This window comes from Triplophysa dalaica, chromosome 12 (genome assembly GCF_015846415.1).
Source record: "Triplophysa dalaica isolate WHDGS20190420 chromosome 12, ASM1584641v1, whole genome shotgun sequence".
Classification (NCBI taxonomy): Eukaryota; Metazoa; Chordata; class Actinopteri; order Cypriniformes; family Nemacheilidae; genus Triplophysa; species Triplophysa dalaica.
Window position 1 is genome coordinate 15,540,263 of NC_079553.1, and position 144,179 is coordinate 15,684,441.

Below are 144,179 nucleotides of genomic sequence, written 5' to 3' on the forward strand. Positions count from 1 at the left end.
AAACAGATCTTTGGACAAACTCTCAGACAACATAGTGACCTGGGACCCTGTGTCTACCAGGCACCGAACAGTAACGCCATTGATCTTAATCTCCAGGAGGGGACAGCGTCCCACTAGGCCGTCTCGTGGAGCTGAGTCCACACAAGGGTCTATCCGGGGGGTCCCGACCACTTGACCCACAGTGGCCGGTCGTTCTAAAAACCCCCTTGCGAGCTACGTCGGGAACCGCATTGGCGGCTGTAGTGTCCGGGCTCTCCGCAGGTGTTGCAGATCGGGCGCCCCTGCTCATCCCACTGGAACCTGGAACTGAACGGACGGCTGGTGCGTCTTCCCGGATCTCTCCCTCCGTCAGAATACGAACGTTCTCGAGGTAGGGGCAGGGGCTCTGGCCGTCCACGGCGGAGTTCTCCAAGAATGGATTTTGAGAGTTCGGCCATTTCTTCTCGGACGTCTTTCATTAACTCCGCACGTAGGGTCCGCTTCCAGTCGGTCGGTTCGGGCTGTGTTGGGGCACTCATTCCACTTGCAGCCATACACACCGGTGTTTCTACAGTCTGATGGTGATCTTGTTCCAAGGCTAGGGCCTCCTTACGTACATCTTCGAATGTCAGGGTGGCGTCCCTTCGAAGCTGTAACCTCAGACTCTGCCGTATTGGACCTTCTCGTAACCCCAACAGGAACTGGTCTCTTAACAGTGTCTCTTCCTCTCCCAGTCCATGATGTTCTCGATTCTTCAGCCTGGAGAACAGTTCCCGTAGTCGCAGAGCGAATGCTCGCAGTGTCTGCCCAGGTACCTGCTTACAATTGAAAAACTGCGTTCGTAACACTGCCACCGGAGTCGAATCACCGTATTGCCCAGACAGAAATTCGAATATGGCCCGTGTGGTGGCTCGGACGGCTTCAGGTGCTGCTCGGACTTCTCTCTTCGCCTCCCCCTCAAGTGAATTCAAGACAAACTGTATCTTCTGGGCTTCACTGAGCCCTTGCAGTCCGGCCAAGTACTCCACTTGCGCCCTCCAGTCCGAAAAACTCAACTCAGAGCCAGATCCACCATACTTTTGAGCCCACGGAACTCCCATGAACATAGATGCCATCGGCTGCCGGACGGCTGGCAAGTCCTCGTCCGCCATCCTGGGTCCTCCGGCCGCTCAACTCCGAGTGGTAACCCTGCCGACTACGCCAAAAGTGATGTCACCGATGTTAGGGCCGAGGGCCAATAACCACACTCCGGAGGAGCAGACACCAGAGGACACCAAGAGGCGGACAACAAGAAGTGGATTTAAAAGGGTAAGTATTTTATTAACTTAAAACAATAAAAGCAGTGATGCAAATGTTCGTGGGTGAGACAGTGGCTTCCTTCGTCTCCTCGGATGTGTTCGTGAGACAGGCAGCCGACAATGCTCAGACTCAGCTGGTGTGTAAGTCACAGAACAGTCCAGGGGATGACAGCAACTTCTCCTCTTCCCCGAGGGACAGACAACGACGGTGTTCGGGCTCGGCTGGTGTGTAAGTTCACAGAACAATCCAGGGGAGGACAGCAACTTCTCCTCTTCCCCGAGGGACAGACAACGACGGTGTTCGGGCTCGGCTGGTGTGTGAGTTCGTAGACCAGTCGGCGGAAGGACAACAGCTTCACCTCTTCCCCGAGGGACAGGCAATGACGGTGTTCAAGCTCAGCTGGAGTCCGTCGCCACTCCGGGCACAAAGGAAAACCTGAACACAGCTTTAGACAGATCAATTCAAAAGGATCTTCATATGCAGACGTCAATTGTCATTCATCTCAGTTTCTGAAGAAACACAGTCGTTAGACCTCACCACACTCGTGCATAAATCACTCTTAGAAATCCTCACGCGTGTGTATTTCACTCTCTCAGACACTGCAACTCACTTCATCTCCACAGTGATTAGTCGACCTGTTTCTCCTCTTGCTGTAGGGTGAATGACTCCAAGGATGGCGACTGCAGAAGTTTGACGTGAACACATCAGCGACCTTCCCCTCTGCTGTGTAATCTCTTCCCACTAGAACACCGATCAGACATCCAACCTTCAGCTCTCTCCGGTTACGCCGCCGTCAAGACACACACCAGCCCAGATACACCACCCCCTTGCTTGCCCAGAACACCACTCTTTTATACACCCTTGTCCTGAGCGCGTGCTTCAATGAAGCGCAGCTTAATTCACTTCAGCTGCCGCTTGTTATGGCCAGCAATCAAGCCACCCGGTGACACAAAGGTCATACTTTTAACCAACCAGAGCCATTGAATATGAGAGTTACAACAAAAGCTATTTACCGCAATTGTACAGTTCAAGTACAGTTTTATGTGTTACGTCTGTACTGTAATTTCACAGTAAAGTACTGGCAGCTATTTAACTGCAATTGAACAGTTTAAGAACAGTTATTTGTTTTACGGGTGTACTGTAATTTCACAGTTAAGTACTGGCAGCAGTGGTTCCAGCCATTTACTGTAATTTAACAGGTTTACAGCCGCTTTTCATTTAACAATTGTGCTGGAATTCCACAGTTAAGTAACCGGAGCAATTTACCGTAATTGTACAGTTTTCTGTTTTATTGCTGTACTGTAATTTTATAGTAATGGCTAATGGCTAATGTTAATTTATATTACTCTACTACCCAGATAGCAAATAAATACCTTTTTTTTTCTTCCCAGAAATGGGCCATAGGAACATCACAACTGGTCCAATATATAATAATATATTGAATAATTGGAAAAAAACACAGAAACCAAGCAAATCCAAGTATTGTGTTTAATTGATGCTGACAATAAAATCGCAAAAATAAATACAATGTGAAAAGAGTTACCAAAAAACAATCACACTAACATTTAGACGACAGAAAAAAGTAACAAAAAAGTCACAAAGTACCACAGAAACATAAAAATATATTGAATAATAGAAACAATTTTTTACTACTAAACTCGAACAAAACAGAAGTGTTACTTACTGGACCGAAAACTGCTATGCGTAACAACCAAGAATACTGCTTAACGATTGACGGATGCCCCATAAAATCCTCGTCATCAGCTAAGAATCCTGGCGTTGTATTCGACAGTACTCTGTCATTTAAAAGCCATGTCGCCAACACCTGTAAAATTGCATTTTTCCATTTTAAGAATATATCCAAATTACGTCATATGCTGTCACTGTCAGATGCAGAGAAATTAATTCATGCATTCATGACATCAAGACTAGATTACTGTAATGCACTTCTAGGTGGTTGCCCGGCGGGCCTATTACAAAAACTGCAACTGGTTCAAAACGAGGCAGCTCGAGTTCTTACACGTACAAAAAAGTATGAGCATATAACCCCGGTTCTGTCAACCTTGCACTGGTTACCTATAAAGCATCGCATTAACTTTAAGATCTTGCTTATTACCTATAAAGCCCTACATGGTCTAGCGCCGCAGTATTTGAATGAACTTCTGTTGTATTACAGATCTCCACGTACATTACGTTCTCAGGCGTCCTGTCAGTTGGTAATACCTAGAATTTCAAAAACAAGTGCAGGTGGTAGATCCTTTTCTTATCTAGCGCCTAAACTTTGGAATATTCTTCCCTGCACGGTCCGGGAAGCAGACACACTCTGTCAGTTTAAAACTAGACTAAAGACTCATTCTTTTTAATCTTGCATACACTACACCTCCATAATATTAATCCTCAGAGGATTTAGGCTGCATTATTTAGATCAACCGGAACCAGGAACACATCCAACAACAAATGATGTACTTGTTGCATCAAAGAGTGCAGAACAGTACTCTACTCTCAGCCAGTCTTGTCTCTTTGTTCCAAGGTTACCGCAGGATGCAGTTCATGCCCAGACCTGATGGCAGAGCTGAGAATGGGAAGCGGTGACCTGACAAGAGCTAAGAGGATAGAGCTGGATAAAGGACGCGACAACTTTGTTTTTCCTACAACATTTCAAATGCTATTAGATTGTTAATGATAATCTTAAATCCTTAATTTTTATATTTTTATTAAGCCTTGTTGTGCAAGCACTGCTGAGCTTGTGCAGAGGCAGCAGCTTTTGCCAGAGGGGAACTGGAATCCCCTGGTTGGGCATGGGTTCCCCTGAGTTTTTTTTTTCTCGATGGGAGTCTGCCTGGCCGGGGTGGCTGCTTTAGAATTCATACTTGTATTCAATGTGTCTCATGTACAGCTGCTTTGTAACAATGAAAATTGTAAAAAGCGCTATATAAATAAAGTTATGTTGAGTTGAGTTAAAAATACAATGGAAACTATGCAACAAATAATGTCAAATAATAAACTAAAAGCAAGAAATACTTCAAATAGTAACACAATACAAAAAACACAGCAACAATAAACTAAACACTAAATTCATATATTAAGGATTAAATTAAAATGTAAAAGATTTAGTGCATAAAGCTTATAATAACAGAAACCAATAAACAAAGTGAATAAACAAACAACACTAAATAAAGACAAAAAGTATGTTTACAAATGTGCAAATATGTTTAGACAAATAGGTTACGAACAACCCTGTAAAAGATGAAAACAGTTAATTGGAATCCAACTTAAGTAACTTTTTTGAACTCCAGCTCCGTGATCTGTGCATGGGAAGGATTTCTTACTGCCTCTAGAAAGAAAGCATACAAATACAGAGTTAAAAATATAATTAAATAAAATGCATAATAATTAGAGACATTTCACACTACAATTCACCATGAATTACTAAGAGTTAACTAAGAGTTTTACATTTAATACATGAGTTTTTTTGGTACATTTAAGAGTTCCAGGCTGCTTAATGTAAGCGCTTACCAATCACAACAAAATTGGGAATCCTGTTTTCCCATTTACACCTCTCCAGTTTACAGTTTTGGGCCGTTTTTTTTTTGCCAACTTCATTCACCAGACGACTGTCTACAACATGCTTTTGTATGCAATACTGATATTAGGCAAATTACAATACACACAAGACCAATTAAAAACATATCATTTTCAAATTGTTACAGATTCAGCTGAAATTGTACATAAGTACAATGACCTGTTTGAAAAAAAAGTGAAAGAATGAAATGAAATACAGTCTAAATTTGTTTTCCATTTTGGTGGCCTCAGGGAGTCTGTCTCTGACTGGAGATGGTCTGCTGTTCCACAAGATGCGCTGCTGTCGTGTTCTTTTTTTTTCATTTTACTATGTCAAAGACATAATTTAAAAAATCAAAACACATACACATAGCTTTTAAATGAAATGTATTAAACAAACATCACTTTTTACCAAAACTGCAAGCACAACGTCCACTTACTTAGTGCCAACAAAGCTGACAATGTTTTCTACAAGCAAAACTCATGCATAGATAAACTTTCTTGTAAAACAAAGGTACAATAAAGGCAAATTTTAATCGACTGAGTTCTTATACATTTTGACATTTACATTTAGTCATTTGGCAGACGCTTTTATCCAAAGCGACTTACAGTGCACTTATTACAGGGACAATACCCCTGGAGCAACATGGAGTAAAGTGTCTTGCTCAAGGACACACTGGTGGTGGCCGCTGGGATCGAACCAGCAACCTTTGATTTACCAGTTCAGTGGTTTAACCCACTAGACCACCATCTCCACACAGACCACCATCCATTTACACCATCCTTATACATTTACATTAAGCAGACGCTTTTATCGGAAGAGTTTGAGTAATAAGCGATATGTCATACAGGAGCCATAATACATGAAGTGCCAATACAAAGTTACTGGTTTCAACAAAAGCTAGACCACTACCTGTTGAGATAAAGGGATAGTTTTTTTTTGTCTGTCAAGTATTCACAGAAGAGATGGGTTTTAAGTAGTTTTTTAAATGTTGTGAGAGATGTGGTTGAACGGACAGAGTTAGGAAGAATGTTCCACCAGGAAGGAGTTGTGAATGAGAATGAGCGGGAGAGCGATCTACTGCCCTTATGGGAAGGCAATACAGGACGCCGCTGGTTTGCTGAACGCAGGGATCTTGATGGGATGTAGGAGTGCAGGAGAGTGTGGAAGTAAGCCGGCGCAGATCCAGTGATAGTCCTGTAGGCAAGCATTAGTGACTTGAATCTGATACGGGCTGCAACCGATAGCCAGTGAAGAGAGATGAAAAGGGGAGTCACGTGAGCCCTTTTGTGGCTGTTGGAAGACGAGGCGTGCTGCTGCGTTCTGAACCAGCTGAAGTGGTTTGATAGCCTTTGCAGGAAGACCAGCAAGGAGAGCATTGCAGTAGTCCAACCTTGAGATTACCAGGGCCTGGACAAGGAGTTGTGCCGCATGCTCAGTGAGATAGGGTCTGAACTTTCTAATGTTGAATAAGGCATGACCGTGTTGTCTTTGCAATGTGATCATTGAAGGACAGCTGTTTGTCAAATATGACTCAGAGGTTCCTGGCTGTTTTGGAATGGGTGATTGTGGTATTGCCAAGATGGATGTTGAGATCGTGTTGGACCGTAGAGTGTGCCGGAACCACGAGTAGTTCTGTCTTGGCAGGGTTCAGCTGGAGGTGATGCCCTTTCATCCAAGCTGAGATGTCCTCGAGGCAGGCTGTAATGCGAGCTGCTACAGTGGTATCGTCTGGGTGAAACGAGATGTAGATCTGGGTGTCGTCGGCATAACAGTGATACGAGAAGCCATGTGCCTGTATGATGGGTCCCAAGGATGCCGTGTAGATGGAAAAAAGCAGCGGTCCAAGCACCGACCCCTGAGGGACCCCAGTGATCATGTGATGAGCAGTGGACAGCGAGCCCCTCCGTGACATCCTGAAGGATCTGTCGGAGAGGTAGGATTTGAACCAGCGGAGGGCAGAGCCTGAGATTCCTAGCGATGACAGGGTTGCTAACTTTCCAAACTGTATTGCAGATCAAAACAAAGATGCTTCCGCGGTAGAATTTGAATTACAGACTTCCAGTTCTTCTACTGAGAGGAAGCATTCTGGGAAATTAAGTTCTTTTCATAGGGCACATTTAATGCTGTATTCGCAAATCGACAACAACTTCCAACTTCCATGGCAAACTACAGCATCGTATCTGCAAAGATATCAGGCTTGCTCGATTTCATGAAGCACTGCCAATACCCGATAAGTGATTAAAAAGCAGGAGTAGGAGTCGTCTCTCAATGCTCAAACTATACCATTCAGTCACAAAAAACACCAATACAAATAATATAAAAAAATATATAAAATCGTTTTTAATTATATAAAATTGTATTTACTATCATATAAATATTTGTCTTCTTAAAATTAGTTGTTGTATTTCTCATTTGATATAAATTGGTTTTAATATGTCTTCTAAGGGTTTTCTTGATAGTAATAATAGTATCATATTATAATATATTATTATTGGCAGTTTTTGTTACTTTTAAATTTGTGGCTAACCAAATCGACCCAAATCTTAACCGAATTACGTCATTTTTATGGCAAACCGAACTCAAGCCAGGATGTAGAAGGGATTAATCTATGGGCCTTGGTCTGTTAATCTCCAGAATAAAACTGTCTCTTAAAATGACAGTATTTTACTGTTGGAAATTGCCCGTATTTTCACATCAATTTTGTATATTTTGCTAAATATAATAGCACATTGTGTACACAGAATACTACATTGACTACATTTTTATATACACAAACTTTTATTCTGGATGCGATTAATCGGGATTAATCATTTGACAGCCCTAAAAAATGCATTTATTTCACCAAATGCATTTGGCTGAAACTAATGGGCTTTAGTGCAGTGTTTGAAACTATCGGATGCTACAAGACTAGTGTGACCTCCAACCAACAAACAAAATGTGGGACAGGCAATCATTTTTGTGGGACAATGTGGGACACCATTGAAAAGTAGCACGAAGCTGTAATATAATAATGGGAAAATAATACTCATAAAAATGATTTGTTGTTTAGTCAATTCTAACTATTACATAATTGAGGCTTTGATAAAATGTTATATAACATAAAACAATTATGATGGTGAACTCAATTTAAGGTTCGATGTCTCTTTAAATTTTGAGCAAATACCAGAGGCGCAGTTATCATGATGTAGACTTAAAAACTAAATGTTGTACTGAAAACTAAAGGCATAGACAAAAAAATATGTTTTTAAAATAGTGCATTTTGTGATTTGCTAATCATTTTAATGCGCAAACCACAACCCATAGGGTAAACACTGTTTCAAAGCCACACAGTTTACAATGTTTTAGTGACTTTTATATTCTGCAAGTTGACATGGGAGGATCGCCGCCCATTCTACTGACAGACGTAGCAGGCTCGCAACTCTCTTGATGACTGAATTCACTGCCTTCTCATACATTGGATAAAAGTCAGGCTTTAAATAGTTGCATTTGTGTGAGGTTATTGGACACTGGTGTACACCAGGTAGCTGGTTTTGACACACTGCTTAAATAAACGATGGCGCAAACAAGCGCCTTTGCATTTTGGGCAAAGGACGCGTTTTATGTGTGACAACTAAAAACCAACATACTGATGAAAATGCGGGACATTTCCTCAATATAAGACCTGTGGGAAAAGGGGTAAAAAATCTGGGCAGTACAACATAAAGCAGGACAGGTCACCCTTTCCATGACGCAATTAACTTACGCATTCCATTCTTCCCCTGGAGGTCTATGTGAGTGTCGTATCTCTCATATTCATTGGCTCTGTACCCAACTATAACGACTGCCCCTTCAGAGGTTTGGGAAGTCTAAAGATCTTTAATACGGATTTAATGTGTGATAGTGAAGATTAAATTGTATTATTACTGCAGTGTAAACAATATATATCAGTCATGACAACTAAACAAATGTAAGCAGTTTAGTGGTCAGGACATGAGATTCAAGATATTTGCTCTCGCAAACACTGTTGCTGTTGCAGAGCAGAAGTATTTCTACTGCTAATACACACATGCTGGAGTAAGCAACAATGGATGCTGCACTGCTAGGTGTAATATCCCATAAACAGATCAAGAAAGTAGAACGGTCTTGTAGCACACAAAGGTCTTAATAATGCGCCTAAATTTAAGTGATCACATGTTTTGTAAACCCTCTTTGTCACAGATTGGCCATGGGAAATATTTGCTGTTTCAGAAGGCCAAGGATGTTCTAAGGTGTGTTTACAGGGAGTATATTCTGCGTGTCACTTTGACAGAAAAGATACTGGCTACAAAAACCTTCATACAAATCTAAAAATAATGTATTCATAACTTAGTGAGGCATTGTTTTTCTTATATAGTGTTGATAACAAAACACGTTGCTGTTTGATCTGTTTATGTGTTCTATGTTTAACTACGTTGAGCCGTCTTCCAAATTTGTTTTTGTGTAAAGTGATTAATCTTATATTTTCATGTAATATTGCAATGTTTATTATAATATATTTTTTTCCGAATGACATCTCTTCTGTTATATATCATGGCCTAAGGGGGGAAAAATATTTACAGTCCAGTGGTCGGCTTGTAACTTCTAATTAATTGCCAAAAATCAAAATCAAGCCTCACAACCCACAATTCCTAATTCAGAATCTGTTAAATTTAGATATACATCACAATTCAGAAGAACACAACATCTCAATTTTCAAGCTGATTATTTAAAGTTGCATTGCATTGACTAGTGGAAGATAATGTGGATGTAGCCTGACAAACTAACAAAATACAACCAACTGAACATTGAAAGCTACGGTAAAGTAAATAAAGGTTAATTCATTAAGGCTTAATATATATGTAAAAAAAATAAGAAAATAGAACTAAGAAGTGCTTTTGGACCAGTGTTCATGTGGATTATATTTGCCCTGTAAGCGTTTGAGAAATGCATGTCATAACTTGTTTATTGAGATTAGTATGGAAGCATATGTGGTGCAATATTCAAAATGGCAATGCAATATTCAAAATGGCAATGCAGTATTCAAAATGGCAATGCAATATATGTTGTGCAATATTCAAAATGGCAATGCAATATTCAAAATGGCAATGCAATATTCAAAATGACAATGCAGTATTCAAAATGGCAATGCAATATTCAAAATGGCAATGCAGTATTCAAAATGGCAATGCAATATTCAAAATGGCAATGCAATATTCAAAATGGCAATGCAATATTCAAAATGGCAATGCAGTATTCAAAATGGCAATGCAATATTCAAAATGGCAATGCAATATTCAAAATGGGTCCGTGTACTTTTGCGTCCATTCGTTTTTCTTTTTTTAACCATGACGATAAAAATAAAATATAAACGGTTGTTGTATTTTAAGCAAAAAAAGTTACATTCAAAATTTTGAATTAGAACTGTATTCAGAACATTCTACGAAAAAAATGTATATTGACTTATTTTCAGATTTTTGTTTATGACTTTTTGCACCTTACTTTACATTTATAAAATACACAAATTAATATCGAATAAAAGCGAATTGTACTAGTTTTCTGAGGCCAAATTAGTGACCCGGAAATATTTTTTCCCGCACCATTGAATGCGAAGCACCATGTCTCTGGAACCGTACAGACATGATTTTAAAACATCACACACACAAGGACGTTGCTGAGCACCTGTCTCAAATTGGTGTTGGACGAGGTTGTTCGGCGAGGACTGTTAGAAGATTTAGATTTTTGAAGCCATGATCCCGAGCTATCCGTAGTGCAACTAACACAAATTGCATATACATTACATTAAATATCCAGAAGTTAGACAATAATTATTTAAAAAATTGCATTTTTGTAAAACTGAAAAAATAGTTGTATACCAATAATTTGATTTTCATTTATAAAATAATTTTAAATAAGAAAATGTACTTTGTTTGTGGTTAATCTCTCCATTAACTTGAAAACAAATATAAAGAAAAGCACATTTTTTGTTTTTTATATAGTTGTTAAAAAAAGAAAAACGAATGGACGCAAAAGTACACGGACCAGAAATACATTGCCATTTTGAATATTGCATTGCCATTTTGAATATTGCATTGCCATTTTGAATACTGCATTGCCATTTTGAATATTGCATTGCCATTTTGAATATTGCATTGCCATTTTGAATATTGCACAACATATATTGCATTGCCATTTTGAATACTGCATTGCCATTTTGAATATTGCATTGCCATTTTGAATATTGCATTGCCATTTTGAATATTGCATTGCCATTTTGAATATTGCACAACATATATTGCATTGCCATTTTGAATACTGCATTGCCATTTTGAATATTGCATTGCCATTTTGAATATTGCATTGCCATTTTGAATATTGCACCACATATGCTTCCATAGATTAGCAGCATACTCTGGCGATTTGCAGTTTGTTGCCCACTCAGCCACTGTCAACCATTCAAATCATCACTCATAATACCCATTTTTGTTACAAGTTCCTTTGGACTATTGGATTTATCAGTTTATGTACCTGCTTGAGTTGAATTGTAGTTTTTTAACCCTGTTGATTTCTGTAGTAGTCTTGTATAAAAGTACACATGTATTTGTGAATATTAAATCAACACCGCTCCTTTACTTTCGTGTGATCCTACAATTTTCTATAAGGCAGTGGTGAAATCACCCTACCTTTATCCAGCTATTAGAAGAGGAACTTCTTATAACTTAACAACTTGCTAGATGTTTAAAGTAACAAAAAATCTTGCAACATTCTTTTTTTTTTAACATGAACCGCCACAGGGTAAAATTTTCCTGTGGATGATTTTCGACTACTAATTGTGTTTTATAGGCCTCTAAAGTAGGCAAGACTAAATAGATTCCAGGTGCTGGTAATCGCTCTGATTACATTCTCAGTGGCAGATCAAGAGAGGACCCGGTAGTGCCCTCTCGTGGTGACATACTAAAACCTAGTGTAGGATCCTGATAATATCTCTAGACATTCCTTTTTGATGACAGTAACATAAAACAGTGACATAATACGTTTTGTAGCCATTCAAACCATATTCATGTGCATTTGTAAATAAAGATAATATTGACACTATATATTATATATACAGGCATCTAGGATTATTTTGTGATTATAACAACTACATAGCGCTTCTAACAACTTCCAAATAGGACAACTAGCCATAACTAGTCTAAAAAAAAGTATTTTTGTTCATACTGTAAAGAATTGTTCTGTACACATCTCATCATATGACAATTTTGTCAGCATTTTGCGAAATTCAAAAACAATGTTATGTAACTTGTGTGTTTGAAAATGAACAGCTCATACAAATGAACCTTTACAAAAGCCAAAGATTTAGTCATCGGTTGTGTCATTTTGAAAAAAACATATAGCTCCAGCACATGACTCACGGATACAGGAACAAGTCTTATTTTTTTCAGTGGGAGAACCCTAAAGACATACATTCAAAGCTAAACAGGTGTGCCAGCTTTTCAAGTGTAGTAGGTTTGTTTAATAATGATAAATAAACATCTGATTTACATGATATTTATACATGATACAAGAATTATAATTTTTTTGTGCAGACTGTCCCTTTAATCGTTGACTCTTGGCATGGATGAAAAATTTGACACTATATACAATTAATACAAAGTAGTATCTCTAATGTACATTTCATAAAACATCTGCAATGATACCATGTGTTGATATATCATGTATTTCATTTTTTATTCATACACTATTTAATGTGTTTAATTAAATGTGTGATTTCCGTAAAGCTGATTTGCCACCACGTAAAAGTTAAATACAAATACAATTCTAAAATGAAATTTGAAAAAATGCTTTTCATTTAATAAAAAATGAATGGCAGCTTTTATCTCATCCATCCATCAAATCTGGATAAATCCCCACCATATCTATTAGTTAACTGCACCATAATCAGTTTGGAGATTTATTTGCCAGGAAAGGTATAAAAAACTTTTATTGGGGGTCATAATTACAGAAAAAATGCAGAACCAAATAATTAAGAGTACTTTAGATGCACTGAATGTGAATATGTACTTGCATGGTTTTCAGGCCAAGTCTTCATTAATGACCAACACTTGTGTGAATCATGCCTTTTTTTTAAAGAAATGTTTAAATGACTGATTATTGATTACTGATCAACGACAACTTCCATAACAAACATCCATGATCCTTTGGTGTTCACCTTATGATATATGTGAGTTATATACAGTATATAAATGCAGCAAAAAGGATTACATGTTATTTATGTTCAATGCACAAATACTGATAAAACATTTCTTAGTGGTGACAAAATATCTTTCTGAAGCCTGTTGCTCCACAAGTTGCTCAGACTATGTTAAACTGGCAGACAGATGCCTTTTCAGCACGACAGGACTCATCAAACCACTTGCCATTTGCATTGCTGGAAAGAATTGCACAGTTCTGACTGCGGCCACCATCAGGCTGATGGGTGATTTCTGATTCCCAGTTCTTGAAGCGTATGGTGGAGCTTGTTTGGTCCATCCATTCCCCCTCCTTTAAAATGTCATTGATAGCCAACCAGATCTGCTCTTCTGGACCGATGGTCTGGCGAACGTACGCGTACAACTGGTCATTCTCATCACCAGAGAGAGGGCTGCTAAGTGTTCCACCTTTTGCAATGCAGTCATCATTTGCTGTGTGAAAGTTCTTCTTTATTGGGTCAGCTAGAAAACATTTGCCTGGGATCTTGGTACCTTTCAGGCAAACTGAGAAGGAAAGGGTGAAGAAGTAAATTGAAACAAAAGTCAAGCAGATTAACACTAAACAGCACTTTGCTCAGAATTTACATTAATCTTCAAGATTATAACCTGTGACTAATGCATAACAGACATCATTGAATTCCACATATCTCGCAAAGACAGTCTGCGGTACTTATGTGGGATTTTTGAGGAACATATATACACTTAAAATTATCTATGTAGACAAATATATAAAAACTGTATATGTTACAATTAAATTTTGTAAACACAAATATATTTTCAGCTTTTTATAAGAAAGCGTTAGACTAGAAAATGAAAGAAAGGCAGCTTACAAATGTTTTTAACATGCATGCAATAAGTTATAGTTTTATTAAATACCTGTTTGCAAAGCTTGATGTTCCTTTATCAGGTTCAGATCCTGTAAAATCTCATCAATCTGTTTCTTCAGCTCCTCGATAGCAGCATTGTTTGCCGAATTTGAGGCTTCAACCAACACAAATTACATCATGCATCAATTAATTTCAATCATTTTCTCTACTACACAGTGCACAAATACACTGAAAGCCATAATAAACATGCATAATCTGCAAATCTGTTGTTTATCGATATCAAATTTATTTGTTACCTTTTTTCCCATTTTTCTTTTTTGTAGAGCTCTCCTCCACAGCAGACTGCACCACACAAACAATACAAAAAAGCAGTTTCACACATTTAAAACCCATATTTCTCACTTCAATGCTCGATAGAAGCAACAACTTTGAAACACAAACAGCATCTGTCCCAGTACCGAAGTGAACCTTCCCATCATGGCTACATAACAGCATGTTGACATGAAACTGAACAGATGATTTTAATTTAACGCTTAAGCAGATGTGCACGCCTTTTTTCTTTAAGGGACCGTTGGATATACATTTTTGCAAAACTGCACTTATTTTCTTCTTACAAATGCATGCAAATATGCAATTATAATAATAAATAATCGGCTAACATCAAATTTATTACATCACTCTATATATTTAACACCCATTTTGAACTGGGTGTGGTGTATTCTGTCTGGTGTTCTCTCACAGATGTTTGGCGAGTTTAGAATTTTTTTTAAAAACATGGGGGAAAAACATTTCTTATAGATTTATTAGCATTTTTACAAAAATGTATTCCAATATCAGGGCTTGGATTTTTTTTGGGGGGGGGGGTAAATTAGTTACGTTAAATATAAATTGGTTCATTTTTCTATGTCTTTAATTTTTGTTCTGTGTGTTTCCTGTTAAATTAATATTTTTATAAATTGTGCTTTTTTCTCTGTTTTATCACTAGTAGTCATGGTAGCTCATTGGTTCTGATTAGAGCACACTTGTTGTGTATTAAAGTGATAGTTCACACAAACAAATTTATTCTGTCAACCTCTTGTCATTTCAAACCTTTAAGACATTCTTTCTTCCGCAGAACAGAAAAGAAGATATTCTGAAGAAAGTTGTTAACTGAACAGCACTGGACCCCATTCACGTCTATTGTTTGGACACAAAACCAATGCAAGTGAATGGCTTCCACTTAACAACATTTTTCAAAATATCTTCTTTTGTGTTCTGCAGAAGAAAGTCACACAGAATTAAAATTTTGGGGTGAACTATCACTTTAAGTTAATTTGTGGGTGTATTTATATGCTTTATGTCCTTCTGTTTGGTTCACTTGTTATGACCACAATTTTATTATTGGTTAAATAAAATCTCCGTCTGCGATAAAACTCAGATTACGTTAAAAGCGGCTTTTTGGATTTCAAAATAAAAGCGATCGATGGCGAATGCCATCAAACTGTGCGCAGATCCCTGACGCTGTTAATGGTGCTTAAGAAACCAATTGATTTTTTTCACAAACACTCTGCTTCCTGTGGTTTTACCCCCAGCTTTGACAACTGAACGTTTTGGGACTGGACGCTTAACATCCCTTAACGACCCCCTTTAGTGGATTTTTTTATCCTAGGTGTCATTAAACGCCCTGAGTTTTGAGATCGTAGAGAGCGTGAAGGGTTGTTATGTGATAAAAGCTCAGTTAAGTAAGTAGGGGCTAAACCATTTAAAACTTCGTAAGTAATTAAAATAATTTTAAAATCAATACGATACTTAATTGGTCGCCAGTGAAGCGATGATAAAACTGGGGTTATGTGATCATATTTTCTTGACCTAGTAAGATCTCTGGCAGCTGCATTCTGAACTAACTGTAGTTTGTTTATTGATGATTCAGGACAACCACTAAGTAGAGCATTACAATAGTCAAGTCTTGAGGTCACAAATGCATGAATAAGCTTTTCTGCGTCAGCAACACATAAAATATTTCGTAATTTGGAAGAAGGCTGTTTTTGTGATATTTGAGATGTGATTTTTAAATGACAGGTTGCCGTCTAATATAACGCCTAGGTCTTTACCTGTATTTCTTGGAGTAACAGAGCAGCGTTCAATTTGTAGGCTGTAATCGGAGATATTCTGTTTACTTGATTTTGGTGCTATAAGTAATATTTCTGTATTGCTAGAGTTTAGAAGGAGGAAATTACTAGTCATCCAATGTTTTATGTCCTCGATGCACTCTGCCAGTTTGGATAGGTTGAAGGAATCATCTGGTCTTAATGAGATATATAGCTGAGTATCATCTGCATAACAGTGGAAGCTAATTCCATGTTTTCTAATAATGTTGCCGAGGGGCAGCATGTATATGGAGAAAAGCAAAGGTCTTAAAACCGATCCCTGAGGTAAACCATAATTTACTTGCGCGAGATTTGACGATTTCCCATTTAAATGGACGTTTTGATATCTGTCTGTTAAGTAAGATCTGAAGCATTGTAGTGCCTGTTCCTGAATACCGGTATAATTGTGTAAACGATCTAATAGTATTTTATGGTCTACAGCATCGAAAGCAGCACTAAGGTCAAGCAGGACTAAGAGTGAGATGTTACCTTTATCTGATGCAATAAGAAGGTCATTTGTAATTCTAACGAGCGCAGTTTCAGTGCTATGATGCGGTCTGAAGCCAGACTGAAACTTTTCGTGTTTGTCATTATTTTGTAGGAAAGTACACAACTGAGTGGACACTACTTTTAATACATTTAGTAGTTTATACAAATACGGGAGATTTGAAATCGGTCTATAGCTTCCAAGTTCGTTGGTGGTCTCAGTTTGTTTTTTTGATAAAAGGCTTAATTAGAGCCAGTTTAAAGAGTCATGGGACACGGCCTAGATTAATTGACGAGTTAATAATGTTACAAATTGGCTCAATTGCAACAGGTAGTAGCTCTTTTAATAAGGTAGTCGTAATGGGGTCTAATAAGCATGTCGTCGGTTTGAATGTTTCAATAAATTTAATTAAATCTTCCTGACTTACAGGAGAAAACACTGTAGCTTTTCTTTTTGGATGATGGTCGAAACTAATTCTTCAGACACACTTGGACGTTTGGTTTTCTCTGCCAAAAAATTCATGAATTCATTGCTACCAAGGTGCGGCGGAATACCCAGGCCAGGTGGAGTCTGTTTGTTTGTTAGTTTAGCAATTGTACTATATAAAAACCTTGGATTGTTTTTGTTATTTTCTATGAGGTTACGGAGATGCTCGGCTTTTTCTGCTTTTAGTGCCTTTTTGTAGCAATTTGCATTCTCTTTCGATGCAATTTTAAAGACCTCTAATTGGGTTTGTTTCCATTTGTGCTCCAGTTTACGGTTTTCTCTATTTAGGGAGTGAGTGGTGCTATTGTACCATGGTGCTATGATCTTTTCATTAATCTTTTTTGACTTCATAGGTGCGACTGCTTCTAATGTATTAGAGAAAATAGTGCCCATGTTGCTGGTCATGTCGTCGAGCGATTCTATATTTGCTGGCAAGGTTATTAAAGAGGTCAGATCTGGCAGGTTCCTTATGAAACTGTCTTTAGTAGTTGAGATGATTGTTCTACCCTGTCGATAAGGAGATATACCACTGATTTCTGCAGTGCGCAGTGTACATGTTATAAGATGGTGATCGGAAACATCGTCGCTTTGAGGTATAATATCGATATTGGTTAGATTGGCTCCGTGAGATATACTCAAATCTAGTGTATGATTATGTCGATGAGTAGCTCTATTGATGTATTGTGTTACACCAAAAGAGAGTAGTAGCTTTTTAAACGCCACTGCTAATGGATCGTTAGCACAATCTAAGTGGATATTAAAATCAGTACTTTATCGACGTTAACCAATAGGTCCAATAAGAAGTCTGCGAACTCTATCAGAAAATTAGTGTAAGGCCCAGGGGGTCTATACACAGTAACCAATGTAAGAGAGACCAATGGTTTTTTACTTTTGTTTGGAACAATTATGTTCAACGCAAGCACTTCAAATGATTTAAAATCTATGATTTGTTCTCTGAGTTACGGTGAGAAAGTCTCTAAAGATTGCTGCAACACCACCACGTCGACCAACCGGACGTGGCTCGTGCATATAACCGTAGCTTGGTGGAGTAGACTCATTAAGACCAAAATAATCAGTTGGCTTAAGCCAGGTTTCAATAGGGCATAGTATATCAAAACTGTTGTCTGTGATCATTTCATTTACAATAACTGCCTTTGGATTTAGTGATCTAATATTAAGTAGCCCAAACTTTAGGCGTTGGTTTTGCTCAGTAAATATATAAATACTTTTACATAAATTATTATTTGGTTGTATTATTCGGGGGACAGACACAGTCACTATGCATTTGGAAGCAGTAACATTCTTAACAGTAACATTCTTAACATTTGGGTGAGAGGAACACAGACTATGGTTAAAGTTTGTACTTACTAGTCAAATGGTGCCTAGCGTCTTTGAGATGTTGTCAGACAGAATCTTCTGCTCCAATGCTGCTGGGGTGGAGGCCGTCGGGGCGGAAAAGCCTTGGTCGCTCCCAAAACAGATCAAAATTATTTACAAAGAGCAGCTTCTGTTCAATACACCATGATATTAACCAATTATTTAACGTAAATAGTCTACTGAACTTTTCGTTCCCTCGTCGGTAAGTAAGAAGCGGCCCTGATACGATGATCCTGGCCGTGGGCGATGCATTGCATAGAGTATCGACAAGGCTCCTGAAGTCCCTCTTCAGGATCTCCGACTGCCGCATTCACACATCATTCACCCCCGGGTGCAGTACTATGGCTCCAACTCTTTCGTCATCCTTCAGAATCCCATTTATCTGCACAGAGACATCAAAATTAGGCAACACGAAAACAGTGAGTGCGCACCTTACCTTGATTGAAGGAAGTGCGTACGTTCCGGACGATTGAGTCTCCGATGACCACAGCGTTGCATTTCGTCTCGCATAGGGCGGCAAAGCGGTTACTGGTAGGGATCTCGAAGACCGGTGGCGGCGGTGGGGGAGAGGTCATCGCTCCGGTCCTGGATTTCGCCTTCCGCCGTGTGGTTGCCGGTGCAGGAGTGAAGTTCATTTGGGCTCGTCGTGTTCTTGAAGCCTGGGCTCTGTGCATAGAAACACACGAGAAGAAAATATGATACACCGTGTGTCAATACGTGATTAATTACCCACAATTTATTACCCCCTGCCAGGTTTATTATTATGACCTTTGACCGTACATCCTATGTACATTTATGAACCCTTTGTTGTTGTTCAGGAAAAAAATTGTATAATGTCCAGATCTCGCTGCCTCACACCCCCTCTTCTTTGCAGAAGAAATAAGGAATTGGTTTGAGAATGCTTGGTCTCTGACCTCCTGTGAATGAAGGCAATAAAAAGTTAAAGAAAATAAGAAGCACTGCTGTTGATATTTTCCAGATCTAGTTGTTTCACGTACCACCCCCCTGATCATACAAGGGTATTTAAACAATGTTAAGAAAAGCTGTATTTTTAAAGTCCCCACTCTACTGGTACAATGGCTGCTCCAAAGGCTCATAAAACGTCCTCCTAAAACTGTGTATTTCGCCGACAAGAGGATCTGTGGAAATTGATGAAAAGCTTACGTATGCACCTAAGAAAAGACAGAGAGTTAGTCTGACAAACTTTCTCCATGAAGACTATGATTTAGTAAAACATGATTTTTCTATGTCTGGCAATCGCGTGGGACGGTATCTATTTGACAATAAATTATGCTGCGTCGAGCTCTATACAGGTGATCTTGGAGACATCACATTCACATCACAGGACCCCTGTGTGATTTTTCCTCCCAAAGACTGGTTTATATTTTTTAATAATGTTTGGAGAGATTTGAACGACTGCAGCGACGACCCTTTGTACACCGCGGAGTGGGATGGTGTTATTCCTGAAACAAGGTATCGTGTGGTCGGGGACCATAGTAAAAAGTCACCGGATGACTGTGTTTATATTTTTCGATGCAACAACAAGACAAAGCTCATTGAATATGCCTATCCAATTACACAGTCTGAGCATCACATGCACTTTGACTTGATATTTTTGTTTCAGTGGAAAGATGTCCATATGCTTGACAACATTTTCTCATGCATTGATAAAATGTTTAAATGGTGTGATCACTATGAACGATACACTTCTGTTAAAGTTAAATTGTTCCCCCCGAGAGGTGTGTCACCAACTCCAAGGACCGCCTCTTAACCCCACCCACATGCTACACCCATTAATATGGTTTCAGTTTGTTGCACTCGCTAGAAACGGTTAACATCTCTCAAGAAACTCTGTCAACCACCACTTGTGCCATCAACCCCTGGACAGCTCTATCAACGCCTGACGACAATGCAACACCAATGGACAACGATTTGCCAGTTTATGACAACAGTTGGTTGGATAAATTTTGTAAGGATCTGGGGTATCACAACCTGACTTTCATCACGACCCCGTATTGCAACGCTGGTGCATTAGCAGGAGCCGCAGCCTTTGCGGGTATCGACGCCACAGATGGATGTATTCGTGCTGATGGATTCAAGATCATAAAGGCAACTGTCTTGGTCCTTCTGGAACATCTTATCAACAAAAAACTGAAAGAACTCTGTATCGGATGCGAAGTCGACCATCCTAGCCAAATTAGACACAGCTGTCTGTTTGAACCTGATGCCTAATTTTTGACACTAACTTTGATGAGCTGTCACGTGGTATGATTAAACCAGATCTTAAACACATCATAGCTCAAGCGCTTGCCCATTGTGGTTTAAGGATCAATCCCCTGAGGATTCAGGGGTCTGTTGACACAATTTTGCACGAACTGCGTGACGACCCACATGGAAAGAACCTATATGAGGATATATGCACATATATGAAACCTATATGCAGTATATATGCACATATATGCTCATATATATGCTGAATATATGCATATATATGCCACATATAGGCACAATTGAGGTGCATATATGTGCATATACAGGCCATATAGGTCTCCTGTATTGCTTCTTTACCTATAAGCCCTATATGTACATACAAGATATGTCTCCTATATAGCTCATGGCAGGATCTGGTGATTTTGTAGCTCATATCTCACTTTGGCAACTGTCAGGATGCCTAGCTCATATTTAAAATCAAGGCAATAACTAACAAACAAAAAAGAAATTCAAAAAACGTATGTATGTGCGAACACGTGAAATTGGTATCACATGTAATTGGCATGTTATGGAATTTATCTATGGCAAATAAGTGAGAGGAGATGGAAAGCTATGATGTCTACACGTTTTGCTGAAACATTTACAAGGTCAATTCTTTCTTGTATAAAGAAAGTGGAAAGGAAGAAAATGTATAACAAAATGGTTTGTCGTTTTTTTATTTTGTCAATCAAGCCTTTTTTCCAATTTCAAGTCACTTCCAGATTACAGCTCACATCCACACATTCACCGTAACATGCACAAATTGCAATGCAAAATGCAACGTTTTTTAGTTTTTGACGTCATCCGCATGCTGTGTAGTTGATGACGTCATCGGCATGCTGCATTCACGCCGAAAGATACCGGCTGGGAGAAAAAATGGCGATGTCAACATTTGAGATCCGCTATGTCTTACTTTAATGGATTGAGGGTGAGGATAGAGGGGCCTATACTATTTTGGCCCGCGACTGTGTCCTGCATTTTTCATTTAAAGATTTTCGAGAAGCAGGTGGAATGGCGAAAAGGCCGCAAACCCTGGCCGGTGCACCGAGCCAGAATTTTTGACGTGGCAAGTATGTTACACGCTAACTTTAGCTGACGTTATGTAGTTACATACCACCTTCAATGGTTTTGCTCGTACTTAAAGAAGTGTAAAATGGATTTTGCTAGGTACCTGGCTAGTAATAGCTTAGCTTTCTGGCTCATGTTAGCTACCTAATTTGCTACTGTTAGCGAAGTCCAATTGGGACTAATGTTAGATTTGGTAACGTTAAACATGATTAGACAAACGTTTGCAGTTCACGATAACATTTCAATTTTATTGCACCAGAATTTGAAAAAACTCTCCAAATTAAATTGTGTGCAATCGAGATGGAGAAGGAGGACACACAAGGGCAAACAAAACGTCCCCACATCCCAAAATCAAAGTATAGTGAGCAGCAGGGGCAGACTGGGAAGGCTTCATAGAAAAGGTTACTGACTGCACCAATTGGTGCTTTACTTAAAGTTATCTCCCCCTCTCTCTCTTGTTTCTTAATGTGTAGGCATGTGTGTAGGTCTGTTATTGTGTCATCTATGATGATTTCATGTGCTTTGTTGACAAGATGTATGTGCAAGGTGGTGTAACTTAAGTTAATAAGAGTTGGGCTAAAAGTCAGTCTGTCTCTCTCTGTCTCTCAAGGTTGACAATAAAAAGGGACGGGCTTCCAAATATAAGCACCAGGAGGGTGAGAAGCAGGAGGAGGGTCATGACATGCTTTCAAAGAACAAGGTACACTACCAGTCTGCATCCTGTGTGTGTGGTGTTACACTTCATTCATTATGAGTACGATTTTTATGGGGGATAAGGCAATCTTATTTGTATAGCGCTTTTCACAAGACACACAAGTCACACCCAAAGCGCTTCACACATGAAATGGAGGGGGTTCATTCACTCCATGCTGATGGTGGAGAGATACAATTGTAGCCATAGTTTCCCATGGGTTAGACTGACAGAAATGAGGCTGCTAACATCTGCGCCAACGGTCCCTCTGACCACCACCAACCATTCACACATAGGGATTGGGTGAAGTGACTTGCCCAAGTGCCTTGTCTCCACCTGCAGGAGCCGGGATTCAAACCCCGACCTTCCATCATGGGACGATCCACTCTCCCGTTACACTGTACTTGTTATATGTGTAATGACAATAAATTGAATCCAATCCAATCCCATCTGTGCAACTGTCGCCATTAAATTGCATTTTCTTTATCCTCTGTTTCTCCCCCTCCCTCCGAAGGTTTGCGTGAAGAAGAGATGTTCTTCTAAATACAACCACAAGGAGGAGGAGGCAACGAACAAGGCACACTACCAGTCTGCCAACAACTGCAGAAGTTGTTCTTTAGTTGTGTTTTAAGCAAACCAAATTTTGGCAAAATTTTCGTATCCAAGAAGACCGTGTGACTGTTAACAATGTAGTCCCCATGACGTACATGTGCATATGAAAGAACGATGCCGCAAAAAAAAAGGGGGATGATGTTTCCAATTAGAATTTCTTTCAGATTTAGCAGAATCCAATCGGAATCTTCCAATTGACGTGTTTACATGACGCATTTTTTATTATGATCAGCCTTTTATCCCAAATACGTGTCCAATTGCAGCTGTACTGTAAGCACTTTGGGTTCCTGTTGAAGCACTATATTCTTATTATACTGTCTTATTATTTTTGTCTTCTCTAGATGCTACATTGAAGAAGCGGCCAGCAGCCACCCGAGGGCAGATAGGCACGTCTATCAATTCGAACCTCACGGAGCTGAGAAGATCATCAAGATAATTTTTTGTCTTATTTTTGTTCTTGCACTATTTGATTGTTTGAAAGTAAATAAAAAATGTAAATGTCAACATTTTGGGTTTTATTTATGTTGTCTAGCAGCTATGGATTTTAATAATTGTACTAATATATATAGGTAAACATATAGGTGGACATATACGTGCATATATGCACATATATGCACACATATATACATGCATATATGTACCTATATAGGTACATGTATGCACACATATAGGTAAATGTATGCATATATGTGACCCCTTTGGGCTTACTTGGATTTCTTCATTAATTGGTTTTAACCAAAATAACCTCAACCAAACGTTTCCTATAGTTGCAGATCAGACCTGCACAACAGTCAGGAGAAATTTTGGACCATTCCTCTTTACAAAAGTGTTTCAGTTCAGCAATATTCTTGGGATGTCTGGTGTGAATCGCTCTCTTGAGGTCATGCCACAGCATCTCAATCGGGTTGAGGTCAGGACTCTGACTGGGCCACTCCAGAAGGCGTATTTTCTTCTGTTGTTGATTTACTCCTATGCTTTGGGTCATTGTCCTGTTGCATCATCCATCCTCTGTTAAGCTTCAGTTGGCGGACAGATGGTCTTAAGTTTTCCTGCAAAATGTCTTGATAAACTTTGGAATTCATTTTTCCATCGATGACAGTAATCCGTCCAGGGCCTGAGGCAGCAAAGCAGCCCCAAACCATGATGCCCCCTCAACCATATTTCACAGTTGGGATGAGGTTTTGATGTTGGTGTGCTGCGCCTTTTGTTCTCCACACATAGCGTTGTGTGTTCTTTCCAAACAACTCAATTTTGGTTTCATCTGTCCACAGAATGTTTTGCCAGTAGTGCTGTGGAACATCCAGGTGCTCTTTTGCAAACTTCAAACGTGCTGCAACGTTTTTTTTGGACAGCAGTGGCTTCCTCTGTGGTGTCCTCCCATGAAGTCCATTCTTGTTTAATGTTTTCCTTATTGTAGATTTGTCAACAAAAATGTTAGCATGTGCCAGAGATTTCTGTAAGTGTTTAGCTGACACTCTAGGATTCTTCTTCACCTCATTGAGCATTCTGCGCTGTGCTCTTGCAGTCATCTTTACAGGACGACCACACCTAGGGAGTGTAGCAACAGTGCTGAACTTTCTCCATTTGTAGACAATCTGTCTTACCGTGGACACATGGACATCAAGGCTTTTAGTTGAATCGATAACGTGCTTTTCTGAATGTAGACAACAGGATTTTGTGAGAGCAGATCTGTTCTGAGATGATATTGCTCTGGTGTTTTCGCTTTAAAGTCAATCATTAGGTTACCAAAAAGAATGCGGGTAGCGTCTTGATAAAAATCAATAAAAAACTTTGTGTTTCTGGGGTACATCTGTCTGGCTAGCACATTAATTTGGGTATTGTCTCGGGGGATCTTAAACAACACCAGATAATTTGTGTTCAAGCTGATTGTCCTACTGGACTTACCCTGACAGAACAAGTTTTGAACAATATACAATGCACTCAGATTTTTGTGGTGAACATAATTTGTGAACACTCTTTCAACTTCAGAATTACCACTAGCATCTTTCATAACATCATGCAAAACTAGTTTTGTTGGGTGGAAACAAGGGTTCATCATTAAGACTCTGCGGTATACCATCAATAAATTTAATGTCATACAATTTCAACAAATCATCATACAAAGGTTGCCAACAATCATATATATATACACAATATTTTCAATGTTTTCAGAAATCAGCCTTGGAATTTTCTAGCAACATTTGGACAAAATAAGTTTTCCCTGAGTTGAAAGGTCCACTTATCACACACAAGAATGGATGTTGAAATCTGAAATCAAAACCCTCTGTGTCTTGCACCCCCCGATACCCAAAAACATTATTAGTACCCATATGGAAGAGTTGTGTAATCAGGGAGAAGCTGTCGTTTGTTATAAACCACCTTAAACCTTTTAACAATTGATTTGTTTCTCAGTGAAAACTTCTTTTTATTCCTGACAATGCTGTCTGTGTGGGCAAGGAGGTGTTGAGTGCTGTCAGGTGATGTCACATAGCTGTCAACAAGTCCAATTAAGGAGTCGAGTGTAATGACTTTGGAATTAAGAGAGTTCAGTGTAATGCCTTTACATTTCATCGTACCTTTCCCCTTTGAAGTCCTATAGCCATAGGCTTTCGGCCCTCCAGAAGCTACTTCTAAAATATAATCATCTGAATCAAGTTCATTAGTGAGATCACCTAAATAAGGACCGAGAGGGGGCTCCAAATCTCCATCTCTGGATACATAGATGACACTATCCGTATCACTATACAGTAGCCTTTCACCCAACCTATCCATGAGGTTGTACAGCTCCAGCAGAGCACGCGCTGTAGTAAATGCTCCAATGAAAACATTAACATCCCGAGTCTCGTGAAAGGAGCCTTCTGCATGACAGTACTGCACCAAAGCGACTTCATCAGACACAAACATGAAATATTTAACTTCATAATGACAGCCAAAGATAAAATGAGAAAAATCTGACACTTTTTGCAAAAGCTTGCAATTAGGCATATTCTCTGTGAGGGAGAACCTCCCCCACAACAAATTAAGCAACAATTTGTTAATTGATCGTTGGGCGGGGTTATGACAGATCTTTTGAGTATCCATCTGAATACCTTCTTTCTGGTGATAGTCATCGATGTAGGCCCGTTGGTCCTCCTCAGTGATTACATGTGAGGAGAACCCTGCTGTTTAAAACGCAAAAATGTTTTCACAAAGTCACCAAACAGATTGTCGGATCTTTGTGGAAAATGGAAGACCACAAAAAAATTCAGAACTACATAATTTTACAAAATTCAAGGTTGACCCATGTCCCGGAAATGGATCTTTCCTCATGTGTGTGTGCAAGGCATGACTTTGCTTAGCTCATCTGCGCAGGTGCGACAAAGGGGAAACATGAGTTTTCCGTGGCATCGGTAGGTTTACACGGGATGGAGTAATCCTCCTGGTGGAAGGACCTTAGCCTTGACTAGACCAAAATAATCTTCAATATTTTGAAAATCCTTAAAGATTATTTCAGGATGGCCGATCGGGTAGGGTCTTCGAGACTGAACAAAAGGATATAGGCTGGTAAAATCAACATACCTAATCTTCTCTCCCTCTGCAGCTTTGTGGTACAACTTGTAAGCATTACACATTTTCAAGTGTATTCCAAAAGACAGTTTGGACTGCAGATTGATATAGTCAGGTCTGAAGCAATCGCCGTGCCCATGAAAACAGCATCCAAGCCAGTCTAACACTTTCCTTACACCAGATTGTTCATAATAGCCATCAACATAGAAACTACCAAACTTCATTTCACCATGAGTCAATGCATGGTGAATGTCCAAATCACCAGTCTTTTTCACATATTCAAGCCACTCAATCGAAACATTCGAGAATGTCTTGTGCTGGTGTATGTATGAATTATTGTGTGTCAGGGCTATTGTGTTTGGGGTAAGAAAGTGTGACGTGAAGACCCCCATACAGCATGAGGCTAAAGTTGTAAAGCTGAATTGACCTAGTGTACATTCAATGAACTCCTCCCTGTACTTAACGCAAGCCTCACGAAGTAACACAACATCATTCGTGCATTACAAACCAATCTCCTTCTTGAAGTCAAAGATCTTACCTTTGAGTGTGTCATACCAGTGATCAAACTTAACCCTGGCACTGTCTGACATTCTCAAATAGCCATAGTTATGTTTGGAGGGATAGGGCCCCACAAAGCATTGATTTTCTACCCTGTTGAATAAGTGGGGGAAGTTCCCCTTCTCTGTGGTTTTCAAATTTAATGCAGCAGGTGCTTTGCTAGGGCCATTAGCATGAATGAGAAACTGTCAATGTAACGCTGTTTGAAAGTCTCGTCATACATGAAGGTTAATCTGCAACCCTGCATGACTATATTAAGCAAGAGTCCCTCCTTGCAGTAATATTCTAGGATTAAGAAGTTATCAAAACCACCGCCATTGTGTGCCACAAATGTGTAGTTTTTATATTTCGTTCGTCTAAACTGGTGGATGAACTGCTTGATACAACTCTCATCACCCCACTCAAATGCCTTGCTCCCCTAAACGTCATGGCACATAAATAATTTGCAATGTGTTTACCATTATCACAACGTGTTTCAAAGCCATAAAATTTGTATTTGACGTTAATCTCTTTGAGAGGGGTAGGTTTTATGAAACATTCATGGGCGCCCACATGGCCTACATACTCACCACAATAGAAGCAACGTTCTGCAGGACATTTATGCGGCTGGGGTTTGCTTGTGGCTACATGATAACACCTACCGCATTTGCTACAGTATTTGGTTGTGTCACAAGGTGTTCTACCATCATCAGATAGCTTTTTATGTGCATTAAAGCAATAGGCGGATTTACAGAATCGCAAACAGTCTGGACAGGATATCGTCCTTTTAACCTGTTTGTAGCACTGGATGTCATTGCATACAGAACAAATATATTAACAATCATGAGCCAGTCTGTTTGTTAAACCTTTGTAACAGTAGTGCAAACATAAGGTGAACCGAGGAATGCATTTACAAATTCTATCATATGATAATGCCCGTCAGGCAGGTATAGAAACACTGTCTAATGTGGTTCGTCATGGGTTTTGTACATCTCTAAGGCCCTGGGCCCGGTTTTTCAAAAGGTTTAATCCGGATAAAATTGATCCGGATTTAGTAATCCTTTTTTTGCGATCCGTGATCACGTTATCCAGCTTACTTTTGGAGCCAGTTTTTTAAAGCAACATCGGATTGAATCAATCTGATCCGGATAGGAACTTTTCAGGATCACCAAATCTGGATAACCAGTGCTGGATAACCAGTGCTTAAACAGGATAGGAAATCGCAATGTAGAACTATAGATATGTAAAGAGCAACAAGTAGAATAGCCAGTGTGGGGTCAATATAAGTTTATTTTTATTTGAAATGAAAACACACACATTTAAAATACAAGAAAAATACTAAAAACAAGAAAAACCCCAGCCCATCCTCTTCCAGCAGTCCGCTCATCTGAACACAAACAATTGAGCAATTGAGCGTTTAAATGGAGTTCTGAGAGTGGAACCACAGAAAGCAAGCTGCAACATAACTGTATTGTCCTGCACAACATCGCTACAAAGCACAATATCCCTCTCTCTGCTGACAATGATGCACCTGAGCCCCTTGGAGACCCTAACCAACCTCCTGCATTCTGCCAGAACGAGCAAACAGGACGTGCAACAAGGGACGAAATAGTTAGACACTATTTCTGATTTGGATTTGTTTTGGATTTCAAAAATCAGTGATTGCCATCCTTTGCATTTTTTTGATTATTCTGTAATCATTGCATGCATCTCTAATACATATTCTAAAAACAAAAATATTTTCGATTGTGATGAATATATATATCAATTAGTGACAGAATAAAATGTATTGTTTTTGGTCAATTTTGACAGCTGTTTGGAGGATTATTTTATGAGGCCAAACTCTTTCTACTTTGCTGTAGGCCTATACTGAAAGGCTGAATACGTTAAAGCCTACCTAATCACTGTAGCCTGACGGATGAACAAATAAAATGAAAACCTTATGAATAAATAGGACATCTTGTAAGATACTGCATGATCCAAATATAGTATTATTTTATACATTTTTAAAGTTTTCATTACATTTTGGGCATTGATTCCACGCTGAATCCACCCTTCTGATGGGATCAGTTTAATCCAGATTTTTGGATCAAAGTGAATCCTACAAAAAAGTTCTGAAAAACCCAAACTAAAGGTTTGATCCGGATCAAAACCAAGATTGGATTACGTGATCTGATCCGATTATGTAATCTGTTTTTTCTTTTGAAAAACACATTTTCAAGATTTGATCCAATCCGTTATCCAAAATCCTAGTGGATTACTTTTGAAAACCCGGCCCTGGAGATGTTGAAAATCATCTTAAAACAGGATTTGTGTCTATTGTCTCAATGCACAACTAGGAAATAATTTGAGTGACCAAAGAGTCCTTAAGGACGCAGATGAAAAATGGCAGTAATCAGCTGAATTTTGGGGTAAGAAAGCATTTAATAAAAATAAAGGAAAACTGCACCTCCATCACCACAAGTTGTTTGGGAATCTTCTGCTCTTATGCAAAAATAAACTGCACCATATTAATCTGCCATACTGGAACTTCAACCAGGACCGGGTCTATGGCTATATGGAATGAAAAATACTTTTTTTGGCAGCAATAACACAAGATAGGTTTGGTGCACACATAAAAGGATAAAAGAATGCCCCATGTCCACAGTTAAATATGTCACCAGATCTTCATTTTTGTGAACAGAGGTTCTGGATATTTTGTTCAGATACATGTCATCATGTTTACCAAATACCAACAAGTAAAAAAATCACAACCTGACTTGCTCTGCTAGAAACATTCTAATGGGTCGTGGTTAGATCTCCCATCAGCACATTGGTTCAAAATAAACATCAATAAAAAATGGGTCACTGAACAAAAAATCAAGATCCTGCCATAGCCATCCATTTCCCTGACCCGAACCCTATAGAAAATGAGTTGTATGAACTAAAGAAGAGGGAGGACCAACATTTGATGGATCTGGAGAAATTCTTTATGGAGGAATGGACTTAGATGACTCTCAATTTAATCTCAAACCTCATCAGACTGAAACGAAAACACTCAGAGCTGATTTTCTTATAAATCAAGGTTGCGGGGTGAATTAAATACAAGGGTGCCAATTATTGTGGCCAACATATACAGCGGGGAAAATAAGTATATGACACATCAGCATTTTTATCAGTAAGGGGATTTCTAAGTGGGCTATTGACACAAAATTGTCACCAGATGTAGCCATCAAGCCAAATATTGAATTCATACAAAGAAATCAAAGCATTTAAGTATAGAAGTTCAGTCATAATAAATAAAGTGAAATGACACAGGGAATAAGTATTGAACACATGAAGGTAACAAGGTGCAAAATGGCATAAAAAAAATGTGGGGGTCCCCTGAAATCTGTCAGTATTGAGAGAGAAACCCTGCCCCCTATCAGTACTAATTGATATCAACTGCTTTAGACCTAATTGATAGCCTATAAAGGCTTCTCAGTGCCTAGGAGGCACACAGGAAAGACTTCATGATGGGTAAAAGCAAAGAACTCTTTTTAGATCTTATTGTTGAAGAGCATTTTGATGGGAATGGTTATAGGCGCATTTCCAGAATGCTGAATGTTCCTGTGAGCACTGTGGGGGCCATTATCCGGAAATGGAAAGAGCATCAGTTCACCATAAATTGGCCACGATCAGGTGCTCCACGTAAGATCCCTGTCCGAGGAGTCCAAAGAATAATCAGGAGAGTTCTCCAAGAGCCAAGAACCACTCGGGCAGAACTTCAGGAAGACCTTGCATCAGCAGGTACTGTTGTTTCAAAGAAAACTGTAAGCAATGCACTGAACCGCCATGGCATCCATGCACGCTCACCACGCAAGACTCCATTGTTGAACATAAAGGATGTTGAGGCTCGGTTAAAGTTTGCGAAAAGCATTAGGAGAAGCCTGTGGATTATTGGGAGACTATAGTATGGTCAGATGAAAGCAAAATTGAACTTTTTGGCAGTCATTCTACACATGTTTGGAGAAGAAATGGCACTGCCCACCACCCCAAGAAAACCATACCAACAGTTAAATTTGGGGGTGGAAGCATCATGGTTTGGGGCTTCTTTTCAGCAAGGGGTACTGGCAGACTACATATTATTGAAGGCAGGATGAATCGAGAAATGTACCGGGAGATTCTGGATAAAAATCTGCTGCCATCTACCAGAAAGCTGAAAATGAAAAGAGGGTGGACATTTCAGCAGGACAATGATCCCAAACACAAGGCCAAGGACACAATGAAGTGGTTTCAAAGAAAGAAAATCAAGCTGTTTGTATGGCCCAGTAAATCCATCCATCCATCCATTTTCTACTGCTTATCCGAACTACCTCGGGTCACGGGGAGCCTGCGCCTATCTCAGGAGTCATCGTGGCCCAGTAAATCACCTGACCTAAATCCCATACAAAATCTATGGAGAGAACTAAAGATCAAAGTTCATAAAAGAGGCCCAAGAAACCTTCAAGGTTTAAAGACCATTTGTGTGGAAGAATGGGCCAGAATCACTCCTGAGCAATGCAGACGACTGGTCTCTCCATACAAGAGTCTAGAAGCTATACTAACCAACAAAGGCTTTTCTACAAAGTATTAAATAAAGTGTGTTCAATACTTATTCCCTGTGTCATTTCACTTTTTATGACTGAACGTCTATACTTAAATGTTCTGATTTTATTTGTATGAATTCAATATTTGGCTTGATGGCTACATCTGGTGGAAATTTTGTGTCAATAGCCCACTTAGAAATCCCCTTACTGATAAAAATGCTGATGTGTGGAATACTTATTTTCCCCGCTGTATGTTGGAATGAGTTGTATACTAAATATTTACATTTACACATTAGGCAGACGCTTTGAAGCGACTTACATTGCATTATACTACACAGTATAGTATTGGTTCTGTAAAATAAATTTGCATGCCTGCACGTTAATCCTGACCCCTAATCTTGACTGTTTTTGGGCCGAGAGGGCTTGTTGAGGGGTGGACTGGCCATATGTCATAATGGGACGAAATAAACCCGCATGGGCCAAACGCAAATGCGGACAGACGGATTAGATTAGAAACTTTAAGTCCAAGACTAAATCTTAAATCCTGTCAAGGGTAAGCATAAGTGAAAACAGTTGACCTGTGTCTGTGGAAAAGTAAAAACAAAAAATTCAAATATTGAGGCAATGGTGTGTCTACTAAAAGCTTGATGATTTGCAGAATTTTAAGCATTACAGACTAATGAGAGTAAATGGAGGCAGTAAACATAAGAATGTTGCAAATGTCCTCTTAACTTTCAATGCGGCAGAATGTGTTGAACTTTGTTGAACGAAGACGTCTAGTTTTTTACGTCCGTGTTGTGATCCAAAAATTGATATGAATTCCTGATGAATCAAATATAATACAAAATGTGGCAACCCCTTGGTTTTTGGACAAGGCTAATTTTAATAACATAACCCTGATAGGTATACTCATTTAAAGAAATTTAATATCACGTCATGACCTCTTTGATAAAAATTATGCATGTTTTTTCTTGACAGTTCACAAACATTAATAAGTCAAGATGTGCGGTACAACAGTTTTCATCAAAGATTTTATTGAGCAGAAATAAATGCAAAATAGATTATATTTTTAAAATATATATTTTACTTTTTTGCTTTGAAAAGTACAAATAAACAAAAAGTGAGAAACGTAAATCACCATGATTCATACTGTACATTTCAAACAAAACTGTTAGAAATAATATTAATATCTCGTCATTTATTTTACCCAAACAACTTTGTTCAACACATTAATCTGAATTAAGACCTATAGCTGTACAGCTAATTACTGCTACATTATGGTAAATGAATAGGCACACAAACATTCATTCACTGGTACCATAATGTTAATCAGCATTTAGATTTGTTTAATAAGGCAAAATGGGCCCAAGTTATACCTTTTTCAAACAGTAAAATACATCTGCCTATTTTTCATTCTATTGACGCCAGATGTCTGGTCAGCAGTTGTGCATAGATTTCAGTAATAGTTAACCCAAAAACTGTAAATGTTTGTCCTCACCCTCAGACCATTAAAACTACTTTTTCGTGCATTGCATAATTCATTTCAATGTCAATTAACCAGAATTTACTGTACATTAATTACAAAAATTTCAATAGTTTACGGTGGCCAGTGAAGTAGCAATCAAACAGCTCCAAAAAAAAGTAATGTGCCGAAATTGTGTGCAATAGAGTTGTGTAGACATTCTTTCACATTTCTGCCTGTGTGATCTATGAAAGACAGTCGTCAGGAGTTGGAGCATCAGGGGTTGAGTAAATAATCACAAAATATTCAAACTATTGCTCTGATACAAATAAACTCATCATGATAATTGTATGTACACACAAACAATATAATGTGAGTTGAAAAAATCTAGGAGCACAGTTTCTGTTTGTAAATGAGTGAATAATCCTAATAACATTTTTTGGAATAAGGCATTAAAAAGGTCATCTGATTCACTCTCTGACTTTCTAATAATCTGAGCAAAACAACATTTAAAAGATCAGTAAGTGCCCTCACGTTACAAAACAACTATTCCAAACTCTTACGACTGGAACTGCTGTTACACCCCTTGATAATATAAACGCATACATGGGTCAACTGATATTTCTTACAAAAATCATGCTGCTGTTATTATACTAACATGCAAAAACTAAACTGTGAACTATTTGTCTTTGACGTTATAATACTAAAGGTGATGTGTGTAATATTAAAATGTAACAATATGTTCTACTATCTCAGTTTAATATGCAGAAACTGAACTAAAGGTTGTTCCCTGGGGCCCGTTTCAGAAAGCAGGGTAAGTGCAAACTCAGAGTAAGTCAACCCCAGAAAACGGAATACTCAGGGTTTTTGGTTTCAGAACGCGAGGTATGTCAAACCCACGACCGCGGAGTAAGTCAAGCCCATTTCAGAAATCGAGGTATCTTATACTCCGAGTGAGTAACCAGAGTAACCTACTCCGTGAACCTAACCTGGTCGGGAGCAGGTTTTAATCCGCAAACGCAGGGTTTGTTACAATCTCCGCCCCCTTTTCGAAGCGCGAGCGGTGTTGAAATGACATACGTCATCTGTTTATTGATTCGTGTTCCTAATCGCGCTCTATTTAGTGACACAGAACTTAAAATAGCATATTCGTTTATTCAGGAACCCATAGAAGAGGAAGCTGCATTAATTCGCAGAGAGTTACATTTATGTCGGGAAGGAATTGTGAGGCCCCGTTTGGACGTTTTATCTTAACTTTTAAGGCCAGTTTAAGAAGTATATTTAACATTTCCCAATCAGTCATCCTACTATCAAGACTATTTTATTTCTTTAAACTTTCCTGAATGAATGATGTTATTGTATTTCTACCACGGCGTTTTAGTGCCACGTTAAATAAATAACATAAATTCAAGATTACGAGAATAAAGTCGAAATTTTACGAGATTAAAGTCAAAATGTTCCGAGAATAATTTAGTATTAATAAAGTATTTTATTTTCGTGAAAGTTGTAGTTTAAGAGTTTAAATTATGTTTAAGTACGTCATCTGAATCAGTGAGTTAATTCGTAGTTCATGTCAGATTTTGACATTTCGACTTTATTCTCGTAACATTTCGACTTTATTTTCGTAACATTTCGACTTTATTTTCGTAACATTTCGACTTTATTCTCGTAACATTTCGACTTTATTCTCGAAATCTTTTTTTTTTTACGACGCCGTCGTATATTTCATATTCAGCTGCTGCCAAGATCTTTTTATTGCAGAAGGATATCACCTACATGAGAGCAAGAGAGTTAAATATAATTCGCATTTTCACAGTTTCAACAAAATAAATATAAAAATGATTGACATATAAACTGGCGCATTAACACGTGAAGCACTTTTCTCCCACGCCAACTCTCTTTCTTTTGCTGCTGCGGCTGTGTTGCACTTTTTTCTAAATATCTGCTCATATTCACCTTACGCTTGTAACAGTTCCTTCAATTTGATTGGCGAGAAATGAACAGAACGCTTTTTGTCACGTGCCGTTGCCATGGTGAATCGTGCTATCTTCACTCAATTGATGATGGCTTTTCATCGCGATGCTGCAAGCGCGTAACCTAGAGTGAACTTACTCAGGGTTGATTGAACTAACTCAAATCAGCTGTTCTGAAACTGAAACCTCAGAGTAGCGATTCTCTGAGTAAATCAACTCAGAGTTCAGATTTTAACTCGGTGTTGGTTGAACTTCCTTATTGGAACGGCCCCTGAAAACACTGTAGTGATATCTAAACACAATTTGTTGACCAGCCCAGCCTAGAAGTTCTTGCTTGTGCAATGCTGTGTGTTTGGGGTAGGACTATCTGTTTTTCTGGCCTATGGCAGGTGGAGAAGTGATCAATAAACCTGTTTGTCATTATTTTTACAATATTGTATAGTTATTGTAGTGATGCGTAGTGATGCGTAAATTACACATTTCACCTTGAAGTTTTTCGACATGAATTGCAAACCATAATTCAACTAAACAGAAAACTGCAAACCACCATGTGCGGTAAACATGAAGAAAACCGGTATCAAACACTTCAATACAGAAGCCTTCCTGTTTCATGCATGGAATACTGACAGAAAGGTAAAAACTGAGCTTCACAGTGAATGAAATCCCTCCAGGAGCTCTTGTTGTTAATAAGAGGATGGAAGTGCCTCTCTTCTCTCTAGGTGGGACAAAGTACTGCAAAATAAGAGAGAAAACATAACACCTGTAATTCTAGTACATACTGTACGTTTTATTTATGGTAGGTTATAGTGCAAGGACCTCAAGGAATAGTTAATACTTTAATACTGTTATTTCCTCTGTGGAACACAAATTCTTTACAAAGCTTTCTTCCATACAATGGTAGTTTATAGTGACTAGTCAAGCCCCGCAAAAAATGTGACATAACAGTTCATAGGACATTAATCAAGTGTTTCTCAGTTGTGAATATGAAAATTTCTGCAAATAATATTTGATAGCATTTGCAACATTTTCTGAAGATTACAATTTCTGTATATTCTGGAATCCTATATTCTAGTATTTTTTTTTGGGGGGGGGGGGGAGTCGACATACACGGTCACCATGAACTGTTAAAATGATCTGTTTGTATTTTACAGAAAAACAACATTTGGGTATAAACCAACATGGGGGTGTAGGTTATTTTAGAATTTTTGTTGAACCAAATGAGCAATTTTTTTTTAATTCAGCAGCTATAGAAAATAAAGGAGGGATTTATATTATGGAGTGGTAAAAGATAGGCCTTATTCTGTTTGAAATTGATTGTGCCCCGTGTACCAGTAATTGATGGGTTTGGGTGATAAGCAAAATATACTCATGACAATGCTGGGTTGTTGTCAGCCTTTGGTTAGGTAAAATATGCACAGAACCATAAATTGGCACTTGGTAGGGGTTAAAGCAAAAAATCCTAAGCCTGAACTTTCTTTTTGCGGGGTTGTGAGAGTAGACACATACGCAGGGTTATTGTCAAACAAAAAATAGCATTTGAACATTATTTCCCTTGAAACTACCTAGTAACATGCCATTTTTGAGCATGGACCCAAGAATGACTCGAAAGAAATGGGGGCATAATTATAACCCGCAAAACTATAGTTTAATGCAATTATGGTATGTAAAAACATAGCTTAACATACATAGCTTAACATACAAAATTCATCATAGTTAAAATCCTACTTTCAAAAAGAAAACAAATAAGACTATCAAGGGTGGCATTTTGAGAGCAAAATAAATTGACCAGATCTATGATTAAATTTGACCTCTACTTAACTATTTTTTGCTCTAGTAGTAATTTAATCATTAGTTTCATAGGTATAAATGATTTAGACGCTTTAGAAATCGATCCTTGATATCTCAATTGCTGCGTGCGCAGAAGTGGAGGTCTGATTAGATGATTTGCCGAAACAACACAAGTTATCGATCTTTATCATGATGGACTTAAAAGCTGCCCCCCGCTTCAGGCTTTATAAACTTACACTCCATCCTGCCGACTTTTCGCTTGCTTACGTACTCTCCAACATGATTTCAGCACTCCGGCAACCAAGACCCACCCCATTTTAATTCTGATTGGCTAGTCATGTTTGTTTGGTTGAGAGTGATAGCCGTGTTCCTCTCATACCATTCCTAGGCGAACTTATGAACTCGAACTGATACCAATAAGCTTTTAAATTGTAATCTTTTTTTAAAGTAAATCTTTTTTTTCTGCAATCAAACGCAGAATGCAGAAATCCGGCATTGTACCAGAAAACTTTTGCCCTGCTTTAGGTATAACTTAGCCTATGCTGGGTTGTTATCACCAAAGCATGGGTTGAAAGCAACCCATCTTCAAACAGCACAGGTTTTAAATGAATTTATATTAAGGTGAATAACTGATACATTTACAGTTCCTTTAAGATGACGTTTTAAAATCATTTTCAGGTGTGATGTTATTACCTTTGAGTATGTAGTCTGTGAGAAGACTTGGGACTTTGTCACTGTCATCTCTCATGGCTTCTAATACTGTATAAGAGCAAACATACACTATAACACAATAACATTTACATGTATGCATATAGCAGATGCTTTTTTCCACAGCGACTTACATTGCATTATCCTATACATTTGTTTTTAAGTATGTGCAATCCCTTTGGATTGCACCCACGACCTTGCAACACAATGCTCTTACCACTGAGCTACAGGAAAGCGTACATGTCAGAAATGAGTAAAGAACCACTACGAACAAAAAGCAACAGTTATATTTATTAAATATGCATGCTCTCCATCTTACGTTTGATAAAAATCTGAAGGTCCTGGACCGGTGGAGGCCTGTCTTTCCTCTCGTACGGGATGACTGTTGTTACGTACTGAATAAAAGATTAGATGAGAAAGGTTAGACAGTGACCCTTTCACAGGATGCATCATGACATAAAAAATCTATAAAACCTATTTAGGGTTTAACATGTTGATATATTTCCATTGAGATAACGTAGAAATCTACAATCATTTATATTTAGCCAATAGACACAAAAACAACAATAAAATATTAAGTACAACCCTACAACCAATAGTACAAGTGTAGTGACCATGTTTATTGTAGGATTCATTACCATTTGTTTGACCGATTTCAATGAAAATATGGTTAATATGTGTTAAGCATGGTTTATTTATAATAAGAGAAATTACAATGACCAAAAACTACACAAACCCTAGTTTGTAGCCATTTTCACACTTTTTTTCTCTGAAATGTTCCCACCTGCTTTCAAATTTAAATTAAATTTACTTATATTATATTTTTATCCTTCAATATCTACATATTTATTTTTTCTATTACTTGTGTTTATGCATATACTGTGTCTTTAGTTGGTAGAGCTCCTGTAACCACAATAAATGTATTGTGTGTGTGCAAAGCATTGGCACTGCACACTTGGCGAATAAAGCTTTTTCTGATTCTGATACAAAAACTAGATATTGCATAAGAGATGGATTTTTGGAATAGAAAGAAAACCAAGAAATATAGGCACCTGTTTCGCCTCACCCCCATTCCCAAAAGTTTGCCGAAAACCATTCTGAATGGCAGTCGAAATGCCCTCCATACTGAAGCGCTAAACACACAGAACAGAAGTGAGAAGAACAGAGAAAGAGACCAGGGAAAGGAAATTAAAGAGGAAACTGAATGTTATCCGATTAAGGATAACAGAATCACATCAACTAAAGCAAGAAGGAATTAAAGAAAGAAATTTGGCTTTTAACATCCATAACAATTCCTAGAATGGACAGTGAGACAATCTTATTCACGTTACACTCCTCTTTTAGTCTTATAGTACAGTGTTCCCTTCACACCAATGTACCCTTGTCATCACATCATAAGTCCTGTGTGATATTACTAGTTTTTAATGGCACTCAATCTTATTTATTCTAGCGAAAATATTTTTTTGGGGGAAACAGAAACTCACAGATGAATGTAACCTCTCTAATCGGCTGTTAGGCGTGCCCGCTGTATTCTTTACTTTCTTCTTCTTTTTCAGCATCTCTCGATGTTCCTTCTGACGGTTCTGCACGTCGATGAGAACGGAAATGAAGCTGTTTTTCACCTCCTTCTCAAACTCCAGCTCATCCCTCATGGCCAGATGCTGAATCAGCTCCTCTGAATACCCAAGTATGGTCATCTCCACTTCCTCCAGCCACTCGTTCAGCTCAGCTACTGACATCAGCCTTGCTCCTGAACAGAGACAGCACAGTTGTGTGTCACACAAGCAACAGACCCAAACGTGATTGTTTCAGTGGGAAATACTCACTCTCCTTGTACACGTGGTTTGTGTGAGATCTTTGGGTTTTGTGAGAGATGACAGAGAATTCTGAAAGTGAAGTGTTCTGCTCTGATTCCATCTCTGATGAGTCGTGCATGATCTCCTCAATCTCCTCAATTACCTTAAAATAGTCAATTTAAAAAACACGTCAATTTTCAAAAGCCGGTACATGACCACAGATTTGCTGTTGTGTCGTTTTATATTTATTTTGAGCATTTGCTCTAGAACCTCTCCTAAGTGTACTTAGATTCATGGCAATTAAACTTTATGTTTAGAAGATAAAGAACAACCCAAATCAAGTTTTGTTCAGTTCATACCTGTTCAGCGGTGAGGAGGGGTTCTTCATTGATACAGGACACAACGATGGAATGCATGTCCATTTGCTCCCTCAGGTCCTCATCATCAGAGAGATCCAGGTTCAAGTTCTCCAACCTCTGACCGTATAAAGAGGGAAAGTGTAAATCCTATCACTGGGATTAAGGTTCCCAGACACATGTTTTAGGTTCTAGACTTACCGGCTTGTCTTCAAGACTCAGTGTTGAGAGATGAAGCGAGCAGGCCCGAGAATGATTCCAGTCTACTGGCATGACATTGCTATAGCTATCCATGAGAGCATTCCAGATCCTGCACATAAAAATATATAAGAGCATTATACCAAAACTCTATTCACAAATTAAAAAAGAGCCACAACACAATAGTCTGCATGACTTCTGCACAATCATGTCCTCTGAAGCAGTGTTGGGTGTAACTAATTACTAAGTAATTAGTTACTGTAATTTAATTACTTTTCCCTTGAAAAAGTAAAGTTAGGGATTACTCATATGTTTTCTGTAATTTAATTACAGTTACTTTTGATGTAATTAAACTAAATACTTTGTGAAATATATACGTGTGCAATAGTGTAATTGACATCAAAATTCAAAGTCTTACTTTAAAATCTGTGCTTTAATATATAATTCTCAAATATGTAATACTTTGGTCAGTTAATAATATTATTTATTTGAATGAATTAAATAAGCCGTTTCATGTCTATCCTTGAATCACTTAACTAATAAAGGTCGATGTAGGATATAGAAAGTAATTAGTAATGAGTAACTAAATACTTTTTGGACAGAGTAATTTGGACAGTAATCTAATTACACTATTGAATATGTATTTAGTAACTAGTAATTAATTACTTTTTCAGAGTAACTTAACCAACACTGCTCTGAAGTCATAGTTCCAACATCATTGGAAGCATCAGGCTGTGTGTCAATGACATCATTTTATGGTGAGTAGCCTAGATGTTATTAACTTCAAACCTTCTCTAAGGTGAAACTTAAATTTTGCTTTGTTTCTCTGACAAAGCGGTCAAATGGCTTCAGTGGGCTAACAGTATTCTAGAAATAATACATGGACTTCCCTGGTGAGATAAATAACAGAAACCATTAAAGAAGTTGCAATGGTTTTAAAGGGATTTGTTTTGGTTTTGATGGAAACTTTAATGGTTCAACTGGTATGTGATTGATTCTATTGGTAGGATGTTAAATCCTATATGAATGTTTTTATTGGAAAAAGCTAATGGTTTATAATGGTATTTTAATGGAAACCATTAGAATTTCTGTAATGGTTTCTGTTGGTTTTCAATGTGATGTGTTCTATATGAAATGAGGAACAATAAAAGACAATTATACTGAAATACGACCCAAAACTACATCATTAGACATGCATTTTGCCCAAAAGTCAGAAGATAAACCTTAATATCTGTATAAAGGAAATTTTAATTCAACCACTGAGTGCACCGTTATGTTTCGTATCCGACCCCGGGTTAGCAATTCATATGTAATATGTCTCGCCCGGCAGCTTTTATTTTCAGTAACGTTAATCAATTAAAGAAAACACAAGTAACGTTATGATGATGTGCACTAATGCAGTAACGTTACATACATGTTGGATATCGCATTAAAGCATGGTTTTGTTGACTTACTCATCACATTTTAGTGTCCTGTCCTCACTTATTGTCTTCACTCGGTCTATTGTGTCGGGTTTAAAGTCTTGGTTTTGGAAGCAAAATTGTAACTTCTCGTCGAAGTGGTTGACTATCTCCTCCGCGGATGTGTATGAAATATTCAACCCAGTGTCTAAACATCCATCCAACATATCGGATACGTCTTCGGGTTTCAAATTAACTCGCTGCATATGAATTTCTTGTCCCGTTAGGCATTTGAGTCGGTTAAAATCATGCCACTCATCTTCGTCCATCTGCACCGCAGACTCCGCCATAACTGCGGCTAGACAGGCGATCTGTTATGGGAAGACACCTACCCGTCCATAGCGAAAGCTGGTCTAATGAATATTAATTAGGAAATGCTGACAGAGAACCGTGCAGAAACACGATAGTCACTTTAATATTCACAAAGCTTGCGTTCACAACTACTGCGCCTGCTTATTCCCTTTAACCAATCAGTTAGGTCCATCGAGTGAACGTATCGTTACGTCATTTCCCAATTTCTCTTTCAAGTAGTTGAACGGTGCTATTTAAATGTTTTACGAAATAAAAAGTAAAAACCATAATATTTGATCTCAAATCAGTGTCAGTTTATAAATGATAAAAACGAAAAAAGTAAAATGTTCTTCACTGTGTGCTAAAATATCAAAAACCAATTAATTAAACTGAATTTGCATTTTAAAATAAATTTCTTCACAGTGATAACGTTGCTGCTTCAAAATAAAGCTGTAACAAATTATATTATTTCATCCAAATAAAATTTCTTATTTCATCCAAATAAAATTTCTTATTTCTTATATTTCATCCAAATAAAACAAATAATCATCTTTTTAACACTACCCTTCCATATACGTACTACTGATGTTACCATTACTACTCATAATTATTATTTATATATTTATAACACGATCATTATAGTAATTATTTTTATTAATTAATTATAATTTACACGTTTTTTATTTTATAAAGCGTATTTTTATCATTTTAAATAGTATACATTTTAAAAAGTATACTATTTAACTTAAGAATACACCACAAAATAAAACAGATGCTTAAACCAAAAGTAGTTGCCACCTGATTATTGCGAAACTGACTGAAATCACTCTAGTTTAGTCAGTGGTCATGTTGTTGTTGCGTGGCTCTGTCTTAGGATGGCGCTGTGTGTGTCTTCGCACGTCGCCTCATCCCAACAGTAGAAATCAAAGGCCGGAAGCGGCGGCCGAAGTGTCGAAACGGGAAGTGAAAAATGGAGGCAGCCGTGTTCATTTTATCCCTTGTTGACTGCTGCGCTTTGATATTTCTCTCCGTTTACTTCGTATCCTTTACTTCACATAAGCTTTCGTTGCCATTTACCCATCATCAGATATATGCGGTGATTTCTTGTTTATCTCAGCAGTGCTATACTACAGATTGAGACAGAGGGCAGGTCCTGATTTTGTTGTACTTGATGTACAGTATGATGATTTATCTGTATGTGTTGTATTGTATATTGTGTATTTTCATGCCTTTGTATTTTCAATGACTCGCTTTTGCTTTACCACCATATGGTGCAATTTAATTTGGATTCAGCTTTCCTTTCCTGTATCAGCTACAACATGACCGATAAATATCATATCTTTAATAACAACTTGACAGGTAAATGTCAATCTTTGTTATTGATGGTTATCATTGATTTTATTTCTGTACTTTTCTTAACTTCATTACCCAGATCATCACTTTATCTGATCTGGAATGTGATTACATCAATGCTCGAGCCTGCTGCTCAAAGTTAAACAAAGTGAGTGACTTTGATAATACATTTAACGCACAGTGTATATATATAACAATGTGAAGTGGGGTCCAAAAGACTGAGACCACAAATCTGAGATTGGTTTTCATTAACCAAGAAAACATTGAAAGAATATGAAAGAGATAATCAAATGTATTTTATAAAGAGCACAGTATCACCATCACAAATTATAGCAAAATCCACTCAGGGTAGTTGGTTTTGAAGTCTTACTTATAGATGTCTTTGGTTTGCTATTTGATTTTAATACCTGTGACTCATTTCTGTTCAGTGGATTATACCAGAGATAATAGGCCAGGCTCTGGCGACTGTGTTAATGCTGGTTTCCATGCACTGGTTTGTGTTCCTTCTCAATCTCCCTGTGGCAGCATGGAATGTTTACAGGTAATCAGTCTGAAACATGCCCTATAGAAAATATACAGAAACCTAATGAATAACCTAACAACCAACTTTTTTTTTTCTTCCTGTGACCAGATACACAAAGGTTCCGATGGGAAACATGGGAGTCTATGATCCGACAGAGATTCACAACAGAGGTCAGCTGAAGTCCCACATGAAGGAAGCCATGATCAAACTGGGCTTCCACCTTCTCTGCTTCTTCATTTATCTGTACAGGTAATAGACTCCGACTCTTCTGATTTGCATCAAAATAAATTATGCCAGTCTCGCATAGCCAGTCAGTCCAGACTGCAACTTATTCTGGGTAAAATCCGATGTTAGACAAGAACAGATATTTGACTGACATTTAGGTATTTTTATTTTCCTTTTAACAGATTGTTTTATTCATTTAGTCATATTCATGTGCTAGAAAACGTTTCAACAATTATTATAGAAATACCACTGAGAAGGTAGAAAGTCCAATGTTCATTGAAGAGATGCATTTTCAGCTGTATTTAAATAGTGTGAGAGAGACGGCTGATCACTTACATTGAAATCTTTGTTAAACCTCTTTGTTTGTCCTTTGGTAAGTGAGGTTTAATCTCTTATCACCGTTGTATTTTGCAGCATGATCCTGGCACTGATCAACGATTGACCTGCGGCAGTCTTCCCAACACAACCTGCCAAATCATAAACTGGCCTTTATGTTTTGTGAACAATGCTCTTATCAGAAGAACATCCCCATCTCTCCTGAAGACATCATATCACTTTTTACATTTCAGAAAACTACAACCCTAGTCTGGTGACATCAAACCCCTGGATGAACTGTGAAACAGATTTCATATGGTGTTTTTTGACCATGTAACGTGTTTTATGTGTGAGTTGGACTTGAATGATCTTGCACTGCTTCTCAGGGCTGAAGCATCAGGACAATCCCACTTAACACTTGGACCCTCTGCTCTGCAAATTACTGCATGCAGGGTTGTTTCAGGTCACACTTCAGCCCAAAAACAAGGACAGCTAGAAGAAGTTCTATTTTACACAAATAAAATGAAGCCTATTTTTTAAATCCATTAGGAGTTTTGCATTGTGATGGTATTTTAATAATATTTAATGTTTCTTACCGTAATGTATCAAAGTTTTTGTAATTCTTTTGTTATAAATAATGTCACAATGCAAAAAATGGGCTTTATATAAAATATAGTTAACATTTTGTTCTTCTGTTTTTGGGATGAAATATGAACTGTTCTTGACAGGTTTTGTGAGATGATATTGCCTGTATGCTTTTATTTTAGCAGTTTGATCATTATCAAATTAAGATGGAGTATCAGATTAGCTGTTATGTTACCATAGTTTACTTCAAAAACCTTTAGATGCTCCATTTGTTTTAGAATTTTAGATATAACCCTTTTACATATATTTTTTGTCTGTTGGCCTTAAAAAAAACTGTAAATAGGTCAAAAACAATGTCAAAGAATATTTAATCAAAAGTGATTAAAAATGTAAATAACATTTTGCTTAACGAAAACGAAGCATGTTTATGAATATTCATGTAATAGTGATTCCACCAATTTCTGTAAAAACATGTTTAAGGTTTATTAATGCTGGGTAACAGACAGGGGTTTGGGGTAACCGTTGGTTTTACAGTATATAAGCACTCCATTCCCATGAAAAAGAAACACTACACAGCCCTGGTGACGGGTTTAGCAGTGTCCTCATAATTATTTCATTTATAATTTTATTGCATTTTATCAAACAGTGTTGTGCATTTGGCCAGCTGTTGAATAGCCCTGTTCAATGGTACATCTCAATGAGTGTTGCATTTTGTCTTTCAATTATAGTACCTTCAACCGAAAGAGTATGGTTTGTATACATCTGCTGTAAGACTGTCATTTATTTTGCATATTTACATATGGGGATTCATAAATAAAAAATCTGAAAGAATTAATGTTGCATTTTCTAAAGTTATACTTTCGAGCCATTGCTATATAAGGGACATGTAAATCCAGTATGCAAGTGACCACTTTGAACAGTTTAAAACCCTGAATGCTTTATTGAATGTATACATAACACCTCTCCTACATAACATTACATAATAGTACAATCACTTAGAATATTAACACACTGAAATGCAAAACAGATCTCTCAGAACTTGACTGCAATAAACTTAGTCATTGCCCAGAAACTCCCCCAAAGCGCTACTTTTACCCCACTGGCTCATAGCGTTTGCCCTCGTAGCACAAGAAAGTCAAACTAAGACATCAAATAAAACACAAATATTCATAAGATAAAGAAAAGTTAAGTTGCATAAACCAGAACATACAACACCACAATTCTGTGATATCTTCATGGTTGAGTCGCGCATTTGTGAGGGCGTGTTTCTGCATGCACCTGCTTTCAAATTTTTTTTCATTTGTGTGCGACACTCCTCAGTAAGGGAACAGGTTTGGCTGGTCGGGGTACGAGTAACCTGAACAGAGGAGCTTACCTGATGCAGGTGAGAAACGGTTAACATTGTATGGAGGATACATGGCAAAAAGTACACACACATGTATATATCCATTTATATATCTATAGTTTCTTCATTATATATAGTATACATATACATATACATATACATATATATATATATATATATATATATATATATATATATATATATATATATATATACATATACATATACATATATACATATATACATATATACATATATACATATATACATATATATATATATATATATATATATATATATGAAGAAAAGTCATTACAGAAGAAAATCAAAGAAGGTAAAGTTTCTTTTGCTCGATTGAAAACTTACAACACTCTGAATACCTAAATTATTATATGGTACACCTGCGCGTAGTAATGCTTAATATGGTTCGAAAGTATAATAAATTTACATATAGAAAAAGCTGTTACGAGGCCACTTGCCAAGACATCTTTTATAAACGATCATAAAGACAACGCAATAAAGGAGTGAAACAAATTATGAATGAATTCAAAATAAAAGCGATAAAACAAAAAACATAAGCGATGATTATTCATATACGTATCCAAAAAAACAAAAAAAGTCAAGAAATTAATGCGATAATGTGAAAAAAGGGAAGGAGACCACTGAGGACCAAATAGGGGAATATAACTGCGGTGGAATGGCAGGGGAACAAACATAATCGAAAACAGACCAAACATATTTGGTAGTCCATTCCACGTGCTGGCATACTGTACTTAACGTAACAACACATTTAACATGATCCAAAACTTTCGATTCTTAATTCCCAAGCATCTCTCCAAGAGTAGGAGCCAATACATTCACTGCAAATATAACCTTAGAAACACCTATTAGCCACTTACAATAGCAAAGTATGCACACGGAAGGCCGTTATTTACATGTGGTGTTACTCTAGAATATGAGATTAGCACATTTGTTTGTTGTAAGCAGAATGCATAGCATGCTGTAAATCTAAGCAGGCCTCCATTTACTCAGACATGGCTCGGACTCTCTTGTTGGTTAGTTTTCAACCCTTTTACCAAAAAACCAACCACTTTCCACTGCGACGACTGTCAGCTCATCTCAAGTAAAAAGAAGAATAATTCATCACCTCTAGAAAATCGTTTCCCTCTCGAAATGACCATAAACATTACAGAGTAATAGAATACAGTACCATAATCAATGAAAGAGGGGAAAAAACTGCAGGTGGGTTCACGTCTAGGTTTTCTAATCTAAACGAAAGAATGAAATCTAGCTGTTAAAAAATGGCTGTAAATTCAGTTGTTTAAAATTCGTGGAGGAAAACGAAAACAATATCGTATATCTCTGCTGGTGAAGACACTTTCAAGCATACATTATCACAGAGGTGGCTAAAAGGGCGCACAAGTTCATGCTGAAAAATAAAGATATGATTTGTTCACCTCCGTCAATGTGGATGTCTCTTGAGACCACGTCACTGTCCTGCCCAAATTTTACGGCCTGACATGGTTCGGAGTTCACACATGCCAGAATAACTTTTTTTTGTCCGCTCATTGAGTGTATATTGTACAAAACAAAAAGCGAGCCTGCGGCCTTGATTCGTTCACATGAATAAATTAAAGCCGCAATAAATAATTTAATGGTGTTTGTTTGTGTGCGTGTGGGTTCAGGAGGCAGTTGTCCACTCAGGATGCAGTGTAGAAAGCTTAGACCGAGGTGGGCATGTCCTCGGTGAGGCGTGTGGCGTGACCAATTCACGGTGCCACGCGGGTCTAAAGTCAGATGGTGAAGGGCAGCAGCCAGCTTCTTTTTATTCAAGTGAAACGGCATCTCTCGCTACTAATGCTGCCGCCCTGCTGAGGGTGGGGGATGTGAAACCGCCAGAAAAACATCCATCTGCTGTTTCTTTTACTTCATTTTCATCATTCTTCATTCAGAAAGTCTATAGTGTGTCCCACTGTAAATTTTCCAAAGTGGACATCTGCTCCAGGGTCAACATCAACTGTCCATGCTATTGCATTCTACTTGAGAGAAGAGGTAGAGAATTTTACCCAAATATCCCGGATATCTAAGCTAGAAAATCTAAGCTAGAAACATGGAACACATTGCGATGCAACAAAACTAGATTGCTTCCATTTAATCAACAAAACAAATAGCAAATACACTTAACCAATTATATTTCGTTATTACGGTCGTGCTGTCATATGTTTTAAAACTAAATTAAATGTTTGCTCGCATTTAATCAATATATGTGGACTAATAGACTCTATGCACGATTGCTTCTGCGTTTTGTCTCAGTCCGCTCAGTTATATCCGCCACACGTAGCGTCCATAGGGAACAATGACGTTTTCACTGAAGATGCACCTAGGATTACGGTCGGCGGCGAGAGTCAAATTATTCAAACACTACATGATACATTGCTAACTAAAAAGGGGAAAGGCTTCAATCTATCCGTTTCAAGCTACATTAACAAATATTTAAAAAAACTAAGTAAACTTTTGCACTTACTTGAGGCTCGATCACAGAGGCACTCACTAATGCTGATCTGTAGTGCTGTCAGTTTGCTGAAATTTGAATGTTTTTTAGTAAACATATTGGTGACAAATTACCTCAGCCCTATGAGAGCGGAAGTGGCTTAGCTGGCTGAGAATTTAGGAGACGTATGTCATCACCCTGCGTGCATAGAGTCTATTACTAATTGATTATTCATTTCTAACACAACTTCAGTATAGAAACAAGTGTGACTGTCTCCACAGACACTGCATAAATCACACAAATGAATAATTTATTATTACACATAATTTATTTAAAAGAAGAAAAAACATTTTTTTTGATTAAACATTTCCATCCTCTTTGATAGGTCTAAAATATAATTCGGAAAGGTATTTAATGTAACAGATTGTAATGGCATTGAGACTTAAGTCATTTTATAATTTAAATGGATAGGCTCATACCATTTAGCACTTCTGTCTCCTGAGAGTCCAGAAAAGGGGCTGGACCCCAGACTCTTACAGTGCCGTCATCTGAAGCGCTGGCCATCAGGCCCGGGAGCGCAGGGTTCCAGGTCACACAGTTCACCGTGCGTGTGTGACCCGTCAGCTCGGCTATGGGCAGCTCGCTACGTTTGTGCCAGATGTAAACTTTGTGGTCTGTAGAATTCACAAGTGTAAGAAAACCCTCATCATCATCATCATCATCATCATCTGTTAGTTATAACGAGATCTACGCACACTTACCTTCACTACCGCTTGCAATGAAGTCTTCGTTATATCCGCCGAAGCAGGAGTGGATGGTATAGAAGCCCTGAGTCACACCTTGATACTTCCTGACTAACACGCGATCCTGGAGGTCCCACAGATGAACTCCCTAAACATATAAAGACAGAATAATATAGTGCCAGACATAAGAAATACCCATGAAAATTATGTGTTAGTAAGTAAAACAATAAAACTTGTTTATTTTATTACATTAATACTGACTGCAAGCTTATATCTGGCTATGAGTGATTCCATATCACAGTTATGCTTTAGTGAAATCAATTTATTTGTTTTTAAAAAGATCCTTCAGGCAAGAAACAAAATTTGTTTATTTTCCATATTTTACTAACCCACAAGGCATTCTGACTGAATATGACTTTCTTCTTGAAGAATAATGCAGTCCGAGTTACAATACCACACATCATTTTACTTCCAAGAAGTAGAATGGGATTGAATGGTGGTACATTTTTTAAAAGCTCCAAAACGTGCATCCATTGTTCAAAGAACTGGTTGACACGGCTCTGATGCAAATTGACACTTTTGTTTAAAGGTGTGATGAACTGGCCTTGTTTATTGTTTTGTACTACTGAATGAGGTCCACTTATGATGTTTTGGTGACTTTTACGTCAAAAAACATCAAAATCTATAAGTAATAAGCTATTTTCTACCCAGGTTTTAAGGCCAGCTCTAAAAACGCTTGGTTTTAATGGGCATTGAAGATATTATAAGTAAACAGCCACTGCTTTGATTGGATAGCAGTTTGTATAATTGGAGCCTTCTGTGAATTTGGTTAGAGACGTAAAGTTAGGTTGCACATTAGCAGCATTCTCAGTTTTTGCTGAGAATTAGTATTATCTGGAGACCTCCTGTGAATTATACATTAACTCCCCACATCAGTATTTCATGTGACGCATTCGCAAGGGATGATTTGACTCAAATTTACTGACTTATTTCCCGAATATGATGGGAAGGTTTTAGTTTGTATAGCCTATACTTGTATTGCGTTTAATGATATACCTGTCAGCATTTAAGACCCGTGATCGCGAACCGGACAAAAGATCACCACGATCGGGGGTATCAAATGCTACGAGAGTTTCCATGATAAATAAACAAATGGGAGACTCCCCGTAATTTATGGATATCACCCAGCACCCGAAATAATACCAAAACACTTCAAAACAGCCTCCATTATTTGCAAACCGTGGATAAAACCTCACAGAGATCCTGATTTTCACCGGCTTAAGATCACAGACAACCTCTGCAATTAATACAAATGACTAGAGGTCCCCAGGTAATACTACTCTCGAGCGAATAGTGTTCAGGGCACATCAATCGATCTCTAAAAAAGCAATTGTGACGCATAGTACAAACATTTTTTACTCGCATAAGATTGGTGCGCCATTTTCTATAGGACCCAATATTGATGGCACAGCACTGCTTTCTAATTTTAGTCTCTCCCCAAATCCAGTGTCGATCTGTGCCTTGTTCACAAAGGAATCCTCTGAGAATTGCAACGAACAAACGCTCCATGTTTTTCTGGCATGGGCTGAAAAGTCTTTAAAAATAAACTTTAACCACCCTTTCTTATATCGAAATCCGAAGAAAGGTAATGAAGCGATTGTATTCTTCCACAACCAGGGATGGCACAAAAAAAATCTGGATAAATTGAACATCTAACTAACAAAGGTAGCTAGCATACCCTTATGTGTTCAAAAGGTGAAGTTACATGAAAAATAACCTTGTTCCCCAGTTTCTGATTTGGGAACACGTGAGATATTATTAGACACATACCCAAATCATAATCCACACAAACAAAAGACAGTAGTTTTTTTTATCTTAAATCTTATGGAGTAAAAAGCGAGCATTTTTGATGATCATTTCTGTTCCGTCCACTTGTTTTATTGTGTTTAACTACAGCTGTCGTCAGTTTTTTTGTTTGGCAATGGCAGCAGGTACGTGCTAAAATATCAAATTGGAGACTGTATTCTGTCAATTGTGGCACTAAACAACACAACAAATGATATTCTAAACTCCTTTTGTAGCCAAATCTGTGTTGGTTTGTATTGGCCGCCTCCAGTTTTCCCTTCGTTTTGCCTCCAGCTAATGCTTTGCATAAGCGTGACGTCGGCCGTAAAGCGGCCTATGTGGATATTTCTCAAACGCATTGATTCGCTTCAGAAGACCTTTTTAAGACCATGGAGCTTCAGACTACAGACTTTTCGGAGCTTCAAAAAATTGCCCCCCATTCGCTCAAATTCTACAGGTTGGAATAAGAATAATACAGGGTATTATAAATCTGGCTGCATTATTTGTCAAGAAGAAAGTCATATTCAGTCAGGATGCCTTGAGGGTTTCTTGCCTGAAGTACCCCTTTAAAGCTGGAATCTATACCTTCCGCCTCTCTATCACCACATCTGTTTAAAACATGAAATTGCAGGTATCCTTATGTATTCATTTTAAGTCAAATTACTTCAAACTGCCATTTTCAACGAAATCATATCCATCAGCTTACATTTTAAATCATTATTCTAAGCTTTTTTGAGCCAAATGCAGTTAACAGAAAACCTGGAGTTGGAACCAAATGACTATAATGTTAGGGAGAAAGGTGAGAGCTCTGAGAACTTCACTCCCAAATGTTGCTCTTACAATTCTCGCAATTGTGCCAGCACACATGGCTGCTTTAACTTTATAAAATATTTCCATTGACAAAGATGAAAAATATACAAGAGCCATGTTCTGAGAAATGAGTGTTCACAGAAGTGAGTACACCTCATATATTTTTGTAAATATTTTATTATATCTTTTCATTTGACAACACTGAAGAAATTACACTTTGCTACAATATAAAGTAATGAATGTACAGCTTGTATAACAATGTAAATTTGCTTTCCCATTAAAATAACTCAACACACAGCCATTAATATCTAAACCGCTGGAAACAAAGGTGAGTACATTACTAAGTGAAAATGTCCAAAGTGGGCCAAAAGTGTCAATATTTTGTGTGGCAACCATTATTTTCCAGCAGTGGCTTAACCCTCTTGGGCTTAGAGTTTACCAGAGCTTCGCAGGTTGCCACTGGAGTCCTATTCCTTTCCTCCATGACGACATCACAGAGCTGGTGGATGTTGGAGACCTTGCACTCCTCCACCTTCCGTGTGAGGATGCCCCACAGATGCTCAATAGGGTATAGGTTTGGAGACATGCTTGGCGAGTCCATCACCTTAACCCTCAGCTTCTTTTGGGGTCATTATCATGTTAGAATACTGCCCTGTGGCCCAGTCTCCGAAGGAAAGGGAACATGCTCTGCTTCAGTATGTCACCATACATGTTGGCATTAATGGTTCCCTCAATGAACTGTACTTCCCCAGTGCCGGCAGCACTTATGCAGCCCCAGACCATGACACTCCCACCACCATGCTTGACTGTAGGCAAGAGACACTTGTCTTTGTACTCCTCACCTGGTTACCACCACACACGCTTGTCACCATCTGCTCAAAATAAATTGATCTTGGTCTCATCAGACCACAGGACATGGTTCCAGTAATCCATGTCCTTAGTCTACTTGTCTTCAGCAAACTGTTTGCGGGCTTTCTTGTGCATCATCTTCAGAAGAGGCTTCCTCTGGATATGACGCCAACCACGTGCACTCAACTTCTTTGGTCGACCATGGTGAGGCCTGTTCTGAGTGAAACCTGTCCTGTTAAAACGCTGTATGGTTTTGGCCACTATGCTGCAGCTCAGTTTCAGGGTCTTGGCAATCTTCATATAACCTAGGCCATCTTTGTGTAGAGCACAAAGGATTTTTCAGATCCTCAGAGAATTCTTTGCCATGAGGTGCCATGTTGAACTTCCAGTGAACAGTATGAGAGAGTGAGAGCGATTACACCAAATTAAACAGCCCTGCTCCCCATTGACATCCTCAGACCTTTTAACACTAACGAATCACATGACAACGGGGAGGGATAATGGCTCATTGGGACAAATTTGGACATTTTCACTTAGGGGTGTACTCACTTTCGTTACCAGTGGTTTAGACATTAATGGCTGTGTGTTGAGTTATTTTGAGGGGACAGCAAATTTACACTGTTATACAAGCTGTACACTCACTACTTTACATTGTAAAAATGTGAGAGTATCTCACTTCTGTGAGATGCTGTATATACACCCTGGACTGTGACAGCACATATATTGCTTTAACTGAGACTCACCTGAGTGGCAACATTTAACAGAGCTAATCTTCCATTCTTTGACACTGTGAAGGACATTATGGGGTGATCCTCTTGAACGCTGTAAATACACACCCGCATGCCTTTGTGACTCATAAAAACACTAACAGAATAGCCAATCTGCTCTAACAGAACTGAAAGTAACAAAAACAGAGAACATACATGTTCCTGTCAGTCAGATCTTCAAAGTTGTACCCGCGGATGCGCTGGTGTGTATCGGAGGCCAGCACTGTTCTCCCATCGCTCAGACACCACAGGCACTGCACACGGACACCTTCCCACGAGTCAAGCAGATTTCCATCCAAATCCTGACAAAGAGCACAGTCACACCATAATATACTGAAATGTTAGTTGTGGTTATAACATTTTAAACATCCTTAACAATTAAACAGCAGATTTACTTTTTTCTGATGATAAAATATCCTGCTGACAGCAGTGTAACTTTGTAATGGTCACTTACACACTGGTAGAACTGGCCTCTCTGACCTCCGGTAACGAAACGCTTGCCGTCTGGGTTCCAGGCCACACTGGTCAAGCTGTCTTCGTGGGATTGGCTCATTTTGGTTCTCAGTTCCCCCGTCTAAGTGACCACAACATCAATTTAAAGAGAGTGGAGACCTTGCGGACAGACTCTGAAAGCTGACTCCAGGTCAGCGGAGTCTAAACCCTCACCTGAACATTCCAGAGCCAGAGCTCAGAGCAGTCGTCTGGGCCACAGGCAATCAGATACGTGTCATCGGGACTCCAGGCCAGATAGGAAACCCCATAGGCATGACCCTCTAGAGTCTTCAGCTGCTTGAGCTGGTGAGTTTCCTGTCAAAAAAAATCACAAACCATCAAACTTGTCCATCAATGCTGTGTCACTTCCTAAAGATGAGAAAAGTCACTCACAGGATCAACCTGCCATATTATGACTGTTGTGTCTTTAGATCCAGAGGCCAGTTTTGTGCCATCGTTGGAGAATTTACAGAACCAGACTTCATTGCAGTGCTCGGTCAGAATCTGCTGGGTGTAGCAGGGGAACTGTTTCCTGGAGATAACAGAGTATGTATCTTAGAGGGGCTATCTAGAGTGGGAAAGCTTCAACAAACTCTTAATATTTTCTACATGAGCCCTCAAAGAGACCTCATAGACACTCTTTCTGTACTTTTACACGTTTTTAAGAAGCCAGTGGTCATGTACCATCATGCTGAAATATATTGTGATTTCTTGAGGTTATAAGTTGTTAAATTTCAACACTGGGATTTCAAGTTTTGTATTTGTAACCACTGTCTTAAGGCTTTGGCTTTCTTGAGAAACAGAGGCCGGATTTAAATAACCTTCTTAAGACAGTTCTCAAATTTTTCTCAAGATTGATCTTAGATGATTTAAATCAACTCACGGTTGTCTTATTCACATAAGGTGATGTTAAATGCATGTATTTGGTTGTTTCACATATGATGTGTATTGAGCCATAATCATATTTTTTTTTCTGTTTACTTGCCATTAAGGAATATTTAAATTGCTATAATAATGAGAAGGCTCCCTTGCTTTGGCTTTTATTATAAAAAGTGTGAAATATAGTGCTTTTTACATGATTCTGGGACAAAGTGAGAAACGGAGAGGGTCACAAATATTAGCCGTATTAACGCTTGCTAACATTTTAGATAAGATGCGATCGTAAATGCCGTTTAACACATCACATGCTCATATACAGTATAGAGCCTATATAAGAATGCGAGGTGCGTGTTACACACATAAAGTTTATTGTATAGATAAACAATTACAGTTACCACACGAGCAAGTGAGTGCAATCATTAACAAAGCATATCATTATGTTCCTATGACAGAATTGAAGATGTTCGTAAGAAAATATTAGATAACTTATTAAGAAATGTTTGAGAATAGCACTAACGAACATTCATACAAACTTCCTATAATTTATCTTAAGAACAATTTTATATATTTTTCTAAAGAATAGTTTTGTTAAACACTGGCCCCAGGATGTTCATGTCAGAGTGGCACTGTGATATAATTTATTTCACATTGACACAGTCTGGAATACCTTTGAATATCCAGAGGATAGATAGAAACCCGGCAAAATGCCCTTAACAAAGAGTGCTATATTTCATTGCTATCTCTACCTTCCAATGGCTGTGCCATTATGTAATTATTCAGTTTTACTAAAGTTAAATAACTTGCTCAGCAATATTTACCTGCTGCACACGTGGTCTATGAGCAAAGACACAGAGTCCAGCCCACTGTCCAGTTTGGTGTTATGGTACAGACAGCGATCTCTTTGCAGCTCCACCGCCTGACGCAACAGAGTCTGCAGACGATGGGGCGGCAGCATCACAGACGGGGGCAAGTATGCTGTGGCAATACATGAGAGAAAGAGAAACAGAGAGACAGAGATGGAGACCATAGAGGTTGTGGAGGGTTAGACTCAGTTTCATCTGAATTCAGCCAATACTGGACATAAACTGAGATGGATTTGAGGTTACGTGGGGCCTTCACATTGTTTAAGTTACCCAGAATTCAATTGATCTCCAGAATTGGCTGAACTGAAATAGAACTGACCCAAACCCTAGCTGAAAAAAAGAATTACATGAAACTGTAAAAAAAATAAAAAAATGGGGGTGGAGAGGGGAAGAAGTGTGAAGAATTTATGTCAAAAGTAATACTAATGGCATTACAAACATGGTAACATTACCAGTGGGGCTGTTCCTACTATGCAGTACATTTTTTTCATTTCTATTCAAACATGTTTCCACTTTAGCAATTTTTACAAATTTGCCTTGTTGCAACTGCATCTAACAATTATTTTTTTATTGTCAACGATTATTTTTCGATTATTCGACTAATGTTACGACTTTTTATTATTATTAATCAAACTTTTTTATTTATTATTTTATTAATCATTTGGCAAACTTTCCAGTAAATAAAAAGTTCTAGTATTTTCTTACATTATAAAGCATATCATACTTTTTACTCCACTTCAATAAATAAATAAAATGAATCCTTGATTACATTAAAAACACTTTTTCTTTTAATTAAGTAGATTTAATTCTAAAAGTAAAAAAAATACAGTTTTTTATGTACTCAAGTACTGTATTAGTGCATGGACTATACCAATAGCATGATATGCTCTGTATTTCTTCCTCCAAGTAAAATTTTAGTAAAATGTACTTGAGTAAAAGTAAACATACTTCTATCTATCTCTGTGTATTGCACAAAACTATTTCTGTAAAAAAGACTCCAATGCAGAGTGCCATTAAAGCGCTTCACACATTTGCTTCGTTATTAACCGTTATGCGCATCCCGGACGCACAATGATGCGCTTAAATCACCTTCTGAAGTTGAGGGGATAATTTTGCTCCCCAAGTTAATAACAGTTAGAACACAACGAGATGAGATATGTAACATGTTTAACACATAGTGAGTTGCATCCATTCAACTGTCTACAGGTTAATCAGAGGTTTACAAAGAGTTATTGTGTATGAAGACGCACAACATTTAGACTGCTTCAAGTGCTTCTAATAGATTAAGCTGACTCAGCGAGCATCTCACCGTCCCTATCAAAATATTTTAAATAAAACCATCTTGTGATTATGACGATTAATGAAAACATTGGAACATCTGCTGTTTGAAGTAGTAACGTTAACTTCCTGACCGTCACCGTACACACATGCTGAATGGAGATATCACATCACAATTGCGATTCGATTTCGATTAATCGCTCAGCACTAGTTCACATACACTAACTTACACTAGTACAATAGCGTTAATGTAAATCATTAATGTAAAGCGTAGTGTTACAGTAAAGTAATTTGTTATGAAAGTGTACATCTACATGTCCGTTTGTGATTGCGTGTCCATAATGTGATGATCGCATTCCGGAGGAAGGGGGAATCCCTCCTTCCATGCATTAAATCACTGCGTCCGAGGCTCACAATTTCTGTTTTCCTGGTGTATTATAGCCTACCTTCGCTTGTTCAGGTGATTAACGTACACACGCCGGGAACAGAAACTGACATTACAGCAGATAAACGTAAATAATATAACGTGTCGACTAGGGATGGGTATTTAATGCAAAAATAACATTCGAAGATCGATGAGAACTATTCAAAGATTATTCGAAATTTCCCCCACATGGACAGATTTACAGATTTACACACACATAAACGGAGAGAGAGAGACCATTTAAGATTTAAATCCGTGAGGACACACTGCTTTATTTATAATGGAATAGCCAATCTTACATCAAGCTATACATTAAGATAACGCACTGAAACATAAATATATCAACAACCGAATAACGGCACTTATTAACAGTACGTCGATCAGCATCAACCGCTAATAATGCTGGGACATTTCCTTGTAAAATATGAGCATGCACAGTTATACCAACTAAGAAACAGCTGTGTGATTGATCAAGGGAAATATAATAAAGCAATAAAGATTTTAGACCAGACTCAAAACGTGTTAAAACATATTAACTGAATGACGGCATTTATTAACAGTCCGGAACGATTTCATGAATTAATAGCTCAAAAGGCTTCCATTTCTATTGTCATGAAAAAGTTTATCCAGTCTGGCAGTGATCGTTTTCTAGACGTTAAGCAGTAAACTCGGGCTGTACAAACTCCATAAGATTGTCAAAGCCCTCTCCTTCGACAAAGACGATCGGAAGCATACTCTTAGCGATCATTTTAGTAATTAAAGCCGTTATTTGCTCCGCCCGTCTGGCATCCAAATTGGTTGGTCGGACCATAAAACTAGCAATTGATTGCTGACCTGTGGATGGACCTGCTGGGTGCTTCGCCCTCAAATGATTGTGCATCGTAGTTGTTGATCCATGATAAGTCAGCTTTTGCATTGCAGAGTTTGCACTGCACTTTATTCTCATTCATTTTATTAAAGGACCCCCACACAGGACTCATTTTTGAAACCTTCTCAATTAATCGTGTCCGTTTTGCCACGCGGGTCTACAGTGTGCGTAACTTCGTTAACAATTGTTGTGAGAAAATGTTTTCCTCTACTGTCTCTTGATTGAGAGCCTTTAGGTATAAAGGGGTCGTTTTTGGCAGCGCCACCCTTTGGTTACATGAACACGTTACGCGTCAAAACACGACGATTTTTATAAGATTACACACTATTCGAAATTCTATAATAAAAAAACGAATTGACTCATCCCTAGCATCGATGCATTTCACCCACTTCGATGCATTTTTGCAGCCCTAGTTGCAAGGTAGCTTTACATTAAAAAAAAAAATTAGTGGAGAATATGCAGAAATAAAAAAATCACACAAGTTATTGTATAAGGGTCGGTTAAATTGAGCTACCCATTCTATAAGTTAACTTAAAGATAAACTTAAAATTACTTGCTGCCAAAAATTACAACGTAACCATATTGATTTCTGTTTAAGTCACAAAGTCCAAAAGGTACTGCTTAACAGGAATGAGATTGCTTATTATGTTCGTTTATGTAGGTTTAAAGAGACTTACTCTGTAGTTTGTCGAGGAGTTTGGATCGCGAGACCATCCCTTTCCCTTCCCATTCAGATTTAGCACGCAGATCATCAGAATGACTGCACATCAGGTACCTAAAGCAGCATCAACAACACTGATCAACATACTGGACAGAGTGATTACAACCGTAATCATGTGTTATCATGTGTTCAAAAGTGTGAAAACATTATATGATCAAAACAGAATTGTTTTAGCTTAATCGTTTTGTATAGGATACAGTTATAAAATAATGAAACGGGGTGCTTGAAAAATTACGAAAGACATCATTAATGGAATTATTCAATTAAATTCAGAACCAGTAAAATGTTCATTATGAATCATTAATGTCTTTTCATTAATGTGTAAATATGAGGTATGATGTGTTCAAATGTCATCTGTGTGATGGCAGAGACGAACAAGCCAGTTCTCCAACTTAGAAATTGTGCCTTTTCAAAATATGACACCTTTTACATTTGTAAAAAAATAAGAGAAATTAACTCTGAAGTGTAGAGAATATAGACAGATGAGTAATACCCGCTGAGGATGTGGATCCGTTCGGTGTTGTACTTGAGAGGAGTGAGTTCGGCTCTGAGCACCTGTAGAGCCTCCAGAACCTTCCCATCTTCCAGATACTCCAAATACTTCTGCTGCAGGAGCAAGAATTTCATCCGCTGAACAACAAGGGAAAAACATAGATTAAAACGCTGGCAAAAATCACAGTTCAGATGTTTGAAGTACTATGAAATCTTACCACAACAGCACTGGGTGAAAGCATCAGTGCTTTCAGCTCATTGAGGTCACTCTCAGCCTATCACATTAAAAAAGAAGAAGATTGACTGAGGTTGGAAAATTAAGAAACCAAGCTTTAGAATAACTCAAAATCATTCTTGAAGCGCTTTTTCCAGTGTGTGTCAGTGCAAAGCAGCTTTACATGAACATATTTTCTTCATAAAAGAAACAGCAAAAGGGCCTAGAAACATATTCAGGACACAGCAACTACAATTTAGATCTGTTTTTAGCCTCAGATGACTAACCAACATACAGCCTACAGTCTGTTTAAGATTATTCCAGTGAACTAGTTTAATATACAGATTTAAACATATATTAAGTAGTTTAAAATTTATCATTTTTGTTCGAGTCGTTTAAAATACAAAATTTAAGTTATTTTATTGTTTATACAAATCAGCGATATCAATTCTTTTTTTAACTGGTTATCTTATCTTATCTACATTTGAAAAGTTCATTTGCAAAAACAGATAACTATGTTTTAAAAAAATGTGTATTGTGCATTCCAAGTAATAGCAATCAAACTGCAGTTGGGTTGTTTTGATTAAGTAACAACACATTTAAAAAAAAAATACAGCTAAAACAATAATACACAAAAACATGATGACATAATGATTAAAAAGTTTTTTTGACATTTTTTAATGTCATCTGCTTTTGCAAATAAACTCTTCATTAAAAATAACATTTCATCTTTTCAACTGTTATTTATTGCTTATGTTTTTTGTATAACTAATTTTATTTGGACAAGACAGAATAGCACCATGTTTTTTTTTTTATATCCTGTCTGGTACATAAAACTGATCATTATTCTGTACCTGTGTACTTCAGTATTTTATTCGTACAGCATCACTCCACCATGGTACTGTTATAAAACTACTTGAATGGATACCATCCATTTTGAAATGTCAATAGTGTATAAACACAAGACATGTGAGCACAGGAGCAATTTGTGTACCATCTGCGTGTTCTTTGTTCCCCTTTGGATCTTCAAAATTTACACAATTTGTCGACTCGACACATAAAGCCTCCCTCTCACCTTTTCCCACTCTCCCTCCATCACATGATTCCGGAATTTAGTGGCAGCAGGATGCTCAAGTCTACAGCCAGATTCCTGCATCAACAGGTCCACGGTTTGACTAAAACAACACAAATTGCAATGTGTTAATGGATAACGTGAAAGGGATCAACTTTCCTTTCCTATGATGGGAAAAAATATTTTTTCAGGATTAAAGTTCAAGAATAGATTCAGAATCTCATAAACACTTTTCTTTCACACACACAAAGTCTCCTAGCAACAAGAAGTCAGTGCTTTATTCAACAAAACATTTAACAAATAAACGCATGATGTCATTTCCTGAAAAGACATCTCTCCCACCCAATTGACTATAAACAGTAAATAGTGAATGTAAACAAGTTTACCGGCTTTTCATACCAACAGGGAGAATTGTTGACACACATAACAAAGCACAAATTTGCTCTTAGTGAGCAGCAATATATTAACTACACAAACAAATATGCTATATTAACACAATGCAATATCTACTGTATTGCATTGCAAGGAACTTAAAGAGTAAGTAACATATACATTTTTAAGGTCCTACTTTGTTTATGTACATACAAGGTGTAAAAACACTATTATGTTGTAATAATAGGCAGATATTCTTCCCTACTCCTTGACTGACTCTCAAATGATTCGTTCTGCAATTCATCCGTCTAATCCCCTCCTATCCGTTAGCCTAGTGTCATGTGATTGGTCAGATGTGATGTGCTGCAAACGGATCATCATTACGGAAGTCTGCTGTGATTGGTCAAACGCGTTCATCATGTGTCGCCTACCATCATTACTGGATTATGGACTACAGTTGGTTGGATATTATTTACAGCGTATAGATAGAGATGGAGGGGATTTTACCTTACCAGTTTAAGCCAGAGTCTGACGAAGAAACAGCCGAAGACGAAAGTAGATAATATATAGATGATAGTACATTGAACATTTTGCAAGAAGCAAGGTGGGAAGAGAGCCGTGAGGGAACGACAGGAATGCTTTGCACCAGTCTCGCATCTCTCACGGAGGAGATCGGAATCATGCGATAAGTACATAAAGTACACAAATATTTAAGACAACAATAAATCACATTTACAGGTTGTGATTCGGGTCAGTGTAGCTAACAGGTTCAAATAAAGTTGGTATTTCCCCCTCTTTCAAGGATAGCCGTTTGACATATCCTGCAGTGAACGCGCCAAGATTATTGAAGCAATCTTTGGTGAAATGACGCGCACACAGTAAAAAAATTTTTTATAACCATTGTTTCCTCAGTAGTTCTTTCGTTGGTAGTTTAAGTAAGACTTAGTTTCACAACGTAGAACACAGGTTCTAGACATGATGCACATGCATCACGAACGAACTGGCAATCCCGTGAAAACGTAGGCGGGACTATTACTAGTGAAGTAGATACTCGGCAGTTTCAGACTAGCTCACGTCTCGTTTGCGTGATTCAGAGTCAACTCCCTTTTCTTCAAGACAATAACTTTGTTATTCATTCACCTTCGGACTTACAACTTGGCAGACTGCTTACTTTCAAACACGGCAACATAACAGACTGCATGAAATGTAATTTTTATGATCTAATGTTACTAACTCTTTAAATAATGTAACATATCAGATATTTTTCCACAACGGTCAATCAAACATCCACTTAAGACATATAAAATAACAGATTATGTCTGCGTGAAATCTTGTGGAAACATGTGTCTTCACTGTAATTTTGTGTAAATGTGTATCAGGTTCGCACACTGTCTGTGTGCACTCTTCAGATGTCTGTCGGCTCAAGTAATATTGTAGCCTTAAGTTTTCATAACAAATTAACCTTAAAGGCCACATTCCCTGCAATCGCATTTTTCAAACTTTAGTTAGTATTTAATGTTGCTGTTAGAGCATAAATAATACTTTCAAAATGGCAAAAAGTTCAGTGCCAAGCGAGATATTGTCTTTAACAGAATTCACTTTTCAAGGACTACAGAGAACGGCTGGAATCTGACTACATCCCTCAACTTCCCGGGTTGATGATGTTACTATTGCAATAAAGGAATATTTCAAAATATGGGCAGGCCAACTGTTACGTGCCCGTCTATGTTGTGTGTGCTTTTTTTTCTCCAATTAGGAACCTGTGACGGATGAATTCCAACTGGTTCCGCTGCAGGAGAATTTCTGAATGACATCTTCCTGGAACCTCCACTTGCCATCGGTTCCGCTGCGGGGAAGACTTTTCTGTTTCTTGTTTTTGTTTATAGTGAGATTAGTATTATTATTTAATAAGGTAGATTATGTTTTGTTATATTGAGTTCTTTGTTTTGGCAACTGCGTAATGTCCCTTCTTTTCCTTGTTTGCTTATGTTTTTGATGTAAATATTGTATATATTAGTTATGAATTTACCCTTAGCACTAAAATATGTTAATTGTATCCCTCTTTTGGTCATCATTTGTCTCTCCTTGGTCCTTATTACCATTCCCCCTGAAAACTGTGTGTATACCATCTTAGTTACCTTCCGATTACTTCGGGACGTAACACCTTCCTTAGAGCAGAGAAAGAGCCGATGGAGTTTTTTTGGAGTCCGTTGGAGTCATTTTCCTCGCCATAGTAGAAAAAGATTGTGATCTCTAACAAAGATTGACGTGCACATGCACTAACAGACCTCCGTTACACTTCGATCGATCAGCATGTTTTTAAACTGATAAAGTGAAGTTGATGTCATTGTTACTGTTTATTGCTCAAAGCCAAAGTTTATGAATACACGTGCACTGAGAGGGACACTGACCAATCACAACAGCCTGAGAAGCGGAAGCTCGCTGATATGGTATGGGTGGGATATCTTCACACACAGACAGCGGTGAACAATAGACTTGAAATATGTGAAATATAAATAGTTTTTTTAAATTAGAAACATGAAAATCCACTGTTTTACACCCAAAAGCGACTACATCATTGCGCATATAAATCTCACAAATAATGCAACATGGGCACAAATTTCTAAAATCATTGTTGTGGATTCATTCACGGAGTAATTACTTGCCAGGGAACACGTTTTTAATTAAGTTTTAGAAACTTAATCCCTGTTCACAGGAAGCCTGTCGTTGTGTATGAGCTGACTTTGTACATCACCACTGACAATCACAAAAAACCCTTCTGATGACAAATGCCATCAATAAATCACTACAGTATCATTAAAACAGAAGTAAACATAAACAATACTCACACATGGGCAAAAAACACTACTTATACTCACATCATTATTAAATATTAAAACAATAACATCGTCACCACAATATACAGTACACAAATTAATGACACCATCAATAAATCAAACAAACACTGCAGAAACATCAAAACAAAATACCACCCCTGCCACAATCATCACAACATACAAACACCACTGACACAATCACTACTGACACCATCAAAACATAAAAGCACTACTGACACAATCACCACAACATACAAATACTACAGACACCATTAAAACAAAAAACAAAATTTACAGGTAAAACTTGAATAATTCGAATATTGTGCAAAAGTTCATTTATTTCACTAATGCAACTTAAAAGGTGAAACTGATATATGAGATAGACTCATTACATGCAAAGCAAGCTAGTTCAAGCAGTGATTTGTCATAATTGTGGTGATTATGGCTTACAGCTCATGAAAACCCCAAATCCACAATCTCAGAAAATTAGAATATTACATGCAATCCATAAAACAAGGATTGTGCATAGAAAAATATCGGACCTCTGAAAAGTATAAGCATGTATATGTACTAAGTACTTAGTTTGGGCCCCTTTCGCAGCAATAACTCCCTCAATGCGGCGTGGCATGGAAGCTATCAGTCTGTGGCACTGCTGAGGTGTTATAGAAGACCAGGATGCTTTCATTGCGGCCTTCAGCTCTTCTGCATTGTTCGGTCTCATGTCTCTTATCTTTCTCTTGGCAATGCCCCTTAGATTCTCTATAGGGTTCAGGTCAGGCGAGTTTGCTTGCCAATCAAGCACAGTATCCCACAGTCATTGAACCAGTGTTGATGCTTTTGGCAGTGTGGGCAGGTGCCAAGTCCTGCTGGAAAATGAAGTCAGCATCCCCATAGAGTTCGTCTGCGAAAGGAAGCATGCAGTGCTCCAAAATCTCCTGATAGACGGCTGTGTTGACCCTGGACTTAATGAAGCACTGTGGACCAACACCACCATGACATGGCTCCTCAAATCAACACAGACTGCGGAAACTTTACACTGGACTTCAGGCCTCTCCATTCTTCCTCCATACTCTGGGTCCTTGGTTTCCGGATGAGATGCAAAATTTGCTCTCATCAGAAAAGAGGACTGTGGACCACTGAGCAATAGACCAGGTCTGTTTTTCTTTAGCCCAGGTAAGACGCTTCTGACGTTGTTTTTTGTTCAGGAGTGGCTTGACAAGAGGAATACGACATTTGAAGCCCATGTCCAGGATCCATCTGTGTGTGGTGGCTCTTGATGCACTGACTCCAAACTCTTCAGTCCACTCCATGTGAAAGTCCCCAACACTTTTGAATGGCCTTTTCCTGACAATCCTCTCCAGGCTGCGGTCATCCCTGCTGCTTCTGCAACTTTTTCTTCCACACTTTTTCCTTCCACATAACTTTCTATTAATGTTCTTTGATACAGCACTTTGGGAACATCCCTCTTCTTTTGCAATTACCTTTTAAGGCTTTCCCTCCTTATGGAGGGTGTCAATGATGGTTTTCTGCACAACTGTCAGGTCAGCAGTCTCTCCCATGATTGTGATTCCTACTGAACCAGACAGAGACCATATAAAGGCTCAGGAACCCTTTGCAGGTGTTATGGCTTAATTAGCTGATTATAGTGGGACACTTTGAGCCTAGAATATTGCACCTTTTCACAATATTCAGATTTTCTGAGATTGTGCATTTGGGGTTTCTCATGAGCTGTAAACCATAATCATCACAATTATGACCAATCACGGCTTGAACTATCTTGCTTTGCATGTAATGAGTCTCTCATATATTAGTTTAACCTTTTAAGTTGCATTAGTGAAATAAATGAACTTTTGGGCGATATTCTAATTATTCGAGTTTCACCTGTACAACATCATCATCACAACATAAAAACACACTGACATCATAATCACAACATAAAACCCTGCAGACTGATAAAGTGACAGCGCATGGGTTAAGGCTGGGCGATAAATAGATTTTATCAATTTACTCGAATGTAATAGTCTAATGTATGTATCGAATGTAAACTCAAAATAGTTTAAATCAATTTGTTAGGATGAAAATCATTATCATTAAATAATCATTAAAGATTCTCTTTAAAATCCGCCGATGCTCCACTCTGGGCTTCGTTAGCCCAAATGGTCACAGCCCTTCCCCCATGCTCCCTTTAGAGATACACTGGCTGTGTTCCAATTCAGGGGCTGCGTTCTTTGACTGTCTGTTTACATGGAAATGCCATTATAGGGGACTGAAAACGCAAACTTTTGAAAACAGGTCGCACTGGTCTGGCGTGAATACTACAGCATTTTTAACCACTTTCCTGAATCCGTGTAAATGCAGACCATTTTGATAACGCTGTCATGTGTACGTGAAACTTTTCATAAATGAAAGGAAAAACTTTTCAGGCTTTTATTGTGTAAACCGGGTCTTAAGGCCCGTTTATACACGAGCCTGGCTCCGCTTCGGGAGCTTCCACTGACCGCGCGCGCAACTCCCCAAACGGACGAGACGTTTATACTTGACGCGTTCGCCGTTGAGATATTCTTTGAATATTGTTAATCCGCAGGAAGTAGAAGAAAAGTAGGAATTTTACCGGAATTACGTCAGATCATTCAGAATGCCGTCTTGCGAGCAGCTGCTCGTCAAGAAAACGTAGAAGATTTTGTGTTGTTGCTACTATAAAAAAAAGGGGGAAAACGGAGATGGAATGTTCGCCCACTGCATGCCACAAAACGTGGAGATGTAGAATACATCGCTCTTGTGAAGCAGATGCGTGTGATGGACGGGGAAATGCATTTCGAATTATTGTTTGTTGATTAAATACAATTTTATATCAAACTTTTTGTTCACTCTTTCATTTCTGTGCATAATGCAGACACATTTCTACATATTGTTGGTTAGGGACTGCTAAATGTACATTGCCGATTAACACATTGGATGTCTTTATTTTATATAAAATGAGAAGATATAAGAACTGTTCAAAAGAGCAATGTTGATAAATATGGTTTTATTTTGAATACAATATGAAACAGACATATTGATCATAAAAGATGTCTGTACAGGCGTACCTGTTCAGCCAAAATCTCTTCAAAGCTTTCATGTTGACTACGCCGCCGCGCGAACTCTTTGCTCGAGTCACAAAAAATGTTGTGCACGCCACCACATGAAATGAGCTCGCGCTCACCAAAGGCGAACTGCGAGAACACTACGATGACGTCATATTTGGCGCACGCACCAAAGCGAACTAGTGAATGCGTTGAGTATAACCAGCCCTTTAGACTGCGTCACAACAGCGCGACTGAAAGGCTGTCTCAATTCAAATATTTCTTCAAATACAGCCCCAAAATGCAACCTTATTTACGTGAGTTTTTTAAGATGGAATGAATGTATCCTTCACAGCTCTGGCTATCCTGAGATTCATTTCGCGCATGTAACGGCCTGAAATTTTTCAATAATCATTCAAACTTTACTTATATAAAAGTAACGTTGTGACATTCACCAAAACGGTCCATTTCAGTGATTTAATATTATATATGATGTCGTAAATTAACATTATTGCATTATTGTTTTTTTAAGTTAAAAGGTTGGTTAATTTAATATACTGAAGGGTTGTTTTAATCTAGATAAACGTGTAATTTTCTCTCAAATAAAATAAAAAAATTCTAGCTCCGTATTTGTTTATAAAAGTAAAATTAGGAAATTGCGTCTCATTTCAGTTCGGTTCTTGGACTTTTGAGGCTGCGTGCTTTGAAGAACAAGACCTTTGAAGCCCATGTCCAGGATCCATCTGTGTGTGGTGGCTCTTGATGCACTGACTCCAAACTCTTCAGTCCACTCCATGTGAAAGTCCCCAACACTTTTGAATGGCCTTTTCCTGACAATCCTCTCCAGGCTGCGGTCATCCCTGCTGCTTCTGCAACTTTTTCTTCCACACTTTTTCCTTCCACATAACTTTCTATTAATGTTCTTTGATACAGCACTTTGGGAACATCCCTCTTCTTTTGCAATTACCTTTTAAGGCTTTCCCTCCTTATGGAGGGTGTCAATGATGGTTTTCTGCACAACTGTCAGGTCAGCAGTCTCTCCCATGATTGTGATTCCTACTGAACCAGACAGAGACCATATAAAGGCTCAGGAACCCTTTGCAGGTGTTATGGCTTAATTAGCTGATTATAGTGGGACATATTTGGCGCACGCACCAAAGCGAACTAGTGAATGCGTTGAGTATAACCAGCCCTTTAGACTGCGTCACAACAGCGCGACTGAAAGGCTGTCTCAATTCAAATATTTCTTCAAATACAGCCCCAAAATGCAACCTTATTTACGTGAGTTTTTTAAGATGGAATGAATGTATCCTTCACAGCTCTGGCTATCCTGAGATTCATTTCGCGCATGTAACGGCCTGAAATTTTTCAATAATCATTCAAACTTTACTTATATAAAAGTAACGTTGTGACATTCACCAAAACGGTCCATTTCAGTGATTTAATATTATATATGATGTCGTAAATTAACATTATTGCATTATTGTTTTTTTAAGTTAAAAGGTTGGTTAATTTAATATACTGAAGGGTTGTTTTAATCTAGATAAACGTGTAATTTTCTCTCAAATAAAATAAAAAAATTCTAGCTCCGTATTTGTTTATAAAAGTAAAATTAGGAAATTGCGTCTCATTTCAGTTCGGTTCTTGGACTTTTGAGGCTGCGTGCTTTGAAGAACAAGACCTCGTTTTAAAGTCCGTGACCTTAAAAGGTTGCAGCCCACGAGTTGGGACACAGCTACTGACAACATGGCAGCGAGCAGGGAAAAACACGTTTCCAATCAGTGCTTACATTTCGGCGCGGGATTGCGCATTATTTAAGTAATTCCCTGAAGTCTAGCTTTAATAATGCAAGAAATTGAAATAAATCCTCAAACACGTTCAAATGGCACGTGAAAGAGGCTGTCTCAAGCTAACAATCAGCAAAAGTCTCCGTCTCTCGCATATCGGTTTGGGATGGATCACACTTACCAAGTTTACATTGACAACAATAATCCGATATTAACACGATTAGGACGAGATTGAGAATGGACCATGTACACAGAGCTTTTTGATTAGCTTAATCAGTCTAAACTCATAATCGTAGTAAACACAAATCGAATTAAGATGGGTGGAGTACTCATATTGTAGTTGCATTATTGAAGTGCATGTACACAGCTTAATCGCACTATTACCGGCACGTAGGAACTTTCCCGGCACTTTGTGACAGGTTACACAGACAAACAGCAGTGGATAGCCGTTTCGTTTTATGGCAAACAATATGGCCTCAAGCAAGAAATCACATCTTTGGTCCGAACGGAAAACAAGAAAAATGCCAACAATTCTAGAAAATAAATGAAACGCCAAAACTGTATGTGGTACAATGGTGAAGACTAACTGTTTGTTGATACATGAAATTATGGAGGGAACGTTGAACAGTGTCGCTTAGGGACGTAATGACGTATACCATTAATCAAACTATGTAGTGTAACATGTATAACGGGAACATGAAAGGTATATTCTTAAGGCAACTCATGTAAACACCTTAATCATATTATTAGCTTACACAGAATAAAGCAAATAATTTGATTACTGATTTCCATGTAAAGATTTTTTTTTTTAAATCATATTTTAAATTCAGCTCCATTTGGAGCCATAATGTTAACTGTTTGAATGTATGACTGCACATTTCTTCATGTTATGCGCAAGACTGAAAGTACAATAAAATGGTGAGAGCAGGGATGCACCAAAGTTTCTGCTGTTGAAAATGGCATTATCTGTATTTGGGCTGAAAATGTCTGGCACCCTGTCTCTCCGCAATCAAGGATCATGATAATGTCACCTGTCATAACAACAAATAAAAAATAATGAATATAAAAAGAAAATCTTAAAAACCATCGGACAGAAAATGACACAAAAGCTGTATGTGATACGCAAGTGCACGTGACCGCGCTCTATTGATGCAAGCAAATTTTAAAACTCAGCTCAAAACACGTGACTGCAACAGACTCATATATATCAGCGGAAGGATCTGATGATGATATTGTTTTCTCTTGCCCATGTCCTGAATTGCATTTCAAGCCTGTTAACATGTACAGACCCACTGCCACAAAGCCTGTTGTTTTCATTAGAATGTTTGTGTACCATATATGATTTTTTATAGCACTGCTTAGTTTGTAACCTGACTACTGTTATGCATTTTATAATTGTGGAGTAATTGTAGAACCTTCACATTACAAAGGTAGTTGATTAAGAGTTATATTTTATTCTGTTACAAAAAACACTTTTTTTTTATTAAAATATGTCAAATGTTGTCATTTTTATCGTAATTAAAGTTTAATATGAATACAATTATGTAAAAAAATTAAAGCGAATGTGTAAAAATGTCTCCACCATTGTCTTCTTGGGGTCTCTGGGAGGGGTGCTGGAAAGGGACTTTTGCTGGGGGACTTCAACACCCACGTGGGCAACGACAGTGACACCTGGAGGGGCGTGATTGGGAGGAACTGCCCCCCTGATCTGAACCCGACTGGTGTTCTGTTATTGGACTTCTGTGCTAGTTACAGCTTGGCCATAACGAACACCATGTTCAAGCATAAGGGTGTCCATCAGTACACATGGCACCAGGACACCCTTGGCCGGAGGTCGATGATCGACTTTGTGGTTGTTTCATCTGACCTACGGCCGTATGTCTTGGACACTCGGGTGAAGAGAGGGGCGGAGCTGTCAACTGATCACCACCTGGTGGTGAGTTGGATCCGATGGCGCAGGAGGAAGCTGGACAGACTCGGCAGACCCAAACGTACTGTGAGGGTCTGTTGGGAACGTTTGGCCGAATCCCCTGTCAGAGAGATCTTCAACTACCACCTCCGGCAGAGCTTCGACCAGATCCCGAGGGAGTCTGGAGATATTGAGTCCGAGTAAACCATGTTCTCCACCTCCATTGTTAACGCGGCCACTCGGAGCTGTGGCTGCAAGGTCTCCGGTGCCTGTCGAGGCAGCAATCCCCGAATCCAGGTGGTGGACACCGGAAGTAAAGGATGCCGTCAAGCTGAAGAAGGAGTCCTATTGGGCCTGGCTGGCTTGTGGGACTCCCGAGGCAGCTGACAGGTACCGACAGGCCAAGCGGACTGCAGCCCGGGTGGTTGGGGAGGCAAAAACTCGGGCCTGGGAGGAGTTTGGGGAGGCCATGGAGAAGGACTATCAATCGGCCTCGAAGAGATTCTGGCAAACCGTCCGGCGCCTCAAGAGGGGGAAGCAGTGCCCTACCAACGCTGTTTACAGTGGAGGGGGGCATCTGTTGACCTCAACTGTGGATGTCATTGGGCGGTGGAAGGAATACTTCGAGGATCTCCTTAATCCTGCCGTCACGTCTTCCATTGAGGAAGCAGAGGCTGAGGGCTCGGAGGCGGACTCGTCAATCACCCGGGCTGAAGTCACAGAGGTAGTCAAGAAACTCCTCGGTGGTGGGGCACCAGGGGTGGATGAGATCCGCCCTGAGTACCTCAAGTCTCTGGATGTTGTGGGGCTGTCTTGGCTGACACGCCTCTGCAGCACCGTGTGGCGGTCGGGGACAGTGCCCTTGGACTGGCAGACCGGGGCGGTGGTCCCTCTTTTCAAGAAGGGGGACCGGAGGGTGTGCTCCAACTATCGGGGATCACACTTCTCAGCCTCCTCGGAAAAGTCTATGCCAGGGTACTGGAGAGGAGAATCCGGCCGATGGTAGAACCTCAGATTCAGGAGGAACAGTGTGGATTTCGTCCCGGGCGTGGAACGCTGGATCAGCTCTACACCCTCTCCAGGGTGCTGGAGGGTTCATGGGAGTTTGCCCATCCAATACACATGTGTTTTGTGGATTTGGAGAAGGAATTCGACTGTGTCCCTCGCTGCATCTTGTGGAGGGTGCTCCGGGAGTATGGGATTCGGGACCCTTTGCTAAGGGCTATACGGTCCCTGTACGACCGGAGCAGGAGCTTGGTTCGCATTGCCGGCAGTAAGTCAGACTTGTTTCCGGTGCATGCTGGCCCCATCAGACCAGGACCTTCAGGATGCACTGGGATGGTTTGCAGCCGAGTGTGAAGCGGCTGGGATGAGAATCAGCACCTCCAAATCTGAGGCCATGGTTCTCAGTCGGAAAAGGTTGGCTTGCCCACTTCAGGTAGGTGGAAAATTCCTGCCTCAAGTGGAGGAGTTCAAGTATCTGGGGGTCTTGTTCACGAGTGAGGGAAGGATGGAACGGGAGATTCACAGACGGATCGGTGCAGCTTCTGCAGTAATGCGGTCGCTGTACCGGTCTGTCGTGGTGAAGAAGGAGCTGAGCCGCAAGGCGAAGCTCTCGATTTACCGGTCAATCTACGTTTCTTCTCTCACCTATGGTCATGAGCTGTAGGTCATGACCGAAAAGACAAGATCCCGGATCCAGGTGGCCGAAATGAGCTTTCTCCGCAGGGTGGCTGGGCGATCCCTTAGAGATGGGGTGAGAAGCTCGGTCACTCGGGAGGAGCTCAGAGTAGATCCGCTGCTCCTCCACATCGAGAGGGGCCAGCTGAGGTGGCTAGGGCATCTTTTCCGGATGCCCCCTGGACGCCTTCCCGGGAAGGTGTTCCGGGCATGTCCCACCGGGAGGAGACCCCGGGGAAGACCTAGGACACGCTGGATGGACTATGTCTCCCGGCTGGCATGGGAGCACCTCGGTGTCCCCCCAGAAGAGCTGGAGGAAGTGTCTAGGGACAGGGAAGTCTGGGCATCCCTGCTTAGACTGCTGCCCCCGCGACCCGGCCCAGGATAAGCGGAAGAAAACGAACGAACGAACAAAAATGTATATCCTCCAAAATCTTTAAATCCCCCATTGTTAATCATGTAAGTAGGAATTCCCCCAGTCTAAAAAACGATTTTCAGGCCCTGCCAAGAAAGGCAGAGTGTGCACATGTCAAACTATAGGCTATACATACTATATGCAAAGCCTTCATATCCAGGAAAAAAAGTCAGTAATTTGAGTAAAATCACAGGCTACATTTATCATTTTGTGAATGCGCCACCAGAAATATTGATGTGGGGAGATCATTTGTAAATCACACGAGGTCCCCAGATAATACTAAACCTGTGCGAATATGGATGTGTGACCTAACATTAGGTCTCTAACAAAATTCACAGAAGGCTCCAACTAAGTTTACTATGCACACTGCTATCCATTCATAGCAGTGGGCGTTTACTTCCAAGTCTTTATGGCGGAATGCCCATTCAGCCGATCGTTTGTCAAGCCGGCCTCAAAACCTGGACAAATGGCCTTCGACTTATTAATTTTGATGTATTTGAAAGTAAAAAACACGTGAACGTCATAAGTAGACCTCTTTCAACAGTATAAAACAATAAACAAGCCCAGTTCATCACACCTTTAAAATCTTATTGACTACCTGAAAGGCTAACATCAAAACACACTGACATCACCATGACAACATACAAATACTAGTGACAACATCATCATCACAAACAAAATTGACACTGACACCATTATAAAATACTGTCACCATCATCACAACTCAAAAACACTATTAGCACCATCATGAAAACACTACTGACACGAACATCAAAACACAAACACTAGTACTGACTGACACAATCATCAAAACACAAAAACGCTACGGACAACATCATTGCAACATACAAACCCTAATGACACCTTCATCACAAACAATATTGACACCGAAATCATCACAAAAACACTACCGGCATCATTGTCACAATACAAAAACACTACTTACACCATAATCACAACATACAAACACTTTTGACCCCGTCATAGCAAACAATACTGACACATAAAACACTACTGGCACCATCAATACAGCACAAAAACACTATACTGACACCATCGTGAAAATAAAACACACTACAGACACAGTCATCATCACAACACAAAATCACTACTTACACCGTCATGAAAACATGACTGACACCATCATCTCAACACAATACCACTATCGGTCGACACAACAAAACCAACTGACACCTCCAAGACAACATAAAAACACTACTGTCACCATCCATGTCACAACACAAAAACACTACCACCAACACCACCCTGAAAACACAACTGACACCATGATCTCTCAACACAAAATTAGCACTGACACCATCATAAAAACATAAACACTACTGACACAAACTTCAAAACGCGAAAAAAAATTACTCACACTATCATCAAAAATGGCAAACACTACTGACATCATCATCACAACATACAAATACTAGTGACACCTTCATCACAAACAATATTGACACCTACGTCATCACAAAAACACTACTGACACACCATCATAAAAACAACAATGACACCGTCAAAACAGAGAATAATGCTAACAACAAGACTAGATCTCTTCTGACTCTTCTTCTGATAATAATAATCCAACAACACTGCGATCATCTCGGCTAAGCTTGACTTACTTGAGTCCTAACCCGTGTAAGTGTTGTCCTATGAGTCTGATCACATCCTCGTCGGCCTGTGACAGTCGTTTCTTCTTCTTTAGGCCGGCATCGGAGGTCGGACTCTCGGTGGACGGCAGCCCATTATTAGCGGCGGACTGCAGACCGTTCGAGTGCACAGCACCCGCGGCGGAGGTCGACGACTCTCCGTTCCGACAGGACAACTGCGCCTCCGGCTCTTGTCCTCCTGTCCCGTTGGCCTGCATGTTACGAAAGGCGTTTAAAACGTCGGGTCTGCTATTAAAGCGGACGGATGAGCGTCGGTGGGGGGTTGGGATTGCAGCCGCAGAGAGGCCCGTGATCCCGGCAGCAGACGCCCCGCTCTCTCCTGCTCCCTCCGCCGCCGAGCCTCGGCTTTTCTTCCGCGGGGGCGGCGAAGCTCCGCCGGTTTCCGTGTCGGAGGTGGAGGAAGCGGAGGCCAGAGTTTCCTCGCCGGCGATGTCAGAGTCGAGACGCCCTTCAGGCTCGATTTCAGCTTGTTTTCGGACGCTACGGACTCGCTCGCTCACTGCTCTTGTTATTGTTTGTCAGAGAACAGCTGCAAGTCCATTACGGACGTCTGTGCGTGATGACGTCAACCAGAAGCGCCGCAACAACCTTGAACTCGCTGCAATTGGTGACGCCATGAAGCCACAGTAAAGAAAATACTCTAATAAGCTGAGTTTGGAATAATCGTTTGGAATAATCGTTTTATTGTACACCAAAATAAGTCCTTGTTCTATGAAAACTGGTTAAGTATAATATTATTTACAGGAGAAAATAAGAAAAAAACAAAAAAGGTAAAACACAGCGCATTGCATGGTGTTTATATAACAAGCAAGATCATTCTAGTAAATAATATCTAATAAATGCAGTCTCCCGGTGGTTTATTTAGCATATTATGCATTACGCTTGGCTGAAAAGATGTGGCTTCAATCTAGACAAAAATTTGGAGAGTGTTGCTGACCCTCGAATAGTATCGGGAAGGCTATTCCAGTGTTTATAGGTGCTACATACGAGAAAGCTCTACCCACTTTGGTGGATCCAAATCGGGTCAGATGTCATTATGGGTTGAAAGTTTTTGACGCAGAGCTGAAAGAAATAAGACTGCACGTTTCCCTTCTTTCTGAACGATAAAAAGCTTAATTTTAGGTTAATGAATGATATATCCTTCTTAAGAATTTCTTAGGTCAAAATTTGATATCGGGAAAAATGTTGTCAATTGTGGGGGAATGGCATTGAAATCACTGAGCACATTTTTATGGAATGTAACTACTCCAAATTATACTGGACTTCATGTAATCCTTTGGCTAAACAAAATTAGGTTTGGTGTTCTTAAGAAAGATTGTACACAACATTATCTGGTTAATAACCCATCCTCCCTTTCCTCATTTTATAAATGATTTTAAAACCAAGCTTTTTCACTGGAGAGATTAGGAAGTGATAAGGCTCTTACATTGGCTAATTGTTTCGGTGAGATAAGTGCCTTGTAACAATCTACATCCCCCTTTGTTGGTATGTGTATTATATATTTATTATTTTATTTTTCTTAGTTTCACTTTTTTATTTAATATATATATATATATATATATATATTTAAGCAGAATACTTTCAAGTTGATATTTGTTCTGTCCGCATGTTAAAGTGCTGTAAATTTATATGATTTGTCAATTCTGTTTATTTGATGCCTAATTTGTTTATACATTTGTTTCGATTAAATAAAAGAATACTCTGATTAGCTGAGTAAATGTATCATAAAGATGAGGAAAGTGCTTTAATTTCAACAATTAATTTAAAATGATCATATAATATATCATTCCCAATTCAATAAATGTATACTTTTGACAAAATTCTATGCTTAATGCTATTTACATTGTAGATACTTTAAACATCTGTGACCTTCTTTACAAACTATTTTTTTACATCTTAATATATCATTGCCTTAATTTTCCTGTTATTATCTACCCCAACTATTTCCTTTTAATCTATTTACATGACAGCCACTTCTGGTTACTAACACACATTGTATTTGCAATACTATTAAAAGCATGTTGTCTACAAAACTATAGTAGTTTTGATAGTATGGTATACCTGAGATGATTTTACTTTAAGAATAAATAAATAAATAAATACAAACTTTAAAAGATTCTTGATCTTTTGTGACAAACTAAATGTAACAAATTTCCTTTTATTTTGGGTGAAGGGACATTCACCCAAAAATGAAAATTCTGTCATCATTTACTCACCTTTGAGTTCTTCCAAAATCCAAATGTGTATACATTTCTTTGTTCTGATGAACGCAGGGAACGATATTTGGAAGAATGCTTATAACCAAACAGATATCGACCCCCATATATATTTTTTTTGTTTTTAATTTTTCAAATAATTTTTCAAAATTAGGATATTTTGAAAAATGTAGGAGAGCAAACAGTTCTTGGGCGCTTTAGACTACCGTTGTATTTTTCCTACTATATGCTAGTAAATGCTCGAGATCTGTGGTGATTACAGAATTACAGTGTGGCGATAATGAAAAAACCCTGGAACTAACTTCGTATGCATGAATTGAAAAATATATATATTTGCTCTGATGGCATTTGAGGATTTCTCACACATATTTTCACTTACAACTTTTTATTTTCCTTTTAGTGAACATCTGAAAAGGTGAAAGTGCATTGGATGATGCACGTGTGCCCCCTGTACTGGTTGATGTGCAACTACACCATCAAAACATCATACAAATAAATGTATTTTTGATTGCTTTTCACTGTAGTGACCTCTCTGCATGAAAGGTTAGGGATCATGTAGAGGAAAAGACGTTTTCCTTTTTGATGAATAAAAAGTTTTTTGATAACTAGATGAAATACACAAAGAGGTGAAAATAATCAAACAGAAACCAATTAAGGTAACATATCATTCAAAGTGCCATTTTATTTAATATCTAAGGATAATTCAAAAATATCAAATTTTAGCAAAACCCTGCATCAAACCACAGAGACCGGCCACAATGTCCTGCTCTCATAAACCATTTTTACCCATGAAAGTCAAAATCAAACGCTATTTCTGCTTGCACATACAGAACATCCCTGACATTTAGAATAAATAAACTGTTTGGCCAAACACACAGATCCATCCTGAAGTCCATTCTCATTATACAATATTCTTTATCTAGAACTTTTACAATCATAATATAAAAATATGACTTGTTGGGAGAGAAGGTTTTTTGCAAAATTGTACTGAAGATAAGAATGCTTTTAAAGAATGAACTATTGCACATCTAATATTCCAGGAAAGACACCATTAGGAATCTTTTCTGATCTAAGAATCCTCCATTACTGCAATACTGCCTATGAATGTAGTGCAGAGATATTTCAGACACGCATGATGAACCCGTTCACAGTGAGACTCATAAATCCATGCTGCACATCTCCTCAGAGTACCACAAACTGATGCATAAAGTGGCTTCTATTTGGCACATGAGTAACACTTTTACTAAAATAACATGCAGTGGGGTCCAAAAGTCTGAAACCAAAAGTGAAAACGCTTCTCTGCATTTTTCTGGGAATCCGTAGGTATGACTGGCGAAACATCCAAAGAACTTCACATGTGCTTTAATGGAAACAAGCAAACTGGACCTTGCGATATTATTTTATAATCATTACAATATGAATTTAATATTTAGTAATAATAATTTTACTTGCAAATTCTGAAATATTAATTCTTTATTTTACATCATCCTTGTTTAAATCCTTATAATTTAATACCTTATCTCCAGATTGTCAATTTGGTCTCAGACGTTTGCATTCCACTGTATGTTCATTATAAACAGACATAAAAATAAAAAGTGACTAAGGTGACAAAACTTACAAATACACAAAAAACACATACTCATGCTTGCTGTATACACACACGCAAACTTGTGAAAAAGGCAGTCGTCTACACAGGCATTCAGAGATTTCAAACAACATTCAGATATAATTGGGACCAAAAGGATAATCTGCAATTCTTAAATAATAAAGGATTTTGTAAATAAAAGAAGAGTTTAGTCGTTCAATGGTTCATTTTGAGCAGCTCACTGTAAAATATAAAGCGAAGTTAATCGTGTTTACTCGCTTTTCTTTGTGTAGTTTAAAATAACAAAAACTCCCTTCAGCAACCTATTCAATTTGTGTTTCCTTTTACTCATTCTTGTTAGTCAATGCTTCATAACATTATATAATATATTATTTATCTTGTGTGAACAGAAAGGCTTTCTCGTTTCACATCGAAAATTTCTTTCCTTAGTCTAATAAATACACAAAACACAAAGTACTTATAACAGGAGTACAGCGGAGGAGGTATGATGTGGAGTGTGCGAGAGAAACTGGAGTTTCTTGTAAGACAGTGTGTGTGTGTGCGCGTGTTGGTCAAGAGCTGTCCACCACTTGGTGCGGCAGGGTGACGAAGGAGCCGTTAATGAAGGAGCCTTGTTTTTCTCGCCCCTTTAGGAAATAGGTGAGCAGCTCTCCTTTCCCTTTCACAAATATGGGCCCCCTTCTCACAAAGCGGAAGCCATAGTCCTTCAAGATGTAGTAGCAGTCCTCCACCACCTGGGGGAAGCAGAATTTGTTACCAAGGAGACTATAGTTTTATAAGATGCATTGGCCCTGTCCCAAATGCTGCAGTTACCTGGATGTTTCCCATCACCCCTGTAGACTCCATGCGACTGGCGACATTCACAGTGTTTCCCCAGATGTCAAAATGAGGTTTACGGGCCCCAATAACTCCAGCCAAAACGGCTCCTTTATTCAACCCTTTCGAAAAAAATTACAAAGAGTAAAGTACACGATAGCAAACGGTATGCAGCATGTTTACCGTAAACATTCAGCAGGACACCACACCAGTGCACTGACCGATGCGTAGCATGAAGTTATTGAAGGACTGGTAGTTGATGTTCATCAGCGTCACCTTCATGGCCAGAGCGAAATCAGCCAGATCTGCCAAGTGCTGCCAACGTTCCCTGTCTGAAATCTCTTCTTTCTGTTGGCCAGGACAAAACCACCATCAACACCGATACCAACACTTAATGAATAGGAGTTCAAGAATGCAAAATGCTACTTCCTCCTTTACCTTCACACAAGCATAACCGTTGGTGTTGTTGTCTGAAGTGACTCCTGATGCTGCCATGTACGTGCTGCCAATAGTCTTAATCTTGGTTATACAGCGAAACTGCGGCTCATCTAAAAGCTGAAATAGAATCAAGAAAACTATTTTGGCATAAGAAATTAATTATCCATCAAATTATTCCAACTGTAAAAAAACTGCTAAAAAACTGTCCACGGTTAATTTATTGTTTGTGGAGTGTACCTTTCCATGTGATGTTAACTTGCTTGTAACAAAAAGCAAATGCTCACGTTGGCCATCTTGCCATCTCCCATTAAAAATAATCCATATAAATCCATTTGTTTTTGGGATGGAATGGTAAAATCTGAAATTTCTTACACTATCAAAGTCGGAAATGATTTCATTGAGGAACCTCAGACACTCAATCCCCCCGTTGTTGATGCTTTCCTCAGTGTAGAAATCAGAGAAGTTTGGTATGGATGCGAACATGACTCCAATCTCATCATAGGACTGGCTGTAGAGCTCCTAGAACATTCACATGGCAAATGAAAGCAAAACAGTGCTAAAGTTGGACAGTGTTGATATTTTTGGAAGCTGAGGCTGACAGATGGGAGTTACTCACCTCATCTCTTTTCTTGGAGCCCAGGAAGTGTCTAGCAACATGCTCCGGAAGCATATTTGTGACCAGAGCCTCGTTCCAACGTCTCATCTCGTACACCTTCTCCTTCTGCTCGTGCACTTCAATCTTCCACAGGAACAGCGTGCGTGCGAGCTTCTCGACCTGAATCAGATGAATAGAGCGAAACGTGAAACTGTTCTGACAGCAGAAAAAATGCATATATGGATTTATATCGAAATCTAAAATGTGGTTCCTTATGCAGAAGCACTGATTTAAAAATAGAGACTCTTACGTGTCGGGAGAAGTAGTAGAAGCTAACCATCATGATGAAGATCATCACACTCATGGTGTATTTGGAGGGCACAAGATAAATCCTGTGAAAAAATTAACCTTATTCAAATCACTGATCTCATGATCTTTGATCATTGAGACGATCACTTTAAAATTGTAAATACAACTAAACAACAGATGTCATTGTCTTTAGCAGGGGTTCTCGAAGTTTACATTTAAAGGTCAGAATCAGAATTCTTGTCAACGTCAAAGGTCCAGGTTTACAATTTTTATTACAAAACTTTTAAAAAACATTTAAAACAACTTAAAATACATGTAAAAAAACAAATCAACTCTATGTGAAGATTTTCTTTTTGAAAAACATATATTTTCTAAATCATGTTTTTATTGTGATTGTTAGTAGTATTTCATTTGTTATGAAATTGTTATGGTACTCTCTACCAACTGAAAACAATTCAAATGAGACGCATCTAACAGCAATAAAAGCTTTTCAAGTGATCGGTCCCCTACAGTGATTTGTGCTCATGGCGTGCCTGTTTGTGTGTTTGCTTGGAACTTGGTTGGGTCCGGGACGAATTCCCTCCTGGTCCAAATCCGGACTTTAGAAAGGGCTAGTCTCTAGAGAGAGTATCTAAAATAATATTTTTAATTTTTTAATGCTGACTGCCTCTGCCAAATACATCTGTTGAAGTTGGTCTGACAACGCCTCCTAGATGTTTTGTGTCCTAAGCCTCAGCATACACTGATAATAATAGAAATGTACTGATAATGTGTATTTACAGTGTATTCACAGTGTGATAAATGCAAGTGACCCACCTGTACTCTTTAAAACGAGACAGATCGTATGCATCAAAGATGTCCCTCCAGCTGTAGATGTTGACCACACCTGTAGCTACTGTGATCAGTAGCATGAGGGTCAGTTTGACCATGTGGCTGACCTGCACCAACATGGTGGTTGCGATGAGGGCCAGAACTGCGATGTAACTGTAGTATTTAGGATTCTCCAGACAGTCCCTGGGTACTGGTGTGACTGGAGTGACCTCGGTCACATCACTAGAGGGGGGCCGACAACTTAACTACAGAAAAAGATATCTTGAATGAATTAATCATGAATTAATGAATCAATAGTATTAATTAAAGTATTTGAATATGACTCGTTTTCTAAAGCAAAACGATATGATTGTTGAATTAATATTTGATCTTATTTGTCACCCTGGACGACTATCCAGTTTTAAGGGGCAATTTTTTGAAATTGAGATTTTTACATCATCTGCAAGGTGAAGAAATAAGCTTTCTAGTGTTATATGGTTTGTTAGGATAGGACACTTTCTGGCGGAGCAACAACTGTTGACAAAGCTGGAATCTGAGGGTTCTAAAAAAGCAAAATATTGAGAAAATTGCCTTTGAAGTTGTTAATCTGAGGCACTGTAGCAGGCCATCCACTCACAAAAATTAAGTTTTTATCCATTTACGGTAGGAAATTTATAAAATATCTTCATAGAACATCATCTTTACTTAATATCCTAATCATTTTTGGCAAAAAGAAAAATCTGTAATTTTTCCCCTCACAATGTATTTTTGGCGATTAGTAAAAATGTTCCTGTGTGATTTAAGACTGGTTTTGTTGTCCAGGGTCACATTTAGAGAAAATAGCACATAAGAGCCCTGAATTAAAATATGGTAGCACTTAACTTATTTTTACTTTGCATCTCATTCAAATTTTGAGACACGCAAGAACCAATGAGATTTGAAGTTATCGGTGTGTCACCATACTTGAGAGTCCTTTAAATAATTTTATAGATTTTGTCATTTTTGCTTAAATTTACTCAAATCAGTGGCCATTTAGTATTTTGAGACTTAATGACAATATAAGTGCAACTTTGAGGACTATTTTTTGTAAATGGACTGAGTTATTTAGCAACTTCTGCATTAATAGCTTCATACCATATCTACTATGTCTGCCATTGTGACTATGAAGATGGCTGCCATGGCCCAACTGTTGCGGGCCCAGCGTGTGTGATCAATCCAAGTGGAAAACGACACCAATCTCTTTGGAAAAACCTAATAAAAAAACAAAACACAAATGCTACATAAATGAAATTTTAGTCAAAAAAAAAAGAAAAGAAATACAACAATTAACCTTGCATCTACATGGCCTGATAAAAGGTGATGAGTAAAGTCAATTGATGAGCCAGCAATCTAATCACACTGTGAATGTGTTTACTTGGACCCCAAGGGGACTGAATGTACAGTGTTTGTGGAAACAATAGATTTCATTTGCAGCCCTACCAACGTGATCCGTAATGCAACACCATTGATAAATTCTCAGATTAATCATATGAAATCATGTGCCCGTATTTAATCCTTGATGAATGTGTGTGCCTTTCCCTTTCTGAATCTCATTATCTCCGGGTCGTTTTATCTGTGTGTGTATATGTGTGGGGTGGTGAATCAATACCAGTAGATAACTTTATGAGTCGATCTGGAATGTGATGAGATTACATCAAATGTATCAGTGCACGTTCTAAAAATAACTGAGAGGGCATGAGCCTTAAAACAAGATTTCACGAATTTGGATTGTTACATAAAAAGTCAACATTATTGCATTAGATATGTAAACAATCAGATTTCAGCTTGGACTATGACCCCAGCAGAAACCTGTGATTGGTTAAGAGAAGTGGCTCACCCGTGGAAAAATTGCTGCCAGTGAACAGACAGTGAGAATAAGAAGCAAGACTTCCCCCACGACCAGAGTCACATAGTTTGCAACCAGCCTTTACGGAGAAAAACACAACGAAATTGAAATTCCACTTACTATCGACATTCTGATCCCTAACTGCATCAGGTATATAGTGCTGAGTATTGTATGAATATGGCACATCTATAATAAGCTGAACTGAGGAAGAATGTCAATCTACTGTAATGAGTTATCACACCAAAGCCATCATACACTGTTAGAAACGTTTATCTTCAGCCCATAAATATTTTTTTCTGGTACTTTAAAGCATTAAAAGGCTTATAAGGGTTTAATACATCATGATGGTGAGTATATAATAACATGGTCTCACCCAGAAGTAACGAATTTTCACTGGGTGAACTATACTTTAAATAATAAAGTCAGAGACATAGGCACATTTTAAATTACAACAGGAGATCTTTATATCTCCCAACAGATGCTGTTAATAGACTAGGACTGGCCTCCACTGACCTGTGGATTTTAAAATAAAAGCTCAGGTTAGATCAAGTGTGTCTGCCCAGTGACAAGTGAATAGTACCAGGGGTCCACGAGTGCTTCCATGACCGCAGTGAAGAGCAGCACCACACACGAGCAGCTGAACGCCGCACCACTCTGTTTCTCCTTCTCTACAGAGAATCGCGTCTCCAGCTCTGGGTCCGTGAAACGCAAGGACAGACGATTGGTGTACTTGCCTTTAAGCCTGCAGTGCATGGAAACACACACAAGCAAGTCCTGTTCAAGTTTACCCAAAAATTACAACTTTGTCATCATTCAAACCATTCAAACAATATGAGACGTTGGATGGAACGTTTGAGCAATAAAGATATTTTAAAATTTCATTTAACTCCTCAAGTCTTTTCAAAAGGCTGTGTGTCGGGAACCATAGGCAAAACCCCATTTGAGCTCTTGCACAGCATATCTATATAAAGTCAACTATACAAAAAGAGCAGAACAGTACATTAATTAATGGGGTATATACATATGGGTTGATAACGTACTTCCGCAAAAACTCAGCAAGGCTGTTAAATCCGGCGCCATTGGGAACAATGGCGTTTCGCTTCAGGATGCAAATAGGATTACGATCAACAACTAAGTCTAATTATTCAAACACTTGGCCATATGTCGACAATCAAAGAGGAGAAGCACTTCAGGCTATCGGTTTCAGGTTACATCTACAAATATGAAAAATAGCTAAGTGAGCTTTTGTTCTTACTAGAGGCATGATCGCAGAGGCACTTAACATTGCTAATTTTAATGTTAAACACATTGTAGTCAATTGGTGAAAAAGTAGAAGTACGTCTTCGTCCAGGTTGCATATACCACATTTAATACTGGGGTTACATCACTGTTTTAAAAAACCCTGTAAAACTCAACAGAAACCATCACAGAAATTCGAATAGCTTCCATTAAAATACCATTATGAACCATTTACTTTCCATCACATACCAGTAGACGCCATTATAGTTTCCATTAAAACAAATACGATTCCCATTATAACCATTAAATCCATTACATTCCCATTGTGTTTTGGGCCAGGTTCTATATTTTTTTTCAGCAGGGTTAAATAAATTATAATGTTTTAATGTGATTTTAATTGGTATTAATGAAACATAAATGATTCTACTGGTATGTGATGGATTATATTGGTGGGATGTTAAATCATTGTGGAATAATGGCAAAACACACTACAAAAAGTTATTTTGTAATGGTTTTAATGCAAAAAGCTAATGGTTCACAATGGTATTTTTTATATGTTTTTTTCAGCAGGGAAGACACCCAAGCAGATCCCTTTGAGATGAATTCAACTACCAAAAGCTCTCCAGGCATTCTGTGGGTAGACCATTTTTGGTCCACTTTTTTATTGTATCGAAAATTGCCTTCTAGACATTATTTTGGGTAAACTATTACTTTAAGTGAAAAACTATTACCACCTGAATTTCATAACTTACGCTTGTACTGTCTCTCTTTCCAGAAGCGCTTCATTGAGGAGTTTATTGAGCTCCTGTTCATTCTCCTGGGCATCTATCACCCTTTCAGCCAGATCACGCAGACGCAAGCGACGCCGGGGGTTAGGAAACGAGGGGTTCACCACCTTATGGCAAACACACATACATTCACATAGCTTAGTGTAACTGACTCGACAACTTTAGGGCATTGGTTCTCAAACAAGGGACCGTGGCCCCCTTGGGGGAACCAAGATGGATCCAAGGTGGCCACAGATTTTGTGGTATTATATGAAATATAGGCCCGGTTTCACAGACACTGTTTAGCTTACCTTAGTTTAATTAAGATATTTATGTTGCTTTTATTTAAATGCCTTTTGTAATGTAAGAATACATTACTGGTGAGCATCTTGAGACAAAACAATGGCACGGATGTATTTTAAGATATTTCTGGGTAAGTTATATTCAGTTAAGACAAGTCACACATGACAGTTAGTCTGAGACTAGCCCTAAGCCTCGTCTGTGAAACCGGAACATAGAAATTTATCATAAATTTTATGCAATTACACATTAGAAGTATTGATGTTTCAGCATTGTATAAAAGAGTTTGTTTTTGGTTTCGTGAAAATTCTAAGTTTAAGATTCTACGTTTTATTTGGGGGGCTGCAAAGCGAGGCACTCTACACAAAGGGGGCCTTACAACGAAAACGTTTGAGAACCACTGCTTTAGGGTATATGCTTGTAAAAGGAGTGATATGGAAAGTTGTTCCTTACAAAATATGAATTTTTTAGGGGTCCGTGTGCTGGAACACTTAATGTGTCTGTTTATTAAGTTTTGCACTATAAGGGGTTCGATCATTACAGAATCACAGAGACCTCAAACATGTCAGGATGGTTCCCAAACTTGAACCATTACTCAGGCACCAAGACACAGATCTGTCAGACCCTAGATGGCTCTAATAAGTTTTTACCCATAACTCAGAATCTTAATAAATTAATTCACTTCTGTCTATTACTTTCTTTAGATTTTCTATTACCTTTATTCCAAAATCCTCCTGTACTGAAATGTCATAAGGTCAACAATAACAAAATATTTTAAAACTCTTTTAACTTTAAATAAGTCCATAGTCCTGTCTCATGTGCAAGTTCATGGTTTCAATACCCGTGTGTCCAGTTCCTCTGGGTCCTCTGGTGTGGTACATGCCGTGTGGGCGCTCCCATTACACTCCGTAGTGTTGATCAGTAGTGGAGAATTACCATTAGATGACGTCACCGAAAGCTTCTGAAAGGGAAACATTGGAGACAGAGTGAGAAAGGGGCTGAAAAAGACAGACGATAGCAACAACAACATGAAAAGACACTCACTACTCCATTGATGCCATTCTTGCCCACAGGTCCCTTGGGAACCACCACCAAGTAGGTCTCAATGCCCCTCTCCTTAAGGTACTCGCAGCGGTCTCCACCGTTCCCTGGCTCCACATCAAACTCTCCATGCAGACACTCGAGGGTATTCTGGGAGATGTGAACTCGTCTACCAGACACAAATGGCAATTACAGCTTTTTTGAAGTAGTCAGTTTTGACAGACTTTGTTAAGCCGAGCATAGACTTTTTTAAATTATTTTATTACAATACACATTATTTATATTAAAATTTACTAATCAGATTTGTAATCTGCAATCTGCACTTGCTAACCACAAAAATATGTAGCTTGCACTTGTGAAGCCATTACCCTGGAATTCCTCCAGCCTCCATCTTATTGGCCACTGTGACGTCAGTTGACCACACGTCGTATTGCCAGCGCTTCTGGCCGAGCACGCCGCCCAACACTGTCCCAGAATGAACGCCGACACGCATGTCGACATCCGTCTGCGTCTTCTCTCGTACGTATCTAAAATCCAGACTAATGTGTCAAACCTCGAAGTATTCAAGCAGACCCATACATGAGCTAATTACAAATGACATCCGTCAAGAACTGTTTCTAACTTCCTTAAAAGTTGTTGTGGCAGTTCATTAATTGCTTAAAAAAATTATAATTACAATTAGCAACACTTACGAAATCGCCTCAACCATAGCCAAGCCCATCATTATAGAGCAGGCCGCATGGTCGTCACGGTAATCTGGAAGGCCACAAATACAGTAATAGCAGTCGCCAAGGATCTTAATCCTCAATTGGTGGTATTTCTAAAGAAAGAAGAAATCAAAACACTTTTTAGTTAGCAAAAGTAATAAAATGGCCTCTAGCCAATAGAACAAGTAAGGTGTGCTAGAAGTTATAAACACAAAATAAGATTTAAAACTCTCTAAATGTGAGAAAAGCATGCACACACTATAGTTACTCACAGCAGCTAGCTTGTCGAAGCGGGCAAACAATTCGTTGAGCAACTTCACCAATTCCTGTGCACTACAGGATGAGGAGAGTTGTGTGAAGCCCACAATGTCTGCGAACAAAATACTGTGACAGAAATACAACAAAAACTCTTTAGAAATCAAATACAAATGAAACTTTCAACAGATTTAAAATGGGCTTTGAAAACAGGTTGACATGATCATTCTGTAAAAGAAACAACAAGATTTAAGATGTCATACAACAAAATCGAAGTTGTCATATACTCTTCTGAAGATTTGTAATACAAATTACAAAAAACTAAAGGGAGTTTGTTACTCTTTTAAATAGTAATAGGACACAAACGTGTTCAAACATAATCGTCAAGCATTTCACTTTGATCTTCTGTTGTTTATTTCCTGAAGTTACCTGACGTTCTCGTGCCGATACATGTACATGGTGTTGAACTGCTGCATCTCTTTCTGACTGGCTTCTTTCTTCATGTCTTGAAGCATCTCATCTGCGATGTGCTTGGGCAGGATGGACAGCAGAAGACGCTCCTGTACACAAAGGAAAAATGTATGTTTGTAACAATTTTTTATATGCAGATCTTATAATGTGATACAACATGTAATTAACAACATTTTTAAAGCCAGTTCTGGTTCAATGTTTTGGCTTCATTTAACACATTTTTGCAGAGGATTCTCAAAATTTTCTATAATGGAATCAAAGCGAAATAGCGAAAAGTTGGTTTCAGCGGCAACAACATAAACAAAATGATGTGTCCCAAACCTATAGACCTCCGCAAACAATCAATAGCTGCTTAGAATTTTTAATCAAATATGATATAATTAATATAAATTCAAATATTGATTAAATATCAAATAAATTGTTATATTACTGTTATTTATTGACCGATAACCAAACACAAACTGGAAGTTAACTTTGGGCCAGGCGCATACGTCTGATGAAACAGTCTATAAATTATTTGGGCCAGTCCCCCATATACATTTTCCTATATAAACTTTCCTGGTGATTTTAAAGGATCCCATGATACACTTATCTTTTTCATGTTGTTTATTAGAGGACAAAACAAAGGACTCGTCTCTTTTTTCTATTTTTGCTGAAATTATTCTCATTCTACAGAGTGGATACTGTACATATTTGCCATGAGTTGGTCTGTTTCCCCTAAAAAAACGTTTGAAGTTTAAACCTTTTCTTTAGTTAATAATAAGTAATTGAGTAAGCATAGCCACGGGAAGGTAATATATTAAATTTTATTAATGTCTCTAATCACTAATATCCATTGAAAACATAATAACGTTACTGTTTTCGTTTTAATAATGTTACTGTTACAATGACAACAAAATTGTCTCATGACGTTACGTACACAGCATTAGTGAAGGTCAAGTGTCACGAGTAGTCTTGTTTAAATGGCGCAAAAATGAATTTCAGACTTTATTTAACTACACATTAATGTCCTCACGCAGGACTTCATCAGCGTCAAACTAGAAAGAAAGGCCACTTTCAGAGTTTTGCATGCAGGCCAGCAGTAATTTAAGACAGTTATTTCTTTATTTGAGATTGTGCCTAGGTCTACGGGCAGAGTGTGTAACGTTACGGGTTGATTTCTATGTGCTATCGGCGTGCAGCATGCAGTTGTGTTGATTCGCGTGACTGGTTTGCCCATGGTTTATTTTAGGTTGATGTTTGAGGGGTTAAGCTGCCACCACTCAACTAGCTTCGTACAACAGATTGTGCTTTGGCCATAGGAATACATATGACGTGAGTTTATGTGTGTTTTTTTATGCTGTATCCTATAATCACACTGGCATCCTTCTTTATTCTCGACAGCAACTAACTTTTGCCTCCGTTATTTATTAACATTTAACATAAGTGGCTCCCCCATGGCACAGTCACAATTTCTGCCCTGGCAAAAAAAAAACAGCTTCCCCTGCTAAAAATATGTTCCATAAAAACATTGCTGGAAACTTTCTACTCCTCTTACAACGATTTGTAACAATAATCTTATAATAATCATTTACAAATAGAGCTATCAAGCAGTAATTAACAGGTAATGTAAAAAGTTATTTGATTATAGAGCTTTGAAAAAAGAGATATGTTTTTAATAAGGTTTTCTTTTAATTAATGTCAGCCTTTTTTGTATAAAAAAAAAAACTGCACATAAACTGTGTGGGAATAGCTCCATGAACACATGGAAATTTAATGGACGAATATGTTCCTTTGTGACATTAACCGGTAACCGATATGCCAGATGGCACCCTGATAACACCTCCACTCATAAGAGGGGATTTTAGAGACAAACATATTTCTGAAACAGTAACCTATCACCTGTGTTACTTGCGGTGTTATGCAACTCATCTGTCGCTAAATCATCCAGTCAGTACAGGTCCAAAACCCGTCGCACTCCAGACTGAAAACATTAACATGATATGACTCTGACACGACAAGCAGGACAACACGAGCCCTTTAGAGAGCAACACCCACACACTCTCTCTTTCTGTCTCCTTTTCTCTCTCTCGCTTCCTCAACACTCCCACACACACTCACGCATGAGGAGAAGAGGGTGCTGACAACATATCAGTTCGGTACATTCACCCAAGAGTGTGACAATAAAGAGAAGATAAAGGTTGGAAAGGATCACGAGGAGCGAGTCGCTAGTGTGATTACAGCTGACATCGTCTCAGGAGACTGGTCTCCATGGTAACCTGCTGTAACCGGATGCTCCTTGATTGGCTGGCAGACCCCGTCTCCCGGCAGCCCCTGCTCCTCCATTAGTATTCTGGGAGTTTCTCCTCACATGGCCTTATATGCCTATTTTGCACTCTTTTACATATGCACACACAACTATATTCTTCCTATCTTCTGATTACTAGTGCTTGCTCAAACCCTGAGGAAGACCTGATTGCTTATTCTATACACACACAAGGCAAACATAACACATGCTGACGCTGTGTTATTATCTAGCTACAAACGCTTTCTAATGTAAAGCAACATCACGTGATCTTAGCCTATTAGATCATATTGACGGTTAAAGTACAGCTACATCAGAAGAGTTTGGTTCCGAAATAAGAAAAAGTGTAAACAATGTGACATTCATTCCTTGCAGTGTGAATCTGTTTCTTCATCCAGTGGACAAGTCTTCAGGAAACATTTTTAAAAACAGTCACTGCAATCAACTGCATTCTATATCATGCAAAGAGTAGAGTCTAAAAGCTAGAGTGTTCTAGAATGGACATGTCAGATCACTTGAACAAACAGAGAAATGTTTTGAAAGCACCACAGAGTTTGAAAGAATTACAGTGTTTAAACTATTTAGGACGTCAATGGCTTACTTCTAGTCGCCACTGCATAAAACTAGGACCAAAAGTATATTAACATCCAACATTGATTCCCTTCATCTTTGGCATTACAGACAACATATTTTGCATTTCAGGATGTGCAATATCTTGTGTGAAACAAAGTTTAGAAATGTATATAAGGAAAACAGGATAGGGCTCATCTGACACAGGTCATGTTAACAGACTGCGAAGCACAAAAGTCCACCTGATCTTGTGTTTCTCTGGATGTTTCGCTCACCTGCTGCTGACTCTGCTCCTCCAGGTTCAGCTTTACCTCCAGGGACTGTCGGGTCTCTAAAAAGGCTTTACGGTGTTTGCGGTCGGCCATGTAGTAGGACATGACGCCCACTGTGATGACACATGAGTATATCACAATGTTGGCCAGCAACTGCAAAGAAGTAAAGCACAATTATGATATGATATTTATGTTCTCACAAGGCAAAGGCATATCGATATACTTTTATTTCAAAAACAGTATTGTTAAAGTAATAAGAAACAAAACCCCAGAAGTAAAACAGGCTTTTATTACATTTATTACATTATTTATACATTTCTATTCCATAGAATGAGACCCGGACATCTTCTTGGAAAGATTTGTAAGAAACACTATTAAGAGTAAAATGTTGTTCCTATGAGCGACTGACGTCCAGGTTCTTGCTTTGCAGTGTGTTGTAATAAATTTCTTTGTGTGAATCTCATGAAAACAATTGCAGGTGACATTTCACTTGAAATTCAAAGGAAAAATATCATATTTTTTTGAGTAAAAAGAAAATGAAGCCTGTTTTATAAAAGATTAAGATTTTTTCGAAGTGTGACTTTATGTCATTCAGGCACAAACAAACAGTGTTTTTAACCATTTTACAGTAACCAAACACTGTTATACATGCCTATTAAAGACCTTGTAAGATTTCATTAAAACTGCAAGATACAAGAATTACATTACATTTAAATCAGGCAGACTCTGATTTAAATGTGACATCTCAAAGTGACATTTAGTAAACTACAATGCAAAAAAATTGTTATTTGGTTATTTGTTATTTGGTATTCTCGGTGTTGTTTTTATTGATCTGTTGCCTCCCTAAAAAATAAAAATCACATAAATATTTGAAGACTTGTGACTTTACAGGAAATGTTTTAACGTTTATTCTTAAAGATAATGAGAGTGCGCATTTATCCAATGAATGTTAGAAAAACAAACTGAATTTAACAGCTATGAAAATGTAAAAATTTGTTTAATTGCTCTCAGGCTTCAAATGTACAAAATAAAGGACTAATGTACTAATAACAGTAAGGTTCTTACTTTTCAACATCAATTGGACTGTGATATGAACCCGGAGAATCTCTTCTCAAAGCAATGAAAAGATCCAAACGTTGTACGGTACTACACATCATAGTGTTTTTCTAAGTTTATTCTGTTATTTAGTAGAAGCTAACCAAATAGACTATCTGAAGCTACGTCACACCGTGTTGAACGTTGCGCCATCTTGGGAGGATGGCTGCTAGTGCGTTCAATGCAGTGTTTTGTTTTTTCATGTTTAATTAGGAAATATTACTATGGTGTGTAAAAAACTGCAAAAGCATTACGCAGATTCGTTCAGGAAAAGCCCATGGTCCTTTCACTTTCGATCGCTCCATATATAAAACAAAACAAGTAACGGTACATTTCAAAACAATAATAGCAGTGGAGTATGGTCCTCTCAAGATGGCGGCGCAACTGCCACATGGAACATAGGGCGTGACGTTAGCTTCACATTCTCTATAAAAACGATGCTAAAATTGAAGAGACATTTGGAAACCAAATACTCTAATTAGGCAATATAACCCTAATAAGTATATTTATTCAAGTCTTTTTATTACAAGCAAAAATGTTATGCCCATAATTTTGGATATTGTATGGCAGATTATGATTAAAACAATGAATGTCCATGTTTGATCAATGTTTTAATTTTGAAACTCTTTTTTGATTTTGTACGGTTCTGTAGGTGTTTGGTCACCAAATGAAGAACAGTAGAGCAAATGTAAAACCAGTTGTGAACCACTGCTTATATGATAGGGTTGGGTGCTAAAACATGGTAACCGAATGAAAACGCAGATTTTGGTGCCATTTAAATGCTGACTGAGCCGTCGATTGAGCCATTTGCAATCATTCGCGTGAACGAGTCGGAAACCTTTGATAATACAAATTCAAAACATTTTAGATAATGGTCGGGAGTGATCTTTGATCCGCACGGATCGCGCGCCCCACTGATTGGAACCAAAGGGCAAACACTCCGGTCTCTCTCGTGAAACCATCACGGAAGTGACTAAAACAGAAGTTCACAGACTGGCCGCTAGAGGCTGGCTCCAAAACAGATCAGAATCTCATTGAGCTCAATGTTGAAATGGCAAACTTTACTGCACAAAAACATGTTTACAGCCTGGTACAAGAAAACTATTTTCGTCTATATAGGTAATTTTGCCCTTCGTGACAACTGGGGGTGAGGGGGTGATTTTTTTTATTTCTCATCCGTTTAGATTATATAAAGCCTTAAAATTCTGCATAATTAAGGCCGTGACAGGTGTCCATTTAGCTTTCACATGCAAATAATTTTTTGTGTAGTTTAATTTACCTCAAGAGTAAGCTGTAAACCGCTGTAAACGTTTAAATGTAAACCTCCAATGCGTCGAGCTGGCGGCCGTGGTTTGTTTCAGCAACCAGGCTCGTCAGCTCTACCCACGCCCTGCCTCTTTGCCCATTTTTCGATTATCCGGGAGTGACGCGCGATGCCAAGATGGCGACGACCGGCTCCGCCTACTTTAAACTTAATTTTTAATCTTCACAAACCTATGGGTGACGTCAAGGACACTTCATCCATATTTTTTTACAGTCTATGATCTACAGTTTTAGTGCGGGCTCTCTCTCCCTCCATCCATCGCTGCGAGTTCAGCAATTATTAAAAATGACTAGAGGTCCCCAGGTAATACTGATGTCATGCGAATTGTAATCAGGGCATATCAAGCGATCTCTAACAAAGCAATAGTGACGCATAGTACAAAAATGTTTTACTCACATAAGATTGCTGCGCCATTCCTATCGGATCCAATTGAAGGCAGAGCACTGGTTTTTCATTTTAAACTCTCCACAAATTCAGTGTCGACCTGTGCCTTGTTCATGAAGGAATCCTTGAAGAAATTAAACGAACAAACGTTCCATGTTTTTCCAACATGAGCTGGAAAATATCGGAATCCGAAGGAAGCTTATGCAGCGACAGTATTCTTCCACAACCAGGGATGGCGCAATATTTAGCTATCTTTAGCGGCATGTTTGTTTATTGCTTGCCCGCTCTATCTGGTTCAGCGCCACTGGTTCTGTCATGCGCGAACCAGTGGGTGGGGCTAGAGAAGTAGTCGTTGATATTTTTCTATGAAGGTGGTGTTCAACCTATCAGTGTCGTCATAGATAGGTGCAATCCAGAACCTAGCGTTCGCTGGGCATGGTGTCAAAAACAGACGTAATCTCAGTAACAAGGGCGTTTTCAGTTCTGACATTTACATGATGTTCGCGTGAATAAGATTCGCTCTTATATTACAAAAGCTCGGGTTGAAATTGTGATTTTAATTCATGCCTCCTTTACCAGTAACGCATTTGACAAGAAAGACGAGTGCAACACTGCAGTGAAAGTGCTTAAACCTTATAGCATCTGTCAGTCTGATCTCTGGAAATCAGTCTGTCAAGCTTTTTACTCTGTTTGCATGTTTAGGCATATCCTTTTACTTTTTCATTATATGTACTGTCTGTTTTAAAACAATACACATTTAATTCACCCTAGAAGGCTCACTGTAAATAGACTTAATCTGTTATCTGTTAACGCATTTTCTGACCATATTTATTACAACTAGGATGAGCATTTAGTTGTAGCTGGAGGGTAAACAAGGTTAACAATTCAATGTTATTGTCCATGCTCATTTCACATTCACTTAAAACTTTAATTGTGAAACTGTTTTTAATTACTTAATAAATGTTTTTTTTTTATTTAATATATGGTTCTTTAATGTCATCCACCAGTGTTTTGTTAAAAGGATCGATCTAGCAACCGTTTAAGCACCGGTACTGTTTGAGAAGTATAGATTTGGCACAGGTATAAAAAAAAAAACTATACCCAACCCTATTATATGAGCCAAACCATCATGTGCCTTGAGATTCTCAGCTTCTTTGAAAGACCCATCTTTATTCTTCTTAACTCCAGTCGCCATTTATCTCACCTGTCTTCCGAGAGCCGCCCCCTGAATGTCCTCCTGCTGCTGCTGGGCGATGGTGACACCCAACACCAGGGTGTGGACCCCACAGGAAACGGCTGTGATGAGCACTATAGGAGTTAGCCGGAGCGGCAACGTCAAAAAGAAGGAGAAGCTAAAAAAGGCCTGCCAGCCTACAGTGTCGCTGGGCTGGTGGAAGCGGGCAAAGTTCAGTCCTAGGTAACAGAAAATCTGGGCTGCTATGAGAACCCAGAGGGCATAGGGCACCAGGCGACGTGACACGCGGTCAGGGAGCAGGCCGTACCGGCACAACAAGTAAAGTACCACGTCTGCGGCCAGTCCCACCGATGCCACGACCACAGATGCCAGTTTATCACTGGTATAAACCACGGCGCACATCACAATGACATAGCAGTCAAAAAGGGCCGCAAAAACCACCAACACCAGCAGGGTCTCATGCCGTTGGCGGCGGAAATAGGTCTGGTAGAGGTTCTCCAGAGAGTCAGGAGCAAAGGTCAGCCGCATGAACCGCGGCAAACACAGGCAGCAGCCGGAACTGCGCACAGTCACCTCATGGGTTCGTCCCACGGCTTGACCAGGGTCAGAGGGCAGGGTGACAGAACAGTCCGCCGAATATTCAGCAGAATACTCCGGCTCCGAAAAGGCCCGGTTCCGAGGCATTGTCGAGGTCTGAATGTAATACGTACTGAACAAGGATTTTTTTTGCTGGGTTTTGTCCACTTTAACGCAACATATGTTTAAAAAACATTCTGCTTGTTTGCTTGAATGTCTTTAAAATGTGTCCAAAAATGTCTGAACCTGAGATGTACGCTGGTCAGTTCTAAAGTCGCAACGTGATTGTCATGCACCGCATGTTTAGACATTGAAGCAGATCTTGTTTGCATGTTCTCTGTATTGTACGGCATGGGCATCTGCCAGCACCTCTTGGTCTTCTATGGATGCTTTGGCACTCGGGATGCGGTTCTCAAGCAATTGACACCAGTTTTATGTCTTTGTCTTAACAAGTTGCCAAATGTTAATAATATCAAAGGGTAAAGAAGCCGTTTATGAATTCATCTGCCTCTGTTTTTCCAGTCTAGGATCCAGTCTGGTTGTCCACCAGAGCTCAGTCTGGGTTTCCATGGTGAATCCTTGCATGGATGAAGAGCATCAGGCATCAGGAAGGAAGCAATGCGTCCACCGAACGAGATTTTCCTGCCCAGATCGACATGACACGCTGTGATAAATGAAATAAAAGCCCTTAGGCGGGTTAAATGGAGAAATTAGGCGTGATCGTGATCGGAGGCCTGATACGGTCTGTTATCGTGCATCTCTTTTCCTGTAACGTAGGCTATACATTATCTGTGCATGCAGGAATCAGATAGGAAATACATGTTGCGCTCTCTAGCCGTACGAAATTTGGCAATTCACCGCTGCTATCCTCTGTTATTGTTAAAAACGGTACACATCTAGACGGTTTATTGTGTTTAATGTTTTAACAAGACTCGCGAAAAAAGATCCAGGTAAAGGTTAAGTGATGAAAATTTGTAAATCTCCCCAGGCTGTCCGTGTCAGGCTTCATCATACTGTATCCAAAACATATCCGTTTAACGTGTCCGTATAACATATAACAGATCCGTTAGCGGTCCTTTACAGATGTGACAAAGACAAATCTCAGATGCGGAGGAGAAATCACCCATAAAGCGAGTAAAAATCCATAGTGCGGTTTAGTCGAAGGCTTTGCCCACCACAAGTCTTCAAGAATCACGCGTGAATGAAAGCGGGATACTGAAACAACATTCCGTTTGCTGACTGTTTTGACAAGGTTTCGCAGTACACAACCCTTCACTTTCATTGAGTGTGTGTGTGTACAGAGATTCGGTCGTCCTTACTTTACTGCGATGTCCGGTTCGCGAATCATTCCTGTGATCGGCTTTTATTAATGATTCATTTGAATCGATTCCCCTTTCGATTGACTGCAAGGGAGAACTTGAGTGCAACTTAAAGGTGGGTGACAGGTTGGATTTATGGACAGTGCCAAAAGTGCCTCTACCCGTGTAGAGTTACCATTTTGAATGAACTGAAAATATGTATTTACATACACACATTGCGCTTGATCGATGACTCGAAAAGCAATAATTCAGTTTCTGAATCAATTCATTGAAACGAACCGTCCGAGCGAGCGAGCCGATTGAACTGAATTAGACCTCTTAACTATTAAAAGCGAAAACGACCAATACTACTATGTCATTAAAATGAATTTGTTCAATCCGTGGTTTCTCAAACGTTCAGTCAAGCAAATAAATTAATAATAATTATATTACTCTTCATGGGAATCCACTTATAAATAACCGCCCCCTTTTTCATGGGGGAGCAAGGGACTACTTATTGACAGCAAAACATATGCAGTCCATCTTTTTGTAAATTAGGCTAAGCTTATACTTTGTGCTGTTTCAGTTTATTCTTAAAATGGGCATTATTATCAGACTAAAGCTTTATCTAAATCTACACCAGATACCTAAATTGTAAGTGTTATTTAAATATGTGAGATTTAAAAATGCATTAAAGCAAGTTCGTCACATGTTGAGGCAGGGGTGATATTCTTTCAATGTTTCCATGTACAGATACATGACTTTCACACAAAAATGATTTATTGTGTGTCTGAATATAGCTGTGGACCAATATTTACTATGACAGAGACATAATTAAAAAGAGATTGTTAACCGTTAGAAATGGTATAATAAACCCTTAATACATATCTGCATCACTATACTTTTAAAACAGACACTGGCTGTACAGTAAAGGATTGGACTGACATGGTGACACCACCTAAGGGTCATATTGATTATTCCACTGAAACCCTGTATCGAACAAGTAATCAATAGTCAGACAGCTGACCTTTATAAAGCATAGAACCCATCAACATCCCATCATCACGACAAACACATCACATCAGTGCACCCTATTCAACCATGAATGTGACAACTCCTTGCCAAAACCTTTTTTCTGTAAACACTTAATAAAGTTACAAGAGTCATCTTAAGCTGAAGAACTGACTGTGCACCTATACACTGTCTGCGGTAATTAATATATAGCCTATTCCCAGGCCCTTGTTGCTAAGTACACAAAGAGAACCCTATAGGGAAGTCAGGCAGCGTGGTAATTATTAAATTCGCTCTGCCTCATGGGAGGATCATGCGAGAATTATTATGTCATACTTGATTATGCATGTGGAATAGTGGGACTTCAATCTTCAGGGACAGAGAGAGTTTAGAAACTGACCTTTTAGCACCTTGTCTAGTTTTCACCTTTGCTCCATCTCCAAAAGGGTTTTCGACCTTATGTTAGAACTGTTGTTCAAAGCTGTTTAAAATAAGCCTCTATTGGGTTACTGAATAATACTAAAGTGTTTTATTTAAAACCAAAAGCTGCAGGACTGCAAAAATCAAGTGTGTGAAAAGGTTTTAAAAGACCTTATGTGGTATCCAGCTTAAACCTAAAAGTAAAAAGTGAAACAAAGTCTTTCAAGTATTCACACAAACAAACCAAGAACAATTTGTAAAGGTCTATAGGTTTCGAATGTTGCATCTTTAATTTCTTAAATGATTATGATTTGTACTCTGTCTACTACATTGTCTGTTGCAGATAACTTTGACATTGGATTGGATATTTCTGTGGCCCCAGAGAGGTGGGCTCCCCTAGTTGGAAGCAAAGAAATTAAACCTGATGTCATGCTGCTTTGAACTGTGTAACAGAATTGTAAACTCTTTGTAATGCAATGCTTTTATCGGCAACATTTATGTATATAAATTATGATCTTATACATTTTATTATGCTATTAAATGATGTTTGCTAATTTTCGTAGTTATTTTCATATGTGCATATTTGTTAGTTATCATAAAGTTAGTTATATAACTAATAATTATCTGAAACGTCCAGAAACCGTTTGGCTCATTTTATTCACACATTTTTATTGCGCATATACTAAACTTACTACGATCACGCGCAGGACGCTCGAACGGACGTATGACACAGTCACGCAGGATATGACGCTATGCTGACGTGTAGCTAGGGAAACAGAGGAAGTAGATGGCTCTTTGACAAATGTTTTGAAGTATCTATTGAAAGAAAACAGTGGCATGTTCACTGAACACAGCGGTAAGAGACCGGAGAGCGTCCACACATACAGGTGTAGTGACTTTAGTTACATCTGCTGTAAACGCGACGATTGCGAGATAACGCTACATACTAGAGCCGGATGGATCAGTGTTGTTCTTCTGTTATCCTGTAGTCTAAATAACATGACTGACATATTGAGCTCAATAGCTTATTGTAAACGTTAGTGCTGAATGTAAACCCCAGAGACTGTCGATCTTTGTATGGGTATGAAGTCTGATGGACATACTGTACGTTCCTGTAGTCTTATTGCTGTTATTATTGTATATGCATGTGTTGAATTTAAGGAAGTACTTTTGCAGTGTTGTAAGTAAGAATCCTACATAGTAAGCAAAAAACATTGTGCAGCCCAACACTCAAGCAAAAATCTCATTGATTTTGACTTTTGAAAGGAAGATAACGTCACGTGTTCACCGTAAAAGACACCGGTCAGTACGATTGCGGCCTCATTAAAATATCGTGTTATATTTCCAAATTTCCGAAGAAGAACTACAACACTTATCATCCTAAGTTAGAGGGACCCTCCAATCAGACATGCTGCTTTATCTACGTGAAACATCGTGAATTATTATGAATATTCAAACAATTTATTTAATATTTAAATGTAAGTCAAGTGTCACATTCATACTAATTCAGTGATGTCTCCCCACGTATGTCATGGGATTGTTGTCCATTCCCATTTTTTTATAGTTTTGTAGCTTTTCTCTTGGCTTTGTTTCTAGCCGTATACATTTTTGCATTAAATTTATAACCAGTATGGAAATTCTTATTTAGAACATGGAAAAATCAAGATGATATGGTTGCCATAATCAGGTTGTTTTGAATAATTCAAATAGAACAATTAGAAGTTATGTATAGAACATAGGGGCATAGCAAAAATGCTAGCATCTTTTTCACCAAAAATAGTAATATGTGTCTATAGGTTTTGTGGAATTTTTTATAACTGTCAGGTATTTTTAGACCAGAGTCCAGAGATCGCAGAAAGCCATGGGTAAACGAAGAGCACCAGAGCTGTACAGAGCACCCTTTCCTCTGTATACTGTTAAAATCCACCCCAAGACTGGACTGATTATTACTGCTGGAGGGGGTGGAGCCTCAAAAACTGGGATCAAGAATGGAGTGGTATGGGCAAACATTTTCTTGAACAAATACATGTATATGATCAAACTGTTGGACCTAACTGTCAGAAACAAATAAAAGAGAATCTTTTGTTTAAATTGACATTCACATTATATATATTTATTTGATCAGAAAAAATCTGTGTAGTGCTATGTTAATAGTAATTTTGGTCTGTTTATTTTCTAGATACATTTTTACAATGAGTATTTTTGCTCAAAATAAAATTTCCAATGTTTAGGAGTACACCACCATTACGCTATTAGTAAAAGGAGTTTCACCCTTTGTTTGCAGCATTTCCTAAGTTTGGACCTGGTGGGTGGTAGGCACTGTGCAACCCTGGTGCACACTCATGCAACGGACACACGAGCCACGATGAACATGGCGCTAGGTGACGATGTGATCGCCGCAGGGCAAGATGGCATCTGTAGTTTGATGAGGTTCAGTCAATGTTCACCCAAACAGACAAACAAATCGGCAGCTAAAGATGGTCAGTAGAGGCTTCTGTTCTCCACAACCTTAAAAATGTTAAGAAACTGAATATGGATTAAAAGGAATGGTTCATCCAAATATGAAATTCTCAGATAACTTGCTCTCAGTTTCCATAAAAAAAATATCAGATTTTGCACTTATATTCCAAGAGGTACCAGCATGGCATATTTTAAAAAAGCAAACATCCATCTTTTAAATAATCCAAATGAATATCAGCACTATTGCTATTTTATTGCCAATGTGTTTATTTTTGCTAAATTGGTAGAATATAGAGCTGCAACAACGTATCCACTCAACGTCCGCTAATCGATTACTTTCGATGTTACTTGACGTAACGCTATAGAAAATGTATCTTTTCCATGTTATTCATAGTTTTGGTCCTAACCAGGCGTGCAGGCGATATCGCTCGAACGCCTGGCTAGGAACAAAACTATAAATAACATGGAAAAGATCACATTTCTAATAGGGCTGTGCACGATTAACCAAAATACACTCACCTAAAGGATTATTAGGAACACCATACTAATACTTTGTTTGACCCCCTTTCGCCTTCAGAACTGCCTAAATTCTACGTGGCATAGATTCAACAAGGTGCTGAAAGCATTCTTTAGAAATGTTGGCCCATATAGCTAGGATAGTATCTTGCAGTTGATGGAGATTTGTGGGATGCACGAAGCTCCCGTTCCACCAGATCCCAAAGATGCTCTATTTGGTTGAGATCTGGTGACTGTGAGGGGCATTTTAGTACATTGAACTCATTGTCATGTTCAAGAAACCAATTTGAAATGATTCGAGCTTTGTGACATGGTGCATTATCCTGCTGGAAGTAGCCATAAGAGGATGGGTACATGGTGGTCATAAAGGGATGGACATGGTCAAAAACAATGCTCAGGTAGGCCGTGACATTTAAATGATGCCCAATTGGCACTAAGGGGCCTAAAGTGTGCCAAGAAAACCGTCCCCACACCATTACACCACAGCATTAATAAGAAATTGAACAGGTGTTCCTAATAATCCTTTAGGTGAGTGTATATATCACGTGATTTATGCACAGCTTGTGAGTGAAGTATGGTAAAATGCTGCTGCACACGAAAGCCAGAGGGCGCTCTCATGTGGAAACCTAAGGACATGTTTTTATCACTGTTCCTCAAGCCTTCTCAGGTATTTTCATGATAATAAAGTATATTTATAATGATCATGAATGAACACGTTATAAGCGACTCAAACTCCCACTGCTTTTAGATCGAGCAGCATTTCCTACTGATCCCAGAGGCGTGCTTCACAGACAGGCTAAGCATAAAAAAATTATCGATGCCTTGCATAATCGCAGCCAGCTCGATTTCAGCATGATTTATTGGTAATCGTGATTAATCGTGCACAGCCCTAATTTCTTTTATGTTGCAGTGTTGTGTCGCGTCTGTCAAGTTAATCAATTATAAGTTGATCTGTCAATAAAATTTGTCGTACATTTGATGGGTTCAGCTGGAGAAAGGAATCTGGGATGGCCTGAGACAAAGTACATTTTGTGAATATTTTCCTTTTTGGGTAAACTATTCCTTTAATAGCCCAAAAAATATATAGCTTGTTCATAATTATATGATCTGTGTGTTACTTTTTTGGACATTTGCATAATTTCAATACAGAGCATTTTTTAAGCTTTGAATAGTAACCTGTTTCGGCCCTTACAGATAACTGTTCAAAGCTAATTACATGCAAGACATGCTGAGCAACTCATTATACTTTTATAGAGATTATAGAACGAGGAGCATATTAAATTCTCTATTGTAAGCACTGCACGTAGACTCCCAAAGGGCTTTCTTCAGTTTTGGACTTAAAGGGTTGGCCTTTACTCTCTTGGATTACATAAAGTACAGTTTAAGTGTTTAGTGTGTCCACTAAGGCGCACCTACACAGCTGAAAATGGCAGGAGCTTGGTCGAAAACGCCTGCTGCAAGTGCAGTGTTTTGTCCAATGTTGAGCATTTTTCATCTCTGGGTGCCCGGTCGAACTGATGGCTTTTTTAAAAGCGCGGCGTTTCTGTTGAAAACAATTGAAAAAATAGGTCGACCTCAGGTGTAAACACCTCGGTGGACACAGCCTCTTACTTGGTCCAGCTAAAATGTTGAAAACTGAATTTACAGGAGCTCGAGAAGATGGTGCAGCAAGGAGGAGAGCAGGAAAAGGCCAGAATGAAGGTGGAGGAGATGCGCCCAAGATCAAGGAGGATTCATCTCAAATCACAGTTGAGGATATTGGTACGGTGCAAGGAGATCTCAGCCCTCAGGACCCCTGCGTGAAATGTGTTTGCTTTAGCGCTGACCTTACACTTCTGCTGAGCGGAGGTGCCGACGGTTACGTCAGAGTTTGGGAGGTGAGGTTGTTCCTCGATTGTTTTTGGGACACTTTTTCAGCATCGTGGCGTATTAACATGTTTCTCTCTACAGTTACCCTTAATGAAGGAGAAATTAAACTTTAAAGCCCATAAAGATGAACTGGAAGATATCAACATCAGTCCTGATAAAAAGGTAGCTCGTACTGTTCTACGAGTTACATATAAGCTGAGCCTTATTTTATGTATTCTAACTTTGATTTATTTTCTCTTTTTTTAATGTAGCACATTGTAACAGTAGGTCGTGATTTCGAGTGCAGCGTGTGGAGCGGGGATCAGCTTGCTATGGGGTTGTGTTGGTATGAAAATATGCCTAAAATTGCAGAGAAGACCTACCGCTACAAGTCATGCAGGCAAGTCGCTTTTACTAAACCGATTGCTGTCAGATGCTTCTGATGTTTTGTCATGACATCATAATTATGCTGTACTGCTCCAAGCCAGGTTTGCAAAGGTCGAGGACCAAAAAGATGCTTTGAGACTCTATACTGTCCAGATCCCTCACAAACGGGACCGCAGACCCCCACCATGCTACATCACTAAATGGGATGGACGAGCTTTCCTGCCGCTACTCACTAAGCCGTGTGGAAATGAAGTCATATCCTGTCTCACTGTGAGGTACAGTGGATATTTATGGTTCCAAAACCACATTTCCAACACGAAACGATGTTGAAGCCCTGTTTGTGAGGCATGCAGAAGTATTTTTCTAACTGTGGTTTCATCTCAGTTATGATGTTGTCTATGTAGGTCACTAGGATTTGGAAAGTATCCTGTATATTTCATTCAGTAACCACTGTTGAAGTAAATTTTATTTCATGGTTATTTGTTGGTTGCAGTGACTCTGGAACATTTCTTGGTCTTGGAACTGTGACTGGATCTGTGGCCATTTATATAGCGTTTTCCTTGCAGGTATGAGAGAAAAGCAGTCTTTCTTCATTTTGATCAAATGTGATCAATCTTGTTCTGACTTATCTATCTATCTCTTCTCGTCACACCAGAAATTGTACTACATCCAGGAATCACATGGCATTGTTGTCACAGACCTAACCTTTTTGCCTGACACTTCTAAAAGTCAAGCCATAAAGGGGGATAATGAAGTGGTCATGTTGAGTGTAGCAGTGGACAGTCGCTGTCAGATGCATGCAGTGGCCAACCGAAGTAAGTATGACTGGTGATCAGTCTTAAAGGAATAGTTGTTTGCCGGTGATGCTGGATTAAATGTCTTATCCAACTCCCCAGTAATATCCCGTCACTGTCTGTTATCATTTGTGTTCATTAAAGCAACACTTTGAAGTTTTTCAACCTTAAAATAATGTCCCTATAACGATTTCAGTGGTAGAACAACTCTTAGCTAGACAAATTCTACTCTCGCTGCTCTCTGAGCAGCCTCATAGCGGCTTCAACCACACTCTGTGTTCGGGTCGGCAGACACGGCCCTTCCCATCCCCTGCCTGCGGAAGTGTGTGACATGGTTTCCAAATGACGTTCCTGTATTCGGCAGTTTTATCAGATTATTAAATAAATTCATGCGTATTGTGCTGCCCACGGGGAAGCCTATACTGCTACATTATTAACGGCACTGGTACCAGACACTTGTGCTTATCAACCACATATGGGAGCCGTGAGCAAAAGTTCCAAAGTGTTGCTCTAAGACAGTGGTTCTCAACTCTGGCCCGCGAGATCCATTTTCCTGCCGAGTTTAGCCCGAACTCTGATATAAAACACCTGAACAAGCTAATCAGCGTCTATAGCAATAGACGCATTCAACTTAATGCGGTGCTGCGCAAATCTATTAGCGTATGACATTTAAGTACCGCGAGAGCAATTCAACTGCAGATTGCTCGGTACGGATTTGAATCGCTCTCGCGGTACTTTGATGCGATATGCCAAACAATCTGTGCAGCCCTACATTAAATTGAACGCGTCTGTTCCTGAAGTCACTGATTAGCCTCATCAGGAGTTTTATCAGAGTTGGGGCAAAACTGGCCAGAGTTGAGAACCACTGCTTTAAGACAAAAAGCCCAAAAAGATTGTTAATTGAGGCTTGTGAATGTTTTAATTAATGCCACTGTATTTCATCCTCTCTATCCAGGAATGTTCCCATTATGGTTGGTGCTGATTTTCTGTGGTCTGATGGTGGTCGGAGTGATTCTGCTCCTGCAGTCTTTATTCCCAGGATTCCTTTAGTGTAGAGCACGAGCACGAGAACAGAACAAAACAAACTTGGATCCATGAAATTTGTCTAAGTGGTCAGAATTTAGGTTGAAATGACAATATTTAGCACCATGTTTTAACTAATGTATGATCGTTGGATGCATTTCAGCTTTGAATTCTTAATGAATCACATTGGTTAAAGAGTTTGGGCATGACCTGAATATGCAGCGTAAATCGTGAAATCCTGAAGTGGTGTTAATTGGAAAACCGGATGAAGCAGGAATAGATTTCCTCATGAAAAAGTAAGATGCTCTTAAGGACTTTATCTGCTCTACCAGCATGTCAACAATATCCTTTTATTGTAATGGAGAAAATATGTATCTGAGGAAGTTCAACTGTGGATATTTTAAATATTTAAAACCATGTAAAAATATAAAGATACATCTGACAACATCTGCTGTGAAGTTTGTGCAATGATTGTTATTTACCACAAATCTACAATGTTAAGGATTCTTTATTGAACCATGCAACCAAAGGCAGTACTTCTTCTCATATCAATTGTAATTTCACATATTTTTTAGTGAAGCAATTTTTTTTTATTTAACCAGGGACCAAAGTAATGAAAAATAGGTACTAAATTTCAATATGAAGCTGTTTTTTCAGGAAGGGTGTAAAAGTGGCTGATTAGTGATTCATGACATCAGCCAAAATATGCTGTATTAGTTGTTTCCGAGGCAAAACAAGTCTTCACATTATTTGGGAATTTCGTGCATAATTGAATTGTGAACGGTGCCATGTATTAAATAGGGTAAAAAAAATTATTACTCCACTAGGGGACGCAATTGGATTTTTTTAGAGTTGCAGTCAACAGCATTCCAAGTTCTTGACATTCCTTTTTTATTCCCTAACTTGTTGATGGTCTCTTAAAAAGCTCTACTGTTAAAGTTGCATAAAATGTTACTCATCAGAGAAATGTTTAACAAATGTCTAAAAAGGAAAATTCTACAGGACCCAAGAGAGTACAGTAAGTCTACTTAATCTGATTGATAGCTGGTTTCTGGTGTTATCAGATCAGATTTAATCAATCAGATTTTAGTGTCAGGATTCGGTCAGTCTGAACAACATTCATAGCAATGTTTCATTTCCTTTTGACTTTCTATTAAAGGGGAACTCCGACCAAAAATTCTGCAATTAATTACTCACCCTCAAGTCGTCTAACATCTGTTGGACCTCCATTTTCCCCCATAATGGAAATAAAGGTAGTTTTGGAAGCTTTCTGACTCCTCCTTAGATTGCAACCCAACCAATAAAATTGTCCACGCAACTCCTGTGGGTCAGTATAAATTAATATAATGCGACAAAGTATACTTTTTGTGCGAAAACCTAACGACTATATTAAAAAACTTCCTGATTTGAATGTTAATTTCCAGCACGAGTTCCTGAGAGCCACACATCCAGTGACACATCTGGAGAATTTTAATTTTTTGTCGGAGTTCCCCTTTAAAGGTTGGGAATAGGTATTGAGCGCAAACCCACCGATGCTTTATAATGCAGGCACAAACTGGAACTGAAGCAAAAGAAAGTATTCAAAGGAAAAAAGACAAACTACATTACTAAGATAGAAGAGAAAACAGGATAACAAGGAAAACAACTAAATGTGCAGGGCATGAACTGATTGCAATCACAAGAGTCTAAATGCATAAACATTTCAATAACACAGAGTAAACAAATGCATTTTAATTGTGTTTTAAAGATGGGAAGACATGAAATATCACAAAAATGCCAAGAAGGGAATTCAAGTATATCAGTGCTGCCTGTGACACTAGATGACCTTTTACTTGAGGACAGTCTTAGTCATAAGAAATCTGAGACTATGAATTGTCTTTAAAAAAGTTTTTAATTTTATGAAAACTACTGGGAGCCACTGGAAAGGGGGATTATTATGAACTTGACTTTTTTGTTGAGTTGTGAATGTATGGTTAAATCACAGTCATTGTAGAGTTATCACTATGATTCTTTGATTGGAATTTTGTTTGAAATCCATCAAAATATTCATCAATGAACAAACTCTTGGATGCAACAAGAAAATTCACTAGGAAAAGACCTTATCTCTATTTCACAAGTAAATAATCCAACCAACATCATCACCTCTGTTTGAGGTGACATGCTGGTGATAATTCTGGGTTGAGTTGGTTTCAGCAATATTCTGCTCTCAGATGTGACACTGGTTTCTCCTTTAATGTGCGCCCTTGGCATTTTTAGAAAAAAGTAATCCCCAAATCAATTTACTTATATTTTTTGTTTCATTTATTTATTTTCTTTGAATACCTCTGTGACTTACATGCCGTAAAAGTGATACTTGCTTTAGCCAACATTAACATATAAATTATAAATCTGTGATCATTTCATCCATTATTGATCCGAATACTAGACACTTCTATTCAAGTATAATCAACCCGGTTATTTTATTGAGGTGGATTGCAGGCTATTTTGGATGTTTTCATGTTAATGTTTTCCAGACTAAGGCAGATTGTGTTCAAAGAATCATTTTGTTGTCGAAGCTGACACATGAATACTGTTAGTGTTTGTCATTCTCAGTCCTTTAGGTATTTTAGAAGATTTAAACAGTTGTCCTCATTCCACATTCGGTGCCAACAGAAGATAGCCAGTTTAGTGCTGCCTGCCAAAAAAGGTGGGATATATGGAGCATAGTTAATCAAGAACTCTTTCCTTTAGTTCAATATGCCAACATTTAAACTAGGGCACTCTAACATTGAGGCCCACAAACCATTTGAATACCATTGAAAAGTTTTATAGCACCGTCTTAAATATCTCAAGACAAATAAGTCTTTCTTCACCAGTCAATTAAGCACTTTGTTCAAGTTTTTATTTGTTGCCTAATGGCCTTTAAGTGAACGGCATACATTTGAAAGTTACACCCCTAAGTAAAACTTGACCACTAGCTGCTCATTGCACAGCAATATACTCAAACTGACACACTGTCCTCTTTGTTTTATAGCTCTAGTCTTGCTAGGTTCTTTGAGATCCTGCAGAATTGTATAATATTGACTCTATTGTTTTCTCTATTCTAAACATTAATAGACACTAATTCTTTACATAAAGGTAATTGCTAAGGTAAAGGATACTGTTGGCCTATAAATGTTTTGTTATGTTTGACATAATGAGTAGCCAATACATCCAGTAGTTTTTGGCTAAAGACGTTTCAAAGTATTCGGTTTCATTTTTGATGCTTTAACATTACAGACATTATTGACACTGACATGGTACATTGATGGCATCAGATGGTGCTTATAGACTCTTTTATACCACACTGATTATCATAATAACATAGTTTTAGCACATACTGTATGTGCAAATAAACATCACAATATATTTTAGGACTTATTGTATCTCAACTCAAATGAGGAGATGGTGGTCTAGTGGGTTAAACCACTGAACTGGTAAATCAAAGGTTGCTGGTTCGATCCCAGCAGCCACCACCAGTGTGTCCTTGAGCAAGACACTTTACTCCACGTTGCTCCAGGGGGATTGTCCCTGTAATAAGTGCACTGTAAGTCGCTTTGGATAAAAGCGTCTGCCAAATGACTAAAAAAAACAAACAAACAAAGAAAAGTGAGTAGTTCACTTCAAAATTGTACTATGGAAATTCCTACAATGGAAAGTCAATGGGGGCAAATTTTGAAGTAAACTACTCCATCAAGCAGAACGTTAGATTTAAGAATCAGGCATTCACAGCCATTCAACATCCCACCAACAGATAGCACTGTGGACCAGCAAACTGGAGCGGTTTTGTTGATTTAACCTACATTTATCAAACTAAGCACGACCTAACCACATACCCAGGCCTTAGAATAGACCAGAGGCACATCTTCTCATGCGTTATGATGTTTAAAGCCACTTCAGTGTTGTAAGGTTACGTTGTGAAGTGACCACACTGGAAAACTGCTGGGTAGCGCACGAAAGAGGAAAACCAGAAACCTCTGTGTGGGAACGAGCCGACGCATCAGTAAAAAGGACAAAATCATGTCGTAAAGGTTAGTGGCTCATGTTTGTGTAGGCCTTTAAAAATGTAATTTTTCTGGCCACATTCACAGATTCAGACAGTCTCCAAACAGTCCTCCACCCTCCTCACTTCAGTCGGCTCGGGTCGTGGGCAGGAAACTCTACACCCACCTCGCACCTACGCTGGAGCCCGACAGGAAATGAACACCCCAGACAGACCAATGTCTCGGACACGCTGAGGAACAAATAGAATTCCTTTTCCCCTCTCTCAGCCTTTCATATACAATAAAGGCCAATTCAGCCCGTACAAGGAGTCTCGGTTTATTTAAAACATCAATGTTAGCCGGGCATGAAATCCCAAAGACGTCTTTAGGGAGTGGCTGGTTCATTTACTATTTTTATCTCTTTGCTTATTTTCATTTGTCATGTAAGCTGTGTTTAGCCCTGTTACAAGGGGGCGTTTCAACCTTTGAAAGAATGATTTGATTTATCTCATTTATTTGTAAAAGAGTGACATCATCGTCCTTTTAATCACACGCAGTCTTTATTGAATTACACATATGGAATTGACGCTTTTCATATAAAAGCATTTTATTCCAATATATGACAAGTAAGGGATTATTGACAAGCAGCTGGTTGTGATCGAATAAATATCTCCCGACAGTGTGATCAGGAGCGGACACGAAGCGGAAGCTTATTTCCTGATAAAAACCGGCTGCCTGTCAATTATCCTGCTTAGTACACGACAACTTGTCACGTGAGAAAAAAATAGACATGAAATATTTTATTAGCTAATTTTTACCGAATGCAGACCTTCCATGAAGAAAAGTTGTTACTTTCTGTTTTAAATTTTTTAATATTTTTATGCATTGCTTATTTTAGGTTATCGGTTATCATTAAACAATGAACAGCGTTCTCTGAAAATACATTAACCTTTTATTTGAATCCAGACGTAATGTGTGGAAAAAAATAAAGATTGCTGTTTATTACTGTAATAATGATACAAACTGGATTTACTCAGTTATCGTTCAATTTACCAGTAATAGGGATACTTTAATGTAGTGCTTTATAGAGCAATTAGAGCCTTATGGGTAAAGGCTCTAGAGCAAATAGAGCCTAATGGGTTAAGGGAACCGGCCCTTCTGAAGAATTTTTAAAGGTGTGATTTAAAATATTTAAAACATGCACGCTCACCCAATAAATACAAGGCCTCTTTTGATGCTCCCTAACATGCACAGGAAGATCAAGCTTTTCAAATTAAGAAGAGAAAAATGCATTCTTCCAGATGAAAAAGGTTTTCTGGGGTCAATTTCACATAAAAATGCTTTTAGATGTAGAACAGTGAAAAAAACATGAAAGGTAATTTAAAACAGACTGGGCAACACAAACATAACTTGCTTCTGCTTGAGTCAGCACCACAAGCTGAGATAGCACAGAGAGAAAACCACAGCCGCCCACCAAACTCTCATCTTTTACTTTAGCACTATACCTCCTCCTTATCTCCCACCATACATGTTTAAAACAGACACACAGTTCGTGGTTAGGAAATAAATTTGGCTGAAGTTCCTTTCAGGCAACACAAGAACATTATAGATTCAAAAACACATATTGGGAAAAGATGGTATTGGGTAAAAATATTAGTTAAGTTACTACTTATTAACATATTAAACTTTTATAGTAAGCTCTTCCCATACTGTTTTTGGTACAGACGTCAAGAGCTTTGCTGTTTCTGAGCAATCTGACTTAAATTTTTTGCCTGGCAGATGATAAAAGAAATGATAAAATCTAGGGACAGGCCAAAGTCAAAGAAGCGCACCCCCAGGTGTCTATAATGTTTTATTGACACTCGGGGATGGCCTCTTTTGACTTGAACCAATAATCAACCATGGGAAAACCCTAAAATCACACAGCAGCACACTCGAAACCACTCAGAACACTTTAGAGCAACCGCATAGCAATGCTCTGGCAACCACTCCGATGCCCTAATATTGGCAGAATGTAAAACGTCAGTATTGTTTTTTTGTTAAATAATTTTTCAAATCTATTTCAGTCTATCATCTGTGAGTGAACCAGCTCCTTTGAACAAAAAGCACACTCCTCTGTTTACCACATATTTAAACGGATTTGTAGACACACAGTGGGCGTCTGGGTCAAGGGGTGGTTTTGTGTCACTGTGGCTTCAACACAAAGGTCATTGGGCTCGACACTTTTCCCAACCCAACCAACCTTCCAAACACAAAACACTGACTCAAAACTCTTTAATCCACCTCTTGTCTGCTTTCTATTTACAAATGTTCAGAAGAGTAGAGGGAAATGTCTGGCTAATGCACTGAAAGTCCCTTTTACTTGAATACAACTTTTATTTGAATGATATTCTCCATACAGACAGCCAAAAAATAATACCACCTCTAAAAGAAACAAATAAGCCTTTTGTTTGAACAAGACATTTACACAAGCATATAAAATGGCCCAAAAAAGTATATTGGTTAAGTCTCAATTAAAGTGTCATTAGATGATACAATATAAAACCATTCTCTGTAAAACAATATATTGATAAAACTGCTAACAACTTATATTTATATAATATTTTAGATATTAATTTAGATACAACGTTTATGTAATATAATACATTGACATTCAAACATTAGCGTGTCCAGCACTAACATTAAGTGTCCAGCTAACATTCAGGGACAGCTTATCTCAGCATGCAAAGTTGACAGAGGTGTGTTCATATGTGTGTTTAGACAGATGAAAAGCACACTGTCTAAAAAAGACATAAACAGTAGATCACAGCTCGTAAGCGGAAAAGTTTTCGAGATTGTGTGGTCTCAAGCATATGTGTTTGAAGGTATGTAAGAGTTTATACATCCGTGTGTGGGATCTTAGGGTAATGTGGGAGAGAGCGTTGTGTTCGTACTGGATGGAGGCGTAGCCAGAGTGGCACCAGGTACTGCGCTTTATGAGAGATGGAACACATTAGAGTATTATTGCTTCAGCATGTTTTAACCGACACATTATTTCTGTTTCACTGACTCCTATCATAACCAGTGTGCATTGAACGAGTTAGAGGTTAGGTTTCAATTTCACAGATAAAAGAAATGTACATTTATTTTCATTAAATTTGTCTGCCTATGTGTGTGTGTGTGACTGACTGAATGTGGCCCTGCCATGTTCATGGAAACTTAAGATAAACAGAAAAATACCGCTAACAAGATTGTTGGTGGTCGTGTGTACAGTTAAATGTGATCTGCATGGTTTAATTTTGTGGTGGGCAAAACCCTGAAGAGCTTCCAAAACAGAGTTTGTTTTTGACTGTAGGGCATGGCATGGAAGAAAATAGCAAAAATGTGTGTCAGGAACTTTAATTGTGGGGCCCCTAATCTGGAGTGATTCACCCCCGTGTCTGGGTGGGAGACAGTGAGTCAATCTTTTAATGTGAATGAAGTGCTCATCGCTGCAGTCTCAGCGTAGCCAGTGTTTGTTCTGAATTGGCACTCGGCTCCCTCAAACATTTTCAGGGCGGTTTAGCCAAATGTCTACCGTCACACTGGCTTGAATGAATCTTTTGTCTTCTTGGTTGTTTATGATGTCCTTGCAGTGCTGGTGTAGAGGTCAAGGTTAGATGGTTAACTTGTTAGTTAGACCTATAGACCTGTATAGAAATGTAAACCATTTTGGGGGCAAAGAGTCTCATTTTCTTTTGACAGCCATTTAAAAGGTGATGTCTGTAGTCTGAAATTTCTTTTTTCTGCATAAAGGAAAAACAAAATCTAATTTTATTAGCGTAATTTAATACAGTATCAAGTTTTATTACACATTACAACTTTATAAGTATCAGTCATTAGTGTCAACAGCCAATGGTCAGGATATCAATTTCCTACAGCTCCAGAGTAATTGGTCACATGACACTTAAGACAAACAGAGATGACCTGAGTATACCGGTTACATAAAAGATCTGCTTATATATCCCAAAGGACTACAATTTCACTATGATACACTGCAAAAGATCCTGTGAACCCCAACAGAAACGTTTCACATTTTAATAACATTAACAGTTTGACAAGCTTTCATGAAGTGTTTTTAAGTGATTTGACTTTATTTTACAAATTAAAAATCTTATAAAAACTGTCAAATTACAGGTCTTTGGACATTTCATGACAATATCTGTAAAACACAGTAAAAATCTGCAATTTTTAAAGTGTAATAACAGAGAAACTTTGTAGAGAAATCATTCCACTCAAATTCGATCACTAAGAGCTGCTTGGGAGCATTACACTGTAAAAAAAGGAAACGTGAATATGTTCATCTAACAGAGCTAATTAAGTAACTTTAACAAATACATTTTTGTTGAAGGAGCTAATATACTATTTTGTGTAAAATGAATTACTGTAAATTAGTCCACAACATGTTGCTAACAAAGAATTTTGTTGACTGGACACTCCAAAACTTGTCCAAAACATGTCAAAACATATGCTCATCTAAAGTTATTCCTTGTTTATTGAATGCTAACTTTATTTATGGTGTGGTTGTCCAAAATGCTACTGTAGTTCAGTAGTTGCCTGAGTTTTTTTATTGTTTGTGTTTCTGGTGTTAAGGTCTAAAGGGTGTTTTATGGTCATTCATAGGACCTACACCATATGCACCGTAGGCCAGGGCTAGTTAACTCGCGGCCGTGAATCAAAAACTCAGCGATAGGGTCATGTTCACTCAATCGCATTTCTGAATGAATTATCTAAGTAAATTATTTGTTCTTCTGTATTTAACATCTCAAGCTCCAACAAAAGTGACTGTTAACTTGTCGCTATCACTACTAATACTTCTCAGACAGCATCCACAACAAGCTGCTTCTTCTTCAGCTATTGTCTCGGTTACACCGTTCTTCTATTGTATTACAGACCTCCACGTACATTGCGCTCTCAGGCGTCCTGTCAGTTGGTAATACCTAGTATTTCAAAATCAAGTGCAGGTGGTAGATCCTTTTCTTATCTAGCGCCTAAACTTTGGAATATTCTTGCCGCCACGGTCCGGGAAACAGAGACACTCTGTCAGTTTAAATCTAGACTAAAGACTCATCTTTTTAATCTTGCATACACTACACCTCCATAATATTAATCCTCAGGCTGCATTAATTAGATCAACCGGAACCAGGAACACATCCAACAACAAATGATGTACTTGTTGCATCAAAGAGTGCAAAACAGTACTCTACTCTCAGCCAGTCTTGTCATTTTGTTCCAAGGTTACCGCAGGATGCAGTTCATGCCCAGACCTGATGGCAGAGCTGAGAATGGGAAGCGGTGACCTGACAAGAGCTAAGAGGATAGAGCTGGATAAAGGACGCGACAACTTTGTTTTTCCTACAACATTTCAAATGCTATTAGATTGTTAATGATAATCTTAAATCCTTATTTTTTATATTTTTATTAAGCCTTGTTGTGCAAGCACTGTTGAGCTTGTGCAGAGGCAGCAGCTTTTGCCAGAGGGGAACTGGAATCCCCTGGTTGGGCCTGGGTTCCCCTGAGGTTTTTTTTCTCGATGGGAGTTTTGGGTTCCTCACCACCGTTTGCATATTGTCTTGCACTATCTGCCTGGCCGGGGGGGCTGCTTTAGAATTCATACTTGTATTCAATGTGTCTCATGTACAGCTGCTTTGTAACAATGAAAATTGTAAAAAAGGCTATATAAATAAAGTTGAGTTGAGTTGAGTTGAGTTGAGTTGAGTTGAGTTACACAAGCAACACGCACATGGACACTGAAGCTTAGTGGTCATAGCCTGTTGATGCGGACACTGATGCATTAGCAGAGGTGTAAAAAGGACAAAAATGTTTTACTCAAGTGAAAGTACAAGTATCTGGCCAAAAACATACTTGAGTAAAAGTAAGCCCACATTAAAAAATTTCTTGAGTAAAAGTAAATGTAACTATAAAACTATAGAGATTACTGTTCAAGCATTCAATCTTTCACAATTTGAAGTGAATGAACCACATGCAATGTTTTATCCTGCTTCAGAACTGATTGTATTTAATTTTATTTATCTCTTGTAGTTTTATCAAACTACATGACATGCCTATTCTAATATGCAACATGCTACTCAAGGTAGTAAATCCTCTGGTTTAACTTTAGCAGAAGCTGATTTTCAAAATAGTTAGAGTCAAGATAGGCAAATATTTCTTTGGTGAGTGGGAGACAAAGAACACACTTCATCTTATAAGAATCCTTATTCATTCCACTACAAGAAGGCCATGGGTGCTCTTGATCCTCTGGCGGGTTTGTAACTGTATTAGCAGCTGAATCGTATTCTTCCATTTCCTTCCACTGATTATATCTCTCAAGTCCAGGTCAGGCAATGTGCTGTGCATTGTGGTAATCAAAGGATCAATGAACATGTCTGGCCAATTTCATTGAATGTTAAAACGAATCTCATTGGCTGAATGAATAACATTTAAATTAAACTGGTTATCAGAGCAATTCAGTTGGTTCATTAGTAGTAAGGGAAGATAGAGGAAGGTGAGACTTCAAAAATGAGTACTTTTTGATAATAAATAAAATTGTAAGGAGAAAAAAGACAATGTAATTAAGTAAAAGTACAAGTATTCATTTTTAATTGTACTCAAGTAAAGTAGAGATCCCCCAAAATAATACTTAAGTAGAGTAATCAAGTAAAAAGTACTTTACACATCAAAAGTAAAAATTAAAACCTTCGCGTTACCTACGACACTAGTCCTACGCACGACCTACTCAACTAAACCTTTAGTTCACGATCCTGAGCTCCTACCTCTGAAAGTCGATTTAAAATGCTTGAGCACTTTCAAGACCAGTGTTTTGGTCTGTTTTCATTAGAGTTATGTTGGAGTATGTTTGTAATGTAATGAAAATAATATAAGAAAACTTGCTGGTTGAGCTGGTTGGACTTAAATCCATAGTTGAGTTCATACGAAAATGTGCCTGTTACCCAGTTATTTTAACATGTAAAAAAAGTTGCTGCATGGCCAAAGCGGAAGTTTGCTATATGCAGCTAAAAGTGGACGCAGTGTGAAAACATGATGAATTGATTAGCAAAATATACTGATTCCTTTTACCCCTCTGTGAACTTTAGCATGGTTTACATCCCCGGCAATTACAGTAAGCCATTTCATTGATGGTTTATATAAATTATATCCATATCTCCATATTGATCTCAAAACAGCTCTAATAAGCATCAGTTTGAAAAACTTCAAAAGAGATTACAAATATTGTATATTTCTTGGCAAGATGCTGAAAGCTTTGCTCAATAGTTGTTTGACATGACAAATACTAGCTTAACATTTTTTTTTCTTTTTGACAATGTTAATCTTCATTCAGATTTCCATTCAGCAAAACAAGCTGACTGGCTTAACTGTTTCATTATGACATTTATTTTGCAGCGGGACAGATTTGGCCATGTTATGGGAGAACTAAAATGTACATGTTATTTAATTTTTACTAATAGATTACGGTTTCCGTTTTTATCCATGACAGCATATAAGGTCTGACCACAATAAAGCACCGAGCAGTATTTAGTGGTTATGACTGAGACTCTGGTTTACCTCCTCAGTTTGCTGTTGTCTGACCACTCAGCAGTGACCCGCCCCTGCGTCTCCTCACTGGCAATCTTGCCCAGAGAGAGGGGGCTCAGTGTGGTCTCAAAGCGCGCAATTTTTCTCCCACTGGCTTCTAGTTGTGCTAATGAGTCAGACTTGCGAAACCCCAAAGCGTTTCAGGGGCACGTCACCATATTGGCTCGGTCTATGTGCGCGTGGGAGACAACAAAATTATGAGTTTAGTTAGGGTGCACACATGACCAGAGGGCAATTTGAGCAACTTTGAACATAAACGGAGGAAAAAACACATTTGTGTCAAGAGCGAAAAATATTCTCTCTAAAGGGCAGTGGTACATGGAAAGGGACAGGGAGAGTCATCCGGTCGTCCAGTGTTGAGTGGTCTGGTGTCGCCCCTTTGCTCCCAAAACGCTCTGCGTCTGCGTCTGGAAAGTGGGAAACAGGGTCTGCTAAAGCCAGACAGTTGGAAAACTGATTTTGTGAGGTAACGGGAGCACCTCGCCACATCACAATTTAGACATGTCATGGGATAGACACACTTCTCTTGAAGTACTACAGAGCTGACATCACAAGCTTAGAGAACTTGAAATATAGGATGCTGACAGAGTGCGTAGAATGAATGATTACGGTAATGATAAAAATAAAAGGGTACATATTTAAAGATGTAAGAATGGGTACCCCATTTGTAGAGACACCCAGAGACACACAGTCTGGCCCCTAATGCTCCCAATGATGAGAGAGATGTGCCTGACCTCAAAGGGGGCTTCAAGCCAAAGCCATGTGAAACATTACATTTTAGGCTGTAGGCTTTGTGGTGGGGGTTTCTCTCGCTCTGATGACATCACTTTCTCTACCGCCTGCCCGCACACACACAATTGAAAATACAATAAAATTAAACGTCTGGTTCTGAGCTCAAACATGTTGTGATTCAGTGTGGCATGGTATTTTTATTTCATCGCAGATAAGCGGCCTACTTACGTGTGTGTTGTGGGGTTTCCAACTCTGGCGTTTACTACTGGATGGTTGCTTGAAAAAACAAGGGCAGAGGTCATTTTGAGTGGTATGACTTGAAATAAATCAGGACTCCGGTCCAGCTGCTCTTGTCTGCGTAACTCAGTCCCAGATGGTGGCCACCTCTCCATGCCTCGCTCACATGTGGGTAGCCTCATTATCATGAGGTGAATAATAAATTACAGTAAAACATTACCAATTTCTAGCCTGTAATGAGCTTTACAGATGTGGGTTAACTTGTGGTCTTGTTTCCCCACTGAGCAAAGAGTGCACTTGGTTACCTGGTTAATGGGCCCGTTGGGAAAATATTAGCAGACAGATCTGTTCTCTCAAATTCATTTTTTAATAATGGCATGTACATTTTAAATAAACTGCTGTTGTGCAGGTTTGACTGTAAACCTTTTATACTATACTATCTATTGTTTTAACCCTAGAACTAGTATGTATTCCATACCCCTTCACCAGGTGAGATTAAAGAATAAGTTACATGAGAACAGGCAATGATTTAAGTGTAAGAGTTTCTGCCCTTACTCTCCTCACTCGGATGAGTCTTTGATGATTAATATCAACAGTTCTTCTTAATTTGTGCATATTCAATATAGCATCTATTTAGTTGACCAAAACTTTGCCTCTGCAATTTAATCTTCCCAAAGCATATGTGACCAGCTATTAGCTCTGGAAGAATTCAACTTCTTTCTCCCTGTGTGAAAGTATAGATTTAAAAGCAATTTCCTTGATGAAGAACCCCTTTGTGCTTGACTATAATGTAGAAGCAGATCACTTTTGCGAGATTTCCCAAGAGAAAAGACCACTCAGGGGTCAGCTTGAGAGGTCAGTCCCATATGGAACTATTTCGGTAAAATTAACAAACCTAAAAATTTGTAAGACTAAAGCCACTCAATTGCCACAATAATCATAATTTTTCAGGCTCTACGGCTAGAAAACTATAAGAACCTGAAATGTTTATGGACTAAAGGACCATATAACATCTAATTAGCTTCATTGTTGATATCTTTTTTATGAATTAGCTTCATTGATGATAGATTTTCTTTTGCGAGAGCCGTTGATCTCAACATAAAACAATATCTGAACTCAAAATATTTTTTATCCAAATTCTACTGAAGACTTATCCAAGGTTTAGCTATGTACAATCTTGCCTGATTTGATTTTAAAGGAAACTCCATCTAAAGAAACTTTCTAAAAAAAAAAAAAACGTTTCGCACTGTAGTCATAGCTTTATAGGAATATAGTACAGCTATCGAATAAAGTATCATAGATCAATTCAGGCAACCCAAGTCAAATAATTAATCTCCTCTTGATCAAGCCTTGGGTGGTACACCAAAATAACTTTTCCATGAATCTCACAGCTTTGCCACCTGACCACATTGAATTCATGATCATGGGAACCATTTGAAGTTCCCTCAGTGCATCACTGGCTCAAAAAACAAAACAAAATATTGCAATGGTACAGTTAAGGCTTTCACCAGCACAAGCTACTGGCCAATCTACCAGACATACCACGACCCACTGGTTTGACAGTGTATTTTACAGTATGTGTTGTTTTCCATATTGATCTCTGTTGTTACTCCTACATGTTGGTTATTTCAATCGCTCTGAAGTTTTCCCTTCAACAGTTTGAAAGTTGTGTAGACTTTGTCATGTTTATAGGCACATATGCTTGATCACACCCTTCCTATATTACATTAGTAAAGATGTCGGTAATCATCTCTCAACACATGAAATCCATTAAACGGCTTTTAACTTTTATAAAAAAAGAGGTAAAATGGCTTAAACAACTGCTCCCTCTTAAGAATGTATTACATAACAGTTCAAATTTTTATGACACTTCTATAAATAAAGAAAAAAGAAAACGCTCTGGTAAAACCATCAGTGGTCTCATAAACAACACGCCCCTGAACGCCCCTGTGAATCTGGCTCTGAGCGCCACAGCCCAGAGAACCTGGCAAAGACTGGCTATCAAAAATCCATGACAAATACAAGAGCAGTCTGCCTGTAATGCAATGCCGTGTGTCAACCACTGGATGGATACTGACTGCTGGAATGCATTCTAGAAAGTCTACAACCGTTGGCCAGATATCTCAAACTGTTAGACGGCATTATATGATTGGCTAAGAAATGTTATACTGGGAGCAGATGTAATTTTCACTCATTCTTTGTTGTTGCATCTTTGACTCTAAATAGATGTTTATGAGAAAATCATTAGGTTTAAAGAAAGTCAAGGTAAACTTAATTAAAGAGCGCATTCCTGTCATTATGTAAATTGAGGCTATAAAATGCACACCCACAAGATTTCACCTTTCATTGGCAGCCAGCTCAAAATAATATTTGTGCCAAGGTGGGATGGGTGGGACCTGGCTGTGTGTTTATGTTTTAAATACACGATGGAAAGGGAAAACAGGGCATTTAAACTACAGATAAACAAAAAAGAAGTGCAAAAGAAAACAAGAGTATAGTTAATGGATGGCCATTAAGCTGAATGCCTACACCACATCAAAGCATCACTGAATTTGGTTGGGCGGCATGCGATCGCTCCGGCTTTGTAGTACACCACAGACCTTAAATGGGGAAGGCCATCTATAGCATCTGTGAACACAGTGCAGGCACTGTCTTATGATAGCATAGACTGTGGAATAATATGTGTTTTGGAAGAGTGCCCACTGTTTAAGATGGAACCTCCTGCAGGCACTTATGTAAACTTCTGGTGACTTTCACCATTGTCATGCCAATGAGCTTTAAAGATTCTACTTGAATTACTGACACTAAAATGGACAAGAAGATAGATTGTCTTCTCCTGTCGTGTTTGAAGGCCATATTGAGTAGGCTATACCACATCACCGATGTTGATATTTTGATGGCGAGCAAATGAAAATGGATTTAAGTCTGTATCTTTACAACGCCTGAGGTATTAAAGTAAAGACATGAAATTAGAGCTAATATCTTTTAAATACTTTTGGCAAAAAATGTGAGGGCAGTCTCTGTAGATTCCTCAAGGCATATCAAGTGGGACCGATACCACTTAAAGGCCAAATGACAGTGAAATGTTACATTTTTAACAGATTTTAAAGTTCTTGTCACATGGCAAATTTGATAAATTACCATAAGTGGCAATACTTTCTTAACACCATTTTGCCATTTAGAATTTTCATAAAAGCACACTCTCTAACCACCTCATAGGCTGTGTTTCAGATTCACACAAAGTTTGTATGATCTAAAGACACTAACAAAAAGAAACTCACTCAAAAAAAATGTAGCCTATGTGACACATTTTAACACACAATTTGGCACGTGGTCACCACATTCCAACCACATTAGTCACTGACCACGACAGTGCCATCTATAGATGGTTTGATAGGACAAATGCGCCCGGCCCAATCTTAACTTCCAGTCTGTGTTAGTTTTTCAGTCTTATATTTCATTTATAGACGGTCTCAAAGCAACAACATAAACAAACGTTACTGCGCATGCACGTGTTCGTTGACTGCCCTTAACTTCAGGTATACATTCATGTCTGTAGATTGTTTCTGATAACAAGCAAAATCAACCAAGAAGAATTGTTACTTTGCTAAACTTGCCTCTCCGATATCTTAAATTCAGACTGCAATACCAAGCTCAACCGCATAATGTCCAATACAGTTTCTTCAAATGTGACAAAGATACACAATGCATTCAGCAAATAGTTTATTTAATAAAATGAACATACAACAAAATTCGACAAATTGTTTATTGAAAATAAATAATAATATATATTAATATTAACTTAAATTAAATATAAATAGTTATATAATTAGACCTAGCTGTCATGGTTATGTTTTATTCTAGTTTAGGCCCTGTCCACACGAACACAGGTAATTTAAAAAACACAGCTTTTTCTATAGGTTTTGGCTGTTTGTCCACACAGAACGCAGTACGCGATCAATTAAACCAAACTTTTTTTTAAACCCTTGCCAGGGTGAAGTTTTTTGGAAACTTTGGTTTCAGTGTTGACGTGTAGACGGTGAAACCGTAGATTTGGCTTATGACGTTTAATTAATGTTCAATAAATTACGATACAATAAATTATTACAATAAAATAATCTTGTCTACTTGTCTACTGTAAATTAAGTTTGGGCCGCATAACGTTTGTTTATGTTGTTGCCGTTGAAACCATTTATTGATCAAAATATTTAATGTAATTTAAAAAAACAAGTTATACAAATTTTACTACAATCACATTGATAATGCAATTGCCTCTCTCATTTGACTTTTCACCTGTATTCCATAGTTCCCCCTTACATTACCCCAGACTTTGACGTCAGTGAGCTCAGGAAAGACAAGAGACACTGCATCCCTCTGAAACTTCATCCGCTGAAGTCACTGTTGGAGATTGTTAAGAAAAATGAATGGTTTATACACTATTTAATATAACTTTAATATTTATTTGTTTTATTTTTGCACTGTTGATTATTTTTTTAGGGAGAGACGCCTCCCTTGCGTCCATAGAGAAAACACTTCTCTTGAGGTTGAGAGGGAATACATCAAAAGTAATGTGCTCAGTGATTTGATCATGCTTTGAAATGTTAATAGTGTGAACATGATCTGTCTTTAAAATAAGCAGCGTGTATTGTGATTGGACAGAGAAGTGTTTGTCCTTGTGGAAGACTTTAATTTCTGCAGCAAGAGGTTTACTCTGGCAGGGATGACCCCATGCAGCCCAAATAACGCGGTTGTAAAAAAAGGTTGAGTGAGTTTCTGTCACCCCAAGTGCTCCAGCTGCCTGGCCCCCAAACACAGACTGAAAACATGAGCGCCCTCATGGGGCCCTAAGTCAATACTGCCTCCTTCCGTTGGTGGACACTTGCAGCTGCTTTTCTAATCACAGGAAAACCAATCAACAGTGCACTGGGTGAACGCATACACATAGGCTGTTTCTCAATATGCGTTCTTGAGTGATCTTGTGTCCTCGTGTTCTCACTCTACGTCATCAACAACCATCAAAGTCCGATTCCAATACCCAAGTACTCAATACACAAGAACAAAGAATGCATGAAAGTACCCGGATGTGTTCTCGACATTATTGCTTACTTACAGAACCTGCTTGAAGTCCCAGAAGTCACTTTGGTGCATCCATCCAAGTTCGTTCTTCCACGGCCGCCTCGCAAGACCGATTTCCATGAGAACACAAGTCCGTTCTTTGCATTCTTGGAATTGGGAAACGGCCATAGTCTTTCTGATCTCTAAGAAAACGTAAACCTTTCTATTTACCAGTGTTAGGGATTAATCAGCTAAAATAGCAACACTAGTTACTAATTTTTTTAGTAGAAGCCTTAGATTTAAAGGTTAACACAAAATAAAAAATTCAATTCTACATAATCTTTATGAAACATTGCATTGTTTATTATACATTTTATTCATGTGCCTTTATAATCTTTAATCAAAATCTGAAAATGTACTTTGGCTTTGTTCAATTTACAGCGGAACACAAAAGCCATGGCCATTATTTTTCTCATTCGATATTTTGTGTTACTTAGAAAAACGCATTTTTGAGTCAAACGGAATTTAAAATAATAAAAAATAAGGTGAGGCTTGTTTTGTTCACTGAAAATGAATTGCATTTAGGAAATAAGGCTTTTTATTCAGAAATGGAACTTACAGCAGACTGACAGTTGGCGGGGCAGAGTTAAAGGTACAGTTTGTTACAATTTTGCAGTAAGATATCCCAAAACCACTTGGCCAGTGTTATATATTTTGTTCAGCTGAGTACATACAATATCTGAAATGTTTCCAACTACTTGTAAATCGTGAGAAGATCGGCATTCTACAGAGTGACATGGGACTGTGCAGTCGCCCGACAATGGCGTCATATCCGCGCTACCACCATTACTGACCTAGAAACAACAGTGAAAGTAGACAAAAGCTGAAATAGTGTCTAGCAAGCCACTAGCTTGTTTCGAGCAGTCACTTATTTATGGACCACAATTATACGCAACATTTATAAAACTTTATCACTTTACCTCATCCGCTAACATGATTTCTCGTTCCCGTCTGATTGATGGACATCAACGGTGGAGATGAAGACAACAGATCCCAGCATTCCACGCTCCTTCAAAGCGTCATCAAGCTATGCCATTGTTATTGTTTTGATCCTGCGCCCTGTAGCAGCGTTTTTTACAAACTGTAGTTTTAATGCATATTCTGCCAAAACGTCAAACAGACATCATCAGAGAATGATCACCAGTCCAGAGAGGAAGTACATTTTTTAGACTTGTTTAACTATTTCAGATTTATTTTAAAGATAAAGACCTTTTTGTTCATCAAAAAAGTAGTAAAAAACGTTAATAAAGTAATAATGAAAAAAAATATTTCATAGGGACTTTAAATACTGCTGTTTGTAAATAAAGATAATAAACCAATTACATCCTTAAAAATATATTCTAATTTTATAGCTTTAATGTATTAAGCGATGCTTAGTAACTTTAAGCCATCTATTTTTAAGTTTTTTCTTTACTTTTTAGTTGAGCTGCTTTGAATTTTTATAATGTGTGGCTTAAGATAAGCAAACGTTTGATCATTATACCGATCACAACAATTTATTGGCAACGAGGACAAATAATCTGACTGTTTTATGAGTTTGATGAGTCATCTGCTTATTCCCTAGACTCCGATGATGATGACATGCACATTCATGTTCATACTTTCATTATTTAAACCTTTTCAAAAACACTGACAAAGTGAGTGATTCACCAAACAGTAATGATATCATCGAGTCTGAAATGGCCAGTATGACTAATCTTCGTAGACATCAGTGCCATTGCGTGTGACATCATTATTGTAAGGGCAGTATGATGTGTTGCAAGGTACTCACATCTTAATTCCAAAATTTTATACCATGTGTTGGCTGTCTCAAAGAGGGATGAGTGTTCACTTGGCAAGTGGGAATGTTTTCCAGATTAAACTCACATAAACACAGAGAAAAAGGAAGAGCTAGAGAAGAAAAAAAGATAGACAGACACACACAAAGACAGACAGACAGAACATGAGTAATTTAGTCGTGACATTACCACATATGAAATATATGTGCAGTGACTGGTGAAAAGAATGGCCTCAAGGTAGATGTGAGTAAATTTAAGTGTGACATCATCATGTAAAGAACGCCGGCTGCTGTATCGCTGAAACGTTCCTGAGCTCTTTGGTCACCCAGAATCTTTAGTCATTGCAGGAAACAGATCACACCACTAGATAGATTTTTAGTGGTAAAAAAGTCTGTTGAATCTAAGCAAATCTCTTTATTAAGTGGTATATTCTTTTACAGTGGGTTTTACTTTACAGGCTAAGTTAATACATTTACATCTTTGGCTGTCCTAATTATTTTAGGATACAAAACACAATACAAAAGCATATATTTTGAGAACTGTTTCAGTGGTTTAGGATACATACAATGGAAGTAAGTGGGGACCCAGAGTTGTTGGGTTACTAACTTCAAAATATCTTCTTTTTGTGTTCTGCAGAAATGAGAAAGTCATGCAGGTTTAGAATTACGTGATAGTGAACAAATAAAGAAAGATTTAGCATTTTTGGGTGAACTGTCCCTTTAATAAATAACAGCTTAACTTTACTTTTTAAGTTTATTCAGATGTGGTATTATGCCTTTTATTCTATACTCATGGTATTGTGCTGTGCTTTTGGTTAAAGGAATCATTCAGCAAAAAAATTAAATCATGTTGTCAACCCAAATTTTCTTGTGACTACCTTTAGTTGAACACAAACAAATTAACCAAGAATTAAATGGGATCATGGAAGTAAATTATTAATATTTTGAGTTTATTTTAGAGATAAAATTGCAGATTTGATCCTGATATTTTAATATGGTGGAATGTTGTCTCTGGGATGATAAGATGAAGAGAATTGAGATAATGCTCGTTTTTGGGTAAAAGGGTTTATGGGTACCTTTAACTTTTTTATTTTCCACTTGTTTCCACTGATACTCTCCACCACACACAGTCAAACAACAATGTTAACATGATAAAAACATAACAGACCATTCTAATTTTGAATGCCTTTTTAATGTTGTGCTAACAGTTATGGAGCTTTTAATATGAAACAGGAAAGGGTAAATTGAGTGACATAAGTTATGACGAGCTAAGCTAAAGCTGCAGCAGGACTGCTACAGCGGGAAAGGGGATGTGTGGTGATGCTGGGGACATTGCAATGGAGATTAGCCAGCACGGAGGCTCACTTATGGTGGTGCACAGCTGCCTATGCGAAACTGTAGCTGACAATCCAAAGCATGGATGTCTTTGAGCTCAAGGGTGGCCTTCTTGTGCCAGCTACAACTATATCACACAGCCTCGAATATGGGAAGTCCTATATTCCCAAGTACATTGTACACTGTGTTCACTCACTAGCGTGAAAATGGAAAAGCCATTATAGGAGAGCAAAGTCAGCATTGGGGGTTTGGAGTGCATGGGATCATGGGAAGAGTAATTTGGGGTCTGGCAACAGAATGTCAGGTTATTGAATAATTACAGTAAGAGTGTGGCAGTAGAGAGGTTTTCTTGCACCCATTTGATGTTTGCGTACATCTCAATGTTCTGCCATTTTCAATAAGAACTTCAAAGCATGTATTAACATGTAAGGAGTATATCATAAGAGTTCATTGATCGATAAAGAATAGGTTAAAATGGTGTTATATATAAAACATGTCAGACAGATTCACAAATGCCTAAAGAGAAACATTTTGAACATTGTAAAAATATTAATTTTGTTCTCTTTTGGCAGTGGAGAAACAAATCTTGGCTGATATTTTTAGACACTATGGAATATTTACACACAAGCCATTATTAAATCTACAACATGTTAAATGCTTGTAAAATAGCACTGCGTTTGAATCACTTAAATACTTCAGTGGAAAGGCACACAAATTATATTGATACATTTTGATTATTGCAAAGAACTTCAACAAATATCTGTGAAAAAAGCTTTAAAACTCAAGAAATCTTCTTGAAAAGCCTGACTTTATGTGACAGACAGACAATGAGATATAATGTTAGAAGGTTATAATGTTAAAGATTTAGTTCTTGGGTGAATGAATTCAAATGTGAGACTACAATACTTTATTAAATAAAGAAATATTTAACAAAGAAGATTTAAGTAAATGTTTGTCTCCTCATTTGGTTCCCCATTTGCATGTTTAGACAAAATATACATAGACTTCAGATGATTAAACTAGAAAAAAAATTACAGATAATGGTGGGCTGGTTCTTCGTTTTACTGTTTACATACCATAAATCCTTATTCCTTTTGACCAAATTACACATCATTAAATAAATCCAAAGACTTTTCTTATACTTCTGAGTCCTGGGTGAAAATCTACATACAGTACATGGTCATTTTAACACACAATGGTTGACTGGCCACCAAAAACACAGTGACCAAATAAACATGTTCAGGCTAACAGTAGATTTAACTAAAGAGGTAGAATAGATCGCATAATGGGCATCTTCATTCAGAAAAATTGTGATCATACTGTACATACGACACTGAATAAAAGAAGCTTTATTATTCATGGCTTGACAGATTAAAATATAATTTGGGTTTCAAAACTCAGCTCAAGGTCACGGACAACAAACTGTGTAAGTGTAATTCTGATAAATATGAGCTAGAGATCACTCTTGGATACTGTATTGGTACTACAATTTAAATTCAGGTCACGTGACCCTCGGTGGTGTTGTGACCCTTGGTGGGGGCACGTGCAGAGGCGCGATCTGGGGTCCATCAACAGTTCTGTTCCCAAAACAGGCTTCTCCTGCCCATAGCCTCTGGAGCGGCACCACATGGAAAGTAAGTGCACAGTGGAAACTAACTGCCAAAACTCAGAGCTCCGCACCTCTTCCAGATTAGCATTCCTTCCATCTGACACATGTGCTGTGAAGCAGATTATCATCTAAGTGGACAAAGCACAATTTAGAGGAAGGTGGATACCTCAAAGACAGGGTGAGGAGGTATAACAACATCATTCACAGACGATAATTGCACCATGGGAAAATGAGGCAGTTATGTGATTTGGGAAACAGTGACCTGGAGTTTGTGGAATGTAAATATTACACGTCATCTAGCTGACACCAAAGTTGGGAATCGAGAACTGTTTCTTCTTCAGAACCTTTTTAATCTTTTAAAATTTAAATATGCTGGCACCTGTTGAATTTTAGGACATTTGGTTCTGAAATGTGCATTCTTTTGTCAGTGTGAACAGAACACTATTAAAAGAGATGAACATTCTTTCCCAGTGTCAAAGGTGACAAATGGGGCCATGGTTATGTGTATATAAGTTGAACTTTTTTATCTTTTCTTTCCAAATTTCATATAATTATATTGCTTCATATCATTATTAAAATGCCAATGGAGTTGGATCTGTATTCTTTTCTTTTTTTTTCTTAAATGACACAAAATAAAAAAAATTGAAAAATGAACAGAGTTTTGACTGCTATAAAAATTATTTAATGAGTATTTGTCGAACTAAAGATCATTGGAATAAAGATCAGATGCACGTTATTGTTGTCAACAGTGAGTCTGACCAATCACGAAGAGTCATCAGAGCTCTCTGCTGTGCGTTTGGAAGATGATACTTTACAACCATGTAACACTGAAAAGATTTTTAAGTTAGACAAAAATGTATAGCAAGGACTGCTTCAAGTCAGCCGCCGATCAGTCTGTGTACTGCGTATGAAGTTCAACACACACCCCATATCTTCCTGGTCACATGGTTTGGGGTCTGACCAAGTATAGAGCGTATGCACATGACGTCTCCCCACACAAAAGTCTAGTCAGTCATGCCCACTGAGTGGCAGAAAGCATAAATGCAGCAGTGTGTACACCATTTAGAACGGGAAGCTCTTTTTTTCTGAAAAAAAATAAAGAAAAAGAAACATTATTCCTTGTGATTATATTGTACTTCTTTAGCAACATTCAAGTACATAATTTTAGGCATTTCTTTTAGTATGGGTAAATGAGCATATGCATAACAATGAAAACATATGAAATTAAAATGAAATTTAAGTTATATATGGTAACCCATACTTGAAATGTGGTCTCATCCAGTAAATAGTGGACACATAGGCACTGTAGTTTGTAGTGGCCAGCTATCAATGTAGCACATAAACTACTAGGCCACATCTGCCCAACCTTTAGGCCCCGACTACCTAACAAAGTATTTTATTTTGGACCTGGGTATAGTGATAAACCGTTAAATAAAATAACAGATGAGAAAGTGAATCAGTACTGGGTTCATAAGGCTTCATGTTCGTTGCAGACGGTTTAGTTCAGTTAAGTGAAAGTATGGATTTTTACCTTGATACACCCAGAGGTCGCGTTAACCGAAAATTAAATGTAAAAATGTAAATGTTAACCGAAAATTCTCCATCATAGACAGATTTTTAATACCAATAATGGAAACTTTATTCATTCGGAAAAACCCACGCGGGATCAGCTGAGACTCGCGGTGCAGAGCCGAGCCATCAGCCAGGGTGAGTACAATAAAGACGACTATGACGGCCCATCACAGTCTAATTAGTTTCGGCATAGTTTCAAAACGAACTGAAAATATTTTTGCATTTTTTTATAATAACACAGCGATCTCTGACGTTGTTTGTGGTGTTGTTTCTGGATCTGATTCTGCAAAGTGTACATCTGTCATTCATCTGCATCTTGTCGCAGGCTCTCATACACACACTGGAGCGTACAAACCAGTGCTGCAGTGTTTACGCACTTTTTTGGATAAACCTTAACTTTCAGTGAGTGGAATAAAGTGTCTCTGCGTCTTCTCCTTTCATGACCTAACAGCAGCTTAAACCCAGCTAACACAGTACGCGTTGTGACGACGTACTTGGACCAGATCACATTCGTTGCCACGACATGCCATAATATCGTTCCAGCGACGGAACTTTGTGATTCACATTTTCGTACTGACGAAGTAACATTGGACGTTGTTGGGACATGGTGATTACCTACTCAAGACATGACTGGAACGTACCATGGATAAATTGAATCCAATATTCATCGCAGCGACGTACTAAATAACGTTTCACAAGTTTGACTATGCATATAATAACATAGGAGCGATGGTAGAAAGGTATACGTATTTGGCTTGCTGTCCAGGGAGCGTCGGTTCCGCCAAACCCGGAGCACTCTCTCCCCCCTGATCGAGGCGAGCGCACCGAGCTCGGAACCACCCCGAACCCAGAGGGCACCCCGGTGCATTAAACGTGGGAGAGCAGGCGGTGAAGGATGCGGAGGTGGAAGCCTATTCAAGTGTGGCGTGGGAAGGAGAGTTAAGTCTCTCAGGGCACATGTGGTGCTGCAGTAATGGGGAGTAGGTGGAGATTCTTGCTGCAGTGGAGTTTTTCTGAGGCAGCGGAGGGCAGAGATGCAGGATCTTGCTGGAGAAGGCTAGGCTGCAGTAAAGGAAGTGCGGGTTCCTGCTGGAACTGTTCTTGATGAGACTGCGGTAAATGGAGATCGGGTTTCTGCTGAGCATTTGCTCCTGGGGCAGCAGAGAGGAGATGCGGGATCTTGCTGGAGCGGTGTTTGCTGCTTTAGAGAAAGATGGGAGCGTGGGCCCCTGCGGGGGTGGTCGCTGCGGCGATACTGGCTTGTGGAGGAGAGCTGTCTGCTGTGGCAGAGAGGAGATGAAGGCTTGGGCCCCTGTGGGGTGGTTGCTGCGGCGATACTGCCTTCTGTAGGGGGGATGTCTGCAGCGGCAGAGAGGAGATGGAGGCACGGTTGTTGCAGTGACGCTGGCTTCTTGAGAAGTGTATGCTGCGGTAGAGAAAGATGGAAGCACAGGCCCCTGAAGGGGGCGGTAGCTGTGGCGATGCTGTCTTCTTAAGGTTTGCTTTCTGCTTTGGTAGCGAAAAGGAAGCACTGGCCATTACAAGTGCGGCCATTTTGATGAAACTGGTTTCTCATGGGTTGATTGGCATCTGAGCGGGCGGGTTGGGTTCTCTGGATGCCCTTGATTAGCATGGATGCCTGAGAGCTGGCTATGGCTTGGGAGAGAGAATTTGTGGAAAAATTGAATTCCGCTTAGGTAACCTTTAATTGAACTGGCTTGGAGGCTTTTTATGGTGATGAGGTAGAAGATGAATGAAGCAATGGCGAGGAGGAAGAACTTGGGGAAGGGGAGGTTGTAGACCTGGTGAAATGATTTAAAGCTCTTCCATTCCATGAGGTAGGATTGTAAGGTCCTGGGGGAGACGGCTTGGATGATGGCGTTGAGGGAGGCGTAGGAGGGGTTTCAGTGGGTGGTTTATTGGAAGATCAGCTCCGATTATGGAGGTACATGTGCTGGCCAGGGGTCTGCGTCTGGCGCCAAAAGCGTGAATTTCTGATAGGTAAATGGGAAAGAGCGTCAGCTATCTGTTCTTTTGACCCTGGGATTTGTTTAACCGTTAAAATAAATCGATGACAAGCTGATATCCAGATTAGGTGTCTGAGAAAAGGCATCAATGCCTTGGTAAAACTCCCTGAATCCGACGGAGGTGGTGGCGTCGGAAAAGAGACAGATGTCTACGGGAAGAGAGACCATGTAGTGAGGGATATTGTATCCTCTAAGGGGTGGGCGAAGGATGCTTAGAATAGGAGGTGCGAGATGAACAGGTGGCCTTGCGGAATAATGGCATCGTGAAATTGAGGGAGCCGAGAACTGATAACAGCTCGCGTTTATAACAACGGGGGTAGGTTATGAGAGAGGAAGCGATCAAAATCGTCCTATAATTTTTTTCTTTGGGCAATGAAGCCTGGAGGGGAAAGTGAATCTAACTTGATACCAAAGAAATCGATGGACGTGCTTGGCCCCGCAGTTTTGTCATGTGCGTGAGGAACGGCGAGCTTTGTGAAAACTTCTTACACTATTGAAAGATGTGTCGGCTGAAATGGGACGGTGGAGGTCTGGGACGCGTTTGATGGCGACAAAGAAATCTTGGCAGTAGGGCTGTTGTTTTCAGCAGGTTCGGAGTCTATGACACTCTGAAGCTTGTAGAGATGATGCAGGTAAAACGGCTTGTCTATCTATAGAAACACTGCTTTGAGCAGATTGGTTAGATGTATTGATTGCTGATTACGGATCAGCCTGGCTGACTATCTGCTCAGACTCCCGAACTTTGTTAAATTAAATATTATTTCTGGGATGTGATGAGCACGTCCTAATGATCAATAAGAACCGTTGTTAAAATCATTTTAATTTTTTTTAAAACAATTATCATCTCTCACATTGTAGATTAAATTAATTTGTGATTTAATCTGCGTTTAAGATTAAACTTTATGGATAATTGAAGAAATTATTACTGAAATATGTATAAAGCACAGTATAATGATTATAAAACTCAACACTCAACTCAATTTATACTGTAGTAGGCTACATGACATAAATAATCAAATACTTCAACAAAATATAGAGGATTTAAAGCAGATGTTTATTGACAGAGATGAACAAACATTATGTTTAGGCTTAACATTACATTGTTGTTTTAACACACAAGTTTAGCAGGTTGTCCGTTTTTAGAAACAACAATCAAAAGCTTCTTTAGTCACAAACATGAGGGTCCGTTCATTTAAATGCGCCAAATCGATCGAAAATCACTAACATATGTGCTTACTCTCACATCTGTAAGGTATAAAGTAAAGAAAGAATATAAATACATAATACTCTGTAAATACATAATAAATAATCTGATCATAAATTTTCCTTACAGTAACATAATAAACAGAAATGACCAGATTCATTAATCAAATGACCAGTGTCCAGAACGTCGTTACAACGTTCAAAAAGAGGCAGCAGGCCAAATTTACATGCGTACGAAGGCGAACACGGAACGTCCATCATAAAGTTGGCCTGCTGCCTCTTGAAGAACGGCTAACACAGATTGATCAAGGTCAAAATCTATATTGTGGTGATGCGATCAACCAAATTAGTCATTAGTAAAGAGATGGTACATTCGCCGAAACGTTTACTACTATTTTTGTTTATAATTGTTTATTCTTCTGTTATTTTTGTTTTCTTTTGATCTTATGTTCTTCAACTTGTTTTCCTTTCATTTTGATTAATTTGCTGTCAATATAGACTCATGGATTGTCCCCTATAGGGAGACTCGTTGATACCAATATTCTATGTGTTATGTCTTTGGTCCTTTTATATAACATAAAGAAACACAGAGACAGATGCTGGGTTAACTCACTTAGGCTTTACAAAAGATTCAGCAGTTTTCTACTTATTCTGCTAGCCTTACATTCACACATTAAGAACAATGAGCGCTCTCGTGTGCTGCACACAAACTACATATATGCATACATCACATATTCCTCCCCACTTAGTGTAGTTGTATATATACATTTAAACATGAGCACAAACAAGAATACACATGAACACCTTTTCTCTTTTGACAACATGTACACACATAACACCATAGAATAATTTCATTACAATGTCATGGCTTCTGTAATATTCAAAAAATTCTGAACTGTGAATAAACATACATAAGAATTGTTAACTAAATATCTTTGTATTCTTTCCTTTTAAATTAATGTCAACAACATTACTATCAACATGTCTGATGTCTCTCAGACATTGGGTGTTCACACAGATCTGACATATTCCTCTCAGGAACATCATTAGTCTCTGGACCAGTCTCATCTCCATTGTCACTAACATCCTTTTGTGCCAAAATCTGCTCAACCAGTGAACTGAAAGTCCCACATCAACAGTATACGACGCTGGACTTGTTTTTCTAACACTACATCAGGCATCCACTTCTTTCCCCGTCGGTCATCACGAACTAGTGTCTTGTCACCTTTTTCAAATGTTCTTTCTTTTATATGAATGTGCCGTCGCTGGCACAGTTTGTCTTGAGCTTTTGTAACCACTGAGGCAATATTAGGCTTCAACAGATCAAAGCGAGATCGCAGTCTACGATGCAGAATCAACATGGCAGGTGATTATTTTATTGTAGTGTGTGGTGTGTTTTAATACGCCAACAGAAAGGTGTCTAGCCTTTGTTGAATAGACATTGATCCATTTGAACAACGTAGTGCACGCTTTACTGTCTGTACCATGTGTTCCGCCAAGTCATTTGTAGCAGGATGGAAGGGTGCTGAACCTGTGTTTCACACCGTTGATCTTGAGGAATGTCGGAAGCTCCTCGTTGGTGAACTGAGGTTGGTTATCGCTGACCAAGACTTCTGGAAGTCCAAAGCGACTAACAGTGTTCTCAGCACCTGAATGGTTTTGGTGGAAGAAGTTGAATCCATCACACATAACTAAGGCCATATGGAGTGAGCATCAACTATCACCAGGTACATGTGTCCTTCAAATGGACCTGCATAGTCCACGTGTATGCGTTGCCAAGGCGATTTCCATGGGTGTAATCGGAGGGGCCTGGAGCGTTCTGTGTCTGCAGTCAAGTCTGACAGGTTTTCATTAACTGTTCAATTTCATTGTAAATACCAGGCCCCCAGACATAGCTACGGCTAACCTCCTTCATCCTTACGAAACCTGGATGTCCAGTATGTAGTTCAGCCAGTACCCTGCATCGTATCTTGGGAGGGATGATTACTCTCCAAACCCACATGAGACAACCTTGCTGGGTAGTCAGTTCATCCTTCCTGTCCACATAGGGGGCAAGCACACTATTTCCATCTGATGAATGTGGAAATTTTCCATTTGCTACCATTTCGATTACTTGAGACAGAATAGGCTCTGTCATCATCTCTTTACGAACGTCTGCACACAGAACTGGTAGAGCTTACAGCTGTTTTACCTGAAATACCTCCACTGTGTCCCTTTTTACTTGAGGTGTGGCTGGCAATGGTAACCTGGATAATTCATCTGCATAACACTGGTGTGCACCGTCTTTGTACTGGATATCCTAATCATAGGCTGCCAGCAACAAAGCCCAGTACTGCAACCGCACTGCTGCCATGGATGGAGTGGCTTTCGTTGGATTGAAGATGGTTGTCAATGGACAGTGGTCTGTAAACAATGTAAACTTTTGACAGCAGAAATATTGGTAGAATTTGCGTACTCCAAAAACAATACAAAGGGCTTCTCTTTCAATTTGGGAATAATTTTGCTCGACTTAACTCAAAGTTCTCGAAGCAACAGCAATTGGCTTTTCTTGTCCCTCAGCAAGAATGTGTGAGATGATGGCACCAACAACGTATGACGATGCGTCGCAAGCCAGACGTAACTTTAACTGTGGGTTGTACTGCGTCAAAATACTCTGTGACAACAACAACCTTTTCGCTGTTTTGAATGTATCTCCATATTCATCCGTCCACTTACACTGTTTTCCCTTGCACAGCAAAGCATTGAGAGGAGGAAACGTCGAAGCTAATTTTGGGATGAAACGACAGTAGTAATTCAAGAGTCGCAGAAATGAACTTAGCTGTGTAATGTCCTTAGGAACAGGTGTGAACACGATTCCTCTGACCTTTTCCGGTGACTTATGAAGACCATGCGCGTCAATGATAAGTCACAAGTACTCGAATTCGTTCAGACGGCTCAGTACTGTGTCCACGTTTTTGAGATGTTGCTTGTCATCTGACCCGGTCACCAGAATATCGTCCAGATAACAATGCATGTTTCCCTTGCAATATTTGGTCCATTGCCCTCTGAAAAATTCCAGGAGCCCAAGCAATCCCAAACGGCAACTGGTTATAACAAAACAGTCCTTTATGAAATCCCAGCCGAAGCGCCGCCCACTGAAACACACTTCCACATACCTTGTGCCATAGATACGAAGGATACCATCGGGGGGCCATGCCCGCCAGCCATAGTGTCTACAGGCGTCGAGGGCAGGATGTTGCGTTGAGCCCCAGAATCAACCAGCAGCCACCGGCCGGACAAGGTGTCAGTTAAGATTAACAGCTTGCATTCACTGCCTGCGCCCATAGCTGTTAATGAGCGCCGGTCCTGGCTTTTCCCTGGGCTCTAAAACTGCAAGGCTGGCGACAGTGGTTGGCCTTGGCCCCAAACCTGGAATGGTAATAACACCACCCGACCACACGCTGTCGGTGGCCCGTCACGGCAGCTGTAGTGTCCAAGTCTTCCCCAGGGGGGCCAAGTGGGGCAGACGTGTGCTGGGGAGGCAACAGGGCATGGTCAACTTGCTGCTAGTTGGCAAGGAAAATCATGTCTTCCTCCACATCCAGCGCCCGGTAGTCTCTGGAGGAAGGTAGGGGGGAACCGGCCAGCGTGGTGTCCACGGGTACTGGAAGCTGCTGCAGAAAAATGTGGGCGAAAAGGAATGAGGGATCCGCTGTGCCCAGCACAGCTAACATCCTCTCCATTAACTCAGACAGCTTGCTGTCGCATAGGCTGTTCAGAGACAGCAGGTTTCAAAAAGTTTCAACAAGAACATTTTGAGTGTGTTGTATTTGCCGTCAACCGGAGGAGCCTCTAACAGCGCCATAGCCCTGGCTGTCGTCGAGGCATCCAAGGCTGCTACTAGTGGAAATATTTTGTAACGTCCTGTGTTATTCCTCTCAGCTGGAACTGAGCCTTGATGTGTTGAAACCACGGCCGTGGGTTGTGCTGCCAAAAGTCCGGTAATTTGACGGAGGCGGCGCAGGTATCATCGACATTAGCCTCGCCTCTATCAGCAGCATTTTCACTGCCGTTGTGGTGTGACATAATTCAGCCGTATCCAACTCGGGTCGGTGTCACCAATTGTGGAGAACAATAAATAAGGAGACAAGAGATGAAGATGTGTCGAGACAGCTTTACGCTCCACTTTAATTTCTAAATAAATAAATAAATAAATGAATGAATGCAGTCTCCCGGTGAGCAGGCCAACACTGCCCTGCTGTGGCGAGGAACCCAAACTCCAATGATTGATTAGTGGAGAAAAAAACCTCGGGAGAAACCAGGCTCAACCGGGAGGGCCAGATCCCCTCTGACGTGTCATAGCTGCACTCAGACTGGTGACATGTGATTTTAGTTTAGCATTTAATACCAAATATTGTAACTTCAGCATAAATAAGACAAATAGTCCGTCTTTGCTCTTGGTTGGGGATGTAGTGGTCTGAGCTGGGATGGTCCGATGGTCATATTTCTCTTGGCAGCTGGTGGAATTGCCTTTGATGGAGCTGGGATGGTCAGTCAGTCTGCAGCTGTATCTGGTGTAATCTCAAATTGGGGATGGGCATCTGTCGGTCGTCTGGACATGGTGGAACTTCTTCCTACCTCGGGATGGGCATGGGGATGGGCATCTGTCGGTCGTCTGGACATGGTGGAACTTCTTCCTACCTCGGGATGGGCATCCCGAGGCAGAGGCGGAAAGAGAATAAAGAGAATAATTAGCGTAGCTGCTGTTCATTAACTATGCATTAAGTGAAAGCTTGGCTGAAAAGATGTGTCTTTAATCTAGATTTAAATTGGGAGAGTGTGTCTGACCCTCGAATAGTATCAGGAAGGCTATTCCAGAGTTTAGGTGCTACGTATGAGAAGGCTCGTCCACCTTTGGTGGATTTTGTTATTCTAGGTATTGTCAAAAGTCCTAAGTTTTGAGATCTCAGCGAGCGTGATGGGTTGTAACGTGATAAAAGCTCGGTTAAGTAAGTAGGTGCTAAACCGTTCAGGGCTTTGTAAGTAATTAAAATAATTTTAAAATCAATGCGATACTTAATGGGTAGCCAGTGAAGCGATGATAAAACTGGGGTTATGTGATCGTATTTTCTTGACCTAGTAAGAACTCTGGCAGCTGCATTCTGAACTAACTGTAGTTTGTTTATCGATGATACAGGACAACCACTAAGTAGAGCATTACAATAGTCAAGTCTTGAGGTCACAAATGCATGAATAAGCTTTTCTGCGTCTGCAACACATAAACTATTTCGTAATTTGGCAACATTTCTAAGGTGGAAGAAGGCTGTTTTTGTGATATTTTAGATGTGATTTTTAAATGACAGGTTGCCGTCTAATATAACGCCTAGGTCTTTAACTGTATTTGTTGGAGTAACAGTGCAGCTTTCAATTTGCAGGCTGTAATCGGAGATATTTGGTTTACTTAATTTTGGTGCTATAAGTAATATTTCTGTTTTGCTAGAGTTTAAAAGGAGGAAATTACTAGTCATCCAATGTTTTATGTCCTCGATGCACTCTGCCAGTTTGGATAGCTTAAAGGAATCATCTGGTCTTGATGAGATATATAGCTGAGTATCATCTGCATAACAGTGGAAGCTAATTCCATGTTTTCTAATAATGTTGCCGAGGGGCAGCATGTATATGGAGAAAAGCAAGGGTCCTAAAACCGATCCCTGAGGTAATCCATAATTGACTTGCGTAAGATTTGACGATTTCCCATTTAAATGGACGTATTGATATCGGTTTGTTAAGTAAGATCTGAACCATTGCAGTGCCTGTCCCTGAATACCGATATAATGGTGTAAACGATCTAGTAGTATTTTATGGTCTACAGTATCGAAAGCAGCACTAAGGTCAAGCAGGACTAAGAGTGAGATGTTTCCTTTATCTGAAGCAATAAGAAGGTCATTTGTAATTCTAACGAGCGCAGTTTCAGTGCTGTGATGCGGTCTAAAGCCAGACTGAAACTTTTCGTGCATGTCATTATTTTGTAGGAAGGTACACAGTTGAGTTGACACTACTTTTTCTAGTATTTTAGACAAGTACGGGAGATTTGAAATCGGTCTATAGCTTCCAAGTTCATTTGGGTCTAAATTTGTTTTTTTGATAAGAGGCTTAATTACAGCCAGTTTAAAGGGTCCTGGGACATGTCCTAGATTAATAGACGAGTTGATTATGTTACAAATGGGCTCAATTACAGCAGGTAGTAACTCTTTTAATAAAGTAGTCGGAATGGGGTCTAATAAGCATGTCGTCGGTTTGGATGTTGCAATAATTTTAATTAAATCTTCCTGATTTATAATAGAAAAACACTCTAGCTTTTCTTTTTGGGTGACGGTTGAAACTAATTCTTCCGACAAACTTGGAGGTTTGGTTTTAGCTATGTTGTCTCGTATTATTTCGATTTTCTCTGTAAAAAAATTCATGAATTCATTGCTACCAAGGTGCGGCGGAATACCCAGGTCAGGTGGAGTCTGTTTGTTTGTTAATTTAGCAATTGTACTAAATAAAAACCTTGGATTGTTTTTGTTATTTTCTATGAGGTTACGGAAGTGCTCGGCTTTTGCTGCTTTTAGTGCCTTTTTGTAACAGCTTGCACTCTCTTTCCATGCAATTTTAAAGACCTCTAATTGGGTTTGTTTCCATTTTCGCTCCAGTTTACGCATTTCTCTTTTTAGGGCGCGAGTGGTGTTATCATACCATGGTGCTATGTTCTTTTCATTTATCCTTTTTGACTTCATAGGTGCGACCGCTTCTAATGTATTAGAGAAAATAGTGCCCATGTTGCTGTTCATTTCATCGAGCAATTTTATATTCGTTGGAAAGGTTATTAGAGAAGTCAGATCTGGCAAGTTCTTTACGAAACTATCTTTAGTAGTTGAGGTGATTGTTCTACCTTGTCGATAACGAGATATACAACTGATTTCTGCAGTGCGCAGTGTACATATTATAAGATGGTGATCGGAAACATCGTCGCTTTGAGGTATAATATCGATATTGGTTAGATCGGCTCCGTGAGATATAATCAAGTCTAGGGTATGATTAAGGCGATGAGTAGGTCTATTGATGTATTGTGTTACACCACAAGAGTATAGTAGTTCTTTAAACGCCACAGCTAATGGATCGTTAGCACTGTCTACGTGGATATTAAAATCTCCAACAATCAGTACTTTATCGACGTTAACCAATAGATCCGATAAGAAGTCTGCAAACTCTATCAGAAAATTAGTGTAAGGCCCAGGGGGTCTATACACAGTAACCAATGTAAGAGAGACCAATGATTTTTTACTTTTGTTTGGAACTGTTATGTTCAACGCAAGCATTTCAAATGATTTAAATGTATGCATTGTTCTCCGAGTAACGGTAAGAAAGTCTCTAAAGATTGTTGCGACACCACCACCTCGACCAACCGGACGTGGCTCATGAATATAACCGTAGCTTGGAGGAGTAGACTCATTTAGACCAAAATAATCATTTGGCTTAAGCCAGGTTTCAGTGAGGCAAAGTATATCAAAACTGTTGTCTGTGATCATTTCATTTACAATAACTGCTTTTGGATTTAATGATCTAATATTAAGTAGCCCAAACTTTAGGCGTTGGTTTTGCTCATTAAATATATTGTCTTTTGGTTTAATCATGATAAGATTTTTTCTCTGACTTTTAAATACATTATTATTTGGTTGTATTATTCGGGGGACAGACACAGTCTCTATGCATTTGAAAGCAGTAACATTCTTAACAGTAACATTCTTAACAGTTGAGTGAGAAGAACACAGACTGTAGTTAAAATTTGTACTTACTAGTCAAATGGTGCGTAGCGTCTTTGAGATGTTGTCAGACAGAATTTCCGCTCCAATGCTGCTGGGGTGCAGCCCGTCGGGGCGGAAAAGCCTAGGTCGCTCCCAGAACAGATCAAAATTATTTACAAAAAGCAGCTTCTGTTCAATACACCATGACATTAACCAATTATTAAGCATAAATAGTCTACTGAACTTTTCGTTCCCTCGTCGGTAAGTTGGAAGCGGCCCTGTTACGATGATCCTCGCCGTGGGCGATGCGTTGCGAACAGTATCGACCAGACTCCTGAAGTCCCTCTTCAGGATCTCCGACTGCCGCATTCTCACATCATTCACCCCCGCGTGCAGAACTACGGCTCCTACTCTTGCATCCTCCTTCAGAATCGCAGTTACCTGCGCAGACACATCGAGAACACGGGCGCCAGGAAAACAGTGAGTGCGCACCTTACCTTCATTGAAGGAGGCACGTACGTTCCGGACGATTGAGTCTCCGATGACCACAGCGTTGGATTTCGTCTCGCAGAGGGCGGCAAAGCGATTTCTCGTAGAAATCTCGAAGACCGGTCGTGGCGGTGGGGGAGAGGTCATCGCTCCGGTCCTGGATTTCGCCTTCCGCCGTGTGTGTGCAGGTGCAGGAGTGAAGTTCATTTCGGCTCGTCGTGATCTTGAAGCCTGGGCTCTGTGCATAGAAACACACGGAGTAGAAGTGATAGGAGTATTACAATCACGTCGAACACTTACCGCAGCTTTGCGAGCGTCAGCCCGGGATGTTTCCATCGCCGTTTTACGTTCTCGCAGACGTGTTTGCCTCTCGAGTAGATCGTGGATCTGCTTCTCCAATACTTCCAGTTCTGACTGAAGTGCGAAGAAAGATTCATCATCTGCACTCAAAGGTAACGTTAAACACATATCTGAATCATTAGCGGTGTCATAATGAGAACAGTGAGTTAAGCAGTAAAGGCAATATTCAGAAACTAAAGGCTGGGAATGCTAACAGCCTGAGTGCTAATAGAGAATGATCGTATAAAACAAATCTATCTGTGCGTTATATGACGATATTTGGTATGGGATACACTTAAGGATAGGTTTAACCCTCTGTGAGTTATCAATTTACAATATAAATATTAAGAAATAACAGGAATAAACGATATATTTAGAAAAAGTTTGACGGAGCTCTGTCTCAAACCAGGCTCTCTCAGCAAACAGGAAGTGATGAGGTCCAGGTGTGTACCTGTGGGTCCCTGGCCCATTTCCGGGGTAGCGTAGTTGTGCAATTATCTCTCTCTGTCTTCCCCTCTTCCCCTCCTCCACATTTGGCGTAGTGCGGCAGGGTGGTGGCTGTTGTACAGGTGCGGACACAGGGATATATATGTATATATATATATATATATATATATATATATATATATTCCATTCCATTTTCTACCGCTTATCCGAACTACCTCGCGTCACGGGGAGCCTGTGCCTATCTCAGGAGTCATCGGGCATCAAGGCAGGATACACCCTGGATGGAGTGCCAACCCATCGCAGGGCACACACACTCACTCATTCACTCACGCACTCACACCCTATGGACAATTTTTCCAGAGATGCCAATCAACCTACCATGCATGTCTTTGGACCAGGGGAGGAAACCAGAGTACCCGGAGGAAACCCCCGGAGAACATGCAAACTCCACACACACAAGTCGGAAGCGGGAATCGAACCCCCAACCATGGAGGGTATATATATATATGTATATTTATTTTTGTGTGTTTGTTTTGTTTTAGTGATAATACAGTGGAGATTTGTCTGTTGAGTACCCCTTTATAGTATTTAGCGATGTAGGCTGAAATGCAGGAAATGAGAGATCTTGTGGCCCAGTTGAATGCTGATAATGAGAGACTGCTACAGGAACAGGCGCCAGTGGAGCTGATAGATCCTATCGCAGCCTCTAGTAGTGCGTCACGGCCAGTGGCGCCTTTTTACGGTGAATCCAATTTTGGTACTTGAGATGTCCTCGAGAACGCAGCTATCCTTAATTTAATGATAAGTCAGGAGTAGGCATTGAAGAGTGGGTCGAAGAAGCTCAGGCTTGTATGCGCATGCGGAAAATGACAGCTGATGAACAAGCTTCTTGCAGGAGAGGCTCGGGACGGAATTAAATATCGACCAAACATCGATAAAAACAGTACGGAAAGGATTATTTCAGCATTGCGTGAATTATATGGTTGCACCAAGTCGTATATTGCGCTTCAAGAGGCCTTTTACTCACGGCAACAATTGGAGGGAGAAAGGTTGCAAGAGTTTTCCCTGGCGTTGTTGGGTCTATTTGATAGACTTAGACAGCAATCACCACATGCCATTTCAAATGCAGATGTTGTAGTAAGGGATCAATTTCTTGAAGGTGTGTTAGATAATGCATTACGCCGAGAACTAAAACAACTGGTAGGCGCCAGCCTGTTGCAACACTATTGGAAGTGCGAGGGGAAGCCATCCGCTGGGAAAGCGAGGGAACGCCAGGTGGTGAGGTCAATCTGTTCCTCTAGTAAAGGGACATCAACATGGGGTTCAAGGCAATACGTCGGTAATTTCTGAACAGGGGGATCGTTCACAAGAAGTGGGTGAGTTACGGAACATGCTGAATCGAGAGCAACAGCAGATTGATCAGCTTTCTCAAGCTTTTGCCTGGAGCCAAAATCCCCAGTTTCGCGACCCTAGTTCCGGTTCTGTGATTTTTGCCAACGTTGTCAGCAGCCCGGTTATTTTTGCTTGGGAGTGTAATTAGCAACATTGATCTTCTGGCTCTCCAAATCATTCCCAGATTAACCTGTCATCTCGCGACTTAAGGCCAGTTAGATCTAACTTCCCCAATCAGTCGTAAAACTGCTTCCACCGGACTGCAGAGCCTCAGTTATAAATGGCTCCCGCATTTTTCATTACAGCGTTTCTGTGTCTCATTTAGTCTCCTCATGCCCACACCTGGTTGTAAATATTGGGGGTGTGTCAAAACCCTGTTTGATAGATACTGGTTCCATTGTATCGACCATTACAGAGAGCTGCTTTAGGTCTGGGTCTAAACCATGGGGCCAGGGAGGGTTACAGTCATGTCGCTGGTTGGAGAATTTATGATTCTGTTGCATCAGATAAATGCTACTGAATACACATAATGGAGAAAATCAACTGTGAATATTCACCCTTTTGATTAAAGTTAATTTCCACGAGATGCACTTGATACTTGATAATTGTATTCGACAACCCTTAGTGTATGTGTTTATATGCTTGTGTTTTTGTTTTTGTTTCTAGAATTGGGGGATCATTGTTTGTCAGTATCCCTTGTGTTTGGGGTGATTCGGTTGTTTTGCAGTGTTTACGACAAAAGTTTGTGGTGCTGTGTTGGGACAGGAACCGGAGTCTTTGCTGTGTATTGGAGGCAGAACAAATCATTCATTTCGTAGTTGATGAGTGTGTGCTTGTATAATGTTGTTTTATATTCTTGATGGATTCTTTTTTAATATATTAAACACTAGTTTGTATTTTATATTGAATGTGTTTTTTTGAATAAATTATATTACATTTCTTTCGTTGTCTGATACCCGTCTCAGCCACTACGTGTCTGTGTGCTTTTGGTATTCGGGGTACCTGTGGGTCCCCGGCCAATTCCCGGGGTGGCGTAGTCATGCAATTATCC

General features: G+C 38.9%; 7 protein-coding genes across 10 annotated transcripts; 2 read left to right on the forward strand and 5 right to left on the reverse strand.

Moving 5' to 3' along the window:
• Positions 1-12,800: 12,800 nt before the first annotated feature.
• Positions 12,801-14,372, reverse strand: clec3ba (C-type lectin domain family 3, member Ba). Its single transcript, XM_056763002.1, has 3 exons — positions 14,210-14,372; positions 13,963-14,067; positions 12,801-13,590 (listed from the first exon to the last, which is right to left on the reverse strand). Exons 1-3 carry the CDS (start codon positions 14,304-14,306, stop codon positions 13,190-13,192), a joined length of 603 nt encoding a protein of 200 aa, XP_056618980.1. The 5' UTR covers positions 14,307-14,372; the 3' UTR covers positions 12,801-13,189.
• Positions 14,373-32,657: 18,285 nt separating this feature from the next.
• Positions 32,658-41,802, reverse strand: fez2a (fasciculation and elongation protein zeta 2a). Of its 2 annotated transcripts, XM_056763299.1 has the most exons (9): positions 41,376-41,802; positions 39,925-40,033; positions 39,727-39,843; positions 39,398-39,530; positions 39,056-39,321; positions 38,624-38,704; positions 37,891-37,966; positions 37,557-37,622; positions 32,658-35,807 (listed from the first exon to the last, which is right to left on the reverse strand). In XM_056763299.1, the coding sequence occupies exons 1-9, from the start codon at positions 41,669-41,671 to the stop codon at positions 35,791-35,793; spliced, it is 1,161 nt and encodes a 386-aa protein (XP_056619277.1). In that variant the 5' UTR covers positions 41,672-41,802; the 3' UTR covers positions 32,658-35,790. The 2 variants fall into 2 exon arrangements, with proteins under 2 accessions (XP_056619277.1, XP_056619278.1); XM_056763300.1 differs by lacking the exon at positions 38,624-38,704.
• A 763-nt stretch (positions 41,803-42,565) lies between these two features.
• cnih4 (cornichon family AMPA receptor auxiliary protein 4) lies at positions 42,566-45,508 on the forward strand. The gene is made up of 5 exons (XM_056761822.1): positions 42,566-42,711; positions 43,105-43,173; positions 43,454-43,566; positions 43,657-43,797; positions 44,188-45,508. The coding sequence occupies exons 1-5, from the start codon at positions 42,643-42,645 to the stop codon at positions 44,213-44,215; spliced, it is 420 nt and encodes a 139-aa protein (XP_056617800.1). The 5' UTR covers positions 42,566-42,642; the 3' UTR covers positions 44,216-45,508.
• A 76-nt stretch (positions 45,509-45,584) lies between these two features.
• On the reverse strand, positions 45,585-74,907 carry wdr26a (WD repeat domain 26a). 3 transcript variants are annotated; one of them, XM_056761821.1, is made up of 15 exons: positions 74,517-74,907; positions 60,830-60,929; positions 59,759-59,815; positions 59,542-59,678; positions 59,005-59,102; positions 55,713-55,869; positions 54,409-54,547; positions 54,190-54,330; positions 53,978-54,097; positions 53,680-53,825; positions 53,500-53,578; positions 49,271-49,400; positions 48,989-49,183; positions 48,543-48,598; positions 45,585-48,054 (listed from the first exon to the last, which is right to left on the reverse strand). In XM_056761821.1, exons 1-14 carry the CDS (start codon positions 74,759-74,761, stop codon positions 48,591-48,593), a joined length of 1,752 nt encoding a protein of 583 aa, XP_056617799.1. In that variant the 5' UTR covers positions 74,762-74,907; the 3' UTR covers positions 45,585-48,054; positions 48,543-48,590. The 3 variants fall into 3 exon arrangements, with proteins under 3 accessions (XP_056617799.1, XP_056617798.1, XP_056617797.1); XM_056761820.1 differs by lacking the exon at positions 48,543-48,598; XM_056761819.1 differs by lacking the exon at positions 48,543-48,598 and having other exon boundaries at positions 45,585-48,057.
• Positions 74,908-77,448: 2,541 nt separating this feature from the next.
• adcy3a (adenylate cyclase 3a) lies at positions 77,449-97,015 on the reverse strand. Its single transcript, XM_056762662.1, has 20 exons — positions 95,153-97,015; positions 91,149-91,298; positions 87,978-88,108; positions 87,566-87,677; positions 87,279-87,406; positions 86,955-87,113; positions 86,590-86,755; positions 86,387-86,506; positions 85,231-85,373; positions 83,820-83,981; positions 83,231-83,318; positions 82,489-82,605; positions 81,361-81,620; positions 80,546-80,627; positions 80,257-80,415; positions 80,013-80,159; positions 79,641-79,757; positions 79,424-79,550; positions 79,200-79,324; positions 77,449-79,120 (listed from the first exon to the last, which is right to left on the reverse strand). Exons 1-20 carry the CDS (start codon positions 95,825-95,827, stop codon positions 78,938-78,940), a joined length of 3,351 nt encoding a protein of 1,116 aa, XP_056618640.1. The 5' UTR covers positions 95,828-97,015; the 3' UTR covers positions 77,449-78,937.
• A 2,176-nt stretch (positions 97,016-99,191) lies between these two features.
• On the forward strand, positions 99,192-105,923 carry preb (prolactin regulatory element binding). Its single transcript, XM_056763464.1, has 10 exons — positions 99,192-99,304; positions 100,283-100,444; positions 100,733-100,928; positions 103,072-103,301; positions 103,375-103,455; positions 103,545-103,672; positions 103,761-103,934; positions 104,153-104,225; positions 104,315-104,474; positions 105,409-105,923. The coding sequence occupies exons 2-10, from the start codon at positions 100,310-100,312 to the stop codon at positions 105,501-105,503; spliced, it is 1,272 nt and encodes a 423-aa protein (XP_056619442.1). The 5' UTR covers positions 99,192-99,304; positions 100,283-100,309; the 3' UTR covers positions 105,504-105,923.
• Positions 105,924-140,515: 34,592 nt separating this feature from the next.
• LOC130432372 (uncharacterized) lies at positions 140,516-141,689 on the reverse strand. Its single transcript, XM_056761705.1, has 2 exons — positions 141,251-141,689; positions 140,516-141,188 (listed from the first exon to the last, which is right to left on the reverse strand). The coding sequence occupies exons 1-2, from the start codon at positions 141,388-141,390 to the stop codon at positions 140,516-140,518; spliced, it is 813 nt and encodes a 270-aa protein (XP_056617683.1). The 5' UTR covers positions 141,391-141,689.
• Positions 141,690-144,179: the final 2,490 nt, after the last annotated feature.

What these genes read in the sequence shown, in the direction of transcription:
- preb (XM_056763464.1), top strand. Translation starts at nt 100,310, where the DNA reads ATGGGTAAACGAAGAGCACCAGAGCTGTACAGAGCACCCTTTCCTCTG. An exon ending in CTGGGATCAAGAATGGAGTG is followed by an intron (nt 100,445 to 100,732) that starts GTATGGGCAAAC and finishes CTTTGTTTGCAG; the next exon opens with CATTTCCTAAGTTTGGACCT. An exon ending in ATATAGCGTTTTCCTTGCAG is followed by an intron (nt 104,226 to 104,314) that starts GTATGAGAGAAA and finishes TCGTCACACCAG; the next exon opens with AAATTGTACTACATCCAGGA.
- wdr26a (XM_056761819.1), bottom strand. Translation starts at nt 74,761, where the DNA reads ATGCAGGCCAACGGGACAGGAGGACAAGAGCCGGAGGCGCAGTTGTCC. An exon ending in TTTCACCCAGTGCTGTTGTG is followed by an intron (nt 59,679 to 59,758) that starts GTAAGATTTCAT and finishes CTTGTTGTTCAG; the next exon opens with CGGATGAAATTCTTGCTCCT. An exon ending in CGGATCCACATCCTCAGCGG is followed by an intron (nt 59,103 to 59,541) that starts GTATTACTCATC and finishes ATGCTGCTTTAG; the next exon opens with GTACCTGATGTGCAGTCATT.
- fez2a (XM_056763299.1), bottom strand. Translation starts at nt 41,671, where the DNA reads ATGGCGGAGTCTGCGGTGCAGATGGACGAAGATGAGTGGCATGATTTT. An exon ending in AGGACACTAAAATGTGATGA is followed by an intron (nt 40,034 to 41,375) that starts GTAAGTCAACAA and finishes TTTTATGTGCAG; the next exon opens with GATCTGGAATGCTCTCATGG. An exon ending in TAGAGAGGTTACATTCATCT is followed by an intron (nt 38,705 to 39,055) that starts GTGAGTTTCTGT and finishes CTGTGTGTTTAG; the next exon opens with CGCTTCAGTATGGAGGGCAT.
- cnih4 (XM_056761822.1), top strand. Translation starts at nt 42,643, where the DNA reads ATGGAGGCAGCCGTGTTCATTTTATCCCTTGTTGACTGCTGCGCTTTG. An exon ending in TATTTCTCTCCGTTTACTTC is followed by an intron (nt 42,712 to 43,104) that starts GTATCCTTTACT and finishes TTCATTACCCAG; the next exon opens with ATCATCACTTTATCTGATCT. An exon ending in GCTGCTCAAAGTTAAACAAA is followed by an intron (nt 43,174 to 43,453) that starts GTGAGTGACTTT and finishes ATTTCTGTTCAG; the next exon opens with TGGATTATACCAGAGATAAT.
- LOC130432372 (XM_056761705.1), bottom strand. Translation starts at nt 141,390, where the DNA reads ATGATGAATCTTTCTTCGCACTTCAGTCAGAACTGGAAGTATTGGAGA. An exon ending in CTGACGCTCGCAAAGCTGCG is followed by an intron (nt 141,189 to 141,250) that starts GTAAGTGTTCGA and finishes TTCTATGCACAG; the next exon opens with AGCCCAGGCTTCAAGATCAC.
- clec3ba (XM_056763002.1), bottom strand. Translation starts at nt 14,306, where the DNA reads ATGGGTTTTAAATGTGTGAAACTGCTTTTTTGTATTGTTTGTGTGGTG. An exon ending in AAAGAAAAATGGGAAAAAAG is followed by an intron (nt 14,068 to 14,209) that starts GTAACAAATAAA and finishes TGTTGGTTGAAG; the next exon opens with CCTCAAATTCGGCAAACAAT. An exon ending in ACATCAAGCTTTGCAAACAG is followed by an intron (nt 13,591 to 13,962) that starts GTATTTAATAAA and finishes TTTCCTTCTCAG; the next exon opens with TTTGCCTGAAAGGTACCAAG.
- adcy3a (XM_056762662.1), bottom strand. Translation starts at nt 95,827, where the DNA reads ATGCCTCGGAACCGGGCCTTTTCGGAGCCGGAGTATTCTGCTGAATAT. An exon ending in AGAATGGCATCAATGGAGTA is followed by an intron (nt 86,507 to 86,589) that starts GTGAGTGTCTTT and finishes TTTCCCTTTCAG; the next exon opens with AAGCTTTCGGTGACGTCATC. An exon ending in GGGTGATGGGAAACATCCAG is followed by an intron (nt 79,121 to 79,199) that starts GTAACTGCAGCA and finishes TGCTTCCCCCAG; the next exon opens with GTGGTGGAGGACTGCTACTA.